Source organism: Calonectris borealis, chromosome 9 (assembly GCF_964195595.1).
Source record: "Calonectris borealis chromosome 9, bCalBor7.hap1.2, whole genome shotgun sequence".
NCBI classification, from domain to species: Eukaryota; Metazoa; Chordata; class Aves; order Procellariiformes; family Procellariidae; genus Calonectris; species Calonectris borealis.
Genome location: NC_134320.1, coordinates 9,580,256 through 9,724,434, shown reverse-complemented (window position 1 = coordinate 9,724,434; position 144,179 = coordinate 9,580,256). Strand labels below are relative to the sequence as shown.

At 42.0% G+C, this 144,179-nt stretch overlaps 2 protein-coding genes and 2 long non-coding RNA genes across 16 annotated transcripts; 1 reads left to right on the top strand and 3 right to left on the bottom strand.

The window, feature by feature from the left end:
• Positions 1-36,152: 36,152 nt before the first annotated feature.
• On the bottom strand, positions 36,153-43,601 carry KCNE4 (potassium voltage-gated channel subfamily E regulatory subunit 4). The gene is made up of 3 exons (XM_075158185.1): positions 43,557-43,601; positions 39,134-39,351; positions 36,153-38,732 (listed from the first exon to the last, which is right to left on the bottom strand). Exon 3 carries the CDS (start codon positions 38,704-38,706, stop codon positions 38,215-38,217), a length of 492 nt encoding a protein of 163 aa, XP_075014286.1. The 5' UTR covers positions 38,707-38,732; positions 39,134-39,351; positions 43,557-43,601; the 3' UTR covers positions 36,153-38,214.
• Positions 43,602-64,958: 21,357 nt separating this feature from the next.
• Positions 64,959-120,628, bottom strand: ACSL3 (acyl-CoA synthetase long chain family member 3). Of its 12 annotated transcripts, XM_075158178.1 has the most exons (18): positions 120,342-120,628; positions 104,371-104,474; positions 101,660-101,767; positions 101,342-101,377; positions 99,261-99,682; positions 92,663-92,840; positions 86,335-86,444; positions 84,908-85,046; positions 82,876-83,026; positions 82,148-82,271; positions 81,807-81,878; positions 81,156-81,295; positions 80,236-80,408; positions 79,064-79,138; positions 77,829-78,020; positions 76,415-76,529; positions 71,585-71,742; positions 64,959-69,263 (listed from the first exon to the last, which is right to left on the bottom strand). In XM_075158178.1, the coding sequence occupies exons 5-18, from the start codon at positions 99,609-99,611 to the stop codon at positions 69,100-69,102; spliced, it is 2,142 nt and encodes a 713-aa protein (XP_075014279.1). In that variant the 5' UTR covers positions 99,612-99,682; positions 101,342-101,377; positions 101,660-101,767; positions 104,371-104,474; positions 120,342-120,628; the 3' UTR covers positions 64,959-69,099. The 12 variants fall into 12 exon arrangements, 10 of the variants coding, with proteins under 10 accessions (XP_075014279.1, XP_075014281.1, XP_075014278.1 ...); XM_075158180.1 differs by lacking the exon at positions 101,342-101,377; XM_075158177.1 differs by lacking the exon at positions 101,660-101,767.
• A 1,158-nt stretch (positions 120,629-121,786) lies between these two features.
• Positions 121,787-127,871, top strand: LOC142085813 (uncharacterized). The gene is made up of 3 exons (XR_012674830.1): positions 121,787-122,014; positions 122,107-122,198; positions 126,097-127,871. It is a non-coding gene; the product is annotated as an uncharacterized LOC142085813 (long non-coding RNA).
• Positions 127,872-132,352: 4,481 nt separating this feature from the next.
• Positions 132,353-141,831, bottom strand: LOC142085812 (uncharacterized). 2 transcript variants are annotated; one of them, XR_012674828.1, is made up of 5 exons: positions 140,186-141,831; positions 138,661-138,825; positions 137,054-137,849; positions 134,286-134,567; positions 132,353-134,163 (listed from the first exon to the last, which is right to left on the bottom strand). It is a non-coding gene; the product is annotated as an uncharacterized LOC142085812 (long non-coding RNA). The 2 variants fall into 2 exon arrangements; XR_012674829.1 differs by lacking the exon at positions 138,661-138,825 and having other exon boundaries at positions 132,353-134,567.
• Positions 141,832-144,179: the final 2,348 nt, after the last annotated feature.

The window sequence follows — 144,179 nt, the reverse complement described above, 5'->3', positions numbered from 1 at the left end:
TGAAAAAACAATAAACCAAAGAGTGAGCCTGAAACAGGAGACTAGCTACAGCTACCGCCTATAAATGCTCCCTCATATCAATCGCCTTTCTCCAAGCCAGTTTATTCAAGGAACAAAATTGGGCTTAGAAACCCACTTTTAAAGGTTTGGAAAGAGGTATCTCAACAGGATATTTTGTGGTTAAGAATTGAATTCTGCATCAGCTCCAACAAGCTAGCAGCTCCAAACTTACTAGTTCACACCTCAAAGGCAACCTCGGCTTGACTGAAGAATTTTCAGGAACCTGGTTTTGAATACATGCTGTAGCACACTAGTGATTTTAGTGATCAATAAGAGGACCAATAATATACTAGCTGATAATACAAATGTTGTACATGCTACTCATCATTACTACTGCTACTTTTTTTTCTTTTTTTTTTTTTAAAAAAACTCTGCTGTTTTTATTTTTTTTTCTCTCTTCAGATGGTTGCTGTTGTCTTTGAAAAACATCGGTCCTCCCTCCAACAAGAATTGCATCAATTTCTAAACAGGTAAACCAATTCTTTCATGGCAACCGAATGCAGTGTGAACACATACGTGGTTCACAAATTGTGAACCACTGAAAGTTACACTGGCAATTAGTGAGCAATGACAGTTCAAAATCCAAGGTATTTCAACAGTAAACTACCATCTCTGCATGTGCATGCACGTACACATTAGTGTGATGTTTAACTGAGAAACATGCATTGGAGGTCTTATAGTCACAATACTTGCCTTCAGATACAGTTTTCACACAGAATGTCTAAAAGGTTATTTTCAGACACAGTTTTCACCCAGAATGTCTAAAAGGTTATTTAGCTCTTGTAAGAAGGACTGTGGTCAACATATTCGTTCCTCAAGCATGGTGGAGCTCTCTACAGTAAAGGCTAGAGTTCATCTTCTCTGGAGTCAGAAGTCTGTCAGGGACAGTTGGACACCATGGAGAAAATTCCCCTAGGAATGCAGGATCATCACAAGGCTCGCTCCTTTTTATTTTGACCACTTTTCTCATTATGCCATTTTTAACACAAACATGTAGCAATATGTATTTAATAAGGACAGACACAACCAAGACACGTCACATCATAGATGTCTCCCTTTAGGAAGAGGATAACAGACACACTATCGTGGTATATGGTAGTTATATTATTTAACGTACTACTGGAAGACGCTGAGCTATTCCTACATATGGTAGGATAAGCTATGGAGAGAAGCGTGACTACCATGGGAAATGAAAGAGGCAGACACCATTACTTCCTGCAAGACCATTCATTTTTCCCTCCCTAGATCTGGTGTAGTCCCATGTGCTCTTTTCTCCTGACAAACCAACCCCAGTCCAGAGAACTGACTTTAAGGGAGTGACAGTTCAGACTCCTGGCCCACTGAATTGCCAGATTGTCTGTGGCCATTATTTGCCTGGTGTGGATCTTTCCCAGCTATTCAAGCATAGTCCAAGACTACTGAACTCCAGACAGGTACAGAGTCTGCTTGATGACAGCAGGTCTAATCACTGACCACCTGCTGTACGCAGACTATAAAGCTATAGCTTATTTTCTCACTCGTTGGAATAGTAATTTTTACCTATTATTTTACAACTTCTCAAAACAAGGTTAAAAATAACCTGTGATTTTAAATTCCACGTAGATAATACTTCAATATTGTTTCAGATAGTTTGACCTTCTCTGATTAGGTATGAGTGACTTGTGGATGGGAGGAACATTTCTAAAGCTAAACATGCATTTAGAAGTAATTCATACAAATTGTTTACCAACGGGAGAGATGTGTTTACTGTGCAGTCAATATTATTTGTTCTTCTTAGAGGAAAACAGCTTATAAGGAAGGAGATTAAATGACTCATTGAAAGTTGCAATATGCATTTTTTCTATTCCCAGGGAATAAAAATTTCTCTTATTTTATAACTGATACACAAAGTTCTGGACATGCATACTTCTTTCTTTGTCGCTAAACTTTTTTTTTTTTAAATGCAGGCTACTGATCTAGGAAATGAACTATCTATCTTTACTGCATGGATATAAGTATCTGGAAACAGTCAAACAGTCTCTCAATTTCTGATAAAGAAAGCCCTCAAAAGTAGAGCTTTTTTCCAGGTATCAACTGCAGTAACAAGGTACAACCGTTGCTATAGAATCTCTTTTATCAGATAGAAGATGCCGCTTTATATGTGGGTCACTTATTTGCAGAACAGTTTTGACTGGAAAAATGTTTGGAGAAGGTGGAATGCTAAACTTGCTTTTATCACATTGGTGATGGCTGGAAGTTCAAGGATTAGCTAGACCATTCTGCCACCTTATAAGGGACCCATGTTTAACTTCTCCAGCTGACTGAGGGGATCTGAACTTCTAAAAACATTTCCCAAACATTACAAAGTATTCTGTGCCTCCTTCAGCCCTTCCTGTAGGAGCCATGTTGCTTTGTATAACATACTTAGAAAAACAAACAGCTTAATTCTCTTGGTGGTCAAGGAGGTACAATGTATGATTTGAGCTCAACTCCTTCAGAATAGTTGTGAAATGAACTTGAGTGGATTGGACAAAAAGGGGAATAGCAGCTCCTTTTAAGATCTCCACAACCATCATGGGGAGACAATTATCTTAACTTAGTCCTTATTTCAGAAATGTTTTCATTTGAGACCTTTGATTTAAACGGAAAAATTTTAATTATTGTTTTGGCAGATAAAAATCAAGATATTTTAAATCTAATTTGATCTGTATAAGAATTCTTTCCAGCTGTCAAACTTTCTTGTTTGTGCGAACAATCATTGATGTCCTTTACCCCTTTGAGATTGTCCCGCTACTGGGGCAACCCAGGCACCTGTTAAACTTTTCTTAGACCTCAGCAGCTGTTCAACACGAGTAAGTTAGCCTTTCCTCTAGCTTTACAGGAAACCTAGATTTGTTCCTCTCTTTGCTTGGCCTACATGGTCAATACTTTTGTCTTCCAAGACCAGGATTTGAGCACTCTGGGCTGTTGCAAGTCTGGGTAAATTTGTAACAGTAAGTGGAGTTAGGCTTGTTCAAACCAGCTGAAAGTCTGATCCTTTCTCTGCACTAGTAATTTGAATTGAGTTTAGGTGGTGAAGGTGCAGAAGTTTTGAGTCCAGAAATAACGCTCATGCAATTTGAAACTGAGAAGTTATGACTCGGTGCATTACTTTAAAAAAAAAAAAAAAAGAATTGGAGATGCATCCAAATTCAGTGTGGGAGGATGATTAGGTCCAAGATTCTGGTTTTCCCTAAAATTTCATAAATCTCTCAGCTTTTGGCATGACACTCTTCAATAGTGCAGTGCTTTAGCCTGCTTGCCCTAAGTAACTCCATTGGCTACCATACAGGTGGAGTAAGGTACTTTTTGGCAGCAGCAAACATTTTCCTGGCTGAGATGGGTAAGTTTATGACAAAGCAATCTTCTCTTCTTTACCTTTTGTTGAAGAGTTGTATGTGACAAATTACAATGCAAACATTTTCCTAAACCAAGAGAAAGGTTTCAATTTGGCAACTGAAAAATGGTAATGGTATCACTTACTTTCTCTTGCTCAGTGAAAACATTTTATGCAAGAACCAATCAAAATAAAAAGCTACAGCCAGGAAGTCAAATGTTAAATCATGCTGACAGTTTAATCAATTTTACATATTTTCACTGAAAACAAAGACACTAGCTAGTGATTTAATTCTACTTAAAAATATATTAGTATGCTAAATAAAAAGTGCAGCCTAAGATATAAATAGAATTTCTAGGATAGCCTAGCCATTTTTTTTTTTTTTTCATCATTTAGTATTTTTATTGTTTGGGGTTGTTTTTTTTTTTCCCTGCCAGCTATTTAGTTCTCTTGTTTCATCAGACAAGCACTTCTTTCTTACTTTCTTCTTAAGAAGAAACACTTCTTTCTTAGGTAATTGCAAACAGGGATTTGAAGAAATTTGCTAACAATCAGATACCAGTAGACCTTGTGTGAAAATCTTTACTCACTTCTGCCTTAAAAAAAATATAAAATAATGTGAAAACATATGTACTTGATCAAGAAACTTGGAAGCCGAACCTTTTTATTGATTTCGAGTTGGACAGTAGTGCGGTGTTCTTGCCTAAACTGTTTTTAATACTAGTCTTAGCCAAGCCTGAAAGCACAAATAATGTGAATATATGATGAGCACTCTTTCCATAGTGCTACCGCATGCAACCATTGCCCTTAGTTAAATTCCCTCTTTCATGCCCACATACTGTTGCCAAAGAAAATATTCAGAAATCAGCTGGAGTAATTTCTTAATGGAGATAAAGTTTCCTTTGCTGTTTGAGCAGTGAAGTTTTGCTACCTTCTCCTTAATTTTTAGATATTGTCTGTGTCTGTATTATAGAGAAAAAAAAGGTATAAAAGAGGGTATGTCATCCTAGTTAGCTCCTCTGAGTATACAGTAAGCCAACTAACTCAAGTTAAATATTATTAAGACAAAATACTTGAGTTAGTGGATTGCATTCAAGGTAAGAGGGAGGCAGATTTTAAACAGAGGCAATCTTGTCTCCTCCGCTTATCAAAGACTTTTTCCCCTGTGCAGTGTGGATACACTTTTTCATTCAGATTCCCAGCCAAAAGAGATTATGCAAGTTCATTCACTGTGGGCCAGGTTTTTTTACATTATTTTTAATTTAATTACTAATTAAGCTTAGAGTCTAGTCATAGACCATGACTCCAGGTGGGTTATTACCACTGACTAGAAAAAATAAGCCTACCCCAAGAGTTCCAAATTGACGATCAAGTCAAGATCCAACAGCAGGGTCCAGAGAACCAGGCACAGAGCAACAACTGAACAGCTTTGGGAACAACACCCACAGGCACTCATAAGACACAGAAAACAGAAGAGAAGACATGTGCAAAACAACTGGTTTCCAAGTCTACAGACTATATTGATTTCCTGCCATACTAAAGTTTGATGACTAGTCTAATTCAAGATAATATAAAATAATTCTGCTTTCCTGCAGAGTAGCAGATTAGCTCATTTCACACCTGGAAATGGGAGAAAGGCAGGAGTATGTAACACATGCTTGCCACAATTCACAACCTGATTAGCTTGCATTGCTGACCTGCCAGACCAAGTTTAAATCTAGTAGGCAGGCTGACCTCCAAGAAATGCCCAACACAGTACCAGGGCAGCTACTGCAAATACACGGACTACTTAACAACTCCTCTGAATGACAAAATGTCAGTCTTGGGGTAACCATGGTTATGTGACCATGAATGCGTAGAAGGTGCTTATCTTGTTTCCTATTCCAACTTCACCTTGAGTATGTGCATTCAGCCTCCATAACACCTCTCTGCTGTTGAATTTTAGGACTCTAGTCATTCTAGTCATAGATCTAGCCATACTGCTGAGAGGTCACAGTTTTAGAAAATGAATCTCAGGGTCTTCCTCCACAGATTAAACAAAATGAAGCAGTTCTTCACAGGAAGAATAGTTAAGCTGTGGAACACTACTGTGGGATATAGTGGATGCTAAAAGTTTATGAGTGTTTAAGGAAAAACTGGACATGTTCATGAGAGACATATTTATTGAATGTTTCCAAATACACAGAAGCTCAGTCTGGCTCAGGAAGTCTCTGAGCTGAAGATGGTGGGAGCCTGGGAGAGCACTCACAGGGAAATTGTACATGTTCATTTTGCTCCCACAGTCTTCCCTAGACAGTCATCCATTTTCAATCACTGTCAGAAACAAGATGCTGGGCTGTGTAGGTCTTTGGAATGAAATGAAGGTTCTTATATTCTTGTTTCTCATAGACTGGGATTTCTTCACCTGATGTTTTCTTAAGCTATTGTTTACTGCCATTATATACTAAAAAACTACGTTCCTCTCAGAGGCTTCTGTGTTTAACTGTTGGATACATGACGACCATTGGGTATATAATCACTATAGTATATTATCAAACTATTTTACAGACCTATATGCAAGTCCCAATCAGGAAATAATGAAAAGCAGTATCTACAGATGTTATTCCTGGACTTTACTTCAGACAGTATACATAATACAAAATTATGCATGTGCCTTTCCAAGACTGCAGAAAATTGAGCTAGCTAATAATGAACAATTCAGCTACACAATGTCTACCATAAAAGCTAGATGTGTTCCATGTTTTGCTTAGTACTTTAGTTCATTATGCAATTTTCATTACTATCACTGTAATTCTGCCTGAGAAGTGTCAAAGTTCAGTCTAGTTATCCCTGGCAAAAGACACTGTTCAATTCATTTCACAACAACAATTGTTTATTTCTCCTTCTTCCTAATAACATCAGCTGCTTTCAGCTCTGTTGAATGATGTAAATTAGTTATTCTATGCTAGAAAGTCAATGAGCAAATTGGCCTTTGTTTGCAATGACCTCTCCAGCAGGAACCATTTGCCAGAGATCGTAAGATGAGCAGCTAATTGTGGCTTTCTAAAATGCCTTTCATTTTCTCCACTAAAGTAGTTCTATTTCTGCTTTATTTAACTGATAAAGACTAGGAGAAATGTCCCCATGGAGATGGGTTAGCTTCAATGCATTGATCTGAGCTTTCTCAAAAGCTCAGGCATTTTCCAATCTGGGGTTTTTCCTTTGCAGATATTGAAGTCAGCTTCAAAACTTAAAACTTGATATGCAACATTTATCATATTTAAAGCAGGACATTATATTTCAGAAGCATTTTGGGAGACTATAATATTAAAGTGACATGTTTTCTAAGGATGACGACAAATCTTCTTAGTGGAGGAAGTCACAATATATTTTAAATGTTTACAGAAATCAAAGAAAATGCATGCTTCCATCCATGCCACAGGGTATCTCTTGTTTGAAATGCTATTCCTATATAGACTTTGCCTACAGTAACTAAAGTATAGGTCAAACCCAGTCAGGATGGCAAAAGTAACCACAGAATGGTGCTGAGGATTTATAGGCCAGAAAGACTGATAAGATCGGGAAACTTCAGCTACCTCCATACTGACTAGATAAAACTCATGTGGCGGCATGATTCAGAGCTTTAAATAAGCTTAGATGTAACCTTTTAAATAACCTCAGAAAACTCATAAAAAGTCATTCTTAAATCAGCAGAAGATCTGGTTCAAGCTGAATCACAGAAAAATCGCTGTTTGTTGACCACAATATAATCAATTCTAATAACATTATAAGAGAGAAAACACTTCAGAATTCCACCACAGGAATGTTAAAGTTTATCAAGGAAATTACAGAAAAATGGAAATAATAGTTAAAAGAAAATTCAAAAGAGCAGCTACAAGAGTAGGGTGATCGCATGCAGCAGAGAGGCTATTCAAAAGTATCACATAAAGGCTCTCAGTTCACAGCCACCTGACAGAAAAGATGACTCCGAAAGTAGCAATGAGAAGAAAGATGGTGTGGTTAAACATCTGAGTAAGGACTGCTATTAGAAATAAAAAAGCCATTTCAAAATGTGGAAGATACAGCTAGATGGAGAACACAGAAAAAGGAATAACTCTGTCACGTTAAAAGTAAAAGCATATTAAAATCTCTTCTTCGTTGGCATAAAGTACAACTTTCTATAGGTATAAAGACTAATAATAAAAACTTTTTCAAACATACTGGAAGCCACAAGCCTGCCAGAAAGTTTCTGAAACCAACAGATCATAAAGATATAAACACTTAAGAAGATAAGCCCATTTCAGAAAAGCTAACGAATTCTTTCCATTTGTGTGCAGAACAGAGGAGGTCAGGCAGGTTCACCCCCTAAGCCAGTCTTCCCAAGGAATGAGTCTGAGGAACTGCCTCAAATCCAAGTGTTAAAGAGGCAGCTTTTTCCCAGCTCTGTAAAATGAACAGCCATAAATCGCCAAGACCAGAGAGTATTCACCTAGGAGTTCTAAGGGAACAAAATTTTGCCAAGCTACTACGGTGCTTAACTTGTCACATAGATCTCCCTCACTTGCAGAGGAGTGCAGGGGACAGCTGTCTCACAAATCTTGTAAAATGGCTCAAGGGTGTTCTTGCAAATAAAAGACCAAGAAATTTAACTTCTGCTTGTATAGACCAGTAAAATATATAGTAAATATCAGAATCAATAGATACTTGGATAAACATGATTTAATGAGGAAGAGTCAATGAGCTTTCCTAACACAAAGTGATGCCTAGTAAATAATTCAGAATGCTTTGAAGAATTCATCAGTGTGTTAATAAAGGTAACCCACAGTATATAGTGTACTAGGATTTTCCTCCAAAAATGTCGACTTAGATTTCTGAATGGCTTTGACAGTCGCTACCTTTCTGTGGGCTCTCTGACTTTGCTATAAGATAAAGCAGTGTCTTTCAAGAATTAATAAGTTGTTAAACGACAGAAACAAAGATTTAGTTTTCAGAATTGAAAGAAGTTATAAGAGGGGGTCCTCCAAGAATCTATACTGGGATCTGTGCTACTCAACATTTTCTTAAACAATCTGAAAAGGTGAAATGGGGACAGAAACGCAGAGCAAGAGAGTTCGCTGATCAAAAAAAAAAAAAAAAGAAGAATCCTTTTTAAATACTGCTTCCACAGACATTTATTCCCTCCAGTCACCAGAGGATACCAGGCAAGGCAGACTGGTTCTGGTTCTTCATGGCAGTTCCTACACCCTGGCTTTTGTTTTCTGGATCATGCACACAGCCGTGGTTTGGCCAAATACATCTTCCAGGGGGAGGTGGGGGGTGTCAAGAAAGGACTTCCTCCTTTTTCCTTTTATTAATGCATTTTTGTTATTTATCAGATTCTTTTGTCAAGGGTGACTGAGCAAACTGAAATCTGAGTTTCAGTACAAGGCCTCTCCCTGACTTAATGCACTTTTGAGCAAATAAGTATGCCTCATCTACTATGAGATTAATAGACTCCACTTGCACTGCATTTAAGTAAGTACTTGCTGCTCTTTGATCTAATCTATGAATTCAATTATTTCTCAAAAAAAAAAAAAAAGGCAAGAGGTGAATTCTCTCAGCAGATACTAAGTTTGCACAGGTTCTAAAAACCTCTTTTCACCGTGCCAAAATGTTGCTTGTGACTAGGGTAGACAGCCAGTCCCTGTAGCCTTGTGAAAACATCTCTTAACATCTTTCTCTTGTGGCTGCGCTGTTGACTTCACCGAGACTCACAGATTTTTTTTTTTTTTTTTTGGGGGGGTGGGGTGGTGGTGGGGTAGGGTGTCTTTATATATAAACAAAGATTTTTCTGAGAGGTCCTCGGCAATATCAAAACCTGTGCATTTCATCAAAGGTTACCATCTTTTATACACAAATTGCAACTCATACAGCACAGAGCCAAAAACAGTTACCACCATCTCTGTGGTAGCAGTTACCACCACGTCCAAACAAACCAACTCCTGGAGCATTTCGGTGTAAATAAACAAAGCAGTGCAAGATACCAGCCAAAAAATCTTGGAAATCACAAAAGCACTGTCCAGAAAAGCTCTATTTCCCTGAATAAGCTCAGCATTTCTAATTCATAAGCATCTTTGGATGAAGAACAAACTAGAAAATCTTAAATAGGGGAAAGGGAACACAGCCTTAATTTTGGAAAACTGCAGCAGTACAGCAGATACACAGATAGCTTGCGCTTTCCTCAAATAACTTGGCAGCAGGCTTTCTAGCTGTCCACAAGCAACTATCCCTGAGCCACATCACATCACAGCCCCATCAAATTCCACTTAGAGAAGTACCAATCCATGCATCCCTTCCCAGCCCCAAGATAGCTGTTTGACCACCAAACCTACCAGAGAAAAATCAGGTTTATTATGGTCCTCAGAGACAATTACAGCTTCATTCCTGCCCCATGAGCTCTCTCATACTGGAGCCAGAAGCACTCAGAAATTTGTGCAAAACCTCAAGTGCTTGGAGCCAACTCCTTTCTTCTCTCAAGTCTCTCCAAAAGCCCCCAGCTCAGCTGGGTCCAAGCCACAGCATAGGTGCAGTAACTCTCCCAGTGACCGTACCTCTTCAGATTAGGTTCTCTAATGCATCACTTTTCCACATCATCAATAGAGAGTCAAAATACACCGGAGCTTCTCAAGTGAATCCTATTAACAGAAATATCTGTTAAGGAGACTGCATTTTTATTTAACCTGCAAATACTAATGTAACAGAGGTACCTAGCACAGAATACATCCCGCTTAGCTCCCTCCCTCATGCATACCAAAACCAAGAGTGACAGAGATCGCAAATACGAGTATTATTGCTAAAATACACCTCAGAGCACTCAAAGCCATGATGATTGGGATATAAAAGTCAGAACAGATTTGAAATGTGAACCTTTGTGTTCAGGCATCTCATCAAGAGTCTGGTATGACAGTACGTGAGACGGATGGGGTGGGAGTAACACACAATGACAGGCTGCTAGGAAACTTCTGTTCACCTTTCATGCAATCCCTAGATGTAGAGGACTAAAAATGGCCTTTTGCCAGCTCTTTTGCACCGTTGTGTTTACCTACTACCCAAATGTGATTATAGCCATCTCTCTTGCACCACCATGCTTACCTACTGTCAAAGCATGATTACAGATCAATCGCCTCTCACATCCTCTGGAGAGGTACTCGCTCCCCCTTTCATCTAGCCAAATGCAGGAGGGAGAGCTATGAAGAAGCAGCAGCAATAAGCCAGGGGCCGCGGCTCTTGAATTTAAGACACATAAATATAAAATGGGAGTGCCTGACAAACAAAGGAGACCAATATATTTTCCCTTTACCTTCAAGCACACAGCTGGAAGACAGTCATAAGGAAGGCAGCGCTGCCATTTTCCCCCAAAGCACACTTTGTATGCGAACCATGTCTCAAGGTACAGCAGAAGTTTCATGCGTAAGTACACCTCACTAGGGAAAACAACCTGCAATTTAGGTATCTTCTTAAATAAGCATCATTCTTTACCATAATCAAATAATCAGTGAGGAAATATCTTTTAGAGATGCTGTATAAACAAAAACTGCAAAGTAAAAACATTAAAGATTGTTTTGCTTCCAAAAGAAAACCCCTCTCTGCTTGATTCATTTCCCCTTAAGCTCCAAAACCGCGATATTTATAATTTCAGTTAGAAGCCAGAAGGTAGAGCCTTCCACTGCTAAGTCAGTTGATTTCTGTGGTGGGTGGTAGAGTCAGGCTTCCCTAGTTTACACCTGCCCAGAGTTTCCACGGCCTCCTACCCAAGAGGCAGGCACAGCACGTAGGGCTTAGCCTGCCCATTCCAGCTCAAGACCCCAAGCACAGAATTTGCCCTTTGCAGGAGGAACGCCACGGCTCCCAGGCAACAGCCCCTGAAAGCTGCCACCTGAAGGCACGGTCACATACTGAGCTAGTCCACACAGGCAATCAAAAAGATATTCTCTTCCTGTTGGCTAATATTCTTTCGAAATTTGGGGTGTTTGCCCAGGGGAACTTTAGAAAGAACAGCAGTAGTACAGATTTCCTTAGCCCAACTCCGACCAAGGTATCAAAGACTACCCGGGAGGGATGCCACCAGCCCGGAAAGGCGGCACAACTACCGCAGTCATTAAAACTCCTGCTCGTTGTCTTAGCTGCATTCCCATCAACATCATGCTGAGCATTCAAATGTATAGTAAATTAAAACCATGTATTGGATTCTGTTCCCAAAGATAGCAGATCCAATTACTCATCTGTTTTTGATTTCCACAGCTGTTCACCGAGTTTCTAACCAGAGCACAGATGAATTTTAAGCTACCAACTTAAACATTTTCCATATGGTATCCAACTGCGCAGCTTGGATTCTTTTAGTTTGAAGCTGGGATACTTGAATATTATTAGGGCTTTTTAGGACTAGCACATAGGAAATAAAAGCTAATTTCCTCAAAAATCAGGAACAAAAAGCAGTCTAATCAGTCACCTGCCTCCATGACTCTGCATAACTAATTATCACTAGTGTGCATGAACACATTAAAAGTAATGGACCCTCAGAAGTCCCAACTGTGCTACATGCTGCTATCATATATATTTTAAAACACCATTACTATATAAATATTGCAAAATCCCTGTGTTCACTCATGCTTAACTTTGCTCAAACAACCCTTTTTGCTGAAATTTTCCATTTTTTGATATTGACGCAGATCTTTTTCTGGAAAGTCTGAGAAAACTCCTTTCAGCTGTTTCCGAAACATTTGTGGGAATTCTATTTCCCCACTTTAAAAAACAAACAACAAAAACAACCAAACCCCCCAAAACCCCCACACACAATCAACTACCCACAAAAATACCCCTTTTAAATTTTTCTGGATACAACAGCAGCATCATAAACAACTGAAATATCTTGCGTACCCTTCAGTTAACAGTTTAATTTTATTATTAAGACAGATAATAAGCTTTTGGCATGTTTGTTGTGCTGAGCCTTACTCCTAGGATGTATATCTCAGAGAATCTATAATTTGGGGGTAAATAAATTGAAGAATCAGCTGGCAGCATAACCTCTCTTAAAAGGGTATGTTACTGAAGTAAGCAAACATGCTGCAGGAGCAAACTGAGAAGCAAACAGGTTGGCTGTGCAGCTACTGGACTAAGGGAAATTCCACCAGGCTTAGTGTATTTTATCACATTGTATTAAGAAACCAAGAAGTGAGATGAGCTGCCTTCTTTTGTCCTGGTGTGTGAGGAGACCTGGCAGAGGGAACTGAAAATCTCTTGCAGGAAATAAGAAAATTGCTTTTATTCTCCTGTCTTTACCTATGCCCACAGGAGCCAGACTTTCACAGGGCAGAAGTATGGAAGAGGACAGAGGCTTCCTTGGAATATACCAGGGAGATTCCCCAGCAATACTGCACGTACAGGGTCAGGTCAAAGATCCATCTAATCTGCCGATTTTCCCCCGCAGTAGCTGGAATGCCTAGAGAAAGTAGCGCAAGTATACAAGAATATTTCCCTAGTGTATCCTCCCAGTTCTGAACTTCCTCAACCAGAGACTGTATCTACTGTTCAGGAGCCCTTCATGGATTTTTTTCTTCCATTGATTTGTGTAATCATGGTTTGAATCGTTTGGCCTTCAAAACATCCTGTGGCAAGGCATGCCATCGTTTAATTATGTTTCTATGGAAAAAGAAAGGGTTTTTTTGTTTGTTTTAAACTTGTCAGCTGATTATTTCATTATGTACTTATAGTCCTCGTGTCATGAGAAATACTGAATATGCCTTCACTAGTCACCTTTTCCATACCTCCTCCGATTTTATACTGCTATGATCTGCCTTTCCCACCCTCTAACTCACATCATTTCTTCTGAATTTAAGAATTGCATGTCATTACTTCCTACATCTTCACATAAAATTCTGAACACTATGAGAGGACTAAACCCACACAGACTAGACAAGAACAAACTATGAAGTTAGTGGCACGATGATTTTTTTTGCCTTTTTTTATTACTGCCAACCACTCCAGTGTGAAAAACTAATGCTTTACTCCCAACTTAATCTCAGTGAGGAATTTTGAGTGTGTTTTGGGGCTTTTTGTTTGGTTTGGGTTCTGGTTTTTTAAGAAGTTCTAGTACCCTAATGTAAGTCAGACTGAGGCTTAGCCACTTAATTATTGGGACCTTACAAAAATATGATAGGCATGGCTTCTTTCTGTAAAGGCTGTGTGAACCTCTCCTCTTCAGCATATCCATGTGTCTACTAATTCTATTATTTGTTATAATTGCCTGACAGTTTTCCCCTGTAGAAAGTCATCCTTACCCATCTTAAGCTTCCCAGATCCCCATAAGAACTGGCATCCGTTTGCTATCTGCTATTCCTTTGGCACCAAGGCTAATTTAAGTCATATATTATGCACCACAGTTAACAGCTCAGTAATTTCATATTTGAATTCCTTCAAAACACCTGGGTTATACCATTTGGCCTTAACAATTTGTTACTACTCATTCTTATGGATTTGTTCCACAAACTTCTACTGACATCTCAATTTGAAAGCATTGTAAAACCTTTGTGAGAAATAGTTCAAGTCAGTTAGACCACGTCACCCCAGCACACATACAAGAAAGAGCAGAGATTGTCCCACAGAAAAGGATATGCAGAGAGGGCTTGGAGCCATCGTGATGTATTATGCAATTAAAAGACAGCATTAACCTTAGAAGTGTAAATGCCAAATTTATCACAGATCGTTAAGGTTGCAAAAGACCTCCAAGATCATCGAGTCCAACCGTCAACCCAACACCACCACGCCCACTAAACCATGTCCCTAAGCACCTCATCTACATATCTTTTAAACACCTCCAGGGATGGCGACTCAACCATTTCCCTGGCCAGCCTGGTCCAAGGCTTGACCACTCTTTCAGTAAAGAAATTTTTCCTGATGTCCAATCTAAACCTGCCCTGGTGCAACTTGAGGGCATTTCCTCTCATCCTATTGCTAGTTAGTTGGGACAAGAGACCAACACCCACCTCGCTACAACCTCCTTTCAGGTAGTGGTAGAGAGCGATAAGGTCTCTCCTGAGCCTCCTCTTCTCCAGACCAAACAACCCCAGTTCCCTCAGCCGCTCCTCATAATATTTGTGCTCCAGACCCTTCACCAGCTTTGTTGCCCTTCTCTGGACACACTCCAGCACCTCAACGTCCTTCTTGTAGTGAAGGGCCCAGAACTGAACACAGTATTCGAGGTGCAGCTTCACCAGTGCCGAGTACAGGGGCACAATCACCTCCCTGCTCCTACTGGCCACGCTATTTCTGATACAGGCCAGGATGCCGGTGGCCTTCTTGGCCACCTGGGCACACTGCCGGCTCATGTTCAGCCGGCTGTCAATCAGCACCCCCAGGTCCTTTTCCTCTGGGCAGCTTTCCAGCCACTCTTCCCCAAGCCTGTAGCGTTGCCTGGGGTTGTTGTGGTCGAAGTGCAGGACCCGGCACTTGGCCTTGTTGAACCTCATACAGTTGGACCAGGCCCATCGATCCAGCCTGTCCAGGTCCCTCTGCAGAGCCTTCCTACCCTCCAGCAGATCAACACTCCTGCCCAACTTGGTGTCATCTGCAAACTGACTGAGGGAGCACTCGATCCCCTCATCCAGATCATTGATAAAGATATTGAACAGGACCAGCCCCAGAACTGAGCCCTGGGGAACACCGCTTGTGACCGGCCACCAACTGGATTTAACTCCATTCACCACAACTCTCTGGGCTCAGCCATCCAGCCAGTTTTTTACCCAGCGAAGAGTGCACCTGTCTAAGCCATGAGTCAAAGATCTTTCCCTTCACCCATGCAAATATTAATGCTGACACCATTTATAACTCACCAAAGGAAATTTCCAAGCTGAATGGTAAAATTTTTGCTAGTCCTACGTGCTATAAAAGTTTGATGACTAAACATTACATTTAGCTATAAGCAATACCTAGTAGGATCACATTACTTGCAGCTAGGGAAAGTAGAGAACATCAAGACTGGATGCAATACCTTTCCAAAGGTAAGCAAACAAACTGGTTTGTCCTCAGTTTTTTTGTTTGTTTGTTCTTAAAAGGTTGCTGTGCTTAAACGGTGTGTTACCTAAAACAACATAGCAAAGCCAAAGACCACACATTTTCAGGTCTAAGTTTATGTTGTAATATAAATGTCTTATCATATGAAAGCAAAGTTTCCTAAGGTTATATAATGAGGGGTATTTCAGACAAGAAAAAAAAATTTGAGCTCTGTTCCCACAGGCATCTTTCTTTTCCTGACACCCCATTCTTTCCATCTCCCTCTATTTTTCATTTAAGTTCCTTCTGCTTACAAACATATCTCAAGATTGTTTCTTTTGCTTAGTCATGGGATTTGGATAGAAAGAGCCAGCACAACTAGAGGAACAACTATGCTTATTGCAGAGTTTTAATTAATGGAAGAGTTCCTGTTAAAGCCCCTGTTTTCCCAACAGATCCTCCAGTTTAACACTCCAGTTTAGTGTTGTTGCTGCCGTTTAACTGATGTTTTAGTCAATTACTAAAACTAATGTTTTAGTTACTTACTCTGGTAGCTATCATGCTCCTCATCAACAGGCATGGCCCTTAGCTTTGGCTTTGTATGAGACTAAGAAAAAAAAACACTAATGAGGACAACCTAGCTAACAGATAATAGTTAAGTATCTAGAAGCAAAAAGAGCAGTGAGGTTTATCCCTTAACTACATATTTGCTCTCCAAACATCATAGTATCCCTGCACGAAGCAAAACCACTTTCAAGCACTGCCACTCTACCTGATCCCATGGCCAGCGATGCCTAGTCTTCAGAAGAAGGTGACTGCCAGAAAGGACAGGAAAGAATGAGTTGCCAGCACTGAATAATCCCTTCTTAATATATCACCTTAAGGATCCCAAGTAGATCCATGCAAGAAAAACAAAACAAACAAAAATAAACCCACACAAACAAACCCCCAAACTACCTCCAAATGCAGAAAACTGCATAGTTTCACTAAATCTAAAAGTCTCAATCTTTAGCAAAACAACTTTTCACTAAGGTGAAAAGACATTTGTTTGCCCACAGGGGAGGCTGGGAAAAGGGAGGATTTCACATCCTCTGACTTATTTTGTCAGGTTGAATTCGATCTTACCCACATCATCAATTCAGACATTGAACACCGAGAGCTCCAAGGGAAAGGGAGCCAGATAGATCATGAGAAAAAAAAGTATCTTTTAAACATGAATATCACTGAATATCCCATCCTATCAGGCATGTACATATGCTAAAGGTATTTACCATCCTCAGCCTGATGTAGCATCTTCTAAATTGCTGCTGCTTAAAGAACACCATCTCCTCCCCTAGTTCATACACTCTCATTGTCTTCCCTGGTGGGTTTCTAAAACCTAGAGCCCCAAATAAATTGCTTCATATGAGGGTTCCCAAAATCCAGAGCTAGATCTACAGCAACTCAACACTAGCCGACATCCCACCCCCAAACAGAATCCATCTCCTTTATCAGAAGGGCTCTAAAAGACAACGACCAGGGAGTACAGAGTGTGACAAACCAACCAGATGTTATCCTGCTTGTGCTCATGTCCCAGGCCTGGTGAGCAGAAGGCTCAAGTTTGACTCTATGAGCATTACAACAACCTGAAGAGCTGCCATCTCACAGGTCTACAGGGACTAATTGGCAGTGAACAGGCGATCAGGCCGTTGTTTCAGCAATGTGCATTCCCATGACATGCACAACACACTTCTCTATCCCTCCCTTGGGAAATCAGCAGTCAGGCCAGGAACTGAGCGAGCAAGGGAAAACTTAAAATACCTTTCTATTCCAACCTGGAGATAAAAAAGCATCATCTAGCTCCTTTCATTAGCACTAAGACTCAGACCTTATGTTAGTGTGCTTAATTCCTGTTGGATTCTTTGTAGGTTAGGCATTTAAATGCCTACAATCCAGTCGTGATTGACTTAGGTGATTTATAGGTTTTCTTTAGACCTTTAATCAAGTCTCTGAGTCATGATGCAATAGAATAAAGAAAGAAAAACATATTTGCAGAGACAGTTCAATTTTAAAAGGCAGCAGGAACTAGCAATCCTAAAAGCAGCATCCATGCCAATGAAATAAGGCAGCAGTGTCTCTGCACCTATTAACACACTCTTCTTTTCCACCCTGAAAGATAAAGCTACTGGGTTTTTTAGTTATTTTTGCTCAGACTTTCTGCCCAGCTAAGAAAAAGTCAGTTAGGCATAAATTACAAGAATCTTTAAATTATAGCCATAAAATATACCAGAAGTGCAGCTTTGTCTCAGGACACACAAATCACATCACACAGGTTAGCAGATATAGTCTATAAATATGTGAATGCACAATTAGGCCATGTGGATTGTTAAGAATAAAATGAACTGAAGAATTTTACATAGTAAAAGAAGAAACGATAGAAGTATAAGAAGCTTTAACAGACTGGAAATCAAATTTAGAGTGCTTTGGGATTGAACCAGAATTTTAAGATCAGAATTACTTTTTTAAAGACCTGATAGGACTGCAGAAAATGCACGTTAGTGTTCCCTATCATTGGAGAAAGCAGAGCACCAGGAAACCAAAGAAGAGTCGCGCTCTCAATATCATCCTTACATTTCATAAATCTGGGCTCTCAATACCACTTATTTACAGAGAATACTAGAGACATCTTAAGAGGGCATGGGGCCCTGGCATCCATAGTCACATAGCTGACAAGTCAGAAAGGTCCTTTTTGCTGTGCGTGCAGTGAGCCTGGTTGCTCTTCACGAGCACTGTACATCTGAAGAGCCTGCTTTGCTACTCACGTGCAGTGACTCCATCCCACAAGAACAGGGAAACTTGGTCTTTGTCAGGTGCATGTAACAATCAGAGCCACTCTTGTCAGGCCCAGCAAATTGAATTCTTCAGCGCTGCTGCACACAAGCAGAGCAATTTCACAAACACAGGCTTTGGGGCAATTTTAGAAGTACTAAACCAGTACACCAGCGATCTATAGCATAAGCCTTAAGTTACTATTAGTGAATACCACTTTGAGCAGCCCTTCCCTCATTCTGCCCTGTGCTTACACAGTGCACAGGCAGTGCATCCTGCTTGTTTGGCACTGTTTATACCCACAGAATAATAAACTGTTGGAGTTATCCAGAGCTTGGAGAGGTCATGGCCACCTAAATTCAGCCCCTTTGCTCACCTGAGAGCCTTCCCAGAGGACCACACAGAACCTCTCTCAGCATGCCATGGTTTGCAGTGGTGCCAGGACACACCAAGCACTTGGCAAACAGACCTAGACAACATGAAAGTTCTGACAGAGGGCAGATTTTAGCAGCACTCATTGCTGTGGTAGTCTGAGCAAGCCAAGATCTTCTAAAAATAACCTGACTAGCAATTTCAGAGCCTTTGTGGAGGCAGAGCTCTTTAAATTCTGTCCTTAAGCAGACCTGAAGGTTTTGACTGTAGTGATATAAACCCCTTTTATAGCAAAGTGTCCTGGTTTTGGCTGGGATGGAGTTGATTTTCTTCCTATTAACTGGTATAGTGCTGTGTTTTGGATGTAGTGTGAGAATAATGTTGATGACACACTGATGTTTTGGTTGTTGCTAGGTATTGTTTACGCTAGTCAAGGACTTTTCATCTTCCCATGCCCTGCCAGATGTGCAGGGGGCTGGGAGGGAGCGCGGCCAGGGCGGCTGGCCCAGCTGGCCAATAGGCTATTCCATACCATATGACGTCATGCTCAGCATATAAGGCTGGGTGAAGAAGAAGGAGGGGGGGCGTTCGGAGTGATGGCGTGTGTCTTCCCAAGTAACCTGCTTTCCTGGCGATGGCTGAACACCTGCCTGCCGATGGGAAGTGGTGAATGAATCCCTTGTTTTGCTTTGCTTGCGTGCGCGGCTTTTGCTTTCCCTATTAAACTGTCTTTATCTCAACCCACGAGTTTTTCTCACTCTTACCCTTCCGATTCTCTCCCCATCCCTGGGGAGTGGGGGGAGTGAGCGAGCGGCTGCGTGGTATTTGGCTGCTGCCAGGTTAAACCACGACACAAAGATAGGTATCTAGGTCCTTTATTTACATGCACATGTGATACACAAACCCAAACAATCCTTCTTCATCACTTTTAAACAATTATTTCAGTCATACTGAGGGCAATAAGCTTCAGCTACTCCTTATGACTTGCATCTCTAGGAACCGACTTCTATTTTTGAAGGTGGCACATCACAAGGAACCACATTCCTTTTTGGAAACAAGTGACTAAAAAGGAATGTAACAGTTTAGGCAATCTGCATAATATAGACAAGCTAAAAATCAGTTCTTCATTCAGACAGTACTCTTCCCACCTCTAAAGCTCTTTATCTAAAAAAACCTTTATCCACAGGCCTATCAGTGGGCTAAACTCTAGCGGTGTCACGGACTACCTGCTTTCACTACAAATGTGACTATCTTTTTACTCCCCATGACCTGTTTTTTGTTGCATCTGCATTTCTGTATACCTGCAAAACATCAAACTGTTTGCAAATCATGGCTTACTCACATAAGCATTTATTTGCAAAGCCAGTAACAGCTTGCAAGTCTCTGGCTCATGCACAGCAATGCTTGCACGAGCTACTTTCTTCTCATGGAGATAAAATTTTACTGCCTCACATGTGTTGAGCCTTCAGCCTTTTTGAGTGACTCAGAAGGTTATCATTCTGCATTTCCATGCATATCAGCTCAAGAATTTCAGCCACCAAGTTCTGCTCAGCTTAGCAGTACAATATGAAGAATAAATGTTTCCTTTGCAGAATAGAAGGATGCAAACTGCACTAGCGGAGAACAATCCCTTTAAAGTCAAAGTGTAATACCGTAATGTGATTATCCAAGAAATTTTAGCAGCTTACAACATCATTGTCCATTATTGGTCCATGATTGTAAATAGTTTAATAAGCTTTTTCTGTGTAAGTAGGGTTTTTTCCCCTAGATAAGGTATGTCTGTAAAAGCTTAAGATGATAAAAATGGCTATTACTCGATAGACCAAAAGAGCCATCTAGCACAGTATCTCCAAGAAAACCCTATAATGGGTGCAGAAGGAAGAGAATAAAAGCAAGAGAAGCACAGAATAATATTTGCCCAGAATAATCCGTCAGCATCCCGATATTTGTTGCTCAGCATCTTTCTCAGCCAGAGACCACAGCATTCGGTTTAATAACTTCAAACCTTTATAAAAATCTGATTACAAGAATAAAAACAGGGAACATGCCCCTAGCAAACTGGGATTTCAGCTGTGATTATGGCTTCCCAAAACCATATAGTGCCTGAAAACAAGAGGAAAACTATGAATACAAGCCAGTAGGAGCACCAGGACCTGCGTAGCACCTGGCCTCCGTGGGAAGCAATAGTTTCCCAGACTGCAGAGTCTTGGTGGCAGCTCCTACTTCAGACAGGGACAAAATGCCAGCCAGGCCTGTGCTGCCATTACACAGTGAAAGGGACAGGGAACAGGGAGGTTACAACAGCAGCAGCCAATTTTACTAAATCATCTCTAGCACACCTTATGTGCTAGCTTATGATGCCAGCTTATACCTGCACGAAGCAACAGCTCTCCTATCTGCAGGGACTCGGGGGAATGCGGTGGCACTCTGCTTGCTTGCATCAGCAAGAGCAGCACAGCATATTCCTTTTACCTCTACATACTGCTCCAGTGCTATGGCAACACGAACAACAAATAAAAAGCAACACAATATGAACTTTGAGCAGAATTTGCCATTTTCATAACTTCTGATGAAAAATAGCTTTGAGAAATTTTTAGTGAATTTCCACATTTCCTTGAGCCTCTTTTGCCAGTAATTCAATAGATCCTGAGACTTGGTCTCTGCCTACGCATTGCTTTTCATGGGCAGATCCCCAGGTAATAATTATGCTTTGGCAGTTTTTTCCAGGGAACTTTTCATATATCTTTTATAAAAAAAGTGCCCAAAGGCCAATCCACTGATGATGACTGTTCTTTGCAATTTCTCCCTCCAGTTCCGGGTGGCAGTTGCTGCCCTGAGACAGCAAGAACACGAAGGACCCATTAATATGCCCTGTAGCTTCCAAGGAACAGATACTTGAAAATAAAGTTATGCATTCTTTCCACCTTCAGTTTGCCATGTTTCAGTGTCTCTGTTCACTGTGCTCCAGAAGACTTTTACTTCCAACGCCTCCCAAAGGCAGCATGTACTAGAGACTCAAAAAATTTGCACTCTGCCACAGAACTACCATTCTCACAAACACCAATATTCCATATGAAATATCAAAACAAAGCAGCATACCTAACTTGCCACCTTGGTTCTCAGACCACCCTTCAGCTTTTTGATGCAGCCTTCCCTGTTATCAGAGGTTTTATTCTTGCACCATATGACCATACATACATATAGACAAGTGCACACACATGCACATACAGACAAACACATATAAGCCAAATTTACTGAAGAATCTGAAAGACTGTAGCACCTTTTACTGCCTTTTCTGCTTAGAACATTTAATGTCCTTTTAAAGACTAGTGAAATCCACAAAGCCTCTGTCCAGGTTTAGAGATGATAGCAGGGACTGTTGGTGAAAGGGAACTTCTGTCAGTGAGTTTGTGTGTCTTTATAGCCTTCCAGAAAAAAACCAACCAAACAAAAAAACCCCCAAAACCCCCCAACTAAGGTTTATCTTATATTTCTGGAAACAGGACTTAACCTAGTGCAGTTGTAGCAACAGGGGTTATTGTGCCTGTGTTGTGGTATCTGCAAGTCTGGATCCTGCTCCCTCTTTCCCTGAACTTCACTACTCAACTGAAGCAAACCTCAGAGCTTTGAGTGCACCACCATGGGATGTTTTGGCCAAATCGAGGATTGACGCAGTGACCCGCAAAGCTCAAAAGCATGAGCTCTTCCTGCTAAAACACCAGGCTCTCAAGCAAACGCGTCCCATGTGCACACATCCTCTGTGAACTGGGCACAGCTGGGGATAGTCACCACATAACACGCCCACACACTGGTCCATAGGTCACCCAGCAAATATGTGGGACCAACGACTGAATACAACGTTTGAATGTGGTGAGTCATATCGCAGTTTTCTAACCATGGGTTCGCAGCACAAAGAACACATTGCCACACAAAACACCAGAAACTTCCCAGCCATCGAGACAAACCAGCAGCAGAATTCAAGTTCCATGATGTCTTAGGCTCAACCCATCCTAAACAAGCTACCAGGGTGACCCCTTCCACCCTCTCTGAGCAGCCCATGAGATGGAAGGCACGTTTTCCTGATGTGTCACAGGCATCTACAGACAAACATCCCTAAAGCTGAGCAGGACTGGGAATCGGCATAGCTCTTGTCCCACAGAGATTGTTTATTACCTGCTAAGATACCACAATATATCTCACCACACTTACAAATACCCCCACCAGAAGACCCTGACTGCTTTCTTACTGCAACAGGATATTCCAGTCCACATAAGATAAAAAAAATCTGCAAATGTAGGATACAAGAAAGAACCAAAAACATACCTTCCAGCCACAGAAGCAGTGCCTTCCTCCCTTCTATCTTCTGAGAGGAAACAGGAGAACTGTGGGAGAAGATCTCAAAGCCCTGGGGGCACTAATAAGCCTCAATTGCCCTGACCAGCCTCACCTGGGGCCTCACCCACACCTGTGTCCATGCTCCAGGAGCTCCCTTGCAGCCTTGCTTGGGGCCATCAGTCCCTGGGCACACGCAGTTGGCCCGGGCTGTCCCAGGCCCTGAGCCCATCACCCACAGCCTGGCCCAGAGCTGTGCAGGGACTGGTGGTCCCAGCTGGGGCTGCACTGGGGAGGTCCTGGGCGGGGGGCAGGGGAAGGCTCCCAAGGAGGCTGGTTGAGATTAAGGGTGATTAGTTCCCTGGGGCCCTGGAAGGAGAAAAGCAACTGTGGCCTCTGGAAAACAAAAAGGAAAGGATCTCATCTGTTGATATTGTCTCTGAGCCATGTGTCTTAGTTAAACTCTTCTGTTGAGGCAGATCCCGTTAAAATTGCCCTTTGGCTAGCTTGTTATTCTAGGCTTCTCTTGAATTTAAAAAAAAAAAAAGGGCAAAAAAAAGTCCTGTGCAATCTTTGCGATACACCTGTAAATGACTTGTCCAATGGGGTTTGTACTTTTAATCAGAAGGAATATTAGCTACACAGTGCTAGCAGGTAAATACGGTTAGTGAACACTGACACTTCCGCAGTGCCATAGGATCGGGTACTGTCAGTGGTCTGGCAACTCAGAAGGCAAATCCTGTGCATTTACTCACTGAATTTATGACAATATCTCCAGTGCAAGCTGCTGCTTTTCTCTTGCCTATATTTGTTTACAGAGAAATCCTGGAACTGCTGATTATGCTGGCTCCTGCATTCTCTCTTGTCAACCAGTAACTAAAGCAAGCCGCCCATTCATTTACAGATGCAAAGCCAGAATATTACACATTTCCCTTCAAACATCAGCACATCCTAACATACACAGGAATTAGATTTCAATGGCTGGGCATTAACCTGCAGCAAAGCTGAGGTAGCAAATAGTAGGTATCAACTACTATGCAAAATTCAGGCAGAGACGCGTGTGCACGCGGGGAATGATTAGGCACCTGCTACTTCCGCTAAGGCTAAAACTGTGTAATAGTTTCCTTGAAGACATTCATACGCAAAATATCCAAACTAATGAGCTCTGGACCATCTTAGTATCTCAATGAACTGTTTATGTCAGATACAGACCTGTTACTGTACGCTGTGGGGATAAGGTGGTTCTGCTCCTGACACGTACAGATGACCTCTGTTTCTTGTTAACTATCAAGGACAGAGCAGGGGCTGTTTGTTTGAACTGAAGTCTGCTTCTGTTGGCTCTGGCTCAACTTCCCAGTTTCTCTAGCGATCAGACTTGACTTTGATGAAAGACTGAGACGTTTCAAAAGTCTCAACCGTAGATGTCCAAACCGAGAAGACCCCTCTTTGTCCTGATCACTACAGCTTCACCAAGGTAGAAGGAGTCAGCACTTGTATAGGAGACATCAAAATGAAGCAGCATGTTGTAAAATGAGAGCAGATTGCCTAAGTACTTCTCTCTCACTTCTGCTTTTGTGTTGCCCCACTGCCAATTCACATCCATGGGGTCCACCTGCTCACAGGTCACAGGTGCCTAATCTTCTTTCCAGATCTGGCAGCTCAGACCGGTGACTTCCTTTCTATCCCCTGGTGAGATTGAGTGTCTTTGTCCTTCATACAGGGATGCAGAGTATATAACCCACCATATAGTCTCCTGTTTGATTTGCCACCATGCTCTAGGCCGTTCTGCCTCTTCTTCCCAGTATGATAGTGTGCAGGCAGACCCTGCAGGGAAGCAACAGTCCTCTTAAAATCTGCTTGTGAAGTTTCTATTCAGTCTTTTCTATACCTGTCATGGGGCAACTTTTCAGCTGTTTGCTGCATGGATCAGATTGGACAGGGTAGAAAAGCACTAACACTTTGAGATGTTACTGCAGCACTGTTAGCTGGCCCCATTAGCTAACTAGAAACACCTGTAGAGGTGCATCTGAAATTCAAACCTTTTTATAGGTTATGCCCAGTATTTTCATCCTTCCTGACTTTGAAAGGAATTTTGTTTTTCCCGATAAAAACAGATCTATAAGGAAATGAGCAAAATTGCAGAGACCATTGTGAGCAATCTCACTTTCCTAAACAACTTGTCCAAAAGCCTTAGTTTAACAGTTGGTGTTTCATAGGATTTTTCCTCTGACACTCTATCCATTGCACCTTCCCCAGTACTAGCAGCTACTAAGAAAGACGCTACATATTCTCATCAAAACTCTTAGGTCTGTTTCCAGTTAAGGGTGCAATAAAATAACATGTCATTTATAAAATTAGATGGAAAAACCCGAAGAACAATTTAAAGACAGGCTGGTTTCTTCTCAGAAAATTAAATGTCAGCCTAGCCCCACCTTTTCTTCTATACACGGGACAGACTGAGAAGAGGTCAAATGGTTCTTTCTGTCTCATGAGCTGAATATTTCCCTTATGCTTGCACTAGAAAAGTTTGTAGTAGCTAGCAGCACCTTTAACAAGCACACTGAAACACTGAGTGAGATCCAGTTATTGTCTTCAGGTTGTTTTTAAATATTGACATGGTTGCCAAATTTCTAATATCTCCCTATAGTCCATTGCCTACATGACCCATGTCACCCAAACTGCATACCAGGTTACTTTCCTCATCTCTCTCTTTACCACATCTCCTCTCCTAGACTGCAGGCTCTATGAGTTAAGAGCTGCTTTTTTTCTCTCTTCCTTTAGCAGCTATCAAATGAGGCTCCACCTTGACAGGTTCATGAGAGTAACTGCTTTTAGTCTAAAGATGATTTACAGATTTAAATAAGTTGATGTTTCCTCACAGAAGTAAGCAAAATCAACATAGCTTTGACTTGAAACACAGCTGTTTCAACAAAACATTTGCTTCTCATAAACAGCAAAAGAAAAGAGAGGATAGGGTATTTAATTCCCTGATTAAATCCAAGAAGCAATGGATGCAGGCTGATTTCTACCCAGACCCTGAGGGAATCCACATCTCATATGAGAGCACTATGGCTGCCAGGCTACAGGATAGCCAAATCTTACAGTGTCATGATGTTATCGTACAATTTTATACAAGTTACAGTCGCCGGAGCAGGAACAGAAATCCAATATGTTCTTGCCTCTGTGTATTTGCTAACCACTGGGCTAGGGAGTATTTGTCATTTCTTTTTCTCTGACTCAGGAAATACATATTTTATACTGTGGGGACACAGGTCCAATGGGAGAAATTGTGAGTGTACTGCCCTTTCGTCCTAAGATACTCAAAAGCGCTGATAATTCAGTGGGACTGGATTATCCAGCTCCACCCAAGCACAGGCTGGAACCGGCTGAGGGATTCCCAGTTTCTGGGCAAATGCATTAACCCCTGAGTTAAGTAAAAAGGAAAAATGACTGTCAAGAAAAATCCACTCCTGGAAAAAAAAAAATCCCAGGAGTAACTAGTTAGAGAATTTGACCTGAATTCATAAATAGTTTCAGGATGACCTAAATATAATTTTCCCAACAAACTTACTATTCACCAGAATTTTTTCTCCTGATTTTGCAGGCTGGTTGGCTCCCCTGGGGTGCCTCACTATAGGCATTGAACAACAGTAAACTTAAGAAGGCAAGGTTTTCTTTTTATACATTGGATAGAAAGGAACTCACTATGGGCTTCCTTAGTCCACACTTAGAAAACTGTAGTCTGGTTTGCAAAATTATCATTGCGAGGAACACAGCAGACAAAATGACCACAGTCATCCTCAAGGACGACATTCTCCCAAATTAAAGGTCTCAAAATGCCTGGCAGGATTGCCCTTTTGATAAGTCACTGGAAATATTAAAACTCCTGAGAACAGAGGACGACACAGTATCTTCCTCAGACACAAAGCAAAATGAAAGGGCACCTAATTAGAGGTTTCACAAATATCAACAAGGCAAAGTTGAAGCAGACCTCAGTCTGGGGGAAGGAATTGCTTTCGATTACCCTGTGCTTGAGACCATGGCTGTGATCACCACCACCACCACAGACCAGCCACGTCCCTCCTCCGCCTCCATGGGCACGGCCACCAGGTAATAAAACCCCCGTAACAGAGAGGCATTCACCAAACTTCTCCACGCTCGTTTTTATCCTTCAAAAAGAGCTTTGTAAAGGACGAGTAGACATCAGAGCTATTTGTATTAAAGACGGAGCAGTGATAAAACACCCATTGGATAAACTCGGCGCATCTTTCACCAGGCTTTGCAGAGCTGGAAGGCAAATGCTATCAGTTAATCGGGCTTGACAAGCCTAGCAACCGGAGGCGTTACTCAGACCGGGGACATGTAATTAAGCAATAAAGTGTACCATGCCGTGGCTGCTAGAGAGTAATAATGTGCCTCAGGGGGCATGAAAAACCATAAAGCTGTGAGCAACGGCACCTGAGAGGTGCGATTACGGAGAAAATCACAGGGTTTGTTATTCTTGTGAGCCTGGCGGCTGGTGGGCCCGCCTGGCACCCCCCACCCCGGCCTGGCCCGGCGGGACCTTCCCTCAGCCCCATGGGGAGGCCTCTGCCGCCGCCCCTCGCCATGGCCCTGGGCCCACTGCCGTCCCCAGGCTCCCCGGGGGCAGACAGCCTCGGTGGAGGCATTGGGACTGCTGTGGGCCCGAAGAACCACTGGCGCAGCCCCCCCCCCCCCCAAAAGCCCCTCAGAGATACCCCATGGGGGCTGCAAGCCCTCTGCAGCACTCTCGGCCCTGGTCGAGCTGCACACCGCTCGCTACCCTTGCTCGGAGGCAGTAATTCTCATTTTACGGCTCTTATCATCTAACAGTTTCTTCTGAGAGTCTATGGGCGTAATTAAGAGAGAGTTTTTCAATAACTGCCAGTCGCTCTATGCATGTAAAAGAAACAGCCGGCGGGCTGCAGGGAAACACTGTGCGAAAGCAACTGCGTGGCCATGACAGGTGTCTGCACTCTCTCTGTAATGGTTTTCTTCATCCCCAACAGATTCATCCCCCGTGGCGGGTGGCAGGGGGTGTGGGGGTGCCCCAGGGCCCCCAGCCCGCCCCACGTCGGGCAGGGCTCTGGTGTCGGGGCGGCCCGATCCCTCTCCTGCTGAGCCAGGGCAGAGTGGGGAGAAAAGTGCAAAAAAAAGCGTCTGTGAAAGGCAAGTTAAAGGCAGGCTGCAGCTTAACCCACCCTCGGGGACATCTGTGACTGAAGGCAAGGAAACCGGTGTGAACTGGACAAAAAAAACCCCACGTTCAGCGTGAGGAGACCCCACCGCCATGCCTGAAACGCTGCGGGGGTCCAGGGCCGCTGGAGCTTTTTTGGGGCCGTTCATAGGGGAAACCCCCTCCAGTGAGATGAGCCAAGAGCAAATCTGCTCCTTGTATCAGGTTGACAAGAAGTTTACAAAGCTAAATAAATAAGTTTTATTGTACTACTTTACTTTTACTTCTACTATTATATACAGAAAGAGACCCGTGGTGCTGGGGAGGGCCGGGGAGCCCATGGAAACAGGAGAACTGGGGGGAAGATGCTGGATCGAAGGTAACGGAGCAAACGGTTACGTGTGCGAGGATGAGCTGTCCTAACAAATCTTCAGAGCTTCTATTTTAAACCCTGAACGAAAGAAACCCATTCCTAAACAAGCAAGCTGTGGCATTACAACTCTAGCGTTCATTTTTCAGCTCTGTCTGTGCTTTAACATGCAGGTCCCGTGATTGCATGGGGAAAGTGAACTTCAGCCAATTTTCAGTAATTAGGGGAACAATGACAGCCACTGTGCATGTTAACTGCATAGCTAACTCACAACACTTGAGGTGTATATGAAGTCATTATTTCCACACACAAAAAATATCACCAATCTTGTGAAAAAGATCAGGAGAGCAGAGAAAAAAAAAGGCCGAGGGGGACCGTTGACGTTAGAGCAGGGTGCTGTTTTCACTGTGTCACGGTGCAGCTGGCTGTTTGCAACCCAGTCTTTCCCTAGGGCTTTGTAGTACAGCCACTTTTATGGACCCGTGCTTAAATGGAACAGTTTGGCCTTAAGATGCAACAATAGCTTACGTGCAGGACTCCCTAAAAGCGCAGGTCCCTGGAGAGGAACATGAGGATGTCTACAGGAATGAGCTGGCTGTGGCCCGAAGCGGCGGAGCAGATTTGTGTAATCCTATCCCTTACAGACCAAAGAGAGGAGTTAATCATTTTCCAGGCAATGCTTCAAATTGGATCACTAGGGATATCTGTGAGGATTCCAAAAGAAATGTTCCTGACGGCCATTTAAGTGTTCCCAGTGACGTACAAGATACACACACACACATGCACGCACAAACAAAGCGGCAGCTAGCCTGGAAAAAAAATCAGCTTGTGTGCAAAGGTGCACTTAAAGCAAATTACATCACAAGGGACTCATTAATTTCCAGGACAAATAATGACTCCCACTGCCCTTCCACGTGTGCCCCCGGCAAAGGGGTGCAGGAGCTGGATGCAGGGCATGTGTATAGCCCAGCTTCCACCCTTGAAAACTCCAAGGGGCTCTGTTTCCATAACACTTTTTACATGCTTACTTTTATGGGTCTCTTGATGACAATCTAAATCCTGCCTGTTCTTCAATAAACCATTAATCTCCCAGATAGAGTTCAGGGAAGTTGCTGTGTAGCAATAAAGTGCATGTTTCCAGAGCCCAGAGGGAACAAAAAGAAAAAAAAAGTGAAAGGGAGTGACATTGTTTTTGAAAGACAACTTCCTGGATCGAAGGCGGGGGGGGGCACGCAGGGTTATCTCCCCGAATCCTACCTGGAGCCTGCCCCTCCCCTTACCAAACCCTGATGCCACTTTGCCTCTAAAATTTGTGAGAAGAAGGTCCAGCCCTCCAAAACCAGGGTCAGCGGAAGAAAAGTGCTGGTCCCCCCATGTACTTTCCACCCTGATGGCCCAGGAGCCTTTTGTGAGTGGTGCCGTCTGGGACTGTGCTTTGGTGAGCAGATACCAGCTGGGGGGAGTCAGTGCTCATCGCTGCTCCCCCCAGCCCACCAGACCTGGCTTGGAGGTCAGTGGGGAGAGGACTCCACCGGTTCCCCATCAGCCAGCGATCTCACTAGCTAACTCACATCACCCAATTTACAGGCTTGCTGCTGCTTTCGCAGACTGAAATGTAAAACGTCTCTTTGTCTTCAAACTACTTCCTTTTGGTGTGCTGAGGGTACCAGTCTCACAGAGCCAGTGTCACAAAAGCCATCAAATCCCCACACCAAGCTTGGCTAGTCCTGTCCTGGGTTTGCATTTGAACTGGTGACCCACAGTAGAAGTAACAAATTCTGTGCCCCACTTTATAACAGGAAAAATTAACACAATCCCTTGTGCTTCCAGGCCCCTATAAAATTGATGTTAACCATATGTCAGTGTGTAAATTGAGTATAGCTGTTAGGCAAGCACGTACTGCGCTACTCAAAAGAAATGGTAGCAGTCAGCATTAGAAAGTGCCAAGGAATAGAAAAAATCATGTTCAACCTGACTTAAGTGCCCTAAGCTATGTCTTTTATACAGAAAAGAAAAAGAAGATAAGGAGAAGCCTGAAAAAATAAATTCCCCGGGCTGCAGTCCTGTAGAAAAATGGTAGTGAGGGGGGGGAAAAATAGGCACATCAGGGACATATGTACAGATAGAAGTCCATTTATTGGACTCTCCCAGTTCAAACTGGCACACTCTCAACAGAAGAATGAGGGGAAAATTCACTGTCTGTCTAGACATCATAAATACAAGGACTCAAAGAGTCTAGTACTTTTACTCTAAACTCCTGGGTCTGTGATCCTTCCCTGGCACACATGTATCTCACAAATATTCCTATACAGGACACTTTTAATCCCAAACCCCTGCCTATTCCACATGAATGTTATGTTCTCTTCTTTCCATATGAATATAATGTTCTCATGGTTCCTGATGATAGTACTTCACAAGACAAACTAAAGGTCATGGAAGAGAAGCTGTGGAAAAAATTATTTTCACTGACAAGAAGAATTCTGTGATATTTTGAACATCCTTCACGAGTTTTATTATAACAGCAATGCATAACTAAGTATGTAAATATCCACCCAAACACTAAGTACAATATCTATAGCTCACCTGAAGCAGCAAAAACCTTGAGCAGCCAGCCCTAAGGAAAAATTTTTGCTTGCCACTGCAGCACAATGACCACCGATGACGGTTAGCTCTGTCAGCAGCCATTTGCACCTCCCTAATGATGGCTCCCGGCAGAGGCAAGCTGCACAATCCTTTTCAGCTGGGGTTTCATTCTTGATGACTATAGGAGAAAAAAAACTTTACAGTGAGAATCCGTCTGAGATACACATCCTGGTCAAAGAGCAGCTAATTAGATGTGACTGAAGTTAATCATGTTTAACACTGAACAGTTGACAGAATGTGACAGAGCTGTTGCTGCTGTTTCATTTGGTGAAGGCACAACGAGCAGTTCCTCGGTAAATATGGGTAGGTGCTGCCATCACATCACCCATGTCCCTCACTGTCATTTCTTGGACAACACTTACACTTCTAGCTAAAGTCAACAGCATCCCTTGGTGTGAAATCCTGCGCAACTGATCAAAATTAACACATATGCACAGGATATGTGCATATGTGCACAGACTTTCCACAGTGCTCTCACACAGTGCTGTGTGTGGAAAGTCATATCTGGAGAAATGTCCCGGTGGTGCTTGGGCTTTCAGCAGTCCCAGCACCGCTCCATGCTTCTACAAGTGTCAAGAGTGTTCCCTGCTTCCCAGTGCAGCAGGAGCACAGTGCTAGCGTGCTGCAAAGCAATTAATGACGCTCATTAGCCTGCTGTTGCTGACAGGTTCGGCAAGAGCATGGGGTCATTTTGTAGCATCGGGTATTTGTAAGGAAAATGATGAGATGGTGCTCCATTAAGGCCTTGAAAGAGGCGCCACTGGGGCTTGTCTGTGTAACATTCAAGGATAGTCTGTCTGCTACCACATAGCTCCATACCTATTATTAAAAAATACTAGCAGCAACACTGTTTTTCTCTTCCTCTCTTCCCTCTTACAGGAAACCTTGCTTGTTCAGTTTATCATGCTTTGAAGAGAGAGAAGGGGGATATATATCCTTAGAGGTGCACGGTTTACATTTCCTCCTGAAGAGAAGGAAGGTCTCGTCTTTTGTGTATTCTCTAGGACAGAGTTAAAAATCTTTTGCGAACATTGTGCATCTCACATCCTCTTGCCTGCACTGTTCAGCTAACATTTTCATTGCTGGGATGAGACACAGCTGTCCCAGGGAGGGCGAGGCTGGGGACCAGCACCATGGCAGGCTTGCTCCAGACCCAGCATTCATGGGTGAGCTGCACGGAGTGGAGGCATCACATGTTGACCCCCGCTAAAACAGCTGGAGTTCACACCAGAGGAAGTTCTTTAATTTTGTGGTTCCTTCTCCGAGTACAAAGAGTAACAAATCATCTGTCTTTTCTCGCTTTCCATCAGAGCTCAACACCTTGAGGTTCTCAGCGTAGTTATTCTCACATCAGCCTTAGGCAGCGAAGATGTGTTCTTCTTTACAGTTTATAAATGAGAGTCTTAGCCAAAGCAAGTAATTTTCCAGAGTACCACAGTGAACCTGGAGCAGAAGAGGGAACTGAATTTAGTCTCCCGCATCCCGGGGCTGCTGCCCTGCTCAGCAGCACCTCCTCTCTCATATCTACCAAGCGAAAAGGCCCTGTTACATGGCTTCTGCCGGCCTGAGGTCACAGATAGTCACAGATAGTCACAGATGCTAGCAATTGTCATTTGCTGCCAGTGGCTACTCTAGCATCTAATAGTATCAAGGAGGGCAAAAAAGTTTGTTGTTCCTAGGTGGGCAAATGCTTTGTATTTATACCGTATCTTTCATCTGAGAATCACAAGCATTTCATGTCTATCAAGAACACATCATATTCTCACAGACAGGAATATAAGTAGCATCATCTGATAATCAAGTGAAGCACAGGACAATTAAACAGATTACCCAGGGAGAGAGATGGGAACATAGTCTGTAATGCACCATTCAATAGCCTTTATTATCCTTCTTTTAGTCACTTTTTTGGATGGCAAAAGTCTCAGTCTAACCTGGTCTAACATAAACTGGAACCCCACCCAAACCCAAACTAAAACAAAATTAAGCTTTGAAAAACTCTGGTGCTTGTTGATTTTGTATTATTTTCCATTTTCTTCCGTAGTTGAGATGGATACAGAAGTGTCAATATACTAAGGCTCATCTCGCAGCTATTTTTGACTGTATGCAGTAGGAACTGCAGAGGCGTGTGAAAATGGAAAGAATACGAAAGCAAATCAACCAAATACACAGAGGCAAATATGATCAGTGTTTAAAAACCAATAGCCTGAACAATTTTATTAATTTTTATGCCTCTTGGATCCAAACCTCATATTTTAAATCTAAAATGCAACTGTGAACTCAGGAAAAAATAATCTTCCCACTAGAACAACAAGCTTCAAAAAGATTCTAACAGGAGCCCGGTAGGTCAACAACCACAGGAGAGCGTGGTCCAGCTTTGGCACAATTGTGTCTGGCGCAACCAACCATACTGTCCAGTACCCCACTTTGAGCATCTCTGAGAATGCTCATCTATCACGTGGTGGGGACTCCTTCTGTCTTTGCAGGGTCTGGAAATTTTGAGATGAAAATTAAAGGCAGGTGGTTTAATCTTCTCTTGGTTGAAATGGCTGTGATAAAAGTGCAGTCTGCGTTGGGCACCTCTGTGCTCCTTGTCCTCGGGCAGTACACCTAACCTTGTCCAACATCATGCACTGAGGACTTAGAAACAGAAATGACTGTTATAATTTATCCTTTTCCTTCCTTTCCAACCCTGTGAGAATTGATGTGATTATTTGGGAAGGTGTGGGCGCATGTCTGAGAAAGGGGCAGATCCAGGGGAACCCACTATGAGAGGGCCAAGCTAGGGAGAGAAGTTTTGCAATGAGTTGTAACACGTGAGGCTCCTGGCCTTACTTACCATGATCTGTGACCTGTGCTCCAGCCCTGGGAAAGTGGATTCTGTCGTATTTGTTAACCTTCCCTCCCTGGTTAACTCTTTCCCTGGCCCAGAGCATGGCAGTCCTGGGAGAGCCTGGGAGATCCTGTGCCTGGGGAAGAGACGGGTTCTGCATTTCCACTTCAATTATTCAGCAGATTTAGTCTGTTGAATGAGTAACCTCACAGATGCGTCTGTATGCAATCCACTGGTAGGATTTAGGATTGTAAATCAGCCAGCTACTATCACAGATCCCAATGTGGTAATCTTGAGAGCTGGCACTTATATTTACAGTAGGTGCTGGTGCCAGACCATGTACACATGGCACATGTGGCCATCTTCTCCTGTTCTATCAAAGGTGATATGCGTTAACTATTCCAGCAAACGTATGAGGTATAGCACTGCCAAGAAATGGGAGCTTAATTGCTGTATTCTTTTAAAAAAAGAATGCATTTGTAAAAATAAAGTCATCTCCATTCAGTCAAATTACAGTCAATTATCATCGCCCTCGAGCCAAGATCTATTAGCTCTGAATCTGATTTAACTCAGTTACTGAAGCACACTGGAAATGTCTGTCATTTCTGGGAAAAAAAATTGTTACCTTTTACTCCTTAGTAGTCAAAAGGATTTTGAAACAAGCTTAATGGAGGCAATTTTCTTCCTTCCATCTGTAGCTTTTCAAGATTAACAACCCTTCTTTTATTTTGGAATAATAGTTACCTGGTAGTCTTGGGTCACTGGGCTGTCTTCAAGACATCATTGCATTCAGTTGCACATCCAATTAACTTCTATAGCTAAAATATATTTTTGCTTCTGTTTTTTTTCCCCTGGTGCCATCAAAATACTAATTTCCACAAAGACAAATGCCCTGGGACAAAGACAAATACACACCAAACTATTGCATGCTTTCTCGAATCCCATGGTACAAGGATAGCTCCATCACAGCCTGCAAGAGGGTGGCCACATTTTCGTGCTTACTAGCTCACTTCAGTGTAAATAGACCCCGAAGCACATAGTGTTTCCCTTTATAGCTGCTCAATTTAACACAAGAAACCGCTGGAATAAGCTAGCTTTTTGATCCATAAAGCAGAGCTGTAATTTACATTTTGTTCTGTTTTTCCTTCTTATCATCAGTGCTGTCAGAGGTCTCTTGATTCATTATTGTGGCAATGGAAACACTGAAACACTGAGACAGCAGCATGGGTAAATGTGGAAGATGCAACATTACTGAGCAGGACTATTCCAGGACACTGTGGGTGTCCCGGGAGATTACATTGCCGGAGGGAAATGCAGTCTTGCTGATGGGTAGCTTTAGGTCCACAGAAGCTTGTGAACAGGCCCCGGAATTATTTAATAGGGAGTGAGTGAAGAGAGCAGAGCACAGGGGAACAGGTTTTGTGGGAAAGTGAGCAGACACAACTTTTTAGCAACTTGATTTTCGAAACAACCTCAAATTACCCCATGCAAGTAGGTCTCAGCCAGTGCCTGTGACCCCGTACATACTGTCACAGCTTGAAGGAGATAGGGAAGTGCAAAGTTGCCTCTAAACACTTCCACCCTGCATTGGGAGCCAGAATCCCAAAACCTCCCCTATCCCTAATGCTGGAAATGACAGAGCAGCAGTGAGGCCCAGGGTCAAAGCTTGTGACAAAGCCAGCTACGTACCATGGCCAAGCACTGGAAATCCAGTGGGAACAGAGACCTCTGTCAGATACTTACCCGTAACCTCAACCCTAGCCCACCCAATTTGCCACAATGCAAATTTAAAACCAAAACTCAAAATTCAGACTTTTCAAGAGGCTGAATAAGTGACAAAAAAGTTTCCACAGCAGCTTGTCAGGTTTTCCAGCCTCCTCAATGGCTCGCCAGCACCCCCAGCTCTTTGCAGAGGACTCTGGGCACCCCTGCAGCCCTGCCTGCCCATGGGCACGAGCTGAGCGTGAGGAAGTTGCCCCGTGCCCCGAAGAGCCGGTACGGACCCAAGGCAGATCTGGAGCGCCTGGCTCAGCCCTGCGGTCGGCCCGCAACACTGCAGTACCGTGAAACGCAAGGAATCATTTCAAAAAGAGGCTAAGGAAAGGATCCTGTAGAAATTTTGCGCAGTCCCATTACTGGAAATCTATTTGACGTAGTGAACAAACATGGAAACTTTTCCAGGAAATGTGTTTCTTTATTTAAATAAAAATTAGTGCCAGTAGAAACAATAAACTTTAAATACATGAGACAATTATATACAACTCAATGTTAGGAATTATATACATCAGTTTTTTACAGATACAAATACATTTATCCCAAAAGTAAAAGGACGAAGGAGAAAGCAATGGAAAATGTGACAACTCGCGCATGTCAGTCTCATTTGGAAAGTTTCAGGATTCAAGTGATTCCAGGCAAAGTGCCAAACTTAATTTGGCTTCTTTCAAACTTAAAACAGCCCCTTTTGGAGTAAATCTACCAAAAAGCTTTATATGGTCTGATCCAAAGTTCACTGAAGTCGTCGGAAAAACTCCCACTGCCTTCAGTCTGAACTGAATCAGGCCCTTTCCGAGCACAATGGAGCCTTTGTTCTGCTGCGTTTAGAGAGAGACAGTGCTACCTCTGCAGGCTACGTAACATCGTGTTAACCCTCCAAGCCAAAACCAGAGTTCTCCCTTCTAAATGGCAGAAGTACAGCAGACTCGTGCCTCAGTTCATTGCTGCTGCTCAGCGTTCGTATTTTTCAAGCTGTCTCTCAAGCTCTAATGCCAGTGGATAAATCACAGAGCTATTTTAGCGCAGGAAATACGTGGAGACATTTTGCAAACATTTTGCTGTGCAATGCTTTAGATTCAGGCTCTTTAGCCCTCATGGTTCAGAACTAATCCAAACATTGTAATAAGTTATTATAAAATATAAGGTATGATTGAAATAATCATACATTGCTACAATATTAATATTACTTCTTTTAACAGTGCAATGATTTAGTAACTAATTTCATGAGCATTTGAAAAAATCACAGTACCATTAAATTAGGGGGGGAAGTTTGTGGTGGTTTTAAAAACTAGTTACTAATGACTTTATAGAAATGCATGTGTCACATGCGAGCTGAAAGGATGTAATGCAATGTTTATCTGCACTGGCTTAAATAGAGCAGAAAGGCCAGATTCTTAAATGATGTAGATGGGTACAGTTCCACTGACCTCAAATGGAGAATTTAACTCCGACAGAGAAGCACAAAATCTTGTGCATGTCCCCTGAAGTCAGGAGGACTCAGCTGATGACTTCAGTGGGGCCAGGATTTCACCCTTGCTAGGTTAAATTCTATTCTGAATTCCACCTATTTTTCAAGGGGGCGTAACAGAGCAGCATTTGTTCAAGCCTTTCTACGTCTTACACCTTGAAACAAAGATCTTTTAATGTCTTTTTTTAACTTACAGATCTTTGCCTTTAGTGATCAAATCTACATGTCTTTACAAAATACAAAAGCAAAAAACAAAACCACTTTTCCTACTAGTAACTCAGTCAAAGGCTGGATTGCAGCAGAAGTTAGTGAACCTGACCCAGCCAGTACAGGTACAACTTAAGCAACAATATAGTGGCATGGATCTGAAACCGGGCTTTACAAAAACCTTCTAGAAATTCAGTGCCTCTTTTTTCTTTTTTTCTTCTTTTTCTTTCATTCTTTCTGAGTCTAAAGTCAGTTCCAGCCATGCTGCAATCTCCCTTCAACTACAGCATCGACAAATTTTCAGCTTTTGAGGCCTCACTGAGCAAATCTGCTGTTGGCTGTGGTTTGTTCTAAGAAAAACACAGTAAAAGTACTTCTAGTCTATCACAGTTTTGCGTGAATGAGCATTACCCATTGTCTTTAACAACCAGGCACTTGCGTTAGGGTAACTTCCCAAAACATTTCCCAGATATTTGCAGAATTCTGAAATATGCAGAGACATGCCAGTCATAGTTACCTCATTAGAAAACACATACATATTCTCCTTGTTCTTAGCTCTTATGGTAAGAAATAATAATGGAAAAATTAAAATTAAGCATCCCAGTTATGTGCATGTTACACTTTGGTGTTGGGTACCACTGCTTCCTCATCCTGCCAGCTCTCAGGAACACCTCGGGCCTGGGGGCACAGATACCTGTTGAGAGTTCACTGGAGAGCAGGAAAGTAGAACCACAAGTTCTTAGTGGGAGCTCCACTCACGCTTTGGTAGCTGATCAAGGGAGCCCTGCAAGTGCTAGGAGTTCTTGTGGATGTTTTCCGCAGATCCCTCACTGCTCTCGTTGAGGAGCGTTTCTGACACTTCCCCCAGTTCAGCATCCAGCACTTCCTCCTGGATGGTGAAGTGCACGTCTGGGGAGGAGGATTCGGAGCTCACACTGCTGCCTTCCATCGAGCAGATGGCGCAGGACAGGGACGGCACCATGCTCTCCTGCAGCATGTTCAGCATCATGGGGATCTGGACAGATTTCAGCCCCGATATGGTTGGTAGAGGCTTCACAGCTTCCCCCCATTCTCTCTCCTCATCTTTGTAGAGCAGAAGCAAATTGGACTTCTTCTCTTTTCTCTTGGATTTCATGTAGCCCAGCATTATCCCTATCAGGAAGATCCCGTAGAAAGACATGACGATCAGAATGTAAAAATACTCGTTGCTGTTGTTCTTCTCTGTGTTGCGGGATTCAGCATCAAGCATGGCTTGGGTCATGTTTGCATGGTCCATTTTCAGCATGGAAAGTGTTTTACCACAGCTAAAGCCTGGAGGAGAATATGTATGTATACGTAAGATCAAACTTCAGATCAAAGATGTAAAAGAAACATCTGAAAAAAGATACCCCCAAACTATCCCTTGCTACTTGTAATTTGTAAGCTTGCAGTCTATCATACTTCTGCATTAATATTGTAACTGAATGAGCTGTTATTCAGATACAGAAAACATTAGAGAAAAGAAAATACGTAATATTAAATCATGTTGAGTTCTATGCTGAATTATAAAACGCCCAATCCACATGATTAAAGAAAGAAAACTATATAGAAATACTCTGCTAGGCACTTAAAGTAGTTTTGTGCTACTTGACCATGTTTCCATAGGGAGGAAAAAAGTTAGAAGTATTATCTTATTCAATGGTGTAGGAAAAAAAAATCAAAAAGCAACTTACGTCGGTATGCAAATAATTCCTCCTTTTGCAAAGCTCAAGAGACCTTTCCTCTACCAAATGCCGGGTGTTCTGAAAACTTTCCTCTGCTGCAGTTGGAATAAATAGCTCTCAAGAAATGTTTCATCACGTGTTTTAGAGGCACAGTTTATAATAGTTTTGTGTTGGAGTCAACAGATGAACTTGAAGGATTGCAGTTCAACCCACTGAACTCTTAACAGCTGTGAAAAGAAAAAGAGTTGGGAATTCAGATTTTACTCTTTCCTAACCAGTTCAGCACTGGCTCTCTCACCTTCTGAATCCGTTCCTTTCACTGCCATCCCAATTGCTAAATCTGACCTGTTACCTGAGAGCTGCTGTGCAGAATGGAAAACCTGCAAACCATTATTCTGTGTCTGTCATAAAATATAGAAAAATATACACATGAATTTTATAGTAGACGCTATCAAGTTATTTACATGTCTGCTATGCATAGTTTTCCCTGAAGAGATGGGGAGGAAACTGGTTATTTTCTTTGCCTGGGACTAGTGACAAAGCTTACAAAGTGGTGACTATCAACTCCTGCTGCAGCTCCACTTCACCACAAGGTGTGCGGCTGTGGAGAACTGGGCCCTGGGTCTCAGGTGAGTTTTGGATGGAGGGGTGCTGGTGCCACCTAACTTCGGCCATCAAAACAGCAACTATGGGATTTTGGTTCCCCACATAACCAGTGGAAAGGTACAGACTCCTTCAGGGGGCAACTTGGAGCTCCTGAAGTTAGCAGCCCCCTTCTGCCACTGTTTGTAGAAGCAGCCAAGAGTTACATGCTCTGCACGCTGTTCATACGTAGACCAGGACCACTGAGTTAACGCAGACTTCAGTAGGAAGGGACGTTACCAACTTCTGGGCGGAGGGATGCTCTCTGAGTGACTGCTGGAGGCTGTTGCAGCTGGCTGCTGGGCTGAGCAGGACGTCTCCCAGGCCGCTGGGGAGGGCAGAGTTAGGACGCAGGCTGGGTTGCGGGGCCCGCAGAGTTCCCAGTCATCAGCTCAGTGGTACAGGCTCTGAGACCCCTTTTCAACACGTAAGCAACAGTACAGGCCATGGGAAGAAGGAGGCCCAGCTTGCACCTTGGGGATTTCACTTCCTTATCCTCTCCATCCCCGTTCTTCACACACAAAGCCCAATTAGTCAGGCCCCACCTACGTGATGTGAATGTCACCCCTTCTGCAAAGCTTCAAGGATGTTTATGTAACAGGACACTCCACTTCCAGAAAGTAGTCAACTGGTGCTGGAGTTTCCCAACGGTAGGTCTGGGGTTTTTTTTCCCCTGCAGTCACTTGTGGATTCTTTGCATAGACGGCAAATTCTTTTCCGTCCGAAATTCTGCCCTCACAATCCCTCTGAGGTAAAAGCAGATAGGATTAACCTCTCTTCACATGTAGGAAAAAGCAAGAGAGAGGAGTTAAGCAACTTTAAATGAAGTGAAGAATTCAAGAAAAGACAGAATTGTATCTGTGTTTGGAACCAGCATTTTCCATCGTTTCTCTGAACGACTCCACAAAGAAAAGAAAAAAAAATTACATTAGCCAGATTCCCTTCTCTGCCCCTTAAAATAGAGGATCCACCCTTTAGGATGTTCGTTTTATCTCCTTGCGCATTCCCATGTGATAGCTCAGGAGCTGTTGATGTTGGACTAACGTCTACTGGGATTTCATCTGACAAAATCTGTCTGCAGCACCAGCTTGCCAAGTCTGGATTCTTCTTCCCTGTTCCTGACAAATGACTGAGCAGGCAGCAAGAGCGTATTAACTGGTACGCTAAAGCATAACCCAGAACAAGTCTCTGGATTTTCTAGCTAACTTTGGGGAATTTTTATGTCACATCTTTCTCAGCTCCATGTGAAATTTGTTCCCCCATTCAGATCCAGAAATTTAGAATTTGAAAAATTAAAGACAATGTGTCAGGTTTTACAAACACCCTTTTACGCAGGACTTTCACAGAATGGTGAGGAAATGCCCAGCATTGTTGGGTCAATGAAAATTGGCCCAGTACAAGAAGAAATCCTTGTACACCCTAGGAAACCAGCTCTGAAGCTGCTTGATCCTGGGAACAAGACGACCTAAAGCCTGTCCTGCTGCCTCCTGTTGTCAGGACTATATACAGGTCATCACCCACCTCGACACAAAGAGCACTTTCGGGCACCCAGAGGCACCGACACCCCACAGCTCCCACCAGTGAGCCAGCAGAGCAGAGGCAGACCGGCTCTTCTGCAGGTGCCCGCAGGTGCGAATAGGGTCTCTTATTTGCTCCAAAGCCTCATATTTTTCATGTAGGTGAAGCTCTGTACAAAGTTACCAAGATGAACTGCAGCACCCAACAAGATCACAGAAGGACTGGTCAGGCACATCCATAGATTCATGCAATCCCCCGAAGTTCAGCTGAAAGATGACTGAATTGCATAATTATGCATAGTTATTGCTGAAAACTCTTTGCAGCTATATTTACTTTGGCTAGTTGATGACAACAACTCCTCTCCATCTGTTAGCCCATGATTCTGAAAAAACAGTTTAATTTTAAAAAGGCCTGGAAGGAATCCCTGAGCCTTCTGTAGACATGAAGAGGAGGGATAGGAAGACACTGGGGAATAACCACCTGAAAAACATATGCCACTTGCATACTGGTGCCATAAGTCAGCTTTCTCAAGCTGTACCCTGTAGAAACTGTGTTTTTGTCTAAAAACAAGACCTAGAAAATTGAAGCCTTTTAATTTTGTGTTTAAAAATTACTTGTGTTGCAAATTATATTATGCATTGCATAATGTAAAACCATTGATCATGGCAAAAATACTTGCTTAATTTGAAGTAATTTATTTTTGGAGTTAAGGTTACTAGCTATTTCTTGTTTGAGGTTTCTTTCTTTCTTTCAGATCAGTTTTTTTCCCCAAAACTTCACAAAATTTCCCCTGAAATTTCACTTAAAGGTCTCTCATGCTTTCAGCAATTGCCTCTCACATGTTCCTCTCCACCCTTGCATCACTCCCACCTGGGCTATAACATTTAAGAATAATCCGCATGCCATTTTCTCCCACCTTCCAGATTCCCCCTTTGGAAAACGTTCAAACTAGTAAAGCAGAGCAACAGCCAGGCACTCCAATGATGAAAAGGTCACAACATAGCTGCTGATGCCAGATTTTTTTTCTCAAGGTCCCTGTCTGCTAGAGAGCCTTTTGTGGCAGCAACCTCCGTCACCAAAGGACGCAAAAGTTGAGGCTTGAGGCACCCCATGGGGCGGGAATTCTTCACAACATGGCTTAAGGGATAGTATAATGTAAACCCTTTCTCCAAATAAAAATTTGAGGACAGTCAGAAAACTGAACAAAGACAGAATCCATTATGAAGACGACATGAAACGTCCTTAGAGACTCAGATGACTCTCTGCAGGCTGCCATGGAAAATATATGCCTAACCCTTCATTACGGGCATAATCCACAGTCTGATGCTGCATTTATCTTTTTCCACTTAGTGAGTTAATAAGACTAAAGATACAAGACACAACTGTTAAAGGGCTAGCTCCTATGGGAAGCTGAGCCTGTTTGATAAGTGTATGCTAACAGTATAACTTTAAGGAATATCTGAGCATGTGCATTTTTGGAAGCAATCATCTGAAAATCTGAAAAAAATTGAAAGAAAAGAGAAATGGGAAGGACAGAGGGGTTGGGTTTTTTTCTTCCTGCATGTGGACCTTTAACAGAAGTAATGGTTGGGAATTTACCACTAAGGAGAAAAAGGGGGGGGGGGGAGTTTTGCCGTGCAAATATTGACTTAGTTATGACTTAGATCTTCCAGACAGGGCCGTTGGGAAAGGACAGCAAAGGTGATCAATATTTTTCACTCACATATATGATTCCAATTAAAGTAAAATTAGAGATCAAAAGCTGGGTTTGACACCATGAAGGAAGACACAATGAAAAGGGATGTTTGTGCCCTTGATTTGGTCTTGCGTTTAAAGACCTGCCATGCTGAGATGTACCTACTGACTTTTGGTCCTGCTGCAAAACACAAGCCTTGCAGAGGACCTGATCCAAAGCTCCTTGAAGTCAAAGCCCCTTGAAGTTAATGGCAGTGCCTCACCTAAAGCGAGTGTCAGATCAGGAACGGCACCTGCTCCTTTCAAGTTCTGTGCAACTCAGAGTAAATTTTCAGTGAAGCTTGTGAGTGCGTTGGAATACAAGAGCTAGTTCAAAAGCAGCAAGTCATGCAGCCCGACACAAGCCACGTGCCTCCTCGCTAACAAGCCTACTTACAGTACGAAATTTATGAGCTTTACTATATGCTCTTAACACTTCCATGCCTCAGTTCACTCACTTGTAAAATGAATCTAATAATACCTACAAATTACACGTGCTGTGAGGGTACAGCATGGTAATGCACTTGCAGATCACTACCTGAAAAGGTAATAGCCGTTGTGTTCGTAAGCGCAACAGCATTACCGCATGGCTGGGCTGGCATCTGAGCAATTCTCACGCAGCTCTAGGTTCAGTGTCATTTTCCATCACTCTTCCTTATTTTTCATACTGCAGAAATAGATGACATTTTTTATATACTTCACGCAAGCAATTTCTAGAGGAAGGTGGCAATTTTCTCAGTGTCATTCACAATATACCACGTTACCATCTGGATACCGAATGGAAGTAACACTCTGCCTAGTTATTAACTGTGAACAGCTTAGTAACATGCTCAGCTCTGCCTTACAATCTTCACTAGTGAAAACATGCAAATATAAGTCTAGAAGATGCATGCATCAGCCTTCTTTCCAACTTCAGCATTTAGTTTGCTTTAATTCAAATTTTATTTAACCTTCGTAGCAGATCCCCATATCATGAAACTTCAAGTTTCTCAGGTGTTCCCTGCACCCAGAGCAGCAAAAACTCTATCTTTATCAAGAGTAGCCAATACGGGGTTCAGAAGCACCTCACAGCCGAGGTGCCCCAGCGCTCTCAACTCCAGCAGTGGCAAGAGATTTCCCAGAAGTCACATCCAGAGTATTGCAATTGCCCTCCAAGCACACAACAAAGATCTGTAAGGCAAATTGGTTTCTGATCCTGAGAGATGACAGAAAATCTCAACGATACCTGTAATAACAGTTTACCCTAAATTAAGCATTTACTTAAGGCGTGTGTTGTGGGAGTCTTGGTGTTTTGGGACAGGCATTTCTTTTCAACCCCTAAAGTGAGTTTCAGGAAGCTATGAGTGACTGAAGACAACTAGAGTGGAAACAGGTAACTCTCATGATACGAATAACAAGAAATTACATTTAAAAAATAAAGATTTTTCTGTGGCTGATATGAGAATCTGTGTCCAAATTCATCACATCCTCAATTCTCTTTCCTGTAGCTGAGACATGTTACAAAGTTATTTTATCAATATATATTTCTATACTATAAAATGAAACTTATACTTCATATTACCTTTTTCCTTTGATGTGGCATGGAGGATGTAGGTATGTTTGATTTGAAAATGCTTTTTCTTTTCTTTTTCCTTTTTTCTTTTTCCCCAGATAGAATTATCTGTTGGATGCACTACCTTTAAAACGAAAATAAATGAAAAGCTTTCTTTGCTCTCAGTGTCAAATGCTAGATTCAGTTGCACTGTATGCAATATCAACAGCGTTTGACATATTTACTTCTATTTGGGATTTAAAACAGTTAGCAACATACCAAATTTTGGATGCCATTAAAAAATAAATCAAAAAACCCTAAATTTGATTAGCAGTATTTAGAAGAAGTTCACTGACAAATCCAAACATACATTTCTGTTTCTTCAGTGACCAGAGAGTGCTTACTCTTCCAACTATGGAAAGGTGCCTTACGAAGGACCATTCCTCTTCCCTCTGAACTGATTCTGACTCTAATCAGCTCAGAATTAGCACTTTGATTTACCTTAGGGAAGGCTTCTAGCAAACCAATTGTCGGTGAAGGGATATGAAAGAATATTTAGAGGGTTTTTGAAAATTCCTCTGCATGCAGCATGAAGATCGCTCCTTGGTTTTCTTTTTTGTCCATTTTAAGATTCTTCATGATCTGAGAAATTCGGCATATGCCAGTAATTGAGAAGCATGAGAACTAAAGGGGACAAAAACACTGAAAACATTTAAGCGCTCGACTTGAACCCTCACCTGACTACAGATCAGAAATTAAAGATCTTTGGGAAAAGTTAAGAGATGCTTGCACAACGTAAGGCAGAAAGCTTATAGAGACACTGATAAATGTCTGGCTAGCCAGTTAAACGTAACTGAAGTTCAAATACGAAAGCATGCATTCATTCCCTCGCGCCAGGAAACATTTTGTTAGGTTGCATTCACTTTAGTTGGGACTCTGCTGCCTTCTTCACAAGGAGCAGCCACCCAGTACCTACTGTCACTCACGCAAGTTCCTGCCTCCCTCTAGTTACTCTCCTTCTGCTTCTCAGTTCTGCTGGCTACGTGGAAGCCCAGCACAGTTCGGTCAGTCTGCTTTGGGCTTTTTTGAAAATAATATTTGGAAACCAAGAAGAACATGGGACCAGGATGCTGTCTCACAAAATGAACGGGGCAGGCTTCACACCCCCAGTGACTACCCCTGCACTGGCACAGAGGTGTAACGGTTCTCAAAGTCCACCACACTTGGAAGAATTTGAGAAGAAAAGCAAACAGACAAAAATTTAACCACTGGGGAAACCACAGACCCTGAAGTCAAGGAGACAGTTGTTACTAAGCTGCAGCATTGCAGTTTTCATTTTCATACATCAAGAAATGGTAAAGACCCCAACATTTAGGTGAGTTCTGCCTCAGATACGTGCCCAGACCTCCCACTGAATCCAGCGGGATTTTGGTGAGTGTGAAGAATACAACCGCTAATACAGAGCAAGGTACCAGTCTGGCTGCCTGCATGGACTGCGTCAAGTTTTCTGCCTTGAGATTAAAGTACCTGCCAGTATATAATGAGCATTTCATATTAATGTCTACTAACACTGCTCTGGAGGACAGGGTTCAATGCAGAGTGTTCAAAGAGATCGAAAAAAGGGAGAGAGACCATCATGACGTTTACCATGATGCAATTCTACTTAGGAACTCGTGACAGCATACAATAAAGAATACGACACAAGTGTCACAGTGATCTTCCATCTCTCCTGAGGAGAGAAAACACATGCAGAGGTACGTTCACTCTCCTCTCCCAGAAATCGGTGTACAGCCGAGATGAAAGGGACAGGTAGTGCTTTCTCAGTGGCACACATCCAGTCCAGCTGAAGTGAAAGCATTTGCAAGAGAAACAAGCCACATTTCATTATTATTTTTTCCAATCCTGGAAAATTTGTTTGCAAAGTAAAAAGCAGCCCATGCTGTTTCACAGCCATGTCAGCGTAGCATCCCAGGTCACCGTGACCTTCAGCGCATACGGGATTTTTCACTTTCACATGGATACCAGATGTTGAGCCCTCTCTCCCTCTGATGTTCAAGGCCCTCAGGCTTTTGTACATCAGGGACTCGGCACCATGTGCGTTTGTAACACTCCCTTCGAGTTTTTGTTGTGAAACCTCCACATTTACTGTAGCTGTTGCAGCAAACATCACACTCCATTAATTTCTGCTCTCAACCCTGTTGACCTGAATCTTCATGGGATTGCAAATGCAGTTGAGATTTCATCACTGCCTTTTTCTACAGCAGCCCCCTTTCAAGCTGAAGCAACTAAGACAGCACTTCAGTTTGATTTATTACATCTTGGCATCTGTTGACTGTACTCACTTTTAGAGCATAAAATACTCAGAACAGCTATTTGTATTATTATTCCAAAAGTCTGCTTTGGAAAACACAACACAAGGCACAAAATAGTAATCTGGGGTGTAAATAGCATCAGTTGGGTGAACTCAGATGTACGGCAAAGAGGACAGAAAGTATACAAAGGAGGCAGCAACAGCACATGCATCCTCCCCGAAGGGAGGGATTCTGCATGGCAAAGGGGGAAAGCACAAAGCTGTGATTTCTGAAACCCGAGGCCGAACTCCCAGTCTCAAACGATGACTCCATCTGCAGTTTGCCTTTGGTTCTTGTAAGGTCTGAATTTCCCCCGGATCCAAGAAGTTAAGATGATTCCTGAAAATGAGCTGAGATCTCTTCCTGTATTTCTGTATTTCGGTGTATGGTCCACGCAGCCGCAGATGTGAGCGTGCAGAGGATGAGTCCCTAAACGCGTAATGCAGAGAAGGGGTGGTACACAATGCAGGGTCGTGCCAGCTTTAACAGAACAGGATTTCTTCCTTCTCAACTGATAGAAAAGCTTCATTTCTTTCAGTTGACACAAGCACTCGTAATCCAGCCTTGTGTGGACAACTGATGGAGCTCAAATGATGTAATCTTCCATTGCCAGGACCCTGATTGATGCAAGAGCCCCCCACACCCTGCATGAAAGAAATTTCAAGAGAGCTCCAAGAGACCTGGAAAAGCCCGAGGAGAAGCCTGGCGGGAGAAGCCCTCCTGACATTTCCCTCACCAGCGCAGCGAGTTCGCACCCTGCAGATGAGGTGCAGCGCGTGGGTGCACATGGCATCAAACTGAAGAGGCAGAAAGCGTGCAGCCCTCTGGGAGCCAGGGCCGTGTTCCCCGGGGGGTCCACAGCCACGCCACCCCATGGAAAACTCGCCCTGTGCTGTGCGCTGAAGAGAAAGAGGGGAGAGAGCACACTTCGACACTGCAACAATAAGGTTGGTCAAGGGAATCAAAATTAACTCCCCAAATTAATTTTTAAAAAATTAAGAAAGAAAAGAAAGAAAGGAAACTTAGTAACATGTAAATGCCTACTTTAAGCGGGAGCGGCTTACTTGCAAACGATAAAAGAAACCAGAAGGGATGTATTTTTCAAGTGCAGGCATTTATATGGGGAGACACCTCCCTTTTTGAACGTATTTTGTTAAAGCAAAGACAACCATGGGTTTGATGGAATTATGCTTTTCAAACTTAGGGGAAAAGAGTCTCCTCTCTTGGCTGCTCGTAAGACGTGAATAATCAGCCCAAAGTAAACAACATGTGGTCTTGTGTGGTCTTTTTGCTCTTCATCTGAGGCTGGTATTTCACTCCAATCTAGGAAGCGACAGGAAGCGGGGAATTCTGCACAGACGCAGGAGATCCTGCGCTTTCCTAAGAAGCTCTGGAAATGCAGTGTGTTTGGGAAAAAAATATTGCTGTTCCAGATGGGAAATACAAAAAAAAAATGCATCTAGACAGATAGGATGAATGAATACTCCTCTGAGTCACGTAACTAAAGAATTTTGATGTAGCCATATTCACAAAATTTCCCAACTCTTTCATAAGCATTTGAATGTTCACGCCTCAGTGGAGTACTAATCAATTCTTAAACTGAAGTGTTAAAGGAGTTCCTGAAAGCAACATAACTGCTGTATTATTTGGAAATACAGTTCATGGTGTGCGGTGGTTGCTCACATAAATCATCCACTTAGGGAAGAGAAATAGTGCTCCGGCAGATGAAAGGGCTCAGCACAGCAAGGTCTGTGTTCCCTTTGCTGTTGCGCTGCAGGCAAGGATCCTGAAGAACGATGACTGTTTAACACACTGCTACCCATTTTCAAATGAATATGGGGGGTGGAAAGTTCTTGTTGGTTTTCTTACCCATCACTGGCTCACTCGACCCCAGCGCACCCTGCCTACACCCGTCGTGGCAGGGGACGCACACAAACCATTTACTCAGTGTCTTTTCCAACTGCCCGCTCCCTTTCCCTACCTCACAACTCCTCTTCCACGTGACCCATCCACGTCCCCATCCCTCTGACTCTTCCTCCGCATGGTCTTGACCTCCACCCCGCCAAGCCATTGAGTCAACTCAGCCAAAATCTAGGAGAGGCTTGCTACCTCCACGTAATTTCACCAGCTCCCTCTGCCCCACGGGCTCAGCTCCGTGCTCTGTGGATCGCACAGGCAAGAGGACGCAGGCTACTCTCATACCGAGTCCTTCAACTGTGAACTGAAAATGCAAACTGGAAGCTGTTGCTCTGAAAGCTGGAACTCCTGTAGTCCTTACCCACATTTCAGGGTTTGCCTCCTCCGGAGGTAAAACTCCCGCCACCTTCTCCTTCCATGACTCTTGTCCCTCTCCTTTGATTTCTCCCATGTTATCTCATTTTCACCATCAATGTCCGTCACAAACCAGGTTGCCAAAGCATCTCCTTCAAACCCCGCTAAAACCACCTGCTTGGCTATAGGGGTAGGGGGGAAGGGAGATAGGAAGGAGATTTTAAGGAAAGTCTAAATAAAAGACATGCACGTTACTCAGCACCACACATCCATATTACTTGTCCATGTCCCCTATAGCTTTTCTCTGACATTTCTGTTTATAAACATACTTACCATGTCATATCAAACCACGTTGCTGTGTTTTTGCTGGGGCAGGACTGTGTCTTTAGCGAGATACCTCGCATTTTTCTGAGCCCTGAAATAGCAATCACACCCCACACACTTGTGAAGCGCGCTCAGCTGGGACAGCTCTGCAAAGCTCTGAGTGATTTCCCAATAGCTCCCTCCAAGAAAAAGCTGCCAGAAGTGGTTCCTTCCTTCTCCCAGAAGATAAACTCTCTTTGCCGCATCTCCCTGGGGGTGCAGCTCAGCCCCTTGCCCCCACCGGCGGCGGCGCTGGGGCTGCTGCAAGGCGCATTCCAGGAATGCTTCCAGCCAGCATGCCCTGTGCTTCCAACTCTCCTCCTTTTCCTAAATGTTCAGCCATGGTTTAGCCAGACTTAATTTTTGGGTTGGTGGGGTTTTTTTTTTTTTTGTTTTAAATAGTTGCTTATTCTCGAGCAGAGACGGGTGCATCTATTCTGGAAGGTTCCCTGCCCAAGTCCTCGTTGCCTGGTATATCTTACTTGGATTAGAGCCCAGACCTAGAAAATTTTCATCTGAAATCATTTGTGTTTGTAAATAACATATTAAAATGAAAAACTTCGTGCAGATTTAATTGCTGTGGGTATAATAATCTCAGCATTAGGATTAGCTAGCAACATAAGCAAGAAAAAACCAAACCTAAAAAACTGTTATCTGGGATTAAGGAGTCTTGACAATTAAGCTTTATGATTTGCTGCTGAACCAACCAACACGTCTAAAATACGCCATTATTTTTTCCTAAACCCAAGAACTAATGAGACAAAACAAAACAAATTTCCATCAATGTTTTGGTCTATTATAAGTCTTTTTTTAAATATCAAGTTGACTCTCTGAAGACTACAGCAGAAGGTAACTAAAGAGTAGCAGCACAAAATCACCATGAAACTGGGAGATGAGCTGTGCCAGGCTGCAAGTTGGAGGCAGCGAGGGCAGAACAACTTTGTTCTGGTCTCCTGCATGATGTGGGAGCGAACAAAACAAAATTAATCTCTTCCAGTTTTGAGAGAGATAAAAAGCAGCTGCAAAATCATTCAGAACAGGGCACAGATCAGAAACCCCTGAGGATGCCACACCACTTTTTTTGAACCACAGTTTCTAGAAATTCTGCAGGGGTCAGACTTTTGTTGTTGCTGACTATTGAACTCGAAAAGCAGGCTACTACATCGAGAGCTCAGTTGCTAGAAAAGCGGCAGATTGAATGGTCGATGCCGAGGCCGATCACCTTCGGCGTGGGCGAAGCTCTGCCCTGCCTCTGCTGCAGCCCGCGCCGGCTCCCGCCGCTCTCTCCGGAGATAGGGCCGGGCTGATGGGCCTTACTGGATCCTGAAAGCTCCCGGTAGGATCTCACAGCCCCTGTGCTCTCTCGCAGACTGCCACTACGCTTCATTTCAAGGAAAGAAAGTATCTGTTCTATCACAGCCAGCCAACAAGCGCAGGCTCAGGCTATGAACTGCTCATTTCCGTTAGGCACAGCAAATCCTCACGGGGTCATTTCCCACTGAAGTCGCTGGGTTTGTTTGTTTTTCTATAAGGTGAATCATATTGTGCCCTTTGGACTTAATACTGTAATCCTTTTCTAGATAAGATTCCCACTAACTCGGCGCTGTAAGTTGCCAGCCTCATAACCTCGTATCCCACCGACGTCAATAGCAATGAGAGTTGGTCACCTCTTCATAGTGCCCCAAAACACCGTATTTGTGTTACTACCAATCTGTCTCCTTTGCAGACGTTGCTGCAGCACCTCCAGGTCTCACGGTTCAATGTTTGCTGATCTCTGGTACAACCCTGCCATCACCTCCCTCTCAAACACAGCTCATCCGGACCCTCTCTTTGGTACCCAGCAAACCACAACAGCTTCAATACTTCATACAGAGGAAGGTTGTAAAAGGTCCTATCTCACCATTGGAAAGCTCAGTAGGGGGAAGCCTCGGTCATCGCCGAAATACTGAGTTGTCCTTTTAGGTTTTTTGGTGTTTGGGGTTTTTTTTTTCCCCTTCCCCCTCATGACTGGTTTCAGGATCTGATCAATCTCAATAAAAGATAGAGATTCAAGTATCCAGTGCTCAGACACTTCAAATAAATTGCCCAGCTCCTCTCTGTAATTTAGCTCAGGAAAGCAGCCAATTTGATGAATTAAAGATTTTAGAAGTCTTATGAGTAAAGCAAGCCTAGGCTTTGCCCCCTAATTTATTAGCAGTTTCATTTCATTTCTCTTCTCTTCCTCAGTCCCTCTTTTCAGAACCAGTCACGTTTCAACCATTATCACATGGAAAAACCCACGTGCTAGGCTAGTGCTTTAGACTGCACTAGCACCCTTAAAAAGAATAACTACAGCAGGAGTGAGCTGCCACGTCCCTAACGCGGGCCAGCTCGGACTTCCCTGTCACCCCACGTTGCCATGGCTACAAGCGATGCTCAGAAACCAGCGCTGCCACGGAGATGAGATTGCCATGACACCGAGGCAAGCGGGAAGCTATGCTGGGCAGGTAACACACTCCGAATACTGGATGTCATCATTTTAATTAATAAGGGAATATAATTTAGCCACTTACAGGTAGGTAATGCAGAACTGTAGTAGCCTTTCTGTTGAATTAAACTTAGGAGAGGTTTTAATCTCACTTTAAAGACAAATGGCAAAAATGCAAGATCTTGTTAACAAAACAAATTATATTGGATTTCTATTCTTATAACAATAAAGTAGAAACAATTAATATGCACTAAACATAAGTAAAACCCAAATGAGGCTCCCTTACATCTATATTAACTACATATTACTGCCTTTCTAAAGATGAAGGGAAAAGGCTTCCCAGGAGCCAATTACAGTGCAAGAGAAACCAAGCAAGACGCAAACTCCTCTGGTTTTTTAATACTGGAAACTTGTCCATGACTGGGGGTGTACAGGACTCAGCCTGGGTGATCCACAAGCACCCTTAAGCAGGACCCATGTTAACACCTCCCCCCATTTTACTAGGTACCTTGTGGTACTGAGATACTCATTTCATGCTATTCAGTTGTTGACAAGACACCATTCACGCTTCTGATTCCCATTAGCATCAGCTAATGATCTTCTGCTGGCTGGTTTTCAAAGAGCTCCAGAAGGATTCAAGGCTGCTACAAGAAAAGAAGAAGGCAAGAAAGAAAAGCTGCTTGTTCCTGCAGTCGAAAGAAGTATAGCCCATAGCTTTGGTATGCCTCGGATAACCAGCAAACCAGAAAATAAAACCCCAAATCCGTTTCTTTCTTAAGTGTAATCATTTGGGGATCTGAGTTGTGATTTTTGAATAATAACTTGCTTGGAGTTAGCAAGAACAATAAAACTTTAAAAAAGCATGACCACAAGTTCCCCTGTTTCCACCCTCTTCTCCCTCAAGTGTTAAGCAAGCTTTCTCTCTGGGTCCACAGCTGGGTCCCTCCTGCCTCCCTGGAAGCCCACAACGCAGCCCCTACATTTCTCAGCCGCTTTCCCATGTTGTTCAAAACATAGATGATTTGAGCAGAGGTTCAGACAAGGGCGCAGAAATTGTTCATCCTGGGCAAAGCTTCGGGGAGCTGCGTCCCAGCGCCGGGGCTGGGGGAAGCCCTGCTGCAGAGGCCAGCCGGTGCTGGTGCCGCGCGCAGGTGGTGGGGTTGGCATGGACGAGGTCTGAGACACTGAAAAATTCCAGCCAGCCTGACCTCACCCCGTTCTTTTGCTCTGCCTGAAACAGAGACGCTGTTATCTTCGACCCTACTCGCCTTCGAGGATGCAATCAAAGCACTTCTGAAATGCTGCTGCTTCTGCAACAGTAAATCCACAGCGGGGAAATCGTCCCATAGATCTCAGAGCCTGAGCAAAAGCTAAACACATTTAGTAATCACCGTGTTCATAGGGCTGTATATTCTAGGATTTGCACTGGTGTAACACTCGATACGTGTGTTTACCACTGGGCAAAGAAGGGAATGGTGGCGGAGAGAGATTAACACCCAGGCTAGCAGGAAGCCAATGACACAATAAACGTCCAACTGCTCAACCTGTAGCAAACAAGACTATCCTTGCCCTCAGGTAGAGATTTGTTTAAGACCTTATTTCAGCTTAACTTGATATTAGCTTTCAAAACAGTTTAAAAAAAAAACCCTTTACCTCTATGAAAACAATCTTGCGGACAAATGAGAGAGGTATGAGAACCCCAACATTTTGTTCTGAGGTTGGTGTGAAGATACCTGGGCTTGAGAAGTGGAGATTTCTGATTTGCGCCCTTCACTCTGTCTCTGGGCAGTCACTCGCTCCAGGATTGAGAGGCAGAGCGCGACCGGGCCACTGCCCGGGAGGGAGACGGCCTCCAGGGAGGTCAGGACTTCCTCCCTGCAGCAGGAAAACGACAAGGGATGGATTAAAGAGAGAGAGAGATTTTTTTTTACTCTGTTTTGCTATCGTGAAGACACACAAAATATTTTCAAATTAAATAAGGTAGGTCTGGGGAGATAATTCTTTACAATACTTAGAGGTATTGCTTTTTTCTAGACGTGAGGGAATCGGGTCAGAACCACCGGTCTTTGCTCTTGTACGAGCTTCTCAAATTCACAGGAAAATGAATGTCACTGCTGTACACCAAGTCATCTGTTGCACACAAGTGTGATCGTAACTGAGTCACTGACAAATTACAAACATTTGCCACAATTTATTAGTCCTGTAAGGTTGTTTTTTTTTTCTCTAGTGGCTGAAAAGCAAAAAACTGAGTCAGCTCCAGCACGGAAATCTACTCTTCAAACGCTAGTGAATGGGATGAGACTGAGGCCCTTGTGGGCTTTTCTTACTTACCCTGAGAAAGTAGGTCTATGGCTCTGCAAGGGCAGGCGCCGAGGACCACGATCCCTTTGCCGGTCGGGCCGCGGGCACTGGCTGGGTGCAGCTTCACAGATTTGGCTGGAGAGAGAACGGAGCTGCCTGCATCCATCCGCGCAGCCGGGCAGGCTTTGCTTTACTTCCCTCTGCTCACCTAAACCGCCAAGGATTAGGCTTTACAGACGGGGCTGCAGCGGCACAAAGCATCCTCCCTCCGCAGGAGAGTCACTCGCTCGGCTGCCTCCCTAAGCAGAGCCACGTAAGTGGGACCTACCAGCTCTGGACGAGAAGATCCATGTTGGTCGTGCCCGAGTCTCCCCTTTCCTACAACAAGCTCACAGTGCTGGGACAGCCCCACCACCCGCTTCCACCAGCGCTGGAGAGAGACTCATGCTCTGCGGCTGCAAAGCTCCTTTCTCCCTTGATACGTTCTGCGTGCTTTGATGGCAATTCTTAAAGCCGATTTTTCTAGAAGCGATTAAGTTGTTGCCTGCATAGTTAGCAGCCTTTCTTGCTCAGCCATCTCCCTGTGAGACTCGGAATCATCCAGAACTTGTCAAGATATTTTTTTTTTTTTGGATGTTGATGTACATTTAGTATTTAGATACATTCCTCCACTCCCAAGAGCACACTTGGTGAGACTGCAGGAAGACGGCTGGTTTGAAGGGGTTAGGCACTTGGGAGTGTTTTTTATGCCTGTAGAGCACCAGCTCACCAGCCTTGCCCACCCTTTCCCTTCCCCATCACGGTTATGATTTATCCTCCCACGTGGATTCTCCTGCACTCTCAGGCATCGCTGGTTACAAATAACTCCCACATCCCAATTTATACAACCCCCAGCCAGTCCCCTGAGCTCTCGCTGGGGCTAACAGAAGCGTTCCCCCTTGCCCCCCAGACAAACATGCCCTTCTCGAAGCCCGTGCCTCCCCGGCTCCCTTCCTCCAGCAGAACTCTCACCTGCAGAAGCGCTGGTTTGCTCCACACCCGGGTCTTCCCGGAGGTGCTCCGGGGATGATGGCTGAGTCCCGAGGGCTCTGTCTCATGGGCAACTCCAACTACTGGAGTATTTAGTTTAGAGGCATTTTAAGCTAAAGTTGAATACAAAGACGGCCTATTCTTATTTACGTATGCATAAGCCCCCCTCAACCTTGAAACACAGAGTAAGTTGTTTAGGATCCTAAACAGTGTGTGTGTGTTGACATATTAATAAACCAATAGGTAATTTGCAAAGATCCTACCCCAAAGTGACATTAGCAAAGAAACCGAGATCTTACCCAGAAGAAAAGCAAATATTGTTTGAATAGGTCAACAATGAAAGTAGGAATCTCTGCTCTCAAGCAGCCGGGCTCTCCGGAGGCGGGCGGGACGTGGCGGGCGGCGCAGCTCCTGCTGCAAGGGTCCGGGCGGGCGGCAGCACCTGCCGCAAGGCTGCGGCCGCGGCGTGCGCTGGGGCCGGGGCACGGGCCCTGCTCTGCCGCGCACCCGCCGCGCTCCCCGGGACGGCCCCGCCGCCGGGCAGCACTGCGAGGGGAAAGCAGGACAGGGACTGGCCTTAGAAGTAAAACAAACCAGAACACAGAAAGCGGGAGGTGAACACCGAGCGTTGTGCTGTGCATGAGAGCGGGGCGAAGGCAGTCACCGCTTTCCAGGCGCCGCAGCCAGCGGCTCCCCGGGGCTGCCCCGGCACGAGGACACCGGTACGTCCCGCTGCCCGTGCACGCACACCTCCCCTCACGCAGCGAGGCTAAAATCCAGACAAAGCTGTGAAGAAAGCAGCATGAAAATTACCCTCCTCGAGTAACATTTTAAATATCACTTAAATTTAAATAGTAGAAATATCTATTGCCATCCTTCATACCTATCGTCAGCTATTTTTTCTTACACTGGAGTCTGAGTGTATGAACATACTCAGATTGTGCCCTAAGATGTTCATTTAAGATCATCACGTGGACCAGTAGAGAAAAATCAGTAGAGATTTTTGCTTTGAAACTACCAACACTTCAGTTCATTAGCCTGGGAAATAAAAAAAAAAAAATTTCAAGTTAATTATCCCAACCTCAGATGGGAGTTATTGATTCCCTCCAGTGCCACGGGATTATCCGCTCCCAGAGGAGCTGTGCTGACGAGGGGCTCGTGATACTCATTTGCTGATGTCTCCAGCGTCACACGCTGGTTGGGGACCCCGACGCGTAAGGCTCCAGCCCACAGCTCCTGCGTCTGCAGCCACCTCCAGAAGTGATGCCCAGTCATGTCGCCGAACTCCCAGAGACGGTTTGAGGTATCAGCTCCAGAATAAAACGGGCCAGCAGATGAAGAAAGGGGGTAATGAAGAGAATTAAAGTTTCACTATATTTACGAAAAAACATTGACAAAAGTTCTGTCTACTTGGTTAATACAGAAAGTCCTTTGCTGCAGTCCACACATCCTTCCTAATTTCAAGAGATTTATAAATTATGGGTAAGATACCAAATGCGGAGATGCTACAAGTGTTTGAGATGTATCAATCTTTAAAGCTATTTGTCTCCGACAACTATGAGAAAGGTCTCTTGGCAACAAAATTAAAAAATCATAGTAAGAAGAAAAATAGGGCAAACAAGATACTAATGGGTTCTTAAGTGGAGCTGGGATGAAAACCAAAGCTGGACTATTTAACAGTGGAAGCTGGGTATAATTTTCTGAAGCCTCTGCTAAAGGTTACCAAGCAGTGTCCTTTGCTGTACAAAGTCACTGCTTATGTTAGGAGCCCTTACAGAGCTTAATCCAAAGGCTCCCGACGTCAGGAGGGAAAGCCCCCTTTGCCTTGCTGGGCTTTGGCGCAAGTCCTGGCTCAGCAACTGGCTGCACGCGGTGACACGGGCCGCGGCGCTTCGGATGGGAAAGCACGCCTCGGCTCCGCTCTCCCCGCCAGAAAGCCGGCGTCACCGCACGCAGCCGCTCTCAGCGGCGATGGACGGCAAACGCACGGGCAAACTCCTTGCAAAGAGAGGGTCGGGAGTCCATCCACCGCCGGGGTTCCCCGTGGCACTGCCAACACGGCTGGCTCCGGTCGGACCCGGAAGGCGAAGGGAATACCACAGGAAACCTGGTGTTACGGCCAGATGCAAAGAGAAAAATAAGAGCATGAAAGAGAAACAACCAAACACTTTTAAAAATAAGACTTAATTAAACAGGAACTGGAGGAAGCCGGGGAGTAGGCTGTAGTCTCAGCCCGAGGTGGGAAAGGAAACGTCAAACGGTGTCAGCCTGTAGGCTCCAATAGACTTTCTAAGGCTTTGCTGCACTGAATCAGCACAGGAATCTGCAAATCACAGTGGGCTAGAAATTTCTAGCACAATAAAGCTGTTCTAAATACTACTGAAGCTTTCTTGAAAAAGTAAATAAACAAAGACGAACAGATGGAAATAATTACAATCCAAATGCTTGAGATAGTTGAGTGCAGTTTTCAATTATCCCAGATTGGCCTAGGCCCTAAAAACCCATCCGAACAGCTCAAGCTACAAAAGGGGAAACAAAATTCACTCCTGGCACGAGCAGGTGGGAGGCTCCTGGGCTCTCAAACGGCAGCAAAACCCTCCAGGCACGCAGGGGGTTCTGCACGGGCACTGGTACCAGCACCCACAGGGCTGCAGAGGAGCCCTCCGTGCCGCGAGCCCGTGTGACACAGCCCGGGACCCCCGGCACCCCCCGCCTCACAGTAGGGCCGAGACCACGGAGCGGGACGTTGCTCCCTGCACGGGGGTGAGCCAAACGCGGGCGGCTGCGCCGGGTTCCGTAGGGGAAGTGCTGGCAACCGGCCCCTGGCTGGGGGCATCCCAAAGCCGATCTCCTCCTCCTGCCTGCTGGTCATCCCTGGAGCAGGACCGAGAAGTTATCTACCTACGTTTCCTTCAGCTGCATCAAATAGGGAATTCTTAAAATAAAAATTAAAAATAAACAGCTAATAATAAAAGTTTAAAAAAAAAACACCATGAAACTTCTTCCCATATGCAAGGAAAAAAAACCTGTGTTGCAGCTTTCTCACCCAAACCAGTTACCTCCAGGGTGCCCATTCTGTTGCTGCTGTCGATAATGACACCAGTTCCAGAAGCACCCGAGACATGAGCGATTTTGTGTGGCATTTCCACAAAGTCACAGCTGTTGTCAGGGGGCAAGTAACTCTTAAAAACAGAGAGGATGGGACGGCTGAGGGCTTGCTGGTGATCAGTCTTGGGGCGGGGGTTTTTGTTTCATGATAAAAACCCGTGAGCAGCACCAAATGCCACAGCTATTCTGCTCTGGGTCCTCAGTCTCCCAAGAGCCGGCCAGTGCCACCAGCCCTGCAGGTCCTCACACCCTGCACGTTGAGGAGCACGAGGCCTGTGAGCCCCTGTGAAGCTCGTCCCAGGCTCAACATCCCCCCTCCGGGGCCGTCCCCGCACGTCCCCCCCAGCCCTGCACCACGCCACAGCCGAGCCGCCGCACAAGTCCCTGGGCAGGGCAGGGGCACACCGGGGGTCCCTGCTTTGGGATCCAGCAGCTGGGATTAGACAGATTTCTCTATTATTCAAAGTATCTCAGCTTCTTCTTCCCTAAGGAAAAGAGAGTTGATGTAAAATACGTTTCTTGCACCTCGGCCAACCCTTCCCTTCAAAGAGCTCTGTCAGGGTGGGTAATTTCCAAGCTGCTTAAGACTGCTAACTCTCCACTTTCTTTTTGGGAAAAAAAAAAAAAATCTGTAGCTGATCTAATTATAAATACTGAAAGGTTTATTTAGGCATATTTTCCATTGTGGAAAACACAGGGAAGCTCTGAAAGACTGGGGGGGTGGGGGTGTGCGTCTGGTTTACCACCATATACTGGCTACTTATTTTATTACAATTACTTAATAATTTAACATTTTTTGCCTACCTGACACTTTCTTGCACATCATTCTTGTGCAAGAGCTTGTCACGTTATAGTAATTTAAACAAACCGCACTCTGTGAGGTTCAGGCCCGGAGGTTGAGAGCACAGCAATTCTCTCTACGTACCAATTTTGGCTAGAGGAAGGAAAAAAGGTCTGTGTGGAGAGATGGCAATAGCAGCTCGTATCTGGGATACATCAGCAGCTCCTTCTTCCCAGGGAACGTGGTGCATGGAGGAGGCTGCGTGGCCACCCGACTCCCCGGCTGCCGCCGCGGACGATGGCGGCGTGTCCCGGCCCACGCCGCCCAGTGCCACGGGACGAGCGCGGCTGAAGCCGGAAGGGCTCCTCGTGAGAGTCCGGCGCCGGGACGCGCCGCTGCCGGCGCCGCTCCGCACAGGCGCGCCCCGCCGGCAGAGCAGGCAGCGGGCCCGTGAGCCCGGGCTTGGGGCTTCGGGTACGTGCTGAGCCTTCAGTTCCCTGCCCGGCCTCTGGGCGGGGGCTCAGGGCGGCTGCGCTCTGCCCCGCCCGCCTCCGCGCCTCGGCAGAGCGGCCCCGGAGCGGGGCAAGCCTCTGCCCCGCCGAGCCGGCCCTGCGCCCGGCCCGGCCCTTCCTGCTGAACGGTTGCAGCCGGCGAAGCGATAAAGTCAGACTGCCCTCTGGTTGCGGTGCCCCTCCCTGCACGCAGCAAGGCGCGGTGGAAAAGCCTGAGCGGGGCAGGGCGGCGGTAGCGGAACGGCCGCGGGCGGCCGGCCCCCTCCCCTGGCGCCGCCGGGCAGCGCGGCTGGGACAGGCTCGGGGCGGGAGAAAAGGAGGGACGTTGGTGCTGCGCTCGGCAGGGCCGTATGACAGCGCTGGGAGCAAGGGAAGTCCAGGGGAAGAGGACAAAAATACCCAGGACAGGAGAAAGCCGCAAGGCGGGCAGGTCCCCGGGAGCACGGTGCAGCAGCATCCCCCGCGCCCGGGGAGCAGAACAGCTCATGAGCGGTCCTGGAGGTGATTAACCAAGTATTCGCTGGTGTAGGGAAGGGCAAAGGGCAAGTGCATCGGTTTATCAAACCCGTCAAGGCTGCTGCTGTCAGCAGAGGAGAGAGGCGACTGGTGCCCCCTAGGTGGTGCAGAAGGTAACGGAGGGGAACGACGTCCATTCACCAGGAGCGTGTCTGGTAGCCAATTAAACTGTAAGACATCACATGGCAATTCATTCCCTTGTCTAATTTAACTATGCAGTATTTAGACTAATGCAAAAAGAAAGGTGTCAGGATAATGTTAAAAATTTGATTATTTTTTCTTTTAATCAAGTTTTCCATTTGCCAGCGAACCGGGGCTGCTGCAGTTCCTCGAACTATTCACAGATCCTCGAACTAGAGGCGGAGGACAGCAAGCCTTCGCTTCCACTGCAGGCACTTCCCAAATGGGGTCCTTTCTCTCCACCCAAATGAGCAGAGGGCCCACTCTTCCACAAGAGCCAGCAAAGGCAGGGTGGGGTACACACCCCTAGCACGGTCCGCTCCAGGCGTCAGTCACAGGCTCGCCATTCCAGGATTTTAGAAAAACTTACGTGGAAATCTCTGCCAGTCAAGATTTACAGAGAGCATCACACCTCCTTTGCAACCAATCCATTGTATCCACATCTAAAATAGTCCAGATTTTGTAAAACAGTTAACAAGGATAAAACATCAGTTACGGAAAAGACCAGGCCAGAAAGATCTGATCAGTGCGTGGTATAATGAAAAGTTACTGGCAGAAAATAAAGCCGACAGAAGTAAATGGAAAAATGATTTAAAAGCAAGTATCCCTTTGTACCAGTGGAAAAAATTCTGGAGAGAGTCCCAAATAAATCTCATGTATTTATGAAAACATCAGGAAAATTACTGCAAAACACATTATCAATGGCCCATCAATGAATATAAACAGAAGCAAATACAAAACAAGCAGATCCCGGGTACTGGAGAGCACACGAGGGCACAGAAACCGTTCTGCGTGCTCAGTGGAAACACCATAATTGCAACTGGAAGGACAACTAAATTTGAGCAAACTAAAGTTAGGCTATCCAGAGCCCACAGCGGCTCCTTGGGTTTAAGATCTAAAGGAAGCCAGCCCTGGGGAAGCACACCCCATCGGCAACATAAGAGACCCATCACCTGCCATTCCTGGAAAACAACACATAATCCATTATTAGACACATGGCGGAATAACTACGTGGGAGATGTTTTCAAAGAAACATTTATCGAGTGTATCAAGACTTCAAACAAATAAAAATAGGTCTCTGAAAGAAGTATAGTACATTTTGGTCATAACATCCTCGGTGAGACATAAAGCAGTTAGGCAGAAACCACCACCGTCCCAGCAGCCAGACTGACACAGGTTGCCTCTCAGAAACCACCATCCCCCAGAGGCTCCATGCTGGTCTGCACCAGGCAGGGACAACCCAAAATCTTCTGGCCCTAAATATGGGCTCTATTCCACCTTCCTGCCCCGTTGCAAGGCACCTACACAGCATTTGCTTGGGCATATCAGCAACCGTGAGGGCACGTGCACACGCAAATGTCCTAGAGGAGTCGCACTAAATCACAAATTTATCAGCCCACTTTGATACGGAAATTATTCTTGAAAATTACCTTTTTTCACCCCTGCACTCTTATATGGCTCTTGTGCAACTCTGGCAAGAAGGGGGAGGAAACAGGATGCGATGCTGCACAGGGCAGGTTGCTCACGGGCATTCTCTTTTCCTGATAGTTTTGTTACGCTACTTCAGCTGGAATAGACCAAGTCGTGAATTGCAACAGAATTAAGAAAAACTGTTTCATTTCCAAGAAGCCTGGCAGTAATACCCAGTAAAGGTGGGTGAGATGCAGAGAAGCGAACTGAGGAGACATAAAATTCTTAACAAGTTTTAGCAACTAGTTTCCTTACAGCTTGTTAATCATCCACAACCTACCTTCCAACTACATCAAATAATGGAAACTATGCTTTCCAAGTCATTCTTAAATCTTATAAATGATACACTTAAGCTTTAAAAAACACTATAGATACATATGGTACTAGGAATAGTATCAAAAATAGTGAGTTTGTGGCAAGATCCTTGACGTAAGTCTTATTTAGAAAAAACTGAACTGCTGCTGATCAGGGTCATTAAGGTAAGTCTCTAAATCAAAGTCTGTAATAATTAGCCAACCATCCAGGACTTTTTACCAGGTTGGGATACAGTGAATTTTATGGGCAGTTGATACAATAGACACTCTTTTGCTATTAGTATTTTCATGTTTCAAAACGATGCTACTTTCTCCCTCACCCTCTCTAGGAGCCTGAAGTAGCAGAAACTATGGAAACTAAGGATCTGTGTCAAGACCTTGTCATTTCAGAGGGATTAAAGGACACTATCTACCTATCGCCAAACAGTTACTGTGATTGCCTATCAACGGAAAGCCATATCAACTTTTCCATTAAAGCCATTTACGTTATAAAGTTGTCTCTCTATTACCTGGAAAATAATACAAAAAAACCCAACCCAACCCAAAACCAAACCCCACCCTGCCACTAATAGAAAGCATTACAGTTTTAGAGAAAAAAACCCAGCTGAACACACGCTTCTTGTAATAAAGTGGGAAAGGGCGTATCAGAATACATGGATATTCTGACACGCCTGAAGGACGGGACGCCATCCAGAGGGACCTGGACAAGCTGGAGAAGTGGGCCCGTGTGAACCTCATGAGGTTCAACAAGGCCAAGTGCAGGGTCCTGCACCTGGGTCAGGGCAACCCCCAGTATCAATACAGGCTGGGGGATGAAGCGATGGAGAGGAGCCCGGCCGAGAAGGACTTGGGGTGCTGGTGGATGAAAAGCTGGACATGAGCCAGCAATGTGCGCTCGCAGCCCAGAAGGCAACCGTACCCTTCCACCGCCTGGCCACAGCTGGCCAGGGCGCCCGGCTGCCGGCCCTGCTCACTGAAGAGCGAGGCCGTTTCTCGACCGTTACGATGTGATGGCACGGAAGAGCAGGTACAGCTGTAGAAGTGTAGCACAGGCACACTCTTGGTTTAACTTTCATTGCCAAGATAGAAATTGTATATACACAGAAATATTAAAAGATTTTCAAAAATATTATTCCTAAGGGTTTTTTTGGTTTTTTTGTTTTGTTTGTTTGTTTGTTTTTTTAATCACTGACTTTTTCAACTATTTGGGTACTCCCTTTCCCTGCTGTCTCCCCTAGATTTTTCTGGTGTAGACAACAATAGCAACTCAGGACTTCAATGTTTTTATTTGTAATTTTATTGTACCTATTATTTTGGATCTTATACCTCTCTAATGGCTTACTTAACGTAATATTTTCTGAAAACTAAGGCTCCTAAAATGGTTATATGTTTATCCTTTCTGAAATTAGTTGCTATAATAAATTACCTACTATAACAGTTTAGAACTTGTTTACTTCTCTTTATTTTATTAAAGAGCCCCCTAAAGGCATTTTAGCAGCTGTGGATGCCTAAGGGGGAAAAAAAAACCAGACAACAACAACAAAAAATCTATTAAAGTGGGTCATATTATCCTAAATGAATTCGAAATAAAAAGTTTTCAGTCTTAAAAAACCTAGTATTTTTGAGGGAAAGAAAACAAACAACTACTTTGGCTATAACTGAAAATCAGAAGGAAGCTGGAGCCTTCTCATGGCTGATGAAAGGGATAAAAATAAACATCAGCTATGCAGCAGGAAGGCTTGACATGTAGCCAGCACTATGACCCTAGGCATCTGGGGAACCTGTAAATAAAAACCCAAAAAAAAAGAAGAAAAAGAGGCATCTGTTAAGTTGAGATGCCTCCAGGTTGGATGGTTACCAGCAACGATTTGTGAGCTTATAATCAAAACCTTAAATTTAAGTGCTCAAGATCTCTTAAGAAGTCCAACTGCAAGCATCTAACATCTCCTTGGGATCTGACCCTTCAGCCCACAAACTTAAGGAAAATTAATTAATTACCAAATGTAAGTCCTAGTACACCTGGATAGCAAAAAAAAAGTCAGAAGCTTACAGCTTTACATAAGGTATTACTGTAGCTGGTGCTCTCAAAAAAAGGGTAAATGGCAGATTATATGCAAATAAAATAGACAAAGCAGGATGGTAACCTTCCTGTAGTGCAAAACCAGGCTAGCCTGATAACCAGTGATCCTGCATTCATCTTGAAACCGTCCCGTTTATTCTGAGCATTTGAGAAGACTTGAAATTATAATTTCAAAAGACACGAGTTGGCTAAATTCCCACTGTATCAGGTATCATTTCTACTCCTGAATTAGCAAGCCTTGCACGAGGGTGAATACTACCCAGTCCAGATACATAAACTCACTACCAACAATATTAACATACAGAAAAATACATCAGCGATACCTGTATAGCACAAATGGCCGAGCAGTCAACCAGAATATTCACTACCTGCGAAGCACGAGCACATGGCTATTCGCACAGAAAACTGCCAAGATACCAAAGACGAGCAATGCAGGGATGGAGCCTTTTGCAAAAGGTTACCTGCGCCGTGAGGCAGGGAGCAAAACAAAAGGACGTGCCCACCATCAAACAGGTTTCCCTGGCAATGCAACGTTTTGAACTACCCTAACCCACTACCCGTCTCAACTACTGTGATTTAAATTCACTAATTTACAACCATAAATTATCTAGGCTCAGATAGGTAAAAATGAAATGCCATTTAAAAAACGGGACGTATGGGGCCTGATTTGTGAAATTAATTTTATTTTTGAAACATGATATCCAATTACAAATAAATAATTCATACAATATAACTCAATTAGGATATACAATGTTCAGGCAGTTCATAGTAACAACCAAGATCACATTGAAAATGAGTTTACATTAAATAACCAATTACAATAATACACAACTGGTCATTCAATTAGCGTTTCAGCCTGGTCCAAGGTGTATGCAAGTTGAAGATTGTTCCTCTTACCAGTAAAGAAACAGATGTACACAATTTTATACCGAATCCAAAGTAGTTAATACATCACACTAATAAAAATTAAAAATGCTGCATTGCATCACCTAAATGTAGTTTTAGTACAGAATAAAAGCTTGTGAATTTTAGCAGGATAAAGGTTATTGCAAAGGAGTCTTATGTCCTATAGCAATTTCTGCATAAACTTACAAGCTTTACAGGATGTTTTTAAGGTATGGTTTCAATTCCATACCTTTCTCTGCATCCTATCTATAAAACCAGTAGGACGTGGGTATGCATTATGTTCTTAGTTTCAGTTGCACATTGTTTTTTGCTTTCATTTCAGCAAAATATTTTACTGCTAAGATACAGCTTTCCATTGAGATGTGGTCCTGCTTGTGTGTAAACTGCAGTAGCAGCAGCATCAGTAAACCTCAAGGTCTTTTCTGACATGTAGTTTAATTTCCTAACCTACTCCAGAAACACTATTCGCTGCAAAGAACACTTATGATATCTAGATTGAATGTAGCCTAAAGTCCTGGAATATTTTTAAATAACTGTAGGAATTTAAAGGAGATTCACAGCATCCTTGGAATTTCTTGGTCGGTCATTTTTTATAATGAAGTATGTAAATTTTCACAACAGAGTAAGTAGTTACAGTTTCCAATGATTCAGTGGATAAATACAGACTTCCAATGCTGGGAAGTCTATATTTACAAAAGCTCTGTTAAAAATCCCCCCCTTTGGGGGGCCCCTCAGGTGAGGTACATGCCCCTTCTTCTTAGTTTGAACTCAGAAAGACTGTTTAGAAGTTACGGCTCTTTCTATTACAAAATTCCCCACGTGACGGAGACCGTTACTTCCAACCATGCACTTTTCCTAATTTACTCTACAGCTGTCCGCAGCCTTTGGGACATGTGCAATACATTTCAGCAGGTACTTGTGTTGTTCTTGTTAGGCTGGGCATGGGAAGACACACACAAACACACACCCCCCCAAAAAAAACAAAAAAAGGGAGAGAGCAGGTAAATTCCTGGCTGGCATGTAGTGCATCTACGCAGGGTTTCAACAAACCCCCCTGAAGCTGTCTTTCTGCTCAGCCACGCAAGAGCACAGGGTGAGAACATGGTGGCAGCCAAAAGCATCTGACAGGCATAGCAGTCTCCAGGACTAAGACTGCCGGAGCAAGGAAGCCCTGCATCTGAGCAGCACTGTGACTTACCGACCCATGACAGCCCTGGTCGATTAATGAGAAGCATGGGCACCCACGGACAGGTGGCCGCAACGGGACATGGAAGTACTCAGAATCTAGCAGTACTAAAGGCTGTCTTCTGGTATAAATCAAAAGGAAAAAAAACATACTCATCACAAATATTTTAAGCCCATACAAATATTTTAAAAGTCTTTCTATCTTCAACGCTGAGCCTAAAATTAATGAACTGCTTTATTTTCACATTCTGTAGAAGAAATAAATGTCCACAGTGAATCTGATGTCTAAAGAAGGAGGAACTATATATATCGACATCCATTTTAAATATAAAAAAACTGAACTGTAAAATCAAATGCAGTTAGACTGCAACCCATTCTTGTGACTGGATTAGAAGAAAAATTAAAACTACTATTTCCAAACCATTTTAAAAGTTTCATTTATGCAATTTATCCAAAAGTGGATTTAAACCCCTAGCAGAATAAAATACTAACTTCAGATTTCTTCTGAATTAACCAAAAGCAGATTTATTTTCCTAAATCTGCTGCACAATGCACCAAGTGATATACATAGTACTTCAGCAATTTATTAATTTTGACTAAAAATCACACAAAAAAGAATTTGAACAATGTACATCCTGTGCTGAGTACAAACTATTTAAGAACCTGTTGATGGAACACTGATACATATGTAAGTACTAGTAGTGTCTAATATATGATGTGACACTTCCCTACAGACTTGGCAATTTCCACATTCAGATTCTTCAGTCATTTTCCAGCATTAGTCTTACCTCTATTTGCCAGAAGGTTTTAATTTATGATCTAGATATCTGAAGGCATTAATCTCATAAATGCGGTTCCGATTTCTTTTTGTTGCTTATATTTCCATTTGACTAGTTACACCAAAATTCACCAAATGGTAACAGTTTTTCATAGACAGCAGCAGGGGAAATCCATGAACAGTGGGAGAGATGGTAACGTAACATAAAATACAGCGCAAACCTTCTCATTGTTTCATCGAAACTAAAGTACATGGAACCTACTTGATAACTTCTGACTCCTATGAAATTGCTTTCTATAATCAATGGAAAGTGTTAATTTAAATAATATTTCAAAATTTTTTAAAGTGAGAATTTGTGTAACAAACACCTCCCAAAACTCCCACGTCACAAATGCTAACAGCAGGAACTCCCTCCCCCAAACAAAGCTTCTGCCATTCAGAATCGCTATATGCTACCATAGTAGGGTACTAAGTGAGCATCAAGACTTTGATTTTTAGTACTACAAGTAAATGATACACATGAGAGACTAATCTCTAAATTAAAGCCATTTTAATATTTGCTCCATCACAAAGTTGACTGATGTATGCCTTTTCACATTCTCATGTAACCCTGATTAAAATATTCTTTCCAGAAATACTTTGAAAATAAAATTCACATCTGAAACAAATCTGAACACGCTCACTGAAGAAGAAAAGATTCCCCATAGTTCTTCAAACAATATTCACATATCTATAGTAAAACAGAAATTGAGACTCCTTCCCAAAGTCAGAATTGGGTGTAACAAACCAAGCAACATAAATAACTCTGGCTGACAAATATTTCAAATATCTGTTTTTAAAGCAAAAAGCGCTAAACAAAAGAACACAGAATTAAAGGGAGATTTTTAATGGCACAAAGGGCAGCTAGGCACTGTGTGAGCTGAGAACATAACTGTCATTATGACTTTAAAAATCCCCCCAGTAAGATTTGGGTTGCAGCTAGGGCAGAACAGGGGTCTTGCCAGACTTTCACAAACAACGAAGGAGCAAGCCCAGTTTAATGGCCAAACCTAACGAGAAGAGACAGAAGTTGTTACAGTCCCTCTGTTAAAAGGACGCTGTCAAACTCACAAAGTGTTAAGTGAAATTAATGCTGAGAGTTATTAGCTCTACACAATTCAACTACTGGAAGAAATGGTCACGAGCTATTTAAAAAAGTAGTTTCTGTATTTGAGAGATTATTCTTAGGTTTAACTTCTGCTGTGTTAATAGCATCTTTTGTATTAAACAAGCTTTAACCAACACCTGCAAGAGTACCTGCCTTTATGCAGAGCTGTGCCATGACCATCTTCTCATTGTCAGATAAAAATAAAAGTAACCATTAGGCACATATTGACAGTCTATTACACAAGCTGGAATGTCAAACATTTTCTCCCTCAGATTTACACAGAAAAATTGCACAGCAGCAAATAACCTGGTCCTCTGTTCAACAATGATCTCGTTACAAGCATTTTCAATGTACATAATGTCCCAACATCAATACTTTCCTATCTTTAAATAATTAGGTAAAAAAAGGCCCCCAGTATAACCATTTCTTATATAGCCAAGTTCTCTCTATATACATCCAAATTTTAAAGATACAAATAAAACATTATACAGGATTTATAAATGCTTAAAAACTTGAGGCTTCAGAATCATGGCTTCCCAAAAAGACTCGGGAAAATCCACAGACTGACAAGGTAGCAGAGAAAACTGGAAAAAAGGAGACAGACACAAGTTTGCTGCCGTAACATTTTACTAAACTTGCCAGTCATCGTGGTGATGTTATCAGAAATAACAGTTTAAGCTGCAAATGAGGAATGGTGGTTTTGTGTGTTGATCTCAAGTGTTGAGACAGGCAATTCAAGTATTTCCTATTTGATCCAAGCTCATTGTAGCAAAGTGGTGCAGAAAAAAGAATTAGTTTACATTTTTTCCATACATTCGATCAATGTCCATTTGATAGTATGCCGTAAGCTCTTTGCGTTTTAGTTTGAACGCATCTGTCACTAGACCAGTCTCAGGGGTCCAAGGATCAGGGCACAAACGAATTTTAACTGGTATTTCAAACTTCTCCAGATTAGCTGTAAAAATAAACATGTTTAATACAAAACATAAATGTAACCATTTTTCTACAATTAAGCACAAAATGAGAAACCATATTCTCACCCAGAAAAGCACATGACATAAATGAAGAAGTGCTCCTCAAACCCCCCATGGTTAGCTTTGAAAACCCCTGTGGTCACAAGTAGAGTGACAGGATCCACCAGTAACTGTTCTCCAGTTTCCACAGAAATACTGAAATAAACCCCAGCTGTTTGGGTATCTCTGCTGCTCCCTAACTTCAGAAAAGCCTCCGTGCATGGAAGTGACATCCTCAAAATATACGCTGTTGTATCAGTGTTATAATACTCATCTTCTGGAGATAAAGTCTTAAAATCCATACCACTTAAGCCTTGAAAAAACAGGGGGATTTTGTGGTTTTTCCCTGATAGTCCTGAATTGTTGAAGGAAAGTAATTTCATCTGGTAGCTGTTCCCTTACTGAACTAGAACAGTGTTCTGCATGTTAAACCCTTAGCACAAAACCCCGTATCATCTGCAAGAGCGTCTGCTACGGTTTCAGACGTAAGAGAAGAAAAACAAATAACTCTACGAAAAGTGATCAACAGATGGGCAATATTAGAAAAAAAAAAACAAATCTATTTTCAGTTTAAAAAAAAAAATCCACAAATGTATAATTATCCTGTGCAACCTGCCATTTTTAGATTTTCCTGCACCTTTTACTCCCCTTCACATTAAATGGGTTTCTTGGGGGTTTTTTTTGCAATTTAGCACTAAAAATCATAGTATTACTTTAAAAGTAAAGCCTATGATACCAAAGTGAAAAACAAAAAAATATAAAATAACATCAAAATGTGTAAAAATGACTCAGGATTAAATCAAATATTGCATTTCATCAATTTTAACAACATATTTAATCCTCTTTAAAATAGTTAGTGCTGCACAAAAAGAAAAGGAAAGCGACTTTGTACATGCTCCCCATCGCAGCAGCTTCTTAGAATGACTTTGCCCATATGCTCTACACAGTGAAGAAAAATGGACTAGAGACATGGGGCAAGGAAAAAAAAAGTCTGCTGCAGTATTGAGACTGCACTCATTGTAAGACTATGCTCCTGTAACAGAAGTCCGCAAATATACTAATCATAGAGTTTAATATATTCACAAATAATATGGAGAAGAGAGAAAGATTAACAAGACAAAGATTGTTGGAAGCATAAAGTTATCCAGGGTAGAAAACACGAGGACAAATTGCAAAGAGATGAAGGACATACTGAGCGATTGCAAAACAGAGAGCAGAATACATTCACTGCAGAAAAGTGTAAAAGAGAACGCGTATGAAAAACAAATTTAACATCCACAATGACCATTTAAAAAAAACATTCTGTGGTCAAAACTGACAGCTTTATGAAAAAAGCTCAGTGCTTAGTAATGGTCAAAAGCAAAAACAAGGCAGAAATTAACTATAAAATAACAAACAAAATATCACCGTGCCACTCTTTAATTCTGCACCAGAATAGCTAAGTAGATTACGACCAATTAGCATGAAAAAGATACAGCTGAGGGGGAAGTATAATAGCCACTGAAAAAAAGCGACGACTGCCATTGTGAGTGTTCACTGCCTCTTCCCATACAAGAGCTCGGCAGAACCAAACTGAACTAGCAGATGGCAGGGTTAAAACAAACAAGAGGCATTTCTTCACATGAGCATCGCTGAGCTGTGCAACTCCGCCACAAAATACTATGGATAACGATACAGAATTTTTACCTAACTTTAAAATGCAACTAGACGAGTTAATGGAAGAAAAGTCTACTGAAAATTATTAACTACAAAGACATTGCTTTCAGTTTAGGAAATCCCTCAGATGCAAGTCACTGGAAGCTAGGAGAGCCCCTGTCACCATAGGTTTATTTCAACTATCCATAGGTATGTGGCATATGAGACTGTATGATACCCAACACATATATCGTGGATCTACAGATGACCCACATTCTTTTGGACCAGCGGTTAAGGCCAAAAAGATACTACAGGACATCTTAAAGAGCACCAGACACACACACACACACACATATATACAGGCAACTGAGCTGAGCTTGTTAAGTTTGCCCTGTTTTTATATTCTTTCCTCAGCTATTGGCCACGGTAAAAGAAAAAAAAAAAGTTACATGAACCAAAAGGACTGATCCAACTCATGTTTTGTTGTTGGATTTTTTTGGTATGGAAATTTCACTTCATATATATTCTATGAAATATACACGGTCAGGGAAATAATTTTTAGGGCCTATGCTTATGTTTCACAGACATCACAGTCCACAAGGTTAATACTATCTACCCAGCTACTCACCTGCCATGGCAGCCTCAGCTAGCACCTTCAGTACCTCTTTCTCCATCTCAGGACTGTTACAGATCTCTTCCCAGGTTCCTTTAAATCCTTTCTTTCGAGCTAGTTCTGCGAGCTCCTTTTGATTTGGCACAACAAATCCAATGACATAAGAATGGAAACTGAGAAGTATAATGCACTTTAGTATGAATTTTGTAAAGTTAACAAGTCTTCAAAAATAACATTTCAAGTTGGGGGGTTTGCACTTCATACAGAGATATTGCTCGTAACAGTTGGCTTTTGTTCACCTGATACTCTCTCTGAAATAGTACACAAAGAACCTTTGCCTGCTTAAAAATAGGTAGAAAGAGAAGCTACTTACCTTACAGCAACTGGATTGCTTCAAGGTGTGCTGTCCATATGCATATTCCACTGTGCCTCATGCTCAGAGCTTTGGGGAAGCAGTACCCATACGATGTCAATGCGCCCTGCCTCTCCTCATGTTTTGCATCCCGGTATGAAGACTGGTGTGCGGCTTCCCTACCTCAGTTTCCTCTCAACTGCAGAATCCAGTTACTGTAGAGGAGTAGAGGACTGCAGTGAAGAGGGGTTGGAGAGCAGGTTGTGGAATGAGCATATGCACAACACATCTCAAAGAACGCCTGCTTCTGTAAGGGAAGTGGCTTCTCTTTCTCTTTCAAGTGATTGTCCATACGCTCACCCTACTGTTAGCGATCTTTGTCTGCTCCTGATATGCCCAGAGCATACAAAGCTGTGATCTCAAAGTTTTTGGGAAACACTGAAGCACAATTCACCCTGAAACAGGTATTCAAGATTTTTCAGATGGTGTAAGGTTTAGGGAAAATGTGAACAGAACCTCACATAGCAACTCTACACATTCTAACAAAGCAGATCACAGAATCAGGGAGCTGAAGGAGATCTCAGAAGATCACCTAATTCATTCACTTGCCTTGAAGCAAGGTCAGCTACATCTAACAGATGTTTGTCTAACCCGTTCTTAAACATCAGGCAAATGCTAATGCCAATGCTTCATTATTCTTAGGATTGGTAAGCTGTTCCTGATGGCTATTCCTGACTCTTCCTCTCCGCAGTTTACATCAGTTGTATTCTCATACAGCCAAGTCAGATGTTCCTCTCCTTTCCACAGAAGCCATTCATTTGTTCACAGACTGTTACTATTTTTTTTTTCCTTCTCACCTTTCTAGTCTTCCTTCCTTAAAGTTTCTTTAGGAATTTAAGCAATGCCCTTTCCTCCAAAATCTTGCATCACAGATCTCTGCCCAGACGTTCCCGTTTTCGTGCCGGACTCTTTTCAAGAGGTCCACCTTTTCTGAAGTTTTGCATGTGGAACTCAGACCCTTTAATGCTTGGTAGAGCAAAAAGATCATTGTGCATCTTGTAGGATATGCCATACTATTTACCTTCTTATAACGGCCTGGCACTTGTGGACTCACATCAGCTCCTACAGAACTGCTACCAGCAGGTCCTCATCCTGTGTTTTTGCAGTTTTAGGTGTAAGTATAATTTACATTTCCCCTCTTCAAACTGACTGCTGGTTTCAAGCAAATCTCCATCTAGTCAAGCTTGCTCTGAATTCTAATCCTGTCCTGCACTGCACCTTTGGTCCTCTTCCACCTTAACCATCTACAGGTTTATTAAATCTTTTCAACTCTCTCCTTCACCACACAGATCACTGATGCAAAATACAGAACCTTAACCCCAGTATGGAGATTACTTTAGCTTATCCTTTAAGGTCTCCAAGACAATTTTAAAATACTAACTCTAAATACCCTTTTGGTTACTGTACATTGCAATTTTCTCCTTTGTTACTGGTATGAATTATAATGGGCATCTGACAGCAGCTGTGAAGACTGCACAAAAGTCCATTACAAACACAGGCTTCCCTGGCATCATCTGTCGACAAGCTTTGCCTGTTGGCTGACTCAAAACCATCAACCGTTCTCATTTTTCTCTTACTAAGAATGTCCTTACAGAAAGACTTCAGATTAGCCTCCGTATCACTTACTGCTTGCATCTCACCTTCTGCCTTTGTCTCTCTCTGATTTCCCGCCCCCCAAACACTCATCCTATACTCTGTACTGAACCCTTGTAACGTCATCTAGGGTCTACTCTGTAATGTATATGTATTATGTATGAAGGCATCCAGAACACAAAGGACTCTGGCACTTTCATCCCTGGTTCCTGTAGTCTTTTGAAATGCTTAAGGTCATGTCCAGCAATATCACCAGTGCCTCCAGAGATAAAGATCATGCAGAAGTAATAAGTTGGCTTGGTAAGCCTCAAACTTTCGGTTCATCTAAAATTCGGCCTCTTGAGTAGAAGCATACTTCCTCTGGACAAACAGGTTCATCCAACTATGCTTTTTCCTGGACAGAGCACCTTGGAGCTCACAGCTCCTGGAACGTGTAGCTTTTCATTCTGTACCACTGAGTTAAATCTTCACTTGCAGTTCAAATGCTAAAGCACTGTTTGTCTTGAGAAGTATCCTGAAGACTACTTCTCTCTGGAGCAGCTACTTCCCTCTCCACTACTGTTCCTTCTGCAGACCTTTTGAATTTGATAGTTACTTCAGTCTTGGAGGTCATAACAACAGCATGAAGGAAGAAATTTTCAGAATTTGGTCCTCAGGACCTCCTTAGTCATCTCCTCCATACTAAGAGATTTTGCCAAAACATCTCTCCTGTGCTAGGCACCCTCATTCCCTTGCTGTGTTGAGATCCTTACCCGAGTATGGCCCTCAGACCTATGGTAAGAGACGTATACAGTGGCACTATATGTCGATATCACCATTTCTATTCTGTAAAGTCTGGTCCTTATCAGCTTTCTTTGAGCTTCCTGCTGAGAGCTCCCTTGGTTTTTTTGCCATGTTTGCTCATTCCTCAGGTAACTATTACTCATTTTCCTGACGTGATGCTCGAGACCCACTGAATGCGTCTTGGATGAGTGAAGTCCTGATAAAGCAGTAGGAGTCTCCTCTGAAGGAGCTCTAATCATGATTCCTTTCAGCAAATGTTTTATTCCTTATGTCACTGAGTATTTTGTCTGAAGTGGTCAATTAATACAGCTTTTGAAGCAGCGATATCATGCAAACACTTTTGATTCCCTACTACCATATTCAGAGGAGCCTTGCACCCCAAGATCTAAGGTCAAATCACAGATTTAACCCATTTGTAAAAGTCTGCCCTCCTCGCCCTTTTGCATGTGGGAGATGGAACAGCTACAAATGAAGGAGGACTCTTGCATATGAGATCACCCAGGCAAAGTATAAGGAGAGACAGGATATAAGAGAGGTCATAGGCACTGCTAACAAAAAGTCTCTGAGCTCACGCTGCTGAGGTGAGTATACCCACAATGAAATGTGCATATGGACAATCATTCAGAGAATCTGTATTACATGGCTACTTATGCCAAATCACACACACGGAAGTATTAAGAAGAAATACAGCAGCAGCAGAAAAACCAATCTGAAATGTACTTGGACTCTGTTTGTAACTTACCTTTAAAAATTGCTCATAGGTTTTCCTATTTTTAAGTAATAGACAAGACACAGACTATCAGAGTCAAGTGCCTGTCTGACAAGTGCATTTTAGCCTCCAATGTTATGTTGACCTGGCAAAATTAACACAAAATTTGATGTGCAATTCCAATAGTGAACTTCAATCCTAGAACAGCAGAAATCACCTTTTCCTCCATAGACTACAGAGGGTGCTCAGAACAGGCACATAACCTCAGGCAGTCAAAGCAAGCAAACATGAGTCTCGCCCAATGGGTCAAAACCACAAATAAAGCTTAATATAATGGAAGTTTTCTCAGCAGTGGCATGCCCAATGTGTGTTAGCCTATTGATCCAAAACTGTCAAAACTGAAGTTACAGGCTGACTACCATTAGTGAACACAAAAAAAATACCACAGAGAACCAGGTGAACAAACCAAAAGTTAATTTTCTATTTATTACCACTGAGCAATTCTCTGGTATGCTTGTCCTGGCCTCTTTCAGTCAAAGTTATCAAGTGGGGCTTTTTTGGCCATACTGGAAATGAGAATATTTCCGATCATTCAAGAAGCTCCAAAATGACTTTCCAAACATCAAAATGACAAGAGGAAACAAAGACCACCTGAAGTATATTTATACGTGTAAGTCTATATTATGCACAGGTAGGAAATTCTAGAAATAGAAACTTAAGACATGTTTGATCCCATATATAACTAATTCAGTAGTACATGTAGAAAGCAAATAGAAAGGACATTTGATCATCATTTGTTAATTGTGTGTTTGCATAGTGTTTACAGAGTGTTTTCTCTCAAGCTTCAAGGCTTCTGCTGATGTACTGCAGGGGTTAAAGAGAAGTATTTTTAATGCGCAAGCCAGCTTCTGGGCTGTTGGTGTTTTTTTCCCCTGCCTTCCTCTGAAGTACAACAGTACTTCCTCTGAAGAACAGATCACAGCTAAATACAACAAGGAACAAGGTGTCCTAGGGCTTCTACAGGTAATCATCTCTAAAGTGCTTGAGTGATGTCTGTTACGAATGCAGTCAGGGCTTAGCTGCTTTTCAGACTGGGGAAAAGGGAATGAGAGAGACTCATTCTTGGCATTTTCCAACGAATGATGAAAAAAATGGGAAAGGAAAAATAAAAACATACATTTCAGATGTTTTAGTTTTGATAGAGAAAGTTATTCCATTGTATTACAAGTAAACTCCTTTTTCAACTGGTTTAAAAAATTCCACACATCAAGTGGCAAAAAGTTTTGCCTACGGCTTCAGTAGGACAGACAAAGAACACAGCAGTAACAAAGCATCAGATGCCTCTTACCTGCTTGCATACGCACAAATATTATCTACCAGTGGAAGATTCTTTAGAGCTGCTTCTACTTTGCCAAGAGAAACATATTCTCCTGCCTGGAGTTTTACAAGATCTTTTTTACGATCTATTGAGGAAAAAAGGAATTAAACATTAATTACAGAACACAAAACTTCAGACACTGATTTTACACTTTTTCTAAAATGTATGTATAAATGTCAAAAGGTAAGCTGACTCATGTTTGGTGAATGTTCCAGAAACATTTAATATCAGGTTTCCAGACTTTGCATTTTATCAATCTGTCCCTCACATAAAAATGAGACACATTTCAATTCCATGCATTTTCTGCCTTTAGAACAGCGTTTCCTATATGACAGCACTGTCATGTGAATGGATGACAACTAGGATTATGCAAAAGCCAGTGTTTGGCTAGAAGCACACATTTTCTGCTGTCTGGTCCAAACGCTTAAGGCAGGAGATGCACCATTTGGTGACATTTTGTTACTTATTCCGAGGATAAATCCATATTTAAAGACATAAATCCATGTCCACCTGTTATTTGAAACACAACAATAGGAACCAAAAATAAAGCCCAAATTACTTGAGCTTATTGTACGTAGCCCAAAGAAGGCAAAGGTGACTGCAGGGCCTTACCCCAGCTGTGATGGCAGCCAGGAGTAGCTCTCCTTTGCTACATACCTTCATGCTGCTTTCTGCAACCAGGCAAGGTAGTTTTGTAGCTGTCTGACTGTTCGACCAGTGCAAGGCAGCTGCAATGGAACCTAAGATTTTTCTCATATAATAAACCAAATAAGCTTAGTTTTCAGGATTAAAGAGCACGCTGAATCACTCACTAGCTTCAAGAGAGACACCTGCTAGTTTATAGGGCACCTATTTTTGTGCCTACAGGTGTCAAAGAATTATGAGCCTATCACAAGCTTATGTATAACACCTTTACCTTAGCATATTTTTCCCCTAGTTCCCTTCTGATAAAGGGAGATTCTTATTATAAAGAATGGCAAGATTAAAAAAAAGGCTTATTTAATTCCTGAGCACATATTACCAAGACAGTCCTTTCACTGAATCAAATTCTTCACTTGCAAAATTATAAAATCTAAGGCAGCTTATCTAGCTCAATTAGCCTATATTTAACTCTCTAATTACTACCGAATCTCACTAGTTTGAGATTAGTGGAGTCAATGACACTAGTGGAGTCAATGTTAAGACTGTTTTAAAAGGAAGCAATTGTTTTAAAAATCAGCTTTTAAAACACACAATCAAGTTTACGTTAACATATCAGAATTTCCCTGGGATACATGGTAGGGGTTTGGAGTGCATGCCAAGATATGGAGATTTTTGGGGGTTAATTACAGTATTTAGCAGTCCTGAAAAATGTATGTACGTTCACCTGAATTTATTAACTCACCAATAATTTTTAGACATCCATCTTGATGAAACTCTCCAATGTCTCCAGTATGGAGCCACCTCTGCCCATTCTCATCAACAGTGAAATCTTTTTTAGTTCGTACTTCATTTTTGTAGTAGCCAACAGTCACGTTTTGCCCTCCAATAAGAATCTCACCTCTAGGATATGGTTTATCAGTGTTGTAATATCCACCTAAAAGTACGGTTTTTATTAACTTAACAAGAATTAAAATATATTCCAAAGCAGGATTCCTATTATTTTTACTATTTAAATATAGAATTAAACACTTTAGTAAGTCCTTAGCCAAAGTTACCACTTGCCTAAATAGTTCAGTTACAGAAGAGGTGGTTCCAATTCTTTCCAGCATATAAACAGCTATTTAACATGTGCATTTACAAACAGTGAAATTCACACACGTGCACAGGGCAAATGCCACCTCTATGCAATCTTTCTGCCAGGACTAACATGCTCTGTCAGGTTCATACAAGCTCGGATAAAAATACAAAAAAAAAAAAAGGAAGATAAATTTCGCCTCACATTTCAGGAAAGAAAAAAAACTATGAAGTTTCACAGTAGCCCAAAACGCCACTAAGTATCATGTGTTTCTACTCTACAATACATAAAAGCCTACAGTGAAAGGAAATCACCTAAATACATTCCAAACTTCATTAAATATACTTTATATAGCATCCATTAAGCTTCCATTCCATATGCCATTTTTAAATGATTTTATTAATAATAATAATATTATGAAGACTATTTTCAAATAATTTCTTAATGGCAACAGAAGGTATCATGCGTGCACTTCAGCTGAAGTCTGAATCCAGCACCTCTAAGATACAACATATAAGAGCTGCACCCTGTCCTGTAAGAATACTGATCTAAATCAGAACGAGGTACAATGCTGTATACGTTTACACAATATGCATGTACGATTATAGTGACTGGAATAAAAGAAATAGTATAGCCAAAAAATCATAATACAACCTAGTCAAAATGTCACTCGCATTGATAGCTTCTGTCAAGACACTTGTAAGTTTAAAAACCACTGAGGAATTTATTTTGCCTTTTTTCTCCCGCAAGATCAAACTTTTATAGGTAAAAGTAGCATCTAAAATTTAAAAAGCCAAGAAATAGTCTTCTAATTGCTACTACTGAGCAAAGCCCAATAGAAAAATAGTTATATAAAGTTCTTACAAACACACTATAATTTAATCACATACAGAAATTCTCACCTTCTTCCCAGTTCATTAACTTGATTTCACAACAGACCAAAGGTGCTCCCACTCTCCCTGTAGTGTAGTCCCAAACTAGATTTTAAAAAAAAGCATTTTTCAGGAAAAAATTTTATGAAAACTGTTTAGAAAAATCTTTGTTGTCATGCATCTTATTTAGTAAAAATTAACTACTACTTATTGTTGAACTTTAATTCATAGAACAAAACTTCCAAGAAAACCAATGGATCTATCTAATGCAGATAAAATCCTTATCCTGAGAATAGATGGCTGTATTTACAGATACCTCCAGTCATATCAACACAGCTTTGACAGTAAGCTATCCATGTGGGATCATGCTTCAGAAGCAGCACAACAACTTTAAATAGTGTTTGCTGGACTCTGAAATAAGTAGCAATATTTCATAACAATTCAGGGATTCTATATTTTGATTCACTTCTCTGAATTCACTTCTCAATCCCAAACACTTCTGCATCTGGGCACCTTCCCAGAAGAGCATCCCTGGAGACTACACCATTTGTATTATGGTTCCACTATTTTTTTTTCCAAGCTACTGAAGGAGCCATTTCCAAAGACCTCTTGGAATAAAAACCACGTCACAGCAGTTTGTGGATCACAGGGAACATAATAAATGTTCTACGATACAGCGTAATCTAGCAATGAACCTTAGATTCTCCTCATATGATTCCTAGGTAGATCACACCATCGCCAAAAAATAGCAGCTCTGACTGTTTCTGCCACCACTGAATACGAGTGAAATTTTAGGACTAAAAAGCAACTGAAACCATTAAGTTCTGTTATATGACATTAAAATCTGGTGCAGGCTTTTGCATTCCATTTTTTATATTCCTAATATCTCAATATACCCACCAAAATTAGAAATAATTTATTCAGTTCAACTGGTAAGTGCAATAATGCCAAGATCCCATTCTCACTATTACAGGTTTCTCTATCACAAATGAGAACGTTCATTTTATATGTAGGTCACCAGCTTTAGCATAATGTGTCAAAATTAGTACTCCTACTGTTTTATACATGTATGATTACAAGTAATTCCCAGGATTCCCCAATTATGTTTGGTGGCATACACCAAATGAATAGACTGTCAAAGATGATACACGCAGAGCGCGCAGCACGGATCGCAGCACTCAGTGGGATGCACCGACACCAACCTTCCGTGATTGTTCCAGCTCCAGCTGATTCAGTTAGTCCATACCCCTGTCCTACAGGGCAACAGAAACAAATGTTCATAAACCGCTGAGTTGCTGCAGAGAGTGGAGCTCCTCCACAAAGCAGGATGCGAATTTTTCCACCTAGCAGCATTCGTACTTTCCGGAAAATAAGGCTAAAATGCAAAGATAAGAGTATGTATTTGTTGCTTAAAAACAAAACAAGAGAGTACCTAATTTTGCACCTGAACTGAAAGTTTCCACCATCTTCAAATAAACTTTTATGGCATTCAAGGAAAACTTTGAAAGAGCACTTTTAAGTTGCCTGTGTTTTCAAAAACACAGGCACAGATTTCTAAGCTTGTTTCCACATTCTAATGTGAAGATGTGTTAAATATTTTGAGAAAGCAGACTCAGTAAGACAGTAAAGTTCTGTGATTTTCTCTTCAAAAATAATTTAAATAAACTGTATAAATTTTGCAATTATATTTTCCTTTAGTCTCACTAAAGCTGGGACTCGGACTCGGTGATCCTTATGGGTTCCTTCCAACTTGAGATATTCCATGATTCACTTCTGTGAAAATGTGAAGTCTACAGTTATCTATAGGAATAGACTTCCCATCTTACCCAAGAATTGTATAAATCCATTATTAAAGTCCTGATGAAAATAATGCAATGAATATAAATCTCCAACCAGTTTCAAGTTAAATAACACTCACTTAAATTATATCAGTAAATATTTAAAACCATCACACAAAGTACTAATTTGTTGTTTCAATTTAGAGTTAATTACAGACTTGTTCATGTTCGAAGTGTCAACATTAAAACAAAGAAAAGCACAAAAAAAAAAATCAGATACTGCTCATGTGGTAAGACTTTGATAAACATTTTTTTGGTGCCATTAAAAATAAAATTAAAATTACCTATCGCAGAGCGGGGTAGTGTAACCTTTGGAAATCTGTTCCATTTTGTAGTTGTAGGCCAATATAAATAGATTCCGCTGGAAACTAGTCATTTCATTCACTTTATTCATGACATTTTTGTAGATCCGATCCATAATTTCCTAGTTACATAAAAAGATTAACTTTAACTCAAAGAAACAGAAATCCTAAATTCAGTACAACAAAAAGAACACACGATCTAGAAATGCTAGTACATTTCAGATGACAACCCACTCCCAGGTTGCTTCCTTTTCCATTGCTACGAGATAGCAAGATGTTCACAGAAACCAGAAAAGCAAACATCTGAGTAGGAGCACTAGTTAACCCCAAGCTGCCTGCTGCCAACTATCTTTATTTCATTCATTTACTATTATGAATAATAGATGACTAATTAAAATGGTAATCTAATCCCCATAGCTATTTAAACTTTGAAAAATGTTGACACTCATATGATGAATGTTTATCCCCAAGATACAAATAAATACCAAAAATATTATTTGAAGCTAGCTTAACATCAAAGATTCTAACTTTTTTATTTAAATGATCATTGCATTAATTTTGTTGTTAAAAATTTGAATTATGAATTATAGTTTTTAAACAATTTTTAAAATTATTTAGCCTTCAGTTACTTACCGGGACAGCTGCCATTAGGGTTGGCTTAAGTGTAGTAACATCACCTTTGCTTCCTTTCTTTATTTTAGAGGACTAAAGCAAAGAACAAGTTTACTAGCAGACACATTCAAGATTTTTAACATGAGAAACAAAATGAAAGTACATCTTTCAAACAATCACTTTCATTTAAATTATATTTTAACAATTAAAACTAGTCCAGAGTACCAGTCATAACCACCAATACCTGTTTCATGAATTGTAGAAAAGAAGATTTGTTGCAATATTTTTTAAGAAATATTACAAAGACCTGATCTGAGTAATTTTTTTTTTCCCCACCATAAGGGCTTACATCTACAACATACCTGGTCAGCTAATGTCTGAGGCGAAGAGTAACCAATGCAGCACCCATGAGACAGACACACCAGTTCAGCACTGAGCTCCAGAACATGGGCAAGAGGCAAATAGCCAATATAGATGTCTTTTTCCCTGTAAAGAATTTTTAAGAGATAGGTTTATGTTATACCATTAGAGGCATCAGATGAGTCATTAAGCCAAATTTACACAGAGCTTACTGCAGAACTAGAGAAAGTGGAAAAATGATTTTGAGCTTGAGAACATATTTCAAATAATGTGGGTTTTGCTTTAAAAGTTGCGTACTACATACTGTAGGTGTAAGGCATGAACAAGGTGTCATGTTTACTCATCCCAAGACAATTAACCGTGTATTACGGTTGCAAAGGCAACTCTGTGGACAAGATGAAAAACTGCACCAAACAGAAAGAAACCACAGAATTTAACGCTAACCAAAGGAAGTACTGCTTAGGGAAGATTTCAACCACTCTAGTGCAAGGCGGCCTCACAGGCTTGTGTCCTGGTCTTGCCCACATACACCAGACGAGAGAACAAACGGCACATGAAGTAGTCATGTCATTTAATGCAGTACTGGAAGATGCTCAGACAGCAGTGCATAGCATCATGTGTCACAGACAAAGCAACATAAAACAGTTAATATTTTACACAGTAATTAATCTAAAATTATATGCAACTATATGACTTCTTTATTTGCTGGTAAGTAACTGTTGGTACATACCCCAAATTTGGAATCCTCTCAGCCATTCCAGTTATCCCAGCAATTATGTTGCAATGGGAGATCATAACTCCTTTGGGAACTCCTGTGGATCCACTTGTGTACATGATCACTGCGATATCCGAGGGCACAGGCCTGGCCTGCTGTTTGTTTCCTGTAATTTGTGTTAAAAAAGAGAATGTATAATGTGTGGAGAGCCTATCAGACTGGGAGATCTGATATACTAACATATTTCAGCAGTCATTCCAATATAACACTACGTGACTATTGCTATTACATTTTCCTTTCGGTTAAAAAGATTGTGGTCAAGCTTAAGTGCCTTCATAAAGAGTAGGAACTTCTTTGTATTAGAAGAGCAATACTTGGAGTGATCGTCCTAGTCTACCACAAAAAGGCTTCTTCTGTTATGTTTCCCATATTCCTGCAGAGGAGAGAAAAATGGCAGAGCTTCTCCAAAACGCCACAAAGCTTCGCATCCCTAGGAAGGTACGCTGCACAGGTTGCACGCTGCCGCGGGGTCAATCCCCGTTTGCAAAGCTACTGTCCCATGTGCTCCCTGGCAGGGGAACACCACGCTGCCACATTTGCAACACCTGCAGCAAGGCACTGCTGAGCCAACATGAGGTCCAATTTCTATATATATTTAAAGGAAGTTCAATAGCTTTAATAGGATTAAAGTGTTTTCTAAATACTTGCACTGAGAACAAGAAAATACGAAAACAATTGTGTTTATTCAGAGGAGAAACTGCATAATGCACAATATATGTGGCACAACATACACGCTGAATGAGAAAAATGAAAGCATATTTAATAATTTCCCACTCACTGAATCCTGTCCATCCTGCACAATGAACAACACAGAGGAAAAAAACATAAACAGCAGCTCATATACTTAATATAATATTAAGTGAACATGCTTGACCATAAACAATTCATTGTAATATTCCACAATTTATGAATGGTTAGCTTGACAAAAGATAATGTTCCTTTATTATAGTGTATAGTATATAATATTTAAAAGACTGAAGAAAGAAGAATTAGACACCTTCTTACATAGCACATAGATTAACAAATCTCAAGGAGCTAATGAATTATAGCCATAATTTTTTCTGTTGGTGTTATCTGAAACAGTTTTAATGGTACATAAAACTGGTACATCAAAAAGGGAAAACCATCTTTTAAAGAAATGGAGAGGTCACGATGTTGGGAGCAAACCTGCCATTCCCTAAACATCAACGGCAGATGGATTAACCACCCATCCTACTCCTAAAACAAAATTCAATCCAACATTCATGTGCCTTCAGTGGTTAAAAGATTCTGAAAACACAAAGAATAAGAACAGAAGAAAGCAACTACTGAATACAATGAAATCTTAAGATACCAGGTTTAGCAGCTCTTCAGAGCCAAGAATAAGAATTTGTTATGATAATAGTTAAAACACCTTCTGGAATTCTGAATTCTAATTCTAAAAATGTTACATAGATTGGAAATAGATTTCAAGAAATTTACACAGTACATTGATACTTTCAGAAATGCAGTAAAAGGGACTGAGTTCTACCAGATTTAAATGGCTACTTTACATTTTGTTATTTGTGAATTTAACAAAACTTAGTGAATTACTGATGTCTTTTGCTATAAAATGCACAATAATTTTCGCTGTGTGCTCTGAATAACCTGGGTTTAATATGTCTGATCACAAGAATGCTTTCTAAATTTCTATCCTGGCCTAAATGCTTATCCTAATAGTTGCTCTTCAACACGTGACACTTCTTGTGGAGAAGACAGTTTTTATTAAAAGCATTTTACTCTACTCTGTTGAAAAACAAAACAAAACAAATAAAAAAACCCCCACACCCTAAAATCCAACCACAACCAACCCAAAACACCCCAGAGATTTTATTTAAAGAAAAAGCAGATGATAAAAGGTTAATCACTGCATAATTGTTTCAGATCTGCAATTTCCCCAAGTTTACTCCACAGGGTCAAAGTAGGACAACAAATGAGATGATCCAAACAGAAAGAACAGATAACCTACCAGTATCTGCCTTGGCCCCCATAGCTTGCACAGAAGCCATAGTGTGAACAATTACACCCTTGGGAAACTCTGACCATGTTGTTGGTTTGCCATCCACCGTAATAATATGTCGCAGACGTGGAACTTGAGAAACTATCTCCTGTGGAAATGAACACGTGTTCAGAATCAAACATGAGGTTTGTGCTAACGAGAAGGGCGGGGGGGGAAATCTATCTACTGTGTACATTAAAAAAAACCACTGACATAAAATATCTGAGGATTTAAAATATCAGAGGATAAACCAGCTCAAACAGTTGCAAAGCTTGAAACTTTCCACATCTAGATTCACAGGACTAATTGAACTTTCCACTTACAAGTCCAAAAACTTTTCCAACCTTTTACTGATCTGGGTCTTATTTCACAAAAAGTCCACAAATAAGACTGCAAAGATTTGTAGAGATAATTGACTTTCCACTCTCACAGAACACTGAGAAGAAAAGGTCCTGGGCAGCTGGTGACACTGAGCTCACATAATTCTTATGTTATGTTGCTCCTTGATTACTATGCTATTTAAAATAAGCAACAGCTAGCAAAAATACAGAAAGTTATTAGTTAAGCACTAGTCAAGCGTTTCAAACAAAATGCGAGTTCTAAAACAATTATCAGTGTTCTAGTGGAAGAAGAGATGATTATCACCTCTAGCCGAAGAAATTAATTCTCTTACTACAAGCTGAAATAAATGTGCATTGTATATATACTGTCATTCTAGTAACTTCAAAAAAAAAAAAAAACAGGTTTGGGAAATTCTCATTCAAAATTCAGCAACAGCACACAGTTTTTAATTAAAACAATTCCCTTATGTGAAAGGTCTAGTTCCCCCAAAACACATCATGATGAAACCCATGCAGATTAGTGGTTCCACTTGCGTATTCAATGTGGGTCAGTAAGTAAAAAGTGTTCTCAACGTTCAATACGCTTTACCCGGCACTGGAAAACAGCTCTAACTCTTTGAGTTTAAGTCTTTAAATTTAAGAGCCATTCTCTGCTGGGAAAACATCCAACAATAAATCAGGAGGATGATCATATTTAGCTATTCATATACAGTTTATACATTTTTCTGCTCTTCCCATTTGCTTCAGCTGTTAAATTTATAGACACTAAATCCACCCAGAAACCACAGCAGTTTCTTGGAAAGGTGTTGTTCCAGGCAGCACTGCAGCTCTTCCATAGTGCAAACTGCTCATCCCGTTCTCCAAAGTCATTGAGGAGCCTAAATCCCACTGAAGGCTAACTATGTTTTTTTCTGTACATGAAGACAGATCTTATTCTAAAAGAACTGTCTGTCCTACAAAAAGCAGTAAATCATTGTTCTGTACAACGGAACCAGCCTTTTTAACAATAATGAACAGATACACTGGAAAGAGGTAGACAAAGAATAGTCTTCTGACCTTCAATTTTGTTTGCATCAATTCTTTACTAGTAATGATGGTGGTCACCTCCGTTTCATTTAGCCCATGTACTATTGCTGGGCCTCCCAGAGTGGCATAGAGAGTAACAACTGAAACAGAAAATGGGGAAGGAAAAAAAAAAAGGTGAATCTCTATTTTACACTTTCAAGCATAGTCTACAATAAAGGGCTGAGATTAACCTATTCTAAGTCAGGCAAAACAGTAAAAATATTTGTCAACTAATATAAAGGTGGTATAGTTTTGTGCTTTAAAAAAATACATATTACATGGACTTAAATACAGCATAATTTTCAGTTACTCCCAGAAGGAATAAAGAACAACCACTGTCTACGTGACTGTTTACTATTTTTCAACCATTTTTCAGACCATTTTTCAAGGTCTAACTAGAGATACCAAAACTGCATTACCCTATGTAATTCTCTTCTAGATCTGCTCTTGTACCTTCATGACTTTTACCATTTTAAAACTGAGAACAGATGCCTACTTTAAGACACTGTTTAACAGTCCTCTTGTATACAGGAAAGAAACAGCTTTCATTCATGTGACTTCTCTTTTCAGAATTCACATGCTTTGTTACTAGCCTTTTAAAACTGACTGCTAATAAGAAATTATTGTAAGATTGTAATACGTCATCAGCAGATTAAGTCTCACACTCAGTAATAAATCTGTGACTATCATATTCTCCCATCTATTTAAAACAACATAATAAAGGTTTAATCATTAGACATTGAACTGACATCATGAGAATACAGAACAGCAAGGAAAGAAAAGATTTAGGAAACTGACTATTAGAAACACTGTTTCCTGTATTTAAGGACAGCTCTTTAGCAACAGAGTGTCAAACCACAATTATTTCATATTAACAAATTTAAAATCATGTTCAATTTCCTGCCATTTCTACGGGAACTGCATGAGAAAACGCAGGAGGAGACTGGGGAAGAAAAAGGCAGCTCAAAAAGGTAGAGAGGTATTGCTCTCAAAAAAAAAAAAAATTTCCTATTTTCCAAGCAGAATCTTAAACAGGGGCATCTCAAAAAAGTTGTAATCAATCAACACAATCATTAATAATAACAACATCAGTGCTGGAAGTTTTGTTCACATTAGGTATCTGAATTTCTTTTGTATTTTAGTCTGGATTTAGCTGAATATTTGAACAACATAATTACTAAAACAAGACACCTCATTGCACATCAGGGCTGTAACTATACTATGTTCATTGCAGCAAAAATAAAAAAATAAAAAAAAAAAAAAAATCAAACTCTGCTGTATTCTAAGATCTGAAATCCAGGGAGTTACTAACCCAGTGCAGAATACTAAGGAAGAACTCAAAAGCAGTCGTCTTCCACAGAAAAGTAAATAGTTGACCTCTACTTATTTTTTCCTTGTTAAAATAGTCCATCATAGCTCAGAACTGTTGCAGGGCAAATGCACATGCACTGTGTTTTCTTTAATTTGGTGGGAGCAAAGTCCAGAAGAGTGCCTCCACTAGTTCCCACGAGCTCTCTCTACTTACTGCAGTGACCCCTGCTATATAAACATCTAGCAGAAATTCAGTTTCCCCAAGCCAACAAGCACAACCGAGACGACACACCGCCCGGAAAGAAAAGTACAATCTCTGAAATAACCATTTATGTAGTTAATTACTCATCTACAATTAAGTACATCAAGGATAACTTAGAGCTATATGACAGAGCCAAAGAGAGAGATATACCATTTATATGATGGGGTACTGATGCCATGGAGAGAAAAAACTGAGCAATGACTCTGATCTGTGAAATTCTCACTTCTCCACATTGGCACCTAAAACTTTTTCAGGCAAATCTGAAAGTTTAGGTATTTTTTTTTCTCTCCTTTTTCTCTTGAAGACATACTGAGAAGGGATTATCTTTTGTGTTCATCTTTACACGTGCAATAGTACAAGTGAGTCTTTGATATCTGGACTTCTGCTAGGAATACTGCTCTAAAAGTCTGACAAAAAGAAGAATCTCAACACCACTACATTTGCCAGCTAATATACAAGAACAAAGCCTTGCCCTAAAGAAACAAATAGAACTTCTGCCACTTATTTCAATGTAACTAGAATGTTAAACTGAGTATTTCAGCATCCATCATACATAAAAAATAAAAACCAAAGTATACCTTTACAGGCTTCAGCCAAACCAATTCTGACAAAACCACTTCTGCTCAAGCTTCAGGAAGGCATGATTGAAAAATGAAACATAATCTTTCCTATTTATTTCATTATTTGATTATACACTCAGATGTTTTATCTGCCCACACTAGTGAAGAGCTCTTCACACAGATGAAGAGGAGATACTTCGGAAGAAAATCTGTTTTCATGTTAGTACTTTTTTTTCCATTTTTGAACTAGCAATCCCACTCTACCTCCTGCAAACACAAGACTTAGATAGCTTCAAACAATGTAAAGTATTGTTTACAATCAAGCAAGTATTTCTAATCATAAAACCACTTGTTTGTGTGAGTAATCTATAACATAAAAATTACTTTCCCCATTTTAATTCTGTAGTACAAAAGGCATTCTCTCCAACACTAGGCATGAAGCAGATGAACCTGCTCTCTTGGCATCAGTTCTGGACATGTACCATCAGATTTAATACATTTCACATTCGGAAAGAATGTCACAACACTACCACAGCAGTTAGCTGTTGTGAAACTTATATTAGCATTTTTCAGTTTACAAGTCATTTAGCAATATCTTGCCACACTACTTCTTCAACATCCTCTGAATGTTATAATTCATTCAGCAAACCGACTACGTGAATACTGCATGATAGCATCATCATCTGCCAACACACAAGTCAGCCAAGTTCATGCAAGATGACATACAGCTTAGATGCTAAATACCACGTCAGACAGTGTGCTGAAGCACGTCTCAATAAGGGAATTTAAAACATTAACCCGACAAAACCAAAAACACATGCATACCATTCTACACACGACATCCATCCACTATCTCAGATATTTTTTCTCCTCAAATTACAAAATCTTCCTAGGATTTGTAAGTGTACTTCACTTCCAAATTAAAAATAATTGATACAAGCCTTTGCATTTTATTCCCAGGATAGTCACTAGGAATCTAACAGATCCCAAAAGTGATAAAAGGGAACTGACACAGTGTATTATGAGACATGTAGTTTAAAAGCAACACAGGCATCTCATCTGAGAACAGCCTGTGCAGATCTCTGCTCTGGCAGGCAAATTAGCAGCAGTCACTCACTGAAGAAAGGACCAAAAATATCACTGAATTTAGGTTGGAAGGCACCCGGGAAGATCACCTGCACAAAACAGTTCATTAGAGCAGAGTGCTCAGGGCCATGGCCAGTCCGGTTTTAAGTATCTCCAAGGATGGAGATTTCACAACCGTTCTAGACTCCTGTCCCAATATTTAACCGCCCTCACAATGAAGACGTTTGTCCTAAAATCTAATCAAATTATTCTGTGTTTCAACTTGTGCCTGTTGCCTCCAGTCTTACCAAAACACACCTTTGAGCAGAGTCTGGCTTCATCCTCTCTATACGCTCCCATTAGATAGTTCTAGACAGCAACAAGATCTCAGCGCACTCATCTTAATGCTGAACAGACGCTGAACAGAGGCTATCAGCCTCTTCTCGTATATCACGTTCTCCAACTCCTTCAGCATCTTGGCAGCCCTCCACCAGACTCACTCCAGTACGTCATGGTCTTTTTTTTCTACTGGGAAGCCCAAAACTGGGCACAGTACTCTAGATGTGGTCTCACCAGCATGCAAACGGAGGAGAAGGACCACTTCCCTGGACCTACCTGCTACACTCATGTTACCACCACCCAGGATGCTGTTGGCCTTTGCTGCAAGAAGGCACTGCGTACTCATGGTTGACTCGCTATCCATCAGGACCCGCAGGTCCTCGTCTGCAAAGCTGCTCTCTATCCAGTTGTCCCCCAGCCTTTACTGATGCATGAGGTTATTCCAGCACACACACAGGAATTTGTAATTGCCTTCCTTGAACTCCACGAGGTTCCCAACAGCCCACAGGGCTGACAGGCCCCTCTGAACATCAGCCTTGCCCTCCAGGGTACTGGCTGCTCCCGCGAACTTGCTATGGGCTGTGACCTGCTGAGTTTACACTGTCCCGTCATCCAGATCTTCAATAAAGACATTAAACAGTATTGGACACGGTAGCAGCCCCCGAGGGCTGGCAGCTAACTTTGTCCTGCTGATCACAATCCTTTCAGCCAATGGACCAAGGAATTTTCCATCCATCTTACCAGCTACTTATCCAGTCTCTATCTAAATAGTTTGGATGTACAGATACTACAGGAAACCATGTCAAAGGCCTTGCTAAAGTCACAGTATACAACATCCACTCTCTCCTTGTCCGCAGAGCTAGTCATCATACACGGCAAGCAGGTTGATACTGAAACGGTATGGGCTAGGGCAGTGCATCGTGTAACCAACTTCACCCTTAAAACTGAGGGAATAAAACAGCGTAAGGGTATACACAAAATAACCACACAGACCCCCAGTAAAGACTTAAATGAAAACTGCTATATACTCATGAACATATGGCTTCTCAAACTGAAACAGACTCATGCTTAGAGCAGAGGGGGACCATTTAAGACAAAATTTTCTTGTTAGGCTTGCTTCCAAAATCTGAAAAGTCTAATTGATATATATCTTTAGTGTAGGTAGGTAGTAAATCAGGAATTTCTGCACATCTGGCTTTCACAGCCCATCTCTTATTGAAGGAGGGTAAATGTGGCATGGGAGAGAAGAGCCAAAGCTTGTGAGGAACAGCAGCTTCTAGAGTGCCCTGTGGAAAAGTGAGAAATGTCCCCCCGAGAACATCACAGAACCCAGCCAGGCTGGGTTTACAGTTAGGTGAAAGACATATTAAACAGTGATGATGAAATAGACATTTGAAAACAATGCCTATAGCAGGTTAAGATAATAGGTTTCTCAGCAAGAACAATAGGCCTAGAGCTCCTACACATATCCTTGTGCTTAGGCTCAGAGTAGGTTAGGGTATACAGCAGGCTTTCCACTGTGGCAGAGATGTACCTCGGACACAGCTGTGGCCCTCTACATGACTCGAGTGAGAGGGGAGCAGACTTGGCTTTGCATTTGTCTCTGCCCTGTGCTGTGAAGTGAAGCTGTGCCAGGACGCCTCCAGCCAGCCTGTCCTGTTCTGCCACTCCTCAAAGGCACCTCCAACACAGCCTGCAACTGCCAGTGTACTCATCCTGCCAAGAAAGCACCTTCTCCTCCTTGAGCAGACTCACCTCTGCCCCAACACAGTTCGTGGTCTCCACAGTAAAACAGAAGCCTAAAGGATAGTAACTTGAAGTTACAGAATGGGAGTAAGACTGTCATCGGACAGAAGAGCCCAAAAGACACTTCTGTTATGGTCACTCCATGAGAAACTGAGGAGTATCGTCCAGCTCAGAAAACCTAGTCTCAGTCCACTGCCAGGGTTAAGGATCCAGTTAGTGTATAATTAAACCAGATACTATGAATGAGAGTGAGACTGACTTTTAATAGCTCACCAAAACTGAACACAGTCTTAATGTTTCTGAAGTAGGACTCAAGCCTGTCCTTGAGCATAGCCTCAAATCAGCATTCAGGTTACATTAGGATGTATTAAATGACATGCAATGGACTATAAGAAAGTCAAGAGGCGGCGAGAAGAAAGAAAAATATAAAGACATTAAAAAAAATATCAGGCTCAGCCTAAGGTTTGAGTTAAGGAATGACTTACAGTTTGGTAAAGGAGTTACTAAGCAACTTTTTAATTTGAAAGAGCTGTCCAAAATATGTTCAGGAGTTACTCATTCCTTTTCACTTTTTAGAGATAACAATACGATAAACTCTAATCAAAATCAAAATTGAAGAGTTGACAAAATATCCAGTTAAAACAAAACTTACAGGCACAGATGAAGGTTTCACATCAACTCCTGAAACTGAGTCAATGAATTCATGTGTGATTTTTGTTTGTTTGTTTTTAGAAACTTGGGAATCTCTACTGATTTGAAATTAAAAGAAAATAAACCTCTCACAAATTCATTGAGCAAGATATACTTACAGAAACCATACTCCAGCTGCAAACATTTCTCCATTCAGTAAGGCAAAACACTATAAAGTGCACAGTCTCTACTTTGTGCAGTATTTTTTATTTGTAGTTTTAAATGCTCCGTATAAACTTTACATAAAGTTTTCTTAGTGTGTAAAGTGAAGTAAGAAAAAGGTTTGTTTTCAGATTGTGTTCTAAGATCAAAAGACATAAATATTTTAGGAAAGACGCATACTTACGCTGGTAGTTGCACATAAAACAGGCCTGTGCTGCAATCATCCACTCAGCTCTAGTCTCACAAAAGATAGCAATGTTAGTCTTTGGTTGCTGACCCAATACTGCTAAGCCATTTCCAAAATTAACAGCTTTAATGTATACATCTTCGTATGAAAGCCAGGTGTACTTGCCAAGGATGACCTAATAAGAATAATAAATTCAATTTAGAAAACTAAAATCCTTAACGTATGTCCTACTACATCTTTATCCATGTGAAGAAACCACAGATGTTTGAAGTAAAAGTTGCTTAAATTCTAAAACCAGTTTATTCAAAATAACGAATAATATTCTTGCCAAAACCTACAGACACTGTGGAAGTTCCAACACAAATACTGCAATATCTCCACGCATGTTATCACCTCAGTTTCTGTTTTCACATTAGGAAAGCACACAATTCCCACTGTATTTTATAGCTTCAGAAGGCCTCCGAAAGGCTGTGGTTATCTGAACCATATGCCTTCAGATTTTTTGCAAACGTTTGTTTTATTTTAAATAAAGGGTGACAAGCACTACCTAGTACAATACATGCTCTATATTTGCTTTCTTGGATATTTGGACTACGATTCTCTTATAAAATATGACACTTAGGTGTTTGTTCTTATAAAAAGAAAACAAAAAAACAGGGAAACTGGAATCCAGAAAGCAGTGTATCAATGGGTTCTCAGTCAGAAATTTTGAAATCTCCCTCCCTTTGTTTGTTCCGAAACAAATGTCAGAGCAGTAATCTTTTTGCCGTTTTTGACTACTAAACAAAAGTGGGACAGAAGACTGGACTGGAAATTACTGGCAAATCTCAGTACTGAAAAGTCATGTGGAAAAAGTTAAGCAATCTCACTTTTCTTCTATGGGAAAGCTGGAGCACAGTAAAATTGGATTTGAATTTACAGTTCACTATCTGTCATAGATTTCTATGTGTGCACTTGCACGGTACAGTACTATTTTCTCTCTGAGTGATGGGTTATTTCTTCGACAACACCCTAGAAATTTTCATATACAGATACAGTACAAAGAAGATGTTCTGCACTGAGAAACCAGACTCAAATTACTATACCTTACCTGTCTAATTATACAAAGCACCTTGACAATTTTGAAGACTAATTTTTATTAGTCAAGTATTTCAGACATTTCCTTTGGCTACATAGCATTAGTAATAAGTGCAAGCAAACGATCAAAAAAAAAAGCTAGGAAAGCAAACTTCTTCCTCCTCCCTCCATTCTGTTTTCCAGATTTCATTTATCAACTTAAAATAAATTTCAAACTTGTAGGCTGTAAAATCTAACAACTTTTTGGCATGTAACTACATTTCTAATGAGTCTGTATTTCCACATCCACTTCCTTAATAAAATGAATTTGAAAATCTCTCTCAAACTCTAATAGAAAAATAAAATCTAATAGATTTCTTTTATCAAAACACTTTTTCAAACTGCTGAAGTTTACTATTGGGTAACTGAGTTGTACCTACTACAGTCTTGCTGCATATTGCTCATTAACCTACTTGTTTAGCAGGACAAACCTTTCTAACTCAGGACAGGCATATGTGCAGCTGCTTGCAAATTTCACAAATGCTTTCATGGGAAAGTATCATTTAACAAAACCAAAAAACAATGCTTGCCAACAATAGCAATACTTCGCAATTTCACCAGAAAATAAACAATTCTCACACAAATATCTGCTCAGGTTTTCCTGCTGTATTTACAGAAACTCAGCTTCATTGGCAAATAAGCTGTTAGAGTGCCAAAAACCTTACTGGAGAAGAGAGATCACGTTGACTTTCCCTGCTGTAACCGGTGAGAGCATCACAGCAGACCTGCCGCCCGACACATCCGCAGCACCGCGGGCAGGGGGCTCACACGCTACCTGCGCCCAGAGGCATGGCCCCCCAAGGAGAAGGACCTGGGAGTTCCTTTCCGTTTCGACACACCGAGATATTTCTGGTGTAGAAAACTTCTACTGCTTCCAAAGAAAATATTGCACCTCTTCCTGTCCCTCCAAATTTCAGTAATTTGGAATTTTAATTCCAATTTGGGACATTTTTCCCCCAAACGCAGTATTTCTGGCAGACTTGGAAATTCCTGACAAGCTCATTAGTTAAAAACAATTTACAGAAATTAATCGGGCAATTAATTAAGGAAACCCTTTCCACCATTATACTCTACCTACACAGCGTGGCCTCAGGGATGCTGCTCTCAAATAATTAGGCCAAGAAATACAAGCAGATTCTTCTTACTGTTTCTGGTAAGTTTGCCAATCCGTAAATGAACGGGTTTTGGTAATTTCCACCATTCACTACATCTCTCGTTAAAGTTGAGATAATAAACATTAAAGGGTCAAAAATGGATCTTTCTGAATAACACTTGTGATTCTGATTTTTTCCCTTTTTTTATTCTCTTAAATAATTTATCCTCATTGCTTAAACAAGTTTGATATAAAGTAGTGAAAGAAGGCCTTATTGGTGCTTTCCTTTCTCAAGAGGTTAGAAAACCCACAGAAGCACTGTTAGTTATAGTTATTTTTCTATATATAGAAATGTAGTTATATTTCTGAAGAACACTGATGTGTGAAAACAGATGAGTCAATGCAGCTATTTTGACTTTTACCTTTCCTACTGCCTTCCATGTATTTAAATTCCCACGTTCCCTTCCTCCCCATGCCCAGCCTTCCTTCTCTATTCCCTCCCTATGACATACTGATATACTGCCTCTGTCTGTATGTCCCTTTCTTCTGCATTTCCCTATATGCTTCTTTTGCAGGACACAGAGCAGGTTATGGTCTCTCTCATCCTTCCTTACGTTTGAGTATGTCTCCAAATCCATCTCCCTTCTTGGCCCTTCCCTCAGTAGCTTCCGCCAATATTTTCCAATGTACAGTTTCTCCTGTAGACAGCTGTTAAGACTGATGTTAAGTGCCATCATCTTTTAAACGTTCACACACGTTTAATTTTACAACTTTCAGACGTTATTTCTGCTAGACAACTACTGAGACACATAAAGAAAGTAACTGTCCAAGAGTTTGCAAGAGAAGGGCCCAAGAAGTCAGGATTATTGAGAATTGATTAAACAGACACATAAAACCAAACACTAAATCAGAAGAGACAGCACCTCTGAATATTTACTTCAAAATACTACATTAAATAGAAAAATACTGCCCTCTAGTGAACCAGGTTTTAAACATACTTAAACTGCAGGTTAATAAAAATATCTGAGTGCATTGGAAAATACTATTAAATATCAGTACTGTTTTAATAATTGGAAATCCAGCAAAGTGTAGAGACTACATACTTGCAGCATAGTGAACATTTCTTTAATCTGGGTTTTAGGGCAACCATATTCAAATTTTTAGTGCGAAGGTGTCATAAAACGTTCTCAAGAAATCTGCAGGCATGTGCAGAGTCATTAAACTACCTGATCTCAGTTACCTTTTGAGGTCTTCCTAAAAGTAGCTTATAAGGCTTGAAGAACCTTGACTATAGTTTGGAAACCAGTGATCACAAATTAAATACATTTCCCTGTAGAAAGTATATTAAAAATAATACAAAGGAGGTTATTTGACATGTCCGGTTTTGGCCTTTTTCACATGAAAACATGGATTGCAGCTGAACACTTCTGAAAAACCCCACCCTAAAATATTATTTACATAGCACCCTATGTTTTTCAACATCATAAGCTACTCTCTTACTGCTCAATGACTTGGCATGGCAAGAACCTTCCTGCAACTTCACAGTAAGTTTCAGTATCAGCTATAATGAGTAACGTTCTGAATTCCCAAGTGTTTGCCCATGCGCTCACTGTTTCACGTAAGTCTCACAGGCTTTAGATGCATCGCCTTCCCCTACCAAAATCGCGTTTACTTTTCCCCACTATGTCTTATTTTTTATGTTTCCATTAATTCTGTTCTTGGTTACAAACCCTTTTTAAAACAGAACAAAACAAGCAACCCCCAAAACAAACAAACAATCCCCCCCCCAAAACAACAAAAGAACACATACACAAACAAAGCAAAATCCACATACCAACATATATAAAAGCAAGCACATGACAATATAACCTTTAACTAAGACGACATAAAATAATCAACCAGCAGAATAAAGTTCATGTTTTGGGCATCATAAAATTTAAGCTCTGCTTAAGTTAATTAATTTTTCCAATTAATTACATCTTAATCTCTGAAGTATTTTCAACATTATTTTATCCTGACTTAAATACATATTTGATGAAATTAATACTAGGTATGCTCTCCAACCCATGTATGAAAGGACACTACAGAAGGAAACAGAAAAACTACCTATGAAATATTATAAAATACAACAAAGTGAGCAGAAGCAAGTATCTGTATTTTATTAACATTCATGAGTTCCTGCTACTTTGGCAACTACACAGGAATAAAGAACTCTTTTGAACAATATAATATCATAAAAATGCAAGAAATTACAGATTATCTGGGATATCATTATTCTCAGAATAAATTAATATAGTATCTGATCTTAAAGATGTTCAGCATCTAGCCTTAATTAATTTTAGCTAGAAGGGCGAGCACATTTAATTCTCCTAAGAATCAGAAGCTCTTTTAGTTTTTTGAGATATGTATTTACCCCATTAATGAATCATTAATTGGGCTAATCTAGCCCATTGCAATTTGCACAGAGAGACATCTTCTAATAGGTAATGCAATTCAGTACACAGACCCATGATCTACATTCAGATCTGCTCCTGACTTGCAGATGACCTCAGAAAAATGCATCAATCATTCCCACCACTGTGTTCAACTTCTGAAAGGGAAAAATAATTAACAAGTTTTGCAACTCCTGTAAGGTATAGAAATAATATGCATTATATCTAAGAATTAAAATTGTCAGGCACCTTTTCGAAAAGTTGCACCAAATAAACCTCAACAAGTTGCCTTTACTAAAGAGAACCAGGCAATAAAAAGATGCATGTTAGGAAAGACAAAAATCAAAGGAAAAGATCCCTGACATTTAGAATCAAGAAGGTATTTTGTGAAATTTTCCCATTTTCCTCACTTGCTAAAACATGCTATGAGGTATTAAGAAACACTGTATTTCTTAATGGAAAAAAAAAATTAAAAGTAGACTTACGTGATAATGCCAGAACTTGGAACAAAATACCACGAGAGCAAGTATGGCAATCGACCATAATGAACTGTTGTGTCAAGCTTAGACAAAAATACCTAACTTAGGTAATTTCTAAGTCTAAATACTTAGAAACAAGTAATTTAAGTAGGTCAACACCAACATTCTTCAGCTTTCCAATATTCAGAACACTTTGCTTGCATAATGGACAAGGCTAAAACTCCTAAGTTCTTAAGCCTTACATTACTAATTATGTTTAAAAACCAGAGCACACACCATGGGCAGCCAAAATTCTGATTTGTGCTCAGAAGCCCACTTTGTACAACACAAACTTTCTGTTTCTTTACAGGGTAATGAGGCAGGAAAACGTCAAGAAAGATTAAAGGTACCCATTTCTCCCAGCATTTCCTTCATACTAAAAAATTAACTCCATAGCTGGGAGGAAGTTTCACTAACAATTAAAGCTTGTACAAAGCTTCTACTTTAATAGAACTAAACTTTGCTATGTATTGTGGTATTAACCAAATTCTACTTTAAACATTATACTCCTATATCATAATTAAAACTAGCAGTATTTAAGGAATCCTTTATTGTATGAAATGATAAATTTTTCTTCTGCAGGAAGACTAATCTTAACTAAAAATTGTCTTTATAGCGTGTGGTTAACAACTTCTAATACAGAAGTGCAGACCTTTAACACATATCCGCACATATACGCGTGTCCTGTTAATGGTATCTGGACTTGCTTCTTCAGGCAAAACTGCATTTTTAAATGCCTCTGAACAAATACAAAGCAGCAACTGACAATACAGGCCTGAACTTACTGTAAAAAGTCAGTCCCTTGAAACAACATAGATTGAAATTACATCTCCCTCACACACCGTGATTATAGATTAGCAGAGAAGTAGTTCACCTTAAAGGAGAGTGAAAAGGGGAGGCGGGGGAAAGACACTTCCAATTAAAGTCTGTGCAATCCTTTTTTCCAAACAAAAATTTCATTTAAGCCCTGAATTCACAGGGCAAAACAGTAAATCCTTAAGTTACAATTAAGTTTACTGAAAAGGCACATCTGAGTATAGGCATCTAGTAATTTTTCTACATTTATCAGATTATAGTTCAAAATACACAAAGGGAGACTTTTTTTTTAATTCACCCAGAAGGAAAACTTTAAAGCCAGTTACATCATCAGCTAAATATTAAAAACAAATACCTAAAACATGTTTGCGTTTTTTCTTTTGCTGAAACCATAAAAAAGGATATCTACTCAACAATGCAAAAAGAAGGTTTAGATTTGTTTTAAATGCTGAGTAATAAAAGGTTGGGAATTAGATAATTTAACTCTTTTCATGACTACTTAATCTAAGTAGAGACACTTATTTTTTCCCCCGATTTGCTTTACTGGACTAGAAGTGTTGCAAAAGAAAGTAAACACACTTTGAAAAAAATTCTTGAAGGCAGACTGCAAAAAGACTTACCTTTTTAAAAATTTTTCCTGATGGCTGGATTTCATCTTCCTCTTTTAGGATTTCACGTGTTCCCAGGAGTTTTTTGTCCTTAAATTTAGCTTTAGCATATTTAAAAACTTTGTCGAGTGTATCACACCCAGGATATAAAACTGAAGCTAGGCAATGTAGACTGTTAACAGATCTGTATGCACCCCCAGGCTTGTTATTCACAGGTTTAGCTTTAACCTGCTTGGCTTTTGCTATAGCCTGCCTTGATCCTGAAAATATGTACCATGGAATGTACGTTACAAAGGAGTACACCAAGATTATAAAGTTTATAAGCTGCAGAAGAACAGGGTTGATGTTATGCTTCAACTTCATTTTGGCTGCTTGTGAAGGTTACAAGGAAGAGTTCGGAAACATGGATCGATCAGACAGGGATCCAAAAAGATCTGAAAAGAGAAAAGAAAATGTTATTGGTAAACTCTATAGCTGTTGGCAAGGGGGTTATTTTCAAACATATTACTGCAATCCATAACAAAGTAGGTCTTTTTATGGAGAAATTAGGCTAAAAGTCTTAATCCCTAACACAAATGAAACAAGACACCAATACATGGGGAAAAACTCTTCCATTCCCATTTAACAGACTGCAGTACTTACTACTATTTTTATTTCTTTGGACACTACACAACACAAACACAGAATCTAAGGAATTCAGGACCTGGTTTTTTAATTAAATGACATGTAAATGGCATATATTTATCTGAAAACATTATGTACAATTTAAAAGATTCTCTCCAACCACATCAGAACACCTACATGCGTATCTTCACTAGCAATCTTTATGACCTTTGACTGTAAATCATCAATCTTCATACAAGCCCTAAGAACCTAAGTAATGCCACCGCTCTGTACGTGGGAACCCCGGTCACTAAGTTTATTGAAATGCTTTCCAAACATTATACCGACTGGGACACCTACGTAAGAGAAGGAAACGGTAACCTTCCTCCAGGAAGGTCCTATATGCGACAGAACTTTGCTGGTTCTTTTATTCCTAGGGACTTCCCATCAGTCCCATGATTTCAGCCTCAGCACCAGTATGCAATGGGCACACTTGTTATATAAACAAATATGACAATAAGTTAACTAATATTTGGCAAATACTGGAAAATGGCTTAGAAATACCCCCAAAATCCTAGCAACAGCACTATGAAGAGATGTGTGTCTTTTTCCAGGGTCCCTAAGGATGCCAGGATATTCCCTCTGACTTTTTTTTAAAGCATCATTTATCATATCTAAAGAACACAATGATGCAACTTTCTAATGTATTCTACTGTGGAGGCAAGAAATTTTGCCATCTATCTAAAAGATTTAAAAAAATAAACAAAATAATTAAAATCATTATGGAAAACAGGGACACTTGTCAAAATGGCTGAAGATTAATTTCTGCAATAGTGAGTGAGCTACCAGTTACAAAAATCAGTTTTGCGCATAAAAGCAAAATAAACTATAAATACACTTCACTCAGTTAACTCTTCAAATGCATTGATACCATTGTATTAAAAGCAATACCATAAATCAAGCAACTAATAATGATGTCTACATAAGATGCACAACTCTGATAATTCTTTCTAAATTAAGTTCTTTCTAAATTAAATTCTTTCTAAATTTTCATTCATAAGATACAGTGCCAATACCATATTATTCTTTGCTGATGTCTTACGTTCACTGACTCTTTGAAAACTAATGAAAAGAAATTTTAGTTGAAAAAGTAATGTTTAAATCGTGTAAGATCCTTCAGTAGTAATGGAAAGAAACCTTGCTTCATGAATCTTAGATTTGTAGGTCCTTTTGGGAACAGATCAATCCAATACCCTTCACTTGCAGGGTAAGATTAATTCCATCTTTCTCTAAACCATACAATTCCTTAAAACTCCAAGCAAAACTATTTCACCATCAACTTTTTCCCTAACAAGCTGCTGTAACCTCATCGTTAATACTGCATCGTTACAGGCAGTTTGAATGAACCAAGCAACATCAAGGTCTATTCTGCAAAGCATTCAGAGACACTATTCAAATAAACATAGGAGCTCTTCACGGTAGGGACTTACTGAATCAAGCAGCAGAGGGGGAAAGGGATTTAAAACCTTAAAAAAAAAAAATTGAAGTGTATATATTTCAATTTTCAGACCAAAGGCAAAAAGCAATGACAAAAAAAACCCCACACCTTAAATAGGCTAAAGGGCAAACTCAGTAATCGTTTGGAGAGACTTATGTTCTTAGGCTGTCACTTAATAGGATACTTAATAGAAATAATCATGTGCCAGCCAATAAGCTACTGTGGTGCAGAAAACTTATGCTTTTGTTGATAGCAGCATAGAACGTGATGTTTCAAAGCTGAATCCAGAGTTCACACAACAAAGGTTTACCCATTTTTCAAAAAGTTTTACGTTGTACTATAATTTTGTCTGGCCCAATTCGGGGCCGGGCGCGACACTTTTTTTTTCTCCTTATAAAGCTGGAGAACTTCTCTGTGCCTACAAAATAGAAACAGAATTTAACCAAACACTGTTACAAGCAAAAATGAAGGCAACTGATTTAATACCTTTTGGAAAATTGTTCTCCAAAGAAACTACCTGTCTGACAAACAACTGAGCCTGTCCAAAAATATTCTGTCTGGGTTTCATAACTTTCCTTGGTTAGAGACGCACTGAGCCCTTCTAGAATAGCAGCTTCCCATTTGATTTTGCAGTTATCCCAACAGCTTTATTGCTACCTCAGAAGGAGAGAGGAACCTCTTCCACCATTTCTAAAATAACCATGCCAAGGTCTCCTGTCAAGCTCTCTCTTCTGGCTTACCTGAAGACTTGCACATAACCCCCAAACCTGGAAATGTTTGCTTTGAATTGCAAATCATAAATTGTGCTATGCCCACCATTTCATAAAGGCTGCATCGCAAGACAGGGTCTAAGGAATATTCCGACAGGACAGACTAAGGGGAAATATTTTGGAATGTCACCCTGGTTCAGTAAGCGTCCAGCTCTAGAACTCTATTCTGATGTACATCTGTTACCCTGAGTAAATTGCTAATTATTTCAGTAAAGTGAGGCTGTTAAAACACATCTATTTCAAACAGTTTCTTTTCAAAATTAACACTTACAAAAATATTTTTTCACTTAAAATGCCATTCTCTAAGGATAAAAAAGTATCTTTTGCAAATGCAGTTTCTTGTCTTAAAGGCCAAATAAAACCCCATTTTTCTTTCTTTAGAATCTTGTAATTAGGAGATAGCAAACTTTAGCAAGAGAGAGTGCTCCTGTGCCAGTTTCTAACAATTTGGCAATTGATTTCAGACTCTGATATTTAGAGAACATGTATGCTTGTAACTAATTGTAAACGTAATTACAATTGTAATTACCACTGTAATTGGGAGCAGGAAAAGTGCACTCCCTTTTTGAACAAGCAAGAAAAATATATTCTACTATTCTCATTAGAAGGATAAGTTCCAATATCTTTGTAGGGTGATGGTTCTAAAGAGAGCTGAGCCACGACACAAAGGAAGTTTCTTGGTGGCAATATAAAGGCTCCACCTCTTTCCTTGTATAACTGAAGAACACGAGATGCATTTCAACTCATCATTTCGTTTATTTGTTTGCTACGTTGCTGAAGAGAAAAACTCCAGGTAAGCAAAGGAGATGCATTGTTTCAGTTTAAAATGCCTTCATTGAACAGCTTTATCATTGCCATTCCCAGCAGAACATGGAAGTCAGCTAAATGGATCACTAAGCATCCAATAAAAAAAAAACATTTTGATGACAATGTAGAACCTAACTTGAGACTCAAGTGCTCGCGGTAAGACAATTATCTTTTTCTTTTACTACAAGCAAAACCAATGCAGCTGAACATCACAGTACATTTTGGGGTTTTTTTTTAAATAAAAGGTCATTTAACCTCCCCAAAATACCAGTTTTAATGACATTGTAAAAGAAAAAGATTGTTTTCATTAAGATACAATGTTTATATGTGCATTTTTCTCTATAACAATTGCTATTTTGAACCTTTAATGTATGGTATTTTAAAAACTCAAAATGAAAATACATAATAATCAATTTGCAGAACTAATCTGAAAATGAAAAGTTTTAGGGAAATTTTCAAGATTACATGAAATTTGAAAGGCTTGAAAGGGATGCACTCTTTGCTGTTTAATATTCTGCCTTTAAAAAGTACCAAACAAAAAAAAAAAATCCTCTGAAAGACTTAGTGAAATACTATATTGGGGCTTTAAAATTTCAATGAAATACAATTTGTGGTCACCTCATTAATTTTGGAAGCATATGCCTGCTTTTGACTGAAAAAAGAGGGTAAGTAAACTCAACATTTTGGGGCAGGGAATGGAAAGCAAAGGACAACAGGATCCCGAGCAGTTTTAGTAAGTATTACACAGACTATGACACTGCAAGAAAGTCCATTGTCTTTACAATACTGGACTTTTGTTCTTAGGTAACTCCTGCTTAATCACTGACAAATAAAAATACATGACATGTGAAAAAAATCTTTAACTTAGTGGTCTGGTCTGCAGATTAGCTGTAAGCACTCAGGTTCTTGCAGAACATGCATCCATTCTGGTTTCACATAATCCTGTTGGGGTTTTTGAGGAATCAGTGTTCAAACCCTGACTAGTGATGCAGGAAAGGTTAGCAGATTAAATCCTGGAGGAAAGAGCTGCTAATTTATGCAAGAATACAACTTATAGAAAAACTGTGCAAAGAAGTGTTTCTGCACAGACATAATAGCCGTTCAGTTCATATGTAATTCTGTTTCATGAAGCAGTCACCAAATGGAAAAGGGTAAGACCACACGTAAAAAGTTACACTTTTTTCAACAGCATAGAGAAGCAACCAGCACACTCATTCATGAGTCTGGAGAAGTAAACCGGCAGTTTTCAGGACTGATCCTGCTTAATACATAATCAGTGATTTGGCCTGATATACTACTTATACTAATACTGTTATACCCTTTAGTTTTAGAAGAAAACTTTGTTAAATGAGAAAAAAAAATCCTTAAAAGAATGTGTTTACTAATTGACCTGCTTATAATAATTACACTACAATAAAAGCATGAATTAACAAGAAAAAGAAACCTTATGGAACTTCTCATCGTGGCAGGTACAGGTACAACAGCCGACACAAGATGTTGCCGTCTCAGTTTACTCAACAGGAGGTGTCACAGGCAACTGCGCGAAATCTAAAAATGGAAAATCCCCATTAAATATGGCAATTATAAAACACATCCTCCGTTCTTTCACCTGTCTGTTGTAACAAATAAATAAAACCTTTTGCTCATCTAATACTGCACTGTGAGTCTAGGCCCACTACATCTAAGTTGAAATAAAGCCAACTGTAACACACAACATAGTTAGTCATGGTTCGTACTCAAGTCCAGTATAATCAAGGTGGCTGGAAGAGCATTAGTTAAATTCAGTAGCTCATGCTACTCGCCTCCCTGACAAACTCTAACTCCCCAGAGTCTTTCGGTGTAACACTGGTTCTACCATTTGGGGTGGAAAAAATGTACCTATCTTGGTAGATCTATCTACGCAGAGAACACATTTCAGCCCAAGTAATAAATATTCCTGGACACTTTATAAAAAGACTACATAAAATAGTAATCATTACATTTATTGACTTTGCTCTACTATATATCAAGGTTTTATTTATTGCTTTTTGGAGAAAGAACCTGTGTCAGCAATTCACATTTAAAATATGCAGCAAATGTACACATTTCATACCTGTCTGCAAACATTATTATTTACACAGCTATTCAGTTCTTACACAGATAATCTTTTCCAGAAAACAGTTTCAGTGGATTGACTATTTGCTGCTTGAGGTAAGTAGCCAGGGTGCTCACTGCCCCATTTCTTGACTTCCATGATTTCGCACGTACTAATTAAACAAAACCAAACTCAAACCCAGAGATTCCAAAATATCCTTGCAAAAAAGCATTTCTGTCAACAATTTATAGTCGCAGGAACACACATTAGATTTCTCTTATTAGCGAATCTTGCAAAAAGAAATTGATTTGTTAACATTCACAGAAAGGATACCAAAGTTATTTACAGGGTTAGGCTTTATTGGACAAAATAACTGAGTATCTTCATGTATTGCCTCATATCTTCATTATAAAAACTAACAATCTGAGTACTCAAGACAATATAAAAAAGCCCATAATATAGAACTATAACTGTATCAGAAATTAGCCTCTACTAGTTTACATTTGGACTTAAAAACCAACATTAACAACCCTAAACACGCAGGTTTTACTACATCTGGAATTCGCTATGAGAGCTGCCAGTAAAAACATTTGTTAGCATTCAGCAAGTGAGCTTTTCTTTTACAAAAAGAAGAGATCTAAAAAAACCAAATTGCTATTATTCATTTATAAATACTCATGTACTCATCTATATAACAGTAGAAAAGAAAACCAAATGTACACAGAAGCAACAGCCCATGCTTCACAAGGAAACTCCCTTGACTATGAAGCAAGGTAGAGCCTGAGGTAACGAATGGTGCCGAGGAAAAAATCCTAAATATACAGCCATCTAAGCGGAAGATCTGTTCCGCAATATGGATTTAAGACATAGTTATATTTGAGAACAGATGTTCCTCACAGTTACAGCAGAAGTGTTTCCACACACTTCTGGAAACAGAGAGGACGGAAGTCCCAACAAGCCCTAGAGAATGGTGGAAATGATGCGTTGGTCCCCAGAGAAGAGTTGGTGCTCAGTATGTTCTCCCGAATTTGAAGCGACTGCAGAGTGAGCACAAGGACCCACCTCAGCTCCCCAAGTCACCCTCCCTGCTGCTTTCCGCAGCAAGCCTCTCCTCTCCACCACCTCCCGCATCCCCAGAAAGCTGCTGCCCCAGGACTGCTCGTGGGACCTGTGTCACTCCCCAGGGCCCAGCTCCCTCCAAGCCATCCTGGTGGTCCCCTCTCTCCCAAGCCCAGCGGTTTCCACGCAAGTGTAAACACTGTCCTTGTCTCCTACTTGCTTATTTTCCAGCCTCTTTGCCCCTCCATGCCACCCTTTCCCAGGCTGGTGCCTGCTCAGCATCACTTCTAGAGCAAGGGAGACCTTCCGCGTGCCTCTCAAACATCCACTTCGCTAGGCAGACCTGAAACCCTGTTCCAAAATGGACTGCCTTTATTAAGCCCAGTTGGAAACAGATCCACAGTTCTGTCTAAAAGGACATCTGCTTGCAACAGGGAGGAAAAAAATGCTTGGTGCACCAACCCTTCGGTTACCACCACCCACTGGAAACAAACCTAGCAGCGGTACCTTCCTCAGCAGCTCTCCCTGACCATACAGGGCTTGTTACAGTTCTTAAAAAGCCTTTCCTAAAGAAAGATCTAGGAGAACAGGATTACATGGCTGTAACAGTCTGACCTACGCTTGGCTGAGGTCTTCATAAAACTTTTTCAAGCAGGCAGACCCAGAATGAATTTAATTCCCACATCATCTCCAGTCCCTGATTTCTCACTCCAAGTCTTGAACAAGAGATACCTGTTTCTCCCTGGGCTTTGCTCTCCTCGCCGCTATACATGCTGTGAACTGCTATTAGCTTGCACAGAAAGACGTATAGTGGAAGACCTAAATTACAACCGATTACGGCTTTTCTCTCAAAAGGACACAGATTTTCTGGATGTGGGGAGAATAACTAGTCTCTGCATGCACATCTAGGGTAATTTTGAACTACCTTGCTCAGATCGCCCTGGAGCCTCCAGCTGTGACCCACCTCTGGGTGAATACTCAGGCTCTTTAAACGCTTCCAGTTGCTCCGCTGGGGATCACAGACACACGCAGGGGGATTCCTGGAGCCACCTAAAGCACTCCCACTCCTGCTCACACATCTCGCCCCCGGGGAGGCTTCATCACAAGCAAATCCACAACTCCAGTCCTGATGGCAACTCACTGCTTCTGTGCATGAGCGTGTTTCTGAAAGTACATGAGGGCACAGACAGACCACATCATGACCTGAAACAAACCAGTTTCCAAGACAAGTGTTTTACAGACCACTGGGGCAGCCAAGGTTGCTCATGAAGCGCATGGCCTGAGGGTATGGTTTCAGTTTGGCTCAAGCAGATTTAACGCTGGGCTGCTAATAAAAACAGATTGTTCATCTCCAAAACGTAATACAGCTCTTTCCCTCCACTGTACCAACACACAAGTGCCTGTGTGGCTAGGAATGAGTCAGATTAGCTTGCTGATCCAGTTTAAACCCTCTCCTTCTCAGGGCAGAAGGGTGGATTTTCCTTTGTATCAACTTTGGTACTTGAGCCTAGGGTGAGTCATTGCAGGCACCTAAATCAACGGAAAATTAGCACTACAAAAGAAGTTATTCTTCTGCTATCTCAAACTGGGTAACCGTGAATAGACAGGCGTTAATGCCACCGCAAATAGGGAACACACAGCTGGCGGAGGAGAGGGAAGGAGCCTGGCAGTCATGCTGTAAATCAAACCTCCACTCGGCTGTAGGAGAAGCAAGATCAGCACAGACCGATAGGCGAAACACCTTGCGACTTGGTCCTCGCCAGTACACTGTGGGATCAGAGAAGAGCTGCGGACTGGAGGATTAACCTTCTGCTCTCACTACTAATGATCTCACTACTTACTTTTTTTGGAGCTCACCCTTGGTGGTTTCAAGTGCTACAGCCTAAATACCTTTAAACTTTGGATGTAGGCTATTAAAATTAAACCCCTTTGTATTTATAGGAATGTTATGTCCTTCACATCTCAATGCTACATTTGTAAAATGATACTCCTATTCCTTAGGAGGCATGTTATTAGGATAAATGTATTATTATGTACTTGTGAGACACCAAGATGCTGTAACGGTAGGAATTACATGAACCAAGAAAGTCCTTTACCCTAAGACTTTCTACTACATTAACTAAATCTTGAGACAAAGGAAATAGTTTTATTATCTAGAAAAGTTTGCAAAACATTAACATTTTCTTTTCCTCTTAGTAGGCCTATTTACACCAAGGGAAAAAAAAAATCACAACTAGTGGTGGCAGACAACAGGGAGACAAATGTGGTAGCACAGAACTAAATTAGATAGAAGCAGCTGACATTTCTTGAGGGCAAAAACTCGCGATTTCTCTTAAATGGATCCCTGGCATATCCAGTTATTTCTAAAAAGGTAAGGGTAAGTGGATGTTAAAAACAACCATTTGCCATCAACCTCTTCTACGTACTTCCATGCCCCACTTGTATGAAATACCACTGCATGTTGCAGGAGAGTGAGAGGCTCAGGTTCATAAATCTAGCCTTGCTTTCTAATGAAACAGAGTAATATTTATGAGGACCTGAAAGCTAAAGTGACAACCACAAAGTAGACAAACAGCTTCATTTTTCCCCCAAAACTATGGCACTTTCAATGCACAGTCTGACTGCATGGGCTACAAACTGAAGTTTAAACCTTTGTTACAGGTGAAAATTAAAACAGCACTAATTCAGGAGCAACACTTAAACAGGCACTCCTAAAGCTACAGTTACCCACGACACAAATACCCTTCCAAGATACTAAAATCAGCTGAGAACACAAACCCCATTGCAATTCTGCATCTTAGAAATTTTCCTATTCAAAACATTTTAAAACTTATTTTCCTTAAAGAAGTTAATTTTTAAACCTATACAAGACAGATTAAATATTTAATGGATTGATGAATACATCTTCTATTAACAAGAATAATAAAACACAGCTCTAAGGTAACAATTGTTGTCAGCAAACCTGAAATCACTTCCCAAGAAGTTAACATCACTGTTACTACTAATACAGAGAAGAAAACAGTGTGATAAAAACATTTATTCAAAGTCATTCAACAAAGTAATGGCTATGCCAGGAACACAATCCAGTGCTGTTACATCTTTGTCTCCTTTTCTTCCCAGTACATAATACTGCTTCCTGGCAAACGAGTGTCTTACTCATTTCAGGCACTTTGCTTACGAGAAGGAATGGAAGCAATGTATTGACAATATCTGATAAATCAGTTATTAGAGCATTTAAGAGATGTATTTAGTGCCAAACTAAATTAAGTATTTTCATGTTTGTGTCAGAGAAACAAAGAAATTAATGGATAAAGTACCTTACTACTAGAGAAGCCCTTAGAGTAACTTTGGTATCTGCAAATTAACTGTCAAAGAGAGACAAAAACACCCATTTCCCAAGCATACTGTTAGATCTTTAAACGACAGATACAAATTAAACATGGAAGAGCACTTAAACAAGAACACCAATATCACTGCACACACAGTATGAAAAAAGTCTGCATAAAAATAAACCAGAAGCTTCACCATTACCCCAAACTTTGCTATTGGAGAAGTGGAGTAACAGCCCAGTTATCGCTGCCAGTTTATAACTGTCCAAATTCCTACAATCCAATTGTTCCAATTGTTTAAGGCAATCCTCCTAAGTACTTCCACTGGGAGGCAGACTCTGCTTTCCATCTGAATGGAAGGGAAAGACCAGAATGGATTGATATGCCATTTTCTACTACAAAATACAGCCGTAGATCAGTTCTCTAATTTCTGGGAAATCTGAAATGCTAAGGAGCGAACAGGTCTGGTTTGTTTTTTTTCTTAAAAATCAAAACAGAAATACATGTTCTGTTGCTGTATATTCAGTCTGGTTGTGTGCTGTATTCTAGTCATGTATTTGTCAAATCAGAACAAAAATCTAACATAACGATATCAGAGATTTTTAGCAGTAAAGGCGCTTCTGTTTTTTCTCTAGCAGAAGCTATACATGCATAAAAATGTTTTCATTTAGAACAGATGAATTAGAGTTCATGTAGTGTGACAGTAAGAATTATTACCCATTATCCTAGATTCATTTTTTAAAAAATACCAGGTGGCCAGCTCCAAAATCTGGTGAGCCCATGTATTTATATTGTCTTTGCCTTCTTTCTGTAACATTTCTTCTTTATTAAATGGGCTTTTGTTAGGGATAACCTTAAGCCAGAACCTCTTTAAAGAGCAAGCAGCAGATGAATACACTCAAGCAACAAAGCAAATCTGAGAGAAAAAAATGATGATATAGGCTTCAGAAGAAAAAGTAAAGGATTTATTCCAAGTCTTTAGAGAAGTTTCTCACAAGAAAAACATCAGCCAGATGAACAATACTTTCAAAAGGAATTTTACAATACATTTCAAAGGAATAAGGACATCCACAGCATGATCAAAGCTATCAAAGTGATAGAGTGGGATGTTTCACCACTTAATTTGAAAGGCTGAGCTGTTGACATTTTCAATACACTTTCTCTTTTGAAGGATAAATACTTTTTCGGGTTCCAATTGCTTGGGTTTTGGTGTGTTTGGTTTTGGTTTTTTTAACATCATTGTGTCCAGTCATCTACAGGGATTTACTACCAAAAAAAATTTAATGAAGAAGTTCCCACAGGAACATCTGCTTTTCTCCCATCCCACTTTCCGCTCTGGTGACTGCATCTCCAGAACAGGAGCAATCCCGCTCCTCTGGCCAGTGATGGAAGTCACAAGTCCCTCAAAGGGCTCCACTACCTTTTCAGGGAAAGACTACTGCTCCCAAGCCCACGTGCAGGCTTCAGACTGTGTTTTGTAACGTTCACTCTCAATATAATGAAGAGATCCCTCACAAGCCACACAGCAGAAAAGCAACAGGAACGCAATTTATAAAAATCACAGACCCAGGAAGCGTTGCCTCAAGCCAAGACTTGCACAAGACTCACTGGGCGTTTCATACCTCATGAAGTGAACCTCTCTGCAAGGACTAAGCAAGACATATCGAAAGCAGTACTTCACTCCAGCAACTATATAAATGCAGAAAATAACTTGTGGAGCTTTTCCTGAGCACAAATAAAAAGGGAGAAATGAAATTCGCTCATTCAAAGTTCTGTGAATACGCAATTTTCAAGTACACTTTTAGTAATCTTACCTTTGCCACAAGTTATAAATCTATTCTCAAAAACGTAGTCTTCTGTTTCTTACACTGCCTGCATTAGTATCTGTGAAATCCCACCTTCTAAACACACAGGTTTACAGATGATTACCCGTGACTCCTAAGCTGTCTTAACAGAAATACTTTGTTTAAGATTAGTTATATTTGAACATATATCCCAATTGCACTGCAACGCACAGAAACTGCCTTTCTCCTTTTTCAAAACCTAACGCTAAAAAATTCCATGGCTTATTTTATTCCAAGGCTCAAAAAACCAAGCTGTGATTTATAAGACATTTTTGCACACACAATCAGCAGAAATAGGACTTAAACAAATGTTTCCTAGGGCTATAAGCATGACACTATAAACGCCAAGTTGTCAAAAGCAATGTCACCTGGAAGCCACTAACTTAGGAACTTTTCTGCCTTTGTCACAGATGCACAGTCCTGTTCTCTGCAACATCAAAGCTGACCAAAATGGTTCCTGAACGAAGCACTTCATGAAGTCCAGGGAAGGCTACCACAGAAGCAGGTTTCAGCTGTTACTGCTTCAATCTCATTCCCCCATCTATTTATGGGCAGACAGCACTCTTTCTTCGCACTCAAAAAGTGGGGTGTGACCCATGGGGAGTCACACAAAAGCTTAAGTTACATAAAGACTAGCAGGCTCTTTTATTGCAAACCACTTTATAAGGTTTTTATTTCTCTTGGCTGCTCTGAAATTCTAGGGACAATGGGGAATACAATATTACAAAAGAAAGAAATAGAAAAGGAAAAAAAAATATTTCAAATTCAGTGTTTTCCTAAAGAGCTACTTTATGCAGGTTTTATATCTATACTGCTTGCAGAAATGACTCCTTTGTTCAAAATCCAGCACGTGAATTTATTTAAATATGGCATAAGGATGCCTACCCTGCTCATTTGAGTTACCATTTTCTAACCTTAGAAGTAACAGAGTATCAGGACAACCTCTCTCCTCCATACACTGGAACAAATATCCCTTTCTCTGTTTTTATTGTTCTCTCTCTTTCTTGTAAGCAAAGCAAGGCAGGATCAGTTATGAACATGCCCAACAATTGCGCAACATGAAACAAACGCAAAACAAGGACTCATTAAATTCGAAGCCATTTTATTCTATGTGAAGAAGTATTACAGCAGCGTGGTTCTCAGCTCCAAGTGCTTACGTGTCACCCTTAAAAACAAAACTTAAAAATGCAGGTGTTGAAAATCAGAGGACAACATCCAGTGCCCACAGGTATGGGCTGGAGGGGATGAAGGTGAGGAGGTAACTAAGTCCTCACAGGAGATAATTCAAGTCAGTAGTTCAGAATCAGTATACAAATATTATGTAGGTAGATGGAGTTTTTGGCAGAAGGGAATCCTGTTTTTCTATTCAGGGAAAACAAACACACCCTTAGACTCTGATTATGTAAAGAGACCAAATTATTGGTCTGGTAGAGCCTTCACTGCTAAGTTTTTAAAACAAGAACATTGACCTTTTTAAAAAAGAAAGGTGCCATAGTACCAACAGCATGTGCAGGAATTTGGTGAATATTCTCAAGCAAAATTATTTGGCCTGTGTTATACAGATAGTCAGACTAGATTAACACCAGTTGACAAGTTGGAAGTCCAGAATAAACTATTAAATATTTCTAGAAGAATATAAATAAAATACTTCATCTGTTTCATGAGCCACTAACATTTCAAAAAACAAAAGAATTACATCTTGCATTTGAAAAAAAAATCCCAGAAAGAATCATGAAAGATTAAGCTAATGATGTAATTAAAATATATACAATTTCAATCACTGAACTCTTAGACTCTGTTATCTTAAATGTATACACCTCTACAGACGCATAGAAAAAAAAAGTCAGCAGATCTCTCCATTTTTTCACACCCTGGACCTGGCCACAACTGCATATGTGAATGCGTAACACAGGATGTGGACAGAATTTTTTTTTTTAAATAAAACTTATTTTATTGGTAAATGACAGATTTTTGAAAACAAAAGTTCTCACAAGTTTCTTTATGAATGTCCATTTTAGTTAGCGTTCCTGATCAAAAACCCTCACACCACCCTCCAACACCCACTAACAGCCTTGGCTTTGTGGCTAAGACACTCACACACTAGCTCACGGCCCTGCTATGCTTGACTGGGAAGTGGATTTGTACCTTGTTCTTGAAAGTATTGCATGTTATCAGGTTAAGCTATCTGTGTACATTTTAAGAGAACTAGATAAAAATCTCCATAAGCATCTCCCCTGCAAGGTGGGGGGAAATCTACACAGTTATCAGCACTGCAGAACTGGAAAATATTTTCTAGGCATCTCAAAGCTGTCCATTAGCAAAATCATTTCTCTATTCACAGCTTCCCTAGAACAATACAGTGCAGCAATACTTCATCAGAACAATTAAACTGCAGCTATAAAAGACTGACAAGCCCTGGCAACAGAAGCTTCCAAGTAGTTTGTGGACTTACTGCTGCAGAACAGACGGAATCCACATTTTGCCACATAGACAATCAAGCTCCCTGCCTGAGCCTTACTGGGACCACTGTCTCCCTCCTATGCCTGTTGCCTTACCTCTCCTCTTCAGCACTCACCAAACATATAAAACCTTACAAAATCTGCAGACAAAAGAAGCAGATGCATCTCTCTATATAACCACTTAAATCCTCCTGCAAAGCCTCCTGCTTCTCCCGTTCCCTTCTGCCTTTCTCCATATCCACATACTTAAAACACAAACTACAGACATCCTCTTTACCAAACACAAATTACACACACATGTAACTTTCAAAAACTAACCATAGATGCTCCACTTTCCACATTTTTCATAGGGTCTCACAGAATGAGACCATAAGCTTTGATTTTAGTAATGGTTTGGTAAAACAACTGCAGACCGTGCTGCATTGTTTCACAGACTACATTCTGATACTGTCTTAAAACTTTGGTTGGTAGAAATCACACTGCCTGTCCAATCCAATAAACCTTATGCCATCATGCACACTGATGTATGATGCTGCACTAATTGCTCTGAAGCCTTTTGGTCAAAAAGCAAAGAACCCATGCAAAACCTTCCTGCGATGGTGGAGATTTCTCGCATGTCTCAGTAGTCAACCTGAACAAAACAAGGCACTTTCCATACCCTGTCCTGGACAGCAGTAAGGGAAAGGCAGAAAGGTCTTTCCTCTAAAGATGCAGAAAAACTGTTTTTATATAGTTTTCAGTTCACAGTATCCTTATGAGTTTATCACAGGAGGAGAGAATGTTCTACACAGATAGTAACGTAACACAGCACATAGATGGGGAACTGGATCTGGCAGTGCAGTACTACTGCTAGTCTGCTGCTTCATCTTCAGCAAGTCACTTATCTTTATTATCTATTTCCTCCTTCCAGGTCTCATACTGGTTTCACATAGTAGGTACAAGCATTCAGGGTAAGGATGATATTTGCACAGTACGTAAAAAAACAAAGCACTAGGTTTCCAATTTTTAACTGAAATGGGAAAAGGCTTGCAGTTTGTTATTGCTGTTTTCCACTATCAACAGTGAAAATCTGTAAGTCAGTAACTTTCGACAATCCTATCTTCCCTGCTTTTCAGGAAACTCATAAAAATTGAGACGCCAGCTTGTCCCATTTCAGGTATTGTAATTAACTAGCACACCTTCGTAATTAACAAGACTCATGAACACTGAGGGAAAGATGACTTCCCAACGCACATGTGTTGACAAACTGCCACCGCCACCTCCCCCTCCTCTTCCTCTGGGATGACAGACACTAAGTCAGCACCCTGACTTGCCATGAGCTGCAGGCTCACTTAAGGAACAAGAGGACACATGTGTGAGTAATTCCTTCCCAAAGATCAGTAAAGACTGTTGCAAGTTTTGAAACGGGCTGATTCTAAAACTATTTTGAATTTTCAACAATTTCTCTAATTGATTTAGAAGGTAATACAGAAAGAGATTTGAGCTTCCTTCAGAGAGCTGCACTTTTTTCCCCCTATAGTCCTGGATGTAGTAATAGCCCTTTAGAAGGTGTGATTAGGATATGGCCTTGTCCAGGTATCTCCTTCAACATCGTCAAAATCATTAGGTCCCAAACTGTATCTCGAAACAGAGTACTGAAACTTTTGAGAGCCCTTCAGGCCTTACTACATGGCAAACCCTGATGTAGATCAGGATCTCAGGATGAAGAGCAGTTCTTCCAACTCTAACTGCATAATTAAACAAATAAAGCCCTGCCATTTGAGAGCTCCTTAAGATTGGCTTGAGTGCTTGCTATATTCTTCCAAGCATGGCAAGTAAACCTGCACTGCCAGACTGCATGCAGTCCTAAATAAGCTGGCTCAGAAACTTCCACTGCAACTGCTCCATGAGCAGAAACGAAATAGAGCCACGGGATAATTCAGGTACGAAAGGACTTCAGGGGGCCTCTGGTTCAGCCTCCAGCTCAAAGCAGGGTCACCCATGAGATCACACCTGCTTTCTCAGGGCTTTATCCAGCTGGATCTTGAAAACCTTCATGGAAGGAGACTGCACAACCTCTCTGGGCAGCAAGTCCCACTGCTCGACTGGTCTCACGGTGAAAAATGCCTTAATGTGCACAGACCTCTCTGACTTCAATTCATGTCTGCTGTCTCTTGTCCTCCCACCACACACCATTGTGAAGAACCTGGCTTCACTCTCTTGAAAACCTCCCCAGAGGTGCTGGAAGGGCACCCCAAGCCTCTTCTCCAGGCCCAACAACAGGCACAGCTCCCTCTGCCTCTCCTCACGAGGCAAAAGCTCACACCTCAAGACAATCTTGGTAGCTCTCCACTGAATTCACCCGAGTTTATCAACACTTCCCTTGTCCTGCGGAGCAGTACAACTGGATGCTGTATTCTGGATGTGGTCTAACGAGTGCCAAGTGGAAGGGGATAATCGCTTCACTTGACCTACTGGCTCTGCTCCTGTTAATACAGGGCACACAGCTGCCTCGTGGTCAGCTTGCTGTCCACCACGACCCCCAAGGGCCTTCTCAGCAGAGCTGTGTCCCAGCCAGGCGGGCCCCAAGCTGTGCTGGTGCAAGGGGTTACTGCTGCCAGGAAACAAAGCCAGGAAGCCCCCAGCCTTAAATAGCTGTTTAAATGGTAAATTTGCTTAGTAATCAGCAGCAGATGAAATGGATAGAAATTGAAGCCAAGTCTTCTTAGTGTTAATACACCTTACTTAGTAGTACTAAGTCGCATCTTAGGGCCATATTCAGATGGCCTAAATTCCACATAAATCCTTCTGCCTCCTATTTCTTATTAGCTGGCTTTCAGGCGGCTCCCCATTCAGCACCTTACATAAATTCTCTGAATTGCTCTCTAAAATCACCTAGATTTCTCCATTGACTGAGAAAAGGGGCTTGAGTGGAATTCAGGCCACCTGAACTTAGTCTTTAAGGTCTGGTAACGCTGCAGCATCAGACTACATTATTCCTTTGGTTTTGTCATCATGGCAGTAAGTAACAGTTTGGCAGGACAGGTTTTAGTTTAGTTAACTCTCCCACTGGAACATATATTTTTAAAGAAAACATAGATTTCTAAACAATGCAGGATTCAGTTCTTCCTGCTACCTTCTGGAAATTTACTCCATAGCTGGATCTCCTTGAACAAGAATGCTTTATCCATAGTTCTCTCGCATTTTGTCCTGAGCCATGTGTGCTGCTTTGTTCCAGCTGTCTTGATGACTTACTGATAAAAATTTGGTCTTTAGTATGATTGTGGCTCAAACCATTCACTGGTCTACAGAAAGGAGGAATAAAAGCCCTACATCGGCACTAAACGTGGGCTGGGGGAATCAATGGCTTTAATGCTTACCAGTTCAGGAAAAGCACACTACGCTTTAAGTCAAGCATAAAGACATTTCCTCTAGTTCTTCAAAGACTATCAGTTTTCCAATAAATACCATTCTGATTTTCTTAGGCTTCAGGCTGAACCAGATCTCTTGATTTGATAAATTATTTCTCATAGGCATTATGGTTTTATAACAGCTCCATAAACTGAAAAGTTACACGTACCAGCATACTCAGCCCAACATGCTCTACTCAGTGGTCTTAGTAACAGGGATCCTCCAAGCAAGAGAGGTGGAGCAGGGAAGACGGGAACACTTCTGAAAAGAGGAACCAGATTCAACACACCACAGTCCTGACACCTCGCTTCAGGACATTAACACTGCTTTTGTCAAAGCTCCAGAGCACTCCAAATGCACAGGTATGGACAGCCCACCCTTGTCCACAGCTGTAAGCTAGATCTCTCTCAAAATATCACAGTACACCAACAGATACACGACTGTGAAATATACAGAATAATACTGAGGCTGAGGTTTATTATTTTCACGATTACTTTGAATGGAATGGGACACTTGGAGATAGCACAACTTTCAGAACCAAGCAACAGCTTATTGAGGATCAAACAGGCTATTCGGTAGGTTTGTTTCTCCGTAAGGGGTTCTGTTTCCATTAGTAAGAAGCTTCCTTTCCTGACCAGCCAATAGGGGCTGGATCCACACCACAGGCTGAACACGTTATGTGTTTCAGAAGTCTTGACCACATAGATCAGCAGATCCATCAGATTCACTCAAATTTGTCAGCCAGCCATCAAAACTGAACATACAAAGTATGAAATTTGGACCTACCTCCTGTTTCTAGGGTCTAACAGTAACAAACATGCTCAACAACTACAAAGAAAATTAAGTCTTTCAGTCACCATGTTTAGCTTCAACCATTCCTGAAGCATAAATCCACAGGACAAGGCAGAATTACCAGGCTTAACAACGTCTTTCCTTGATTTTTCAAAGTATACATGACAGGCAAATACAATGAGATGTGCTTGCTCTCTCAGTGGTGCAGATGGTTATGAGTATAAAGTCCTATGAATGCACCCAGACGATTATCCTTCTCTTCGGACATAATTAAGACCTGACAACCCATCTACCATTTCTAACTTTTACTTTTTACCCCTGGGGGGGGAGGGGGGAAAGTCATATGCCCCAGTGAATTTTTGCACAATGAGATACTAAGCCCACTCTGGAGAAAGACTATTTCTACAACAGAACATAATCAGACAAAAATCCCATTAAGTCTTTTTGGTTTCATTTTGTGCTTTTTCTTTACATGATGCTTAGAACACTGTAATAAAAACCTTCATGTCAACTCAAGACATTCCTTGAGACTTCTATAGTGTTCTAAAGTATTTTGACTAAAAATGAGCGCCCTCACCCTTAACAGACTTTTGAAAGTACTCAAAATCATTTATCATTGGTTTTGCTCTTTTTCACAAATTCTGTATTTATAACAGCACTTTTAAAGTTAGCGAGTGAGGCTATTTAAATACAAGAATTTCTAGTTTGGTGTTATCAAATCCATTTCATAGGCCAAAAAAAGCCATGTTCTAGAATCTGGTACTTCTAAACAAAGTGCAGTACTTCTCATTTTAAAAAAATTCTATACCAGTTGTTTTACATAATTATTACATGTTTTGTTGGGGTTATTTCTTCAGCAAGTTAAAAAAACCTAGCACTGCTTATAAACTACCTTACAACTATTTTTATTCAAGTCACCATTTTAATTTTTCTGAAGGTTGCTGTTTGCTTATTTCCCATGGATTTTGTATGGGTCCCACAAACTGAACCTCATGCTGTTTATGGAACTATCTGAAATAATCTTTTAACACTTGCTCCTCTCCCATACGCTTTGAGGGAAGAATGTTCCTTTGCTATCTTTCCCAAGCACTAAATCTAGCACCAAACACCTAGAAATCAGAATGAAAATAGTAAAATATGACTGGAAATTCTGATTCGTACCTCCTTCACCTGTGCTACATGCACTTACAGACCATGAGCTGCACATCGAGACTACGTGCAAACACACTTTCGGTACAAAAACCCGAGATTTGTGTCATGGTTTAACCCCAGCCATCAACTCAGCACCACCCAGCCGCTCGCTCACTCCCCCCATGTGGGATGGGGGAGAGAATCAGAAAGGTAAAAGTGAGAAAACTCGTGGGCTGAGATAAAGACAGTTTCATAGGTAAAGCAAAAGCCATGTGCGTGCAAGCAAAGCAAAACAAGGGATTCATTCACTCCTTCCCATCGGCAGGCAGGTGTTCAGCCTTCTCCAGGAAAGCAGGGCTCCACCACGCGTTACGGTTCCTTGGGAAGACAAACGCCATCACTCTGAATGTCCCCCCCTTCCTTCTTCTTCCCCCAGCTTTATATGCTGAGCATGACGTCATATGGCATGGGATATCCCTTTGGTCAGTTGGGGTCAGCTGTCCCAGCCGTGTCCCCTCCCAACTCCTTGTGCACCCCCAGCCTGCTCGCTGGTGGGGTGGGGTAAGGAGCAGCAAAGGCCTTGACTCTGTGTCAGCACTGCTCAGCAACAACCAAAACATCTCTGTGTTATTAACACTGTTTCCAGCAGAAATCCAAAACGTAGCCTCATACTAGCTACTATGAAGAAAATTAACTCTATGCCAGCCAAAACCAGCACGATTTGGGATATTCCAATTCAGTGGCTGGGACACGGCTTCCCCCCACCCCGCACCGGCGGGTGGTTACCTGCCGGGCGAGCCGAGGCCGCGGCGGGCAGCCCTCTCCCCCCAGCCCCGGCCGGCTTTCTCACGGCGTGCTTTCTCCACCTCCTCGTACGTAAGAGCCGAAACACAAAGAAAAGCAGAAGAAAAAAAGCGCCTGTTATTGTCTATTATTTCACTAATTAGCCGGCAAGCCGCTCCCGTGAGCTCCGGCGCCAATCCCCTCACAGCGGCAGGGAGGCCGACCGGCCGCCGCAGGGGGACCCGGCGGTGCGCAGCCGGGCCGCCCCTCACCGCCAGCCGGGCCGAGGGCGGCTCTCGCTGCCCGCCCCCGCAATCCCGCCGGGCCTCTTCAGCACCACCGCGGCCCGGATGGCCGCCGCGCCCGCACTCGCCCCCGCGGAGGCGGCGGGAGGCCGCCCCGCACCGAGCTGCGGCCCCGGGAGGCCCGGCGGGGCGCCGCCCGCCCGCTCCGGCGGCCCCGCACCACAGCGGGGCCGGGCGCGCTCCCGCCGGCGCAGGGCCACGCAGCCACCCCCGCGCCGGCCTCCCCGCGCCCCGCAGCCCCGCACTCACCGGGCCCCGGCCCAAAGGACGCTCGCACGCCGCGGGCCGCCTCTACCCGCCCCGGCGCCGCCGCTCCTGCCGCCGCGGCCCGAGTGCGCGCCTCCGGCCGCGTCGCGCCACCCGCTAGGCTCCGCCGCGGCTCGGCAGCCCGCTGCCGCCGGGCGCCCTCATTCCGTATGCGGCACGGCGCCTCCTGGTTGGCCGGAGCGGGGTGGCGCGCGGGGCCGGGCTCCCCAGGAACGGTGAGGGGGGGCCGAGCCGGACCGGGGTTACTACAGGTCACCCGCGGCGGTGGGCGGGGCGAAGGTCCGGGGCCGACCGTTGAGGAGGGGCGGGGCGGGGCGGGGCGGGGCGGGGCGGGGACGGGCCCGCCCCCCCGTGCGGGGCCGCGTCATCCGCGGCAGCCTCCCGCGCTTCAGCCTCGCTGCGCCTGCGCGGCCGCCGCTCTGAGGCGGGGGGCAGCGGCTGCCACCGGCCCCGCGGAGCGGCGGCCTCCGGGGCTGGGCACGGCGAGCCCCGGGCGGGGGCTGCCGGGATCACCGCAATTAGAAATTAGCCGGCCTCCTCCTACCTGAATGCGGGTGTCTTTCATCTCTATTAAAACGCCTGTTAACTACCTCTAGACCGCCACTGATTTCAGTACTTCGACAGGGGCTCCCACAGTGATGGGGGACTGCAGAAATGGCTGGAGCATGTAAAAAGTTAATTTCGCCTTGGGTGCGAAAATCGGTGTTGCCCCATTTTGGCCGGAGCCATGATGCACGTTAATACATATATATTTTCCTGACCAGCCACCCGATCAACTTATTTTTATGCAAAGTGTTGAACCTCCAGAGCTCCTGAAGAGTCGCCCAGAACCGCAGCGGCAGCGGGCGGCGAGAGGCGCACCCCGGGCTGCGAGCAGGGCACCCGCGGCAGGACGAGGTTGGGGAGCTCTGGGGGACACGGGCCGCGGGCAGGCAGCGCGGCAGGGGTCCCCGCCGCTGCGTGCCGGGGAGGGCTGTCCGCCGCCGCCTGCCTAGCTGCTTGGGTCGCGTTTTAAAATGCTGCAAGCACTGCAGAGTTTGAGGTTGCCGTTAAGATTTTACTGAGTTTGAGGTTTTAAATGAAGGTGTCATCAGGGGCAGTTGCTGCAGAGGTTTGTGACGTGGATCGCTGCCGCTGGCAGAACTGAACAAAGACCACTCATCTCACATCGACTGTCATCAAAGCTGGCATCACTTGGAGCAAGTTTTGGTGAGCGCTGCTCGAGGCTAGGGTCCTATTTAACATTTACTGAAGATCTCTTTTATCAATGTTGACTCATCCAGATCCTGCAAATGTTCCTTCAGAATTAAAGGTTTTAATTTAACCAGTATAATACAATACTGAAAGACAAAATAAATGAGCACCTGCCAAAGGTAAGTAAAATAAAAACAATATAGGGGAAGAAGGTTTCAAAGCCCGAAGAAAGATTTAATTACAGCAGGTCGTGTGGTTGTATCTGCAGTGGTGGCAGCCACCGTGGCCGGAAGGGCTAGGTTTGTTTTCCTCCATACGTGCAGGTCAAGTGCTCCTCTCGCGCAGCCCTTAGGGCTGAGCAGCCCAGCCGTCTGCGCGGCACGGCGCAAGGAAGGGGAGAGTAGGATTGCAATGCTAAGGGCAGTAGTCTGAACGCAACCTTACCTACAGATCATCAGGCAGTGAGTTACTTTTTACCATTTATAAACTATGCAGCTGACGGCCGCACATGGCGTACATCCCACAGATAGTCCTTCCTCCCTTCCCCTCGCAGATAAGGACGTTTCAGAGGAAGAAGCGCTGTTTACATCTATGGCCGTCTGCAGAGTTCTCGAGTGGCAGAGAATATACTGACTCTTACTAAAGGTAAATTAACAGGGTACATACTTCTAATCCAAAGACCAACTACGTCAGTCACCTCAGTTACTGGAAAAAACGCTTCCAAGTTTTTAGAACTGGAACAGAAGAGATGGCTACTGACAGTTCTGAAAAGCAGGAAAACATTATCCACACGAGTTATCTGATCTATAAAGGTCATGAGCTACCCAAGCAAAAGTGATGCTAACTGAAATACGGGTAGGAGTATGGAGAGGGTATATTTAAAACAGTGTCACACTCACTGGAAAAAGTGAAAAAGGATAAGCAGACTTGGAAGGAGAAGAAATGCATTTTTCAAAGATGGAAAATGTGGGCATTTCTGCAACGGGAGGGAATTCAGGTGGCTTTCTGCCAAAGGATTCACTTACATCAGTAAAGACAGAGTAAACTTAATAAATACAGTATGAATATTAGCACAAGGAAAGGAGTCCTAGATTTGTGTCATGCAATCTTTCACATTTCATTCAAGGCAAGAAAGGTTCAGGATAAAACTACAAAAGCGATTTTACATAAAGGAAGATGGGAGATAAAGTACTGGACAGTGCAGAGCTCATCTGCTCAGCATCGGCTCCCATGTTGACCTCCCTATTCTCTTGTTTGCTCCCAGCTAATCACCAGCGACTGAGCAGTAAAATACCTTGGCAAAAGCCTCACTTTGAGAAATGCATGGAATCCACAACATGAAATTAAATGTGACCCTTATTAAACTGCTGAATACTATCAGGTTTTATTAGCAGGAGATTCCAAAGAAACTTTAACTCCAAACATGGATTTGTTGTAAACTTTGTATTTCAGCCTTACCTTTATTACAGGGTGCATCAATGTGCATGTTTTGCCTGAACTTGTGACTTACTTGAAATCCAAAAGCTAACTGTGTAACTAGCTATATTTATTCCAAATAGACACAGCTATTGGCTGTATCCCTAATAGTCTCCAGGGTAAATGAGGAGTTCATGATGACATACCACCCCAGCAAGATGTTTTTGAAAAACCGTAAGGCCTTTGGTGTTGATGTCCCCCAGTTCTTACTGGCTTTGTCTGGAGTGCGATAACAGCTACGTTATCCAAACTAGTACTCCATGCCTGTTACTGAGGAGCTCGTTACAGACACCAAAGCAGCTGAAGTACTTTTCGTTGCCCTGCAAACACCAACCGTCCAAGCCCGCCAGGATCTTCCTGTGTGCTGGACCGCGAGTCAGACATTCATCACAGAGCATTTGTTATGTCCCAAAAAGTTGTCCAGTGCGTTCCATACCTGAAGATTAGACAGGAGTAAGCCATTCAAATACTGAGAACTAACTAGTAAATCCTAACAGGTTTTGAAATTTTCACTCATTAGTGTTTAAACCAATTTCTAAGGAGTTACGATTAAAAAGACTACACTGTGTCCAATCCATGAGTCTGCAATAACATTTATTAAATTTTTCCCTGTACCGTTTGGTGCTGGCGGCTGCTGGAGATGGTACCCCAGGCTGGATAGCCTGGCCCCTGGCAATCCCTGTGGCTCCTAACTCAGCTCAGCATCAGAGGTGAAAGATTATCTGCAGCCCATGCTGATTAAGCAACTTCAAATTTAGAGACACCTAAGGTTTAAAAATATATACATCTATACACAAACAACAACATACTGATTTAAACAGATTCCTACATGTATTCAGTATTTTCTTGAGCTTCTTTATAGATTCCTGACGTTTACATATAGCATAGGCAAAGCTTTTCATGATATCAGGGATTTTACCACATCTTTTTGCTTAAATGTAGTTTTTTACAGAGCAGGGCTTTGGAAGATACTTTTGTAATGTGTCATTTACACTGGAATACTTTTCTTATATGAATCTATGCTGAGTATCCCATAAGGAAACCAAAGAATTTGGGGATTTACAGTAGACACAGTAGTCACATAAAATGATTGATAGCCTACATTTATAATTGGAAATTTAAACTGCACAAGACATACACTAGTGACTGTGGGAGACAGTGACCTTTTCTATACAACCTACGCACAATGATAGGAAATGACAAGTTAAAATAGTAGTTGAGTTATATTTTAAATAAAAAGACACAATAGCACAATTAAAGGCAGGAAAGAAGTCCTTGTATTACCCTAGAGCATTCAGGCAGGGAAAGAGTATCTGTGAAAACATTCATGGCTCCTACTGACCACATTCATGTATTCACAAATGCTTGTTTATTTTTTTTTAATTTCCAGAAGGAAAAGCTCATTAACTATTCTCATTTTCCCTTTTAAAAAGTTTCAGGCATCCAGTCAAGGGGAAAAAAAACCACTACCATATGTTTTGATCAGCAACAGAGAATGAATAGCAAGTAGTAAATAGCAGGGAAGATTGCAAGTGATCTTACGAAAATACTGATTTGGAAGTACAGTCAACTGACTCATCAGGAGAGAGAACAGAAAGCCAATGTTATATTTGGCCAATTCTAACTAATATCCAGGGGGAATGAATAAAAACAAAACCACGAGCCACACTGAAAGAGGAGGGCCTATGAGTGGGTAAATATGTGTGGAAGGTTGGCATTAATCTTTCATGAGCAGGCTGCTGCCTACTGATACTTGGGAAGAAGCTGGAGGGGGAAAAAAGCCAACAGTGTCACAGATACAACAGATGTGAGAGCTTTTAGCTAAAAATCCCTGGAGGGACACAAACAAAATTAAGTGCTTCAAGAAGGTACATATGGTTAAACTAAAACCAAATTGACTTCTTATGTGAAATAACAGAGACAATTAAAGAAGGGCTTGGGTAGGACAAAACTCGTCCTACCCAATAGGATATAGAGATAGAATATACCTCACTGTAGTCTTCAAAGTTGTGAAAAATAAATGACTCTATAATTAGCAAACTTTCTCCATGACTCATTAAATAATTGAACACTACAAATTAATACAGTATTACTCTAAATTAAATGAATTTTATCTAAAAAGAAGATAATGTTTTTAAACCGTTTGCTTAGAACTTTAGCTACAAACAATAACTAGTTCAACAAAGGGACTCACATCCCTGGACATTTTTAATTAAACAATCAATCTGGCATTGCAATATTCTATTTCTAAAGATACCCTGGTAGTGCGGCGTTTTGAATGCCCTCTTAAAATGTAAAGAGGGCTGAGCTAATACAGAAGGGGCAGGGAGAGCCAGCTGGGATGCGGGTGCTGGCAGCAGAAACAGCTTGTGTTCCTGAAGTGGTCATTCCCAGAACTGTTGATTTTGGGGTGTTGTTTTAAAAGATAGAAAAACATTTCTAGAGCAAGCAGCATGAGGTTTCAATGCTAAATAGTCTCCATGTACATATCAGTACATTTGACTCATTTTTATCCGTGAAGCTTTTTGTTTCCAGATAAAGGTACAAATGAGTAAGTTGCTAAGATTAAATTGGAAAGCAACAAACTCTGGCAACATGCCCCAAATGATTAATTATTTAATAGAACATTTGGTAATATGGGCATGCCCAAAGCCACTTTTCACAGAGAGATTGATGACATTAATAATAAGGTGATCAAGAGTATAGCGTAAAATTTATCACCACTTGACACAGTTCAGCTTTGTTAATGCTTGAGTACTTTTTTAAATTCCTCGCTTGTATTTTCTCATACCACAGATACGGTGCCAACCTACTGTGATAAATCAGAGTGCCATTCAGGTATTAATAGTATAACCCCCAAAACTGAAATTTCCAACTAGGGGAAAGCATGCAAATGGGTTAGGATCTGTAAAACAAGCTGCAAGGCACACTCTGCAACACTGCCGCACCCTGGAACCTCCACGCTATGAGAAATTGTGTCGCCCACAGAAAATCTGAGGCAGAATTAAAAATAGAATTTATTTCTGCTCTTGAACTTTCTTGCTCAAAGCCGCCTGTCATTTTCTAGGCCAACGAAATGTTACAGTGGAGCTGACAGCGTCAAAGGCAGCCAAGAGGAATCAAAAGCATCAATGAACAGTGGCTCAAGCCTGCAGAAAAAAGGTGGGCTCCATGGGCTCCAAAGACAGCCATGCCCTGAGCAACCAGTCTTTTACAATACAATTTCATCACCAAATAGACCATAAAAACATCCACGCCCAGGTCCGAGTCCATGTCTGAGCCCTCCACACTGCTTGTACACCAGCGGGCTCCCTGGCACCTCGCTGCGCGCCCGGGCTCTGCTCCATGGGCACGGGTGCTTCGGGCACCCCTCCCAGCCTTGGCTCTCCGGGGCACAGCACAGATTTAAGATTGCTTCTTCATTAAAGTAGCACCGGCCACAGAGCCCTTTTGCTTTTTAGACCGCCATACTAAGACTCACCAGATTTGTCTGGATTACCCTGTGTCCGCCTGATATTTGAGAAGGAAGAAGGAAAAAAGCCACCCCCCAGAACAGACTTGCTTTCTTCTGCAATTCTGAATAAATAAACATGGTAAAGAGGTAGTGTTACAGATAGAGCCGGTAGTTATAAACCCCGTAATGCGACAGTGAGTGGCTAAAGCAATCCAAGAGTGCTTTACTGCTGTAGCAGGTGAACGCTGCAAAGGCTTCTGATAGTTTGCTTTTATTTTATGGGTTTTGTTTAGTCAACTACTGTGCAAGGTTTTCATAAAACAAAACATTTTACAGTCTAAGACTTCAACCAGGAAAGAAACGTGGCCAAGGGTTTCCGAAACAGAAGCTTAAATTCGGGCTTTTGTGCAAGTCGGATGTTTGGGGTTATTTGAGAAAATTGAGGTAAACTACCGAGTATTTGGCAGTTTGGGAAACACCATGACTTAATTAGGTGCCTGAATGTACCCAAGACGTGTTCTCAAAAAAGGTCTCCCATTTACCTGTCTTCTGTGCAAACCGCATTCATGGTGGAACTTCTCCCTCACATTTGCAATGCGCTTTTTTGTCTTGAGCAGGTCTAAGGCTGTTTAACAATTTCATAAAATAAGTCACTACTACCCCATCATATTTGTGTAACATTACTTCCAACATTTAAATCTGAGAATCCTAACCAGCAGGAAGAGTTCCAAGCTGAGAAGCAGAAAGAGGGTGAATGAATGCATTTTTTTTCTCCGGGATATTAGGTGGAGATAAATAACAAAGATGCTTCAGAGCAGACCAAATTTCAGTCACAAAGTTGTGACTAAGTGTAACAGCACTGAATTAATTTATACTGAACTTGGTTATACTGGAAATTAATACAGAATTATAAAGGTAGTAGTGAAAGGATTTAGAGTCCTGCCTAAACTATGAAGAAAGCTGTGAAATCATTCAAGCAATGGATGCATACACTGCAGGTTCATCAGAAGATGAACATCTAACTATAGAGAAGTTTTTCCGAGAAAAACAAAGATGAATTCTGTATACAAACAGGAATTTGCGCTATCTTGTGATGTGTAAGAACCAAAAGTATAGTATACATTTTGAAAAAGAACGCTATTGCAATAAGTCCCGGGCCTGATGCGTAAAAATCAAGTGTTTTGTGACTCACAGACACCAAGGTGCTGTCGATCAATACACTCAGAGTCTGATTATTCAAACTGCATTATGCATTCATACATGAAATTGATTTTAAATCCGGGGTTGTTTGAATCCTAGCACCTGCATCTGATTTCTTTTTGGCGTAACAAATCAACCATTTTAATACCCGCGAAATTTAGTCCGCAAAAATTAGAACTTGGGTTTCCTTTGTAGTGAAGTACAGCAATGCTTCAATAAAACTGTGAAACTTCAGAAGAACGGCTTTCAGTGTGCTTTGTATAGGAGGGAACATCTCCTTTCCCCCTGTTAGAGAGATGGGAAGGAAGCCAGCCCACTGATTTCACTAAGTTGAAGTAGGGGATCCTTCAAAAAGTTAGGGATGTAGCGGAGGCGTCCAGTTTGGCAGGCGGTGCTGATCACCGCCAGGCTGCCTGCTGCTTGACACCTGCAAGGCAAGGGCTGGTTGTATTTATGCCGTTTGTCCGTCACACCTCTGTACAGCACTTCGGAGGCACAGCAGCTACGCAGCAGTGGAGTGGTCGACCTGAGACATGCTGGTAGTAGAGGGGAGGGGGGAAAAAGTTACTATTTTCTTAAAGCCTCATTTATGACATTTGTACATGTGTAAAAACAGGAATTATTCAGGGGCTTGTATGTCCTTGGGTTCTTCTGGGCAATGCTGAGCAGAATGTCAGAGCTGCTCAATTATACATTTACATTGTTCCCTACTGATTGCATCAGACAATCCATACAACCTACTGCTTAAGGGAACCTCGCTCTTCAAGTTACTCCTCAGTAATGATAAGAGGAGGTTTAGGTAAGTTTTGGCTGATGGACGTACTCCTTTGCTGCATAGCAATTACTTAGATATCGAAAATCTGGTATCAGAAACAGCAGGCAATGAAACAGAACTTCGCTAGCAGCTAGATTTTATATGCCTAATGAAGAGTAATTGCAAAATTCAATACATTTTAAGCCTGTCTCACTGCAATACCAGAGACAGGGATCACTGGTTTAAAAACAAAGAAAAATAAATTCTAAATCAAATACTAATATGCTTAAATACACACTAACATTCTATTCTGTATCATAAAACTGTATTAGAAAACGTATTAGAAGACACAAAAAGCATATATAGAAAGCATGAGAAAGCATATAGACCTGAGCACTCACAGTAATAAGTAAAATCAGAAAATATACAGAGGATAAAAAGAAAATATACAGAGAATAAAGACAGGAGGATTTAAGAGAAAGGTCTCATTCAAGAATTCATAGCTGAAGGTGCAATAATGAAAGAATGATTTTATAATCCTCCTACGTCTTGGCATTATTCTGAAGTGAATCTAAGAAGGCATAAATAACTGAAGACAGTGTGATCTCTTTGATGATTAAAGTGATACAACGCTCTGAGTTCAGATACAGGGTGGTTTGGGCTTAGGGAAAATAGGCCGATACTATCTGGGAGCACATGGAGCCTTCATCCTCACCTGACACAGGAAAGGTCTGAGGATTAGAAGGATTAAGATTAAGGAAGACAGTTCATGTGTGAGGAAGACTACAACCACGCTTGCTAAACAGCACATGAAGAGGACATCTGCGAACCATGATCTGCATCACTGCAAAACGTTTGCTTCATCAGCTAACGGATCATATGTGTGTTGTTCAAAGTACGGCCTTCCGTACCGCTTCTCTCCTCTGATACTTCATGAGCATTTCTAAGAAATGAAAGTAGAATATGTGCAAATATCTATAAAAATTAGAAACAACAAATACTTTGTATGTGCAGTGAATATTTTTTAGCTATTGTTCCCTTAAATCTTTCCCTTAGGAGAGCAAAAATGTATTACATTTGCAGGCGAACATCGTAACTCAAAGAAATCTTAAGTCCTGAAAGGGTGATCCAGCTTAAACATGAGCAGTATTTCCTCCTGAATACTGTATGCTGGACCTTTCTGGAGACAGCCCATGGCAAGAAGTTCTAACCCCAGTCCAAATATCCATTGCCTTTGGCAAGAAGACAACAAACACGACTTTATCCTCTCAAACCATAAATAACTCACAAAATACATTTTGGGCTTGTCTATGCTAGCCCGATAAGCACGGGACGGACACAATATGCTCGGTACTCAGCGTGGACAAGGACCATTGCGTTCCTGTGCAGCCAGCTTCAGCCGACAGCACGACAGTGCAGGTATTCACAGAGACCTTCCATAACCAAAAAAAAAAGTGTGCTTTTAATATATTAAGCTTTCATGCTTATGCCAGCTTGGGAAAAAAAATGGACATACTTTAGCTAGTGATCACCTAGTTACTCACTGTAAAATTTTTAAACTGTATCTGCACTTTGTTTAGTGTTATTTGGGTTGTTTTAAAAGGCATTTTGTCTCATCTATTTCTCTAGTTGAGACAAAAGCCTGGAATTTTAAATCATAGTCATTAGCACAGCTCACCAAGGTCATGTTCTCACATAACCTGTTTTGCTCCTGGGAGACAGTCCTGAGAGCTCCAGTGCGCGTACTGAGTCAGCTCCCTTTTCTTCCAGAACAGGATGTTAACACTGGCAACAGCATTCTTTTTGCTTGCAGTGGGGTATTGCTGTTTACCATGGCAGGGCTTGGCAAGAATTGCTTCATATGTAAACAAGTAGAAATGAAAAATGTTTTCTGGAGGCCTAAATAAAAGCTTTGTTAATTTATTGAAAACATGCATAGATGTAAAATCTTGCACCTGATAAATATTAAGTCATTATACGCTTGAAGTTCTATTTCATCTCTTAAGTTAAAGCAATAAGAGCAATTAGTTTTGTAGTACGCTGATGTGTTAGAAATATCTGCAAACTATAGGGCTGTTTAGCATACAGTATTCTTAGAATAAATTAGAGCATTATTTTTTCAAGATTTTAAGTCTGTAATAGACAACTAGACTACTCTGGTGGTACTGTAATTAACAGTGGTGTAAATGTAATAGTGAATAATGAACGTAGTATTTATATACTTTCAGTACATAAATATCTAATCAATGTGTGAAATCTGGATGCCTTTAGGATATGATCAGCTAGAAGAATTGTCATTAGATGTCATTTGCTTTGTTCCTGCCGAGGCAAAGACAGCATGACACAAACCATTGAGAACTAATACTTATTAAGAAACTTATTTTAAAAAGCTTTAAACTCTCCTTACTACCTCCTTATTTTTCTTGTGCAAGGGATACCAGATTTTACAGCAATATTAAGTTTCCTCTGATTATCTCAAAGAACAAAACTCCTGGAAAAAAAGATGCTTAACTGATCCATCTTTATTTCTATCTTTAACGGTTTGCAACACCAATTCATGAAGCCCTTTATACTTTTTTATTACTCCATCCATCTCCTCCTCAGTACGCAGCACTGAAGGTAACGATCAACATCATAGTCATTACGCCATGAAAAGAGCGGTTATTTTTTAAGCGAGAAAAAAATCCAGCTTGCAGTTTGATTTCCGAAGTTGATCAGTACTATTCTGCAAATATACAAAGACTCATGCAGTGTGGAATAGCATGAGTCCCCATCACCCTTATATCTTTTGCCTGGAGGAATACTAAATAGCCACGCTTTTAATTCTAAGGCACCAAATGATCTCCCAACCTGCTGAAAAGCACTGCTCCCAAAGCACTTCTAGCCCTCACAGTCAGCCTTGGGGGAACCTGTAGTTTTCCTACGTTTCATTTACCAGAGTCAAGTACAAAAGAAAAACTTGCCTTCATCTAAAAAAACCCCAGCAAATAAGCCATCAGTGCTTGTATAAGCAAGGCCTGAAATCTTGACAGGCTCCGAATCCAGAATACAAAGGATGCAATCTTAGATTTGCTATTAACGTTTTTTAGATTTTCTGTGGCGCAAATAAAGATTTTTGAAAAAAATTTAGACTTACAATGTGGCTTTTGAGAGACAACTATTGCCTACAGAACCCAGTCCTTGATTTAGGAAATATATATATGCTATGATATCATGGGAATTGGCTAATGTAAGTCCCAAAGAAGTCACGTTTGAAGTGCCAGCTGCGGAGCAGCCCAGCTGTGCCCAGCTGGAAACGCAGGCAGGAGAACTGCCACTGCCATTTCAAGGTGTTATATTTCAACAACAGCTCTTTTAAAAGAGCACAACAAAATTGGTGCCAAGGAAGGAGAGGTCAACACACAGGTAATCGTCCTGTTTAACTAAACTTTCAGGGTCCCCTGAAAATTCTGATTTTTCCCCCCCTGCAAGAACTGTAGTCCTCATGAACAACTTTATCTGGAGCAGGCTGTTCCCAGGACATAACTCAAATGCTCCAACTCAGCTGCTGTAACCCCTGCTCTCCATCACCTTTGCCCTTTTTCTTTGTCTTCATCGCTTGTTGTGGTACATGGAACGTAGCCCTTGATCTTACAGCAGTTGCACTAGACTAGGATCAAAGTTTAGAGGCTGGCAAATTAGCGTAGGAGACTCCAGCCACAAGGAAAAGGCCTTTTCACACTTGAAAAACAACGTGCATACTTCTGCTGCCATGTAACTAAAACCATAGTTATGGTTAGACACATGATGATGAGTAACCAGGATACAGATTACTAGCTCTTGAGTGCATGGAGATGTGTTCACGCCATCCAAAATGCTGACAGTGCCAGGATTCATCACTTGCTGTTAGTGACACCTCCCCCTACGTGCCTTTATTTTTCCATCATGAGCTAAAATTTCAAAATGTGACAGTAAGAGCCAGTTACGGATGTCCTGAACCAAGTGGTTATCCACAGAAAGCCGGATATATTTAAAAAACAATGGGAAGCTCGTGCGTCCATATCCCACCTCGCCAACACTAATTGTGGTAATAGCCCCTCTTCATGACAGGTTTAATGATCACCTCTCAACGGCCGCATTCCCTGCCCCTTAGCTCGGCTAACCGGTGGCTGACCGCTTGTGCTGACATGAGACAGGGAGGGGAGTTAAAGCCGAGTCCGGTTCTCCAGCCCTCGGTGGCTCAGAGCAGCTCTTGCTGTGGGTTTTCATACAGTCCTTCAGTGGGTGACGGCAAAGATGGGATAGTGGGCCTCTGATGTCATTCTCGGTGGTAATTCTGGGACCTGCAGCCGGTGTTGCAGGAGGACAATTCTCACTGGGATCAGTGGAGGCACTGCTGCTCCCCAAAGCCAGTTATTTTAAGTCACATGTAAACAAGGAATTATCAGCTTAAGATCAGCCTTTCTCCCCTGCAGCAGGTTCCATTAGATGCAATACTTGGTAACTAAAAAGCAAAACTACATCCCCCTCGCTTGAGGCAGCAGACTCCTCTGGGCTTTGGTGGGTGTTGGCTCCTGCTGAATTGAAGAATTCACAGCCTGGCCATAGGTATGTAGATAAATACCTGGGAGGGTGACGTGCCCCTGCGCCTGTTTGCGTAGCTGGATACCAGCCACGCAGGCGCGGCGGCCTCGTTTCAGCCGCTGCTCTGCCTGCTGATCACTGACGCCCTTGCCTGCAGGAGGTGGGTGACTCCCCACCGTCTCTTATACCGCCAGCCTGGCACCGCCTTGCTTTCTGGTGGTAGTTATTTGCCTCCTCTCTAGCTCATCCCCTGGTAATAAACAAACACACCGCCACCATCACCGGACTTTTTACACTTCACAGCCTGCCCCACGCGCGCTCATGTCCCTCCTTGCTGTCCATACCCTGCATTTTCAGTGGGTATTTGCTGCTCCAGCCATCGTGTATTTAGTGGCAGCATGTCTCACCGCGGTTTGCATCGGGTACACTGCTATAATCCAAGCAGAGGCTAAAGCCCCTTGCAGACAAGGTCTTAGAAACATGAAGGGGCTTGCAATAAGGAAAACAAAACAAAACAAAACTGCTTTTAACACATCTATGGGTTTTTTCTGTGAAGCTATTTTATGGGGTTTTTTTTAAATCCATCACTAGGTCGCCTATACAGTATTATTGCCCGTTAAATAAAAAGATCTACGTACCAAAACAAAAAGACATATTGTATTTGCTAACAATCAAATCCCAACATCTTTTTTTTTGCCAGGCCCTGCTCAGGAAACTTCTTGCTGGGCTGAAGGGCTAAGCCCCAGCCAGGGCCCCCAACGGACATTTATACTGGAGATACCACCGACGGTGACGGCCAGCTCCAAAGAGTGAAGCTAGGCCCTCCTCTTCTCACCACTGAATTAAAAAAAAGCATGGGTAAATCCCCTCCCCCGCAAGTCAGAGCATTTCTATTAACACCCGTTGGGTGAGGACTTCACTCTATATCCAAATACCTCGGGCGTTCAGGCGGGTGCAGATCCAGGGGTGCGCTCATGTCTTACTGACGTCCATGATACTGCTCCTCGCCTTCCTTGCAGCTTTACCGGCCGACATCCAAGGCTGCGGCTCCAGCGAGCGTCTCCTCCGGCAAGGGTGCTCACCCCGAGCCCCCTTCTCAGCCCCGGTTAACCCTCGCAGCTCCCCAGCTCACCCTGCGTATGTCCGTCTTCTCGGCCAGATTTCTGGAATGATTCAGTTTAGGAACCAAACAAAATGGAGCTTCTCCCCTGGGGGAGAGGCACGAGCACCAGGTGAGCAGAGGGAATACCAGCCACCTGCCGTCACCGCCTACCGCTGTCATTACCTTCCCTTGCAGATAATTAAGGCCGCGATTTAGCCTCGCTGAATGAATTTGTTCGGTCCTCGTTCACTTGCTGTTATTGGAGGGGAATGATCTGAAACAGCTGGAATCACGGCGTTGGGTCACCGCATTCAACTACACGTGGGCTTTGGCCGTGAAGACAGGTTCCAGATTTGCACTCTTCAAACTTCAAGCCAGGAGACTCCTCTCTAGTTCTTTGTGCCTATTTCTTAGTTGCAAAGATTTGTTTGAAATGGATGATGAATCAGGAAACTTCTGAAGAATCTGACCAGAACAGAAATCCAGGTGAATTTTGTATATATACACACATTTTGGAAGATTACACTTAATTTCATCAATATTGCTGTACTAAGCACGATACTTTTGAGAAACCGGGTATGCACTTCATATAAAAAGGTGGAACAAGCCTAGGACTGATGATGAGAGTGCTGATGGAACTAATGCACATTTAAAACATAAACCCCTTCCCTTCAGTATTAATTTGATCTGGGGTATAGTAGAGCAATGACGAGCCTCAGATTGCTTTATACACCAGTGAGTTAGACTTCAAGTGCTTTACAAGAGAACTAAGAAAGCTCATGAAAAGAAAAGTCATCATTCAAAATCTCTAAGAGCTATGAGGAGTGGAAATTAGCTACAGAAAGTTCTATCACTTTATAACATACATGCACACACACGTATAGATGTACACGTGGGTGGAACTGCTTATTTACTCATGAATTAACTTTTTACATCTCCCATCCATTGTAGCTCCTTTGCTGCAGGCCCCTAACCAAAACTTCGGGGTGGCTGCAAAGCCCTTTTCAAACATTATCAGGACTTGGACATTATATTCTAATTCTTTTTATTTCAAATGTTTATAAGTTATTAAAATAGGAGATCTAGCTAACTGTGCCGTAGAGAAATCATGTTTTACCTACGCTCAGCCTGCTTTTTTAACAATACCATTTATTCCAATACCTGATAAATTCAAATGTATTGCCAGTGAACACACAACGGAAAGCTGTTTTTCTGTTGAAAACTTAATTGAAAGTTATCCCAAGTAATAATAAAAAACGATAGCAGCATTGGCGTTACATCAAACGTCAGTCCTGATGCGTTAAAAATGTACCTCTGTGATCAGAGAAAAGATTAAACGATACAGAGGGTCGGCTGGTAGTTTTTTAACAAGTTCTGGCAACCGGGTTACAACTCTGGACGGTGGCCAGGAGTGCAGTTTTCACGTGCAATCGAGGCTACGGCTTAAAACCGAGGAAGAATCAAATCCCCCCCCGCAGTCAGGGCTGGGGAGGGAACAAGCCAGCAGGTGCTCGTGGTGGAGCCAGGAACCGTGGCTGGGGACGGTTGTACGTTGCACTCCAATTCATTTTCATTTTTTTTTTTTAAGGCAAGTGGTGAAAAACACAGCTGTCCATCCGCACGCCCCAGTCACAGCTGGTTTTGCCTTCTCACAGATGAAGTAAAGCCAGTCAGTCTCCGTAACCCCTTGAGGCCACTGCCCATTGATATCAGCGCCAGCTTCAGCCCCGCTCTCACTCCAGCCGTTGACTGTGAGCAGCAGGTGACCCCAGTGGGACACCTCCATGGCAAGTGCAATCTAGATGCCTTCGTAGACAGGCCAAGCTGGGGAGGCTGTGCCTGGCTGCTTCTCAACCACCACGGGGCAGAGACGGGGTCAGGAGCGGCATCAAGCTGAGCAGGAATTGTGAATGAAGCTGAAGACATCGTACCCAACAGCCTCGCCTTTGAGGAGCATCTTAACTCTCAGCACACAGCTGAAATTGTGCCCTTTTACAAATACCAGTTTGCATTAAGCAAAGAAGTCGCATTTATATCAGAAGGTGTCACAAGGGCCCTGCAATATGAACCTTCATTGGAAGCAGAATTAGATTTTTTTGATGCGACTGTGCGAAAAGCGCAATGGCATGTGATGAGCAATTTTACGCGGCAAGAGCCAATTTCATGCTCCTCTCTATTTTTTCTAGCTCTTACCATCTTGCATTGTGAAATCCTACACAGCAAACATAGCAATATAGTCAAGCAATATTAGAAGAATATCCTTCCAATACTGAAAAAGATACATCACATACAATGTTAGCAAAATTGGTAGTAATGCCATATAAATATTAAGCATGTCAACATTAATATCCAGCTGCCACTGTGAAGGACTGTAGACAAATAGTGTAATAAACATTTTTAAAACTGGGGATTTCCATGCAGGTATCCAAACCAGTAACCTTCTTCCCAAAGGTTTAGAATGCCAGGCTATCATCATACAAAATCAGGTGAAGAGATTCTTGTAGAAACAAGACATGGGGCTTAGGATTGCAGTTTGTAAATTAATTGAACTTCAAAGTCGTTTTATGTTGTTACATTCATACTTTTGGTTTTGTTCTTTCAAGTGTGGATCATTTTCTTACGTACTTTGTTTTTTACTAATGGTTTCACTATAAATAATGTGTCTGTTTCATTTTCCCATCCCTTACAGAAAAGATCAATTACAGAGTTTATACCAGCTTTTAAAACAAAAATTATTGTCCAAAGGAGGAATCTAGGAACTGTCTCTTCTATGAAGGTAAACTTCAACACTTAAAAAAGAAGACCCAAGTTGGTGACAATATCACTTGCTAGTTTTACCTCCACTGACAGCATGCCCAGACTGAGATAAGAATCAGAGCTTTTCACACCCACGAGTGGTTTCCTTCAGAAGGAGATGAGCTTCTCAAGATACTCTGGGTAGGGCTACTCACCTTGCAGTGAGGGTCAGGTTTTCAGCACTGGATTTTGAGAGACAAGGAAATTTCGCGTTCGCTGGGATCAGGCCCCTAAAATTCCTTATTCTCTTCTACTTTTTACAGATTGGTTATTAGAAGGGGGGGTCCCAGGTGCCGCAGGGAGGAGCAGCCTGGGACACAGCCGTACCTGCCAGCGAGTGCCAGCAGACTTCGGTATCTACACTTCTAGCAGTTTGCAGCAGCAGCCTGGGAAGCAGTAGTGATGCTGTGGCCAAAGAGGTAAACTGAGGCACAGAGGACGAGGGCGCGGTCTGAATCCCAAGGCAATCAGTTAATGAACTCTGATTTGTGCATACAAAATGGTCAGCCCTTTGTGAACCTGTTCCCTGTTTGCCGACCCACTGTCCTGACTTCTGGACCATGTTCAGACTACTGGATCAGACCCACTTTCACCTGGTAAAAAGGACTCAGAAGCCAGCAGAAGATCAATTTTCCCATTTGAATTTGGTTTTAAACACGTAAGGGCAGTTGTTGCACTGTCAGTACCTAGAAGTGGAATCCTCTTGAGCTGATTATCCATTGGCGCAAGTAACTTCTCCCAAGGTCACTACAAGTTTTCAAGACTGAACGAGGACTCTCTGAAGTGCTTCATACCCATAGGGTTTGTGGCACAGCGCTGAAGTCCATCGTACCTAAGGTTTCTGTTTACTTCAGCAGTACACATGTTCTCAACGGTTCCTAAGACATCTGGGCGATGAGAAAACTTCAAGTGCTTTGCTCTGAAATGTCCAGTCTCCGAAGACAACACTTCCTGAAAGGCAAAAAGGTCTTGAGAACACATTCCTGCGAGGCTGAGTCTGAAGGTCAAACAAACAAGAAACCCACATGCGCTACGAGGCAGACTGGATCAGTCCTTTTTTCTTGAGCCCTACAAATTTCAGATGACCTGCTGGTGACTCCTAACTTTTGCCTCATATAAAACTGAAACACGCTTCACACGTAAGACGCAGGATAACACGCTATCTACTGGGGGAGTGAAATCTTCTCAAGTTTTCCTGCTGACTTCAAGACCTTTCCCCTGGCACCGTATGTTTTCAAAGAAAGAGAAAATGCTACAGTCAAATGCGTTTCAGCCTTCCCTGCTGTTGGACTGATTCAAAGCAGATCTGAATTAGCTGCATCAGATATATTTAAGAGTTGCCATACAGCAGTGAAAAGACACGTTGCTTTGGACTTGTTTTTGTAGTGCTTCTTGGGATGGGTGCTTTGAAGGCTACAAGATGCTTGTCACTGAGCAGAGTCCAGAACCTGAGGGTAGTGGCTGGAGGAAATTATTGGCATGTCTACATTAGCATTTTAGTTCAGCTTAGGGATGCGCACTTGAACTGAATCTCTCAAGCATAGCAGTAAGAATTAGTTAAAGGTGTGATTTGTGATGAGTAAACGCTGTAAAACTGAAGGAGGAAATTCCTAGGTACGACTTCACTTCTCAGCCGGGATTAACACTTAACATAGGATTGGAAACTGAGCCATTTCTTCCATAGTTGTTTGGATTCAGTGAGAGCTGTGGATACCAGGGCCCATACTGCCTTTTCAACACACCTGTAAGATATTCGGCATACCTTGACTCCTCAAAAATGACAACGGTTATTTGGGCTTGGCTGTGTGCATTTTCTCTCTCCCTCTCACTGTTGCTTCAGCTGAAATTTCAGCCTCGTTTTCTTCTCCCCAACTTCTCCCCAGCTCCCCACCTCTCAGAGGCTCTGCGCCGCAGTGTACAGGACACACTGTAATTCAAAGGCCAAAAGTTGCTAAAGCGCTTATGCTAGCTAATTACTGTGCCCGTTTAATCCACGTAATGCAGATTAGCGCTGTCAGCTACCGTTCGGAGAGCAGTTGATGTAACAGGCTGCCCGTCAGCAGGGAAACCGCTCTCTTCAAGAGCGGCAGAGCTGCTTCAAGTGCAGAAACGCTGACCAGCACTGGGAACAGAAACCTCTCACGCTGTTCCCCGGTTGCTGTCAGGACGTAGGAGGCGGCCAGAAAAGCTAGATATGACAAACAGGCAGGTTTAAAGAAGGTATCGCACCCCTCATTTCAAGAGAAAATTGTCAGCTTTGACCCCTTGCCCCACTTCTGCATGTTCAGAGGAAAAACTTCCAAGTTTCAGAGAACAGTCCCACGAAAGACATCCTTATGGCAAGACACAAGCCAGAACGAAGTCAAGCCACTAGCCACTATTTTCATGTCAAGCTAAAAATCCTAATACATGTTTCTATCAAAATGAATACCGATAGGCCAAAGAAAGCCGTCCAGTCTGAACAGCCAGTCATCCCTACGGGCAGAAGGTGGAAAGGTGAAGGGCTTCCTGGCAACTTCAGCTTCTCACAACTTGAGTCCAATCTAATTGGATTAATTTACAGTCATTCCTCGGGTAAAATGCCCTTTGGCATCAACGTGTGTTTACGTAGAGCCTGCTTATTCCCCAAAAGACTGCAAATACAATGTGTTCAGATGGCTAATTTCAGAAATTAATGGCATGTAATATTTCAGGATTTCCAACAATGCTTTTCCTGTTCTGGGAGGGTAAATAATACCAGTTATCTTGATTTGTAAGTGGTAGCCAGGACTACAGCATTTCACATGACACCACTGGTAACCGAGCTACGGTAATAACACCCATTTCCTCCACCCATGCATTATATGACAGTTAAGCAAATATTTTCCACCTCAGCAGATTTTATGGTCAAATTACAGACTTTTCTCTCTGTGGTTTACAGCTGACAAAACTTTGTTTGATGGAGGTAATAATGACAGAATATGTGATAAGGCTGTCTGCTGCTGGCTGAGAGTCAAGGGATACTAAACTATTTAAAGCCTTTCTTATTCCATGTGACTTGTAGATCCAGTAAAATTGGATCATTATTAAAAAAAGGATAATTAAATATAAATCACATCAATACTTTTTTTTACATTAGAAATCTAAGTCTTTCGTATTCTAAAAAATGAGATTTTGTAAGCAAAAGAGATGTGAGATTGAAAGATGAAAAGCATCTAGAAATTTTTAACCTCGCACAGCATGCTTCGGCTGTTAGCCCCAATGCCTGAAGATGGACAAAAGTTTCTCTTAAACCTGCAGCCATTTACCTCGAGCTGAAGCTGGTTCCCTTAAAATCTGCCAGCTGGGACCCCCATGTGTGGCATCGCAGTGGTGCTCTCCTGGGATGTTGCTCTCAGGTGAAAGCGCACGAGTCTTGGCCACAGCCGGAGACATTCCTGCCCACACCTGCCTCTTCCTCGCGCCTCCGCCACTTGCTGCCAGCCTGAGTTTCAGTGATGGCTTGAGGTAGGATGCCAGGCTGAGATGTGGACGCGCACCTTGTCCTACCAGCTCTGCTAAGGGAGCGCTGACGTCCATCAGGGCGGTGGGGCAGGCAGTAGAGGGGTGATGTCTCAGCCGCCACAGCAAGACCTGCAGCAGCTCATGTAGCAGACACCCCACTTCTCTCTGCTTGTCCCCAAGGACAGTGTGTATCCAAAGAAAGAGGCAGGTTACCTCTGACTTTGCAGGAAGAGAAAGAAGGCAAACATATCAATCATCAGCCAAGCCGCTCACTTCACACAGCACTGGAACAGAAAGTCACAAATGAGGAAGGCAAAAGCATCCCACACAGGCGATGCGGCAAGTACAGGACAGGAGAGTGGGGCTTGGGAGAGAGGCTCAAAAGGATGAACACACTGAAAAATAAACCCTGCTATAACATAAACAAGTTTCCAATCTGAGAATATTAAATATTTTTTCACGGGGTCTTTTCTTCTTTTTGCTGAAGATCAAAAAGTGATGATATATTTCAAACAGCTTCCAGAGCAAAACAGTTGTGTTACCTTTTCTTTGCCTTCCTTCCTCCTCCCAGCCTCAGGAAGAAAAATGTCAAGCTACAAAGTCATATATAGAAAAGAATTTTTCAGGTGAAACACTGAACCAGAAGGAAAATAGATGGAAGAAGATGAGATAGTAGCAGGGAATGAAGCCATCTGAGCAGCAGCACCTTCTTCAGGGCAGGAACACAAACATGCAAAGTCCTGAGCAGTCAGGAGGCAAAGAGTCTGTGCATTTAGCTCCATAAAGCTTGAGCAAGCATCAGCCCCATAGTTCCCCCAAGCAGGAAGAGCAAGACAAACTCGCCTCCTCTGCTGTTCCCTCTCATCCCACCTGCCTTGGCTTCCTGCTCTGGAAGCCAGGGGAACAGGGAGTCACTCCGCAGCCACGCACTGCAGACCACACGCGTGCGGTGTGGCGTGGGACCCTGCCTGGCACCGTTTCGTCCCGCTTTAGAAGTGTGAGTGAGTATGTGCCTGAATCTTGGTACCCAGGGACAGGTACTCAAGAATATCCCATGCTCTCCTGCCCCTTTGTACTGAGGACTGGTCACTGGCTATTCTCAAAATACGTATTGGTGACTCTAGTGACCAGGTTAAAAACAAAATTCAGCACCATTTTGAAAATTTGTTCATTGATATTGGAAAACGCACAAAGCCGGGCTCTTAAGAAAAGCCCGACTTGCAGGTCTCAATTTGCACAGATTCGGAGGAGTCACACTTTATTGGCTTCACTCGGAGCGTTTTGCAGTGAGCACTTCTGAAAATCCGCCTCGCGCACAGCTCTCGAAATACAGGCTGGCGGCAGACAGCTGAGCAGCAGACCTCTCCGTAAGGCTAGTTAAGGGCAGGACCTTAATCCTCCTGCCGCGGCTTCAGCCGTGCGGTTCTGCCAAAGCACCCACCTCCGAGTGAGCTTCTGCGTGCCTGAAAAGGGACGAGCACCTACAGTGAACTGCCCGAAATGTTGATACGTCCACGGCTTTGATGCGCGCTGCAAGTTGTTAGCGGCACGGGCGTGCAACGTTAAGCTTCCTACGGAGCGCCCGGCGCAGAAGGCCGTGACGCCGGGGTTCCAGGCTGCTCGCTGTAAGGTGCCGCCTGCGAAGGGCCGGCACGGCCCGCACGCCTCCCTGCAGCCTCCGCAGGCCGGCGGGCAGCGCGGCTGACCCCCCCTGCCAGGGCCCCCCGCAGCGCCACCGCCCGCCCGCAACTGGCCGCGGCGCGGCGCGGCGGCGCCACCTGGCGGCGTGGCCGGGCGCCGCCCGCGCTGCCCCGGCAGCAGCGGGCTCCGGTGTCTCTCCCCTGCCTCTCCCACCGCAGCCTGTCCCCGCCGAGCCCGTGCAGACACTGCGGGAACCGACAGCCCCTCACAGAGCCGCCGGGCAGCGCCTTCCCTTGCTGTCAAGGGCTTCCTACCTTTCTTGGGACTGCTAAAAAAGCCAATGCTATGTGACTTACGAAAAAAGCAACTTTTAAACGGTGGAGCCTTAGGCCTTTGTTTATCAAAACACATGCATCTAGTTTCTCAATCAAAGCACATGCATATTTACGTGGCGAGGTGGCAGGGCAAGGTTCGCCACGCGCCAGCCATGAAGCTGAGCCCTCTCCTGCAGCCAAAGCCAGTCCAGCACCCAGCTGCTCTGCGCTGGCTACCAACACTGCGGCCACCAGCTTCCCCTGAGGGTCAAGCCCCTGAGGTGGTGAGTAACGTCCGCACCTGAAAGGTGTTTTTCCAGAGCTGAACCAAGGTCACGCGTAAGTAACTACCCCTGGTGAGTGATGCTCTCGCAAGCAAACAGGCACAGTTCAGCCCAGCCTGCCTCTCATCTGCAATAACTACAGTGGTACAGAGCACCCAGGCCGCCTTGTTTTAACTGGACTCTTTGTTTAAATAGGCCTCTACTGGGCAGGAGTAACTGGGAACAATCATGAAAAAAATGCTTGCTTTAAATAAAAAAATTAGGTTTTACTTTGTATGTATGCAGCAAACAAATTTAGAGAAACAGCACAAATTTTAGCAACAAATAAAACATCTTGGTTCTGTTTTAGCGTGAACTTTTACTTCAATGCATTTTAAAGCATATATATGTCCATATTATGATGTCTAAGAATTAGTCCTAAGCAATTTCCCCAGGAAAACACTATAATTCATGTCTCTACAAATAGTTGAAGAGAATGCCAGTTTTCCAGTCAACAACCGTATTCTCTATATTTAAATACTGCTTGCTGACTGCAGAAGGAAAAGATTAGACCACTGTTGATTCATGTTAGCCAAGAAAAGCTCACAGCCAACGTGCCAGGCTCGCTCTTTGTCAGTTTATTAAATTTCATCATAGCCATTCCAAAAGCAACGGGGGTCCATTCATGTCAGTAGGAAATTTAACTGAAAATAAATTGCATGAACAGAAGGTGTCATTTGGCTAACAGTTGTAATTGTTACTACTGTTGAAGATGGAAAAGAACCCAAGTTAGATCTTGGCCAAACTGAGCGTACAAAGGCAGCAAGTATTTCTCGATCCCCGCACGCTTTAAGGGAACCTCTTCCTCTATGCACTGCAAAAGGCTTTTCCCAAGCTTCTGCTATTTGTGAAACTTACTGTTAGGGTATGGAAGGCAGCCATAAAGGATATGGTTCCTCACCTTCTTTTAGTTACTTTTTTAGTTGGATATATTTCACCAGCATATGAATATATTAAGTAAAGGAATTTCCTCTTTTCCTCTTCTCCTCTTCCTTTTCTACAGCTCTATTCTGTTTGTTAAACTGAAAAGATGAGGGACTGATGGGGTCTGCAATACAGGCAGTGCTCCAGCAGTTCAGCTGACATGAAATTGATACCAACCTTAAGAAACATCAGCTGAAAAACTGTCTACATCCTTCAGTCCCTTCAGGGTCAACTACTTGGGTATGGAGGTAACATCACTTACCTATGACAAGCAATCGTGATCAGGATTAGTGTTGCTGCAGCACTTTGAGAAGCGTGAAGATTCAGTTGCTCTCCACTCCTCATTTTTCTCCATTTCTTGCTTTACAGGTATAACTTGCTTCTTTTTAGTATTTCAGCAAAAACAGGATGTGATGTTGATGCATTGATAAACCATCACACACCTCCCATTTACACAGACGCAGGTATAATGAGACTACTTCAAAGCAATCCAAGGCTACTTTAGTTTTTATCCATTTTTCCCCTTTACAGTATACTGAGATGGAAGGTGGGATTGTTCCATAAAAGAAGTATTAAAACAGTAACAAAACACAATT

Coding starts and splice junctions, on each gene's coding strand:
- KCNE4 (XM_075158185.1), bottom strand. CDS start 38,706: ATGCTGAAAATGGACCATGCAAACATGACCCAAGCCATGCTTGATGCT.
- ACSL3 (XM_075158178.1), bottom strand. CDS start 99,611: ATGAAGTTGAAGCATAACATCAACCCTGTTCTTCTGCAGCTTATAAAC. Junction 81,879..82,147: donor CTCAGACATTAGCTGACCAG/GTATGTTGTAGA, acceptor TCTTTGCTTTAG/TCCTCTAAAATAAAGAAAGG. Junction 78,021..79,063: donor GTTAATGAACTGGGAAGAAG/GTGAGAATTTCT, acceptor CCGTACTTTTAG/GTGGATATTACAACACTGAT.